Source organism: Pipra filicauda, unplaced genomic scaffold, assembly GCF_003945595.2.
Source record: "Pipra filicauda isolate LSUMZ 115617 unplaced genomic scaffold, ASM394559v2 scaffold41_size5083284_pilon, whole genome shotgun sequence".
NCBI lineage: Eukaryota > Metazoa > Chordata > Aves > Passeriformes > Pipridae > Pipra > Pipra filicauda.
Window position 1 is genome coordinate 2943733 of NW_024104554.1, and position 144179 is coordinate 3087911.

A 144179-nucleotide genomic window follows, 5' to 3' on the forward strand; every position below is an offset into this window, starting at 1 on the left:
TAGGTATATTTTCAAAAATAAAAGTGCTTTTTGAATGATATGTTGGTTGGTGGTGAATAGACTTCTCCCCCACTTCAAGGCCAAGTGCAAGATCCTGCACCTGGGTCAGAGAAATCCCAAGCACAAGTACAGGCTGGGTCAGAGAAATCCCAAGTACAAGAATGGCTTGAGAGCAGCCCTGGGGAGAAGCATTTGGGGTTGTTGGTGGAGAAAAAGTTCAACAGGACCTCGCAATGTGCGCTTGCAGCCCAGAAAACCAACTACATCCTGAGGTGCATCTAAAGAAGTGTGTCCAGAGGTGATTCTATCCCTTTACTTCACTATTGTTGAGAATCCTGGAATTCTGTGCCCAGCTCTGGGGCCCCCAACATAGGAAAGACTTGGACTTGCTGGAGTAAGTCCAAAGGAGAGTCACAAAGATGATCACAAGGCTGGAGCACCTCTCCTACGAAGACAGGCTGAGACAGTTGGTGTTGTTCAGCCTGGAGAAAAGAAAGCTCTAGGGAGACCTTAAAGCAGTCTGTCATTACTTAAAGGGAAGGCTACAAAAAAGATGGACAGAGACTTATGTAGGCATGTAGTGACAGGACAAGGGAGAATGGCTTCAAACGGAAAGAGCATAGGTTTAGACTAGGTTTTAGGAAGAAATTCTTTACTGTGAGGGTGGTGAGGTGCTGGAACAGATTGTCCTGAGAAGTTGTGGATGCCCCAAGCCTGGAAGTGTTCAAAGCCACACTGGATGGGAATTTGAGCAACCTGGTCTAGTGGAAGGTGTCCCTCTTCATGTCAGGGGCATTGGAACTAGATCTTTAAGGTCCCTTCCAACCCAAATCATTCTGATTCTATGATTCCACTTTTGTTTTTCAGCATTTATCAGCAGTGTGGCAATGAGTGCTACCCTACAGAAGGGGACCTCTGTGTATCAGAAGACAAATCCTTGCTACAACTGAAGCTAAGGTAAAGTTCCTAACCTTGAGAAGGCAAAACAAGTAGATAGCTATAGAACTTTACTTTTTATATAGTAATTTTTTTTTTAAGCTATCAAAAGAGCAATTGTGACTAGGAATCTTCAAAGAGAAAATCTATTTCCTTTGGCTACTGTGTTCATGACCAGAGTCCAAGGGATCTAGAGGAAAAGATGCTGGCATTGTGCTCAGGAATATGCAAAGCTCAGGGCTTCTTCAGAGCTCAAGCTGTAACAGGCTTCAAACATGTGAGATGGCTTTTTAAATGACAGAAGTAACTGATCAGGAGAACACATAGATGGTAACATAGGAAAAAAAAAAACTTAGCATGGACTGATGCAAAGCCTGTATCCTTTCTGCTAAGAATGTGAGTTACTGGAAAGATACATTAAGAGTATGTATTGCTTGAGAGTGTGATGGCCACAGAAAAAATACTGATTGGATTGTTTTCAGAGGTATATAAATACATCAATAATCTCTGTTTTAAACTGTAATTTGAGCAGCAGTCTGGCTCCTAGTAAAGTTAGGAGAGTAATGAAGAATTTAAGTAAATGTAGCACCATTTAATATTTAGTATACCTCAAGCTACCAAAAGAATCCCACTGATGTCAAATGAGCTGGAACAGGCCCAAGTATTTTCAGCATTCCCAGAAGGAAACAAGGGGTTAGTCTTAAAAGTATGAAATCAGATATGTAGAAGGAGTGATCCCAAACATATCAAATACAATCTTCGGCTGCGAAATCTTAGGCAGCTTGTTCAGGTTCACATTTGTAACAATCTGATGGCTGACATAAAACCAATTAGAATAAGAGACTGATGTTTTGAATTTTTGGCTTAACTGTGGCCTTAACTTTGACATCAAATATGACAGAAGGAAATTGGGAAAATTAAAATACACTATGCACTAAAGGGAATACAAGGCTGAGAGCAAGTAATAGCCTGAGACAGATTTTAAAGGTAATGGGCAGATCTAGTTTCTACAAAAAATGACCACCACAGAATGTGTAAGACAAATCAAACCTAGTATTTTAATAGACATCACCTCTGCTTAAAAATAGTTCATTTTGGCCCAAATTTCTGCAGTTGCTAAAATATTACAGAATGGCACCTATTTAAGTGGCTTGATGCTTTAGTAATCAAAAATGTCTCCCAAGAAGCTAGAACTATCAATCTGTGACAATACTTTTCCATCCAGGTGCTTTATTTATTTCCCTCAATAGCATTATCTAAGTTTATTGTGAAGCATAAACTCACATGTAGTTGGCATACAAATTAGAGTCTAAAATTATTTAAAACCCTCAGAGAAAAGGATTTGACTAGCATTTGCCTTTGGATAATAAACTTATGTGTCTGAAAGTATAAAAGGACTGCAAATATTGTGAAGATACAGTGTTCAGAAACTCAGAATTCTAATAATGTTTGATGTGAGACCACATATTGGATTTGACAAAGTAACAATTTTCATTTAGAAGAATGCTGTGAAAATTTAGGCTGCCAAAGCCAGTTAACTAGCCTTTTTTTTCCCCTCCACAACTAACTATGTGGAACAGTGGTTAGCATTGCTCAAATGTTTAGAGGGAGGCCACAGGAAGGTTAGGTTTAATTGCCCTGGACACTCTCAAACATAGTCCTCGAGCATTCAGCAAGTCAGACACTAATAGGCCACACACAGCACAGGAATAGCACAAGACTGGACAAGGATACGTAGGTGGAAAAGGAGAAGAGTGGAGAAGAAAGTCTTTGCTTCAAAATGTCTTAAACCATAAAATTATTTTTACTATGATTATCATTTTTGTGAATGGAATTAATTGTATTCAAGCAGTTCTTGGATACACTCCATATACTTAAAATGCCCTTCAGGCTCATATTACCACTACAGACAATGTCCTCAGGTTTGACAAGCAAACTTGTTCTTCAGCTGGACAGCTCTTCCATGTACGGTTAGCTCCTCTAGGCACTGCCCAGCTTGCTTTCTCTGCCTGTAACGGAGACTCCAGTATAAAACAACTTCTCAAGCTGAAGGCTAGAAATATGCATAAGCATGTTAGAAGTATTTGCCTCTTCCAGAAAGTTAAATGGAATGTGAACTTTGCCAGGTAAAAGGGTTCAAGAACTGTTGAAGAGAACTGCAAAGTGTTGAAGAGAACTGCTATGTAAAAGCTTTATAAAGGCAGATGCAAAAACTCATCTTAGCAATGCAGATGGCAGAATTCCTCTGCAGTCTACAATTATCACAATTTTTAGTTTTACTGTTAAAAAAAGATTTAGGTTAAGAATTACAGGATGGATCGCAGATATAGAAGAAGATGTGGATATCAATCTAGTGTAAGGATTAGTATGCATTAGTTATACACTCCTCACATTTAAGGAACTATTTGCACTTCATTTTAAATGAAATAAACTAAAAATCTTTTCCAAAGAATGAAACTTTTTATTTATTTTTCTTACATTAGTTATGGCATGGGAAAAGTCCAAAAGGTTTTCTTTGCAGTATTTCTAATTCAATTAAGAGCAAAAACCAATTAAAACCTCAAATGGTTTCCCATGAACTTTTAGACTGAAGTGTTGGATAAATTTAGATTCCCAATAAAACCTAATTTAATTTCAAAATGTTCTGGCCAAGTTTTTTTAGAAATAGATGCTTATAGGTAGGATGCTATGTCTATATTTTTAGGCAACACAGAAGAAGGATCTAAATTTCAAAAGTTCTGTACATCTAAGAATCCTAAAATAAATCAACTGAAATCAACTGAAATCAACTGAAATAAATCAGCTGAAGTTCAGTTTCCTGCAGATCAGACAATTTTTTTAAAGATCTATTGCAAACATGAACAACTCTTTTTGTCTTCCTTATGAACCTATTAAGCATAGGCTATGTATAGAACTGATAGAACTGTACAAAATATGGATTTAAGTCTCTAAATTTTGATTCAACTTGTAAAAATCTTGTTTAAACATTTGTACAGACATAATTAGAGTTACTGTAGAAATTTATTGAGCTTTCAAGGGAGAAATGCAGTCATTTTTCAGGTAGATGCCAGTACTAAATCAAGAATTTCTGTCTGCCATCCTACTCCCAATTTATTAAGGCCAACAGAACAGAACATCACTGAGGAAGACATTCAGTCAGATTTGGCTTATCCTTATCCAAACACGGATCCAAAATAACAACCCAGTGTGTGTGTGTGTGTACACAAATACAGGAAAAGTGAAATTAAACAGTTAATCAAGAAAGACCGGCCTGAGGAGTTTTTGTGAAAGGTTCAATAAACAGGAATGTTTGGCCTGATATGAGAAGGCCAAACATATGATATGAGAGTGAGATTACATGTGTACTTGTTGCTGAAGACATGGAGATATTAGCCATCAGGGAACTTTACACCTACACCTAACAGAAATATTTTTTGGTCAGCAATGGTCTGCAAGGAAAAAAAAGAATGGAGGTAAAAATTTTGCAGTTACAGCTATTAGCAATGTAACTTTTAAAATTATGAGTTAAATTACTAGTAAATTAACAGTTGGGTTTTTTTTTTTAAAGACATCATAAAGAATAGAATCTGAACACTGTCTAATTATGGTTTTGGCCATGTATTTAGAGTATCGCAAACAAACATAAAGGGAAAAAATGATGTAAGCTGCCAAAGACATGTTAGGAATCACAGAATCACAGAATGGACCACGTTGAAAGGGACCACAGTGGGTGGTACAGAAATTACTGTTGTCTGATTAGCTGTGCTTCAACAATAAAAATAGTTGGTTTACATGCTGAAGGTAACTGCTTATAAAAGCAAGATGATGAATTGAACCTGCTCGACACCAGAAGTACTTCACCTGTAACCTCTGTACCTTTTATTAACTATCCCCTTGAGAGAATCCCATGGCTCCATAACTCATTTTTTCTTTTCTAGAACAGATTCCTATTGATTTGGTGCTACAGACATCTATTCTCCCAGCCCCCACTAAAAGCTGGATGCCAGATACCTCATAACTGGTCGACAAACACATTACTTTGTGCCAGAGGCACTATCTTCTTCAATATCTTCTCTTTCTTCTGGATCTGAGTCAGGCATCCAGTAGCAAAGGAACACATACATGGATTTTCTTTGATGGAAAACCTCTCTTACCAGAACACGTGTCTCATGGACGACTCTGTGTATCTCCAGGTTTTTGTTCCTAGACCTACTGCAGAGAACCTGCGATACCACTACCTGTTCTTTACAGATCTCTTAGTTTACCCAAACATGCAGGCTGCCTTTTACTGTAAAGTGTTTTTGCTGTAAAAACACCTTTGGAATTAAGCCTAAGCCCACTGAGCTGATCCAGCCTGTGTCAATGACATTTGGAATCTGGCAGTAGATTTCTGTAGTGCTCCAAGAAGGTTTGGTTTTGACAACCAATGGCTTTTCTTGCATTAGGCTAATTTGCTGAATCTTCTCTCTCCTATATGATATTTAAACAAAGTAAGACGTATTCCAGTTATGAAATAGGCTTCCCATTTAATATTTCCCCCTCAAAATGCAGCTTGGATTTAGTAATTAGTCAGTGATATCCTGCAGAGTCTACAGACTATCATGAATACTTATACAACCGACATATTTCCCCAAATTCAGCTAAGGCAATCCAAGAAACTGAATTTACATAAACAATAAAAAGATTTTTCAGTGCAAGTTCATAAATTCTGAGAGTTTCATGGACGAAGACACTTGAAATGAGTTAAGAAGCTTTAACAACTCTACACAAAGGCAAATATTGGCTGAAAAAGTAGTCAGCATTCTGGAAATGACTAATGAAGTATTACAGCACAATTCTGCTAGTGGATGCTTCAGCTTACACTGCACAGCTAAAGAGCAGCAACATGGTATCAGAAATGCAGGAGTCATTCTTTGTGAATATGTGACATATCCAGCTTCTGAACATTATAAATCCTGTTCACTGAGTCTTTATAGTGGATTATTTAGTGTTTTCTGGATTAAGAAGCAATAGATGCAGTCTGTCGAAGACAGGTAAATGCAGAACCCGCTTTCTCACCTCAAACTGGCAGATGCTACAACAGTCCTTCTAAAGGCATATATTAACACTTCCAGTGCAGCTACATAAAGGTTATATAACACATTCCCGCTGGTTGGAAAATATTTTCTAAAAAAATACCTGCAAGCAGCATGGATTTGTTTGATGATTGTATCTATGTGAAGACAGATCACACACACACACATCTGTCTGATCTATGAGGAAAAGTCTAGGAAGGATTTTCATTGAGAGGAAGTAAACATGTTTGACTATGGTTTCAGTCTCTTCTGTCTCATTTTAAGTTTGTTTATCAAACATGTGTGGCCCAGTCTGAAAGAAATCCAGAAATTTTTGCCAATGAGTAGAATGGAATGATTTCCTAATGATGCTAAATCTTCATCTACACTAGGCTTTGCCTTGCCATTCAGATGAGATAACTTGAGGTTAAACATTATCTGATAGATTAGTGGATCATAACAGCAGATCAACTGTAACTCGCTTGCTGGAAAGATCACACATACTAATTTTCTGGTACTTACAGCACTGCTAGAAGAAACAAGGATTTAACAAAATACATTTTCAAGTGGGGAAAAGCTGAAACTGAAGGAGCATAATTATCATTTTGTCATTAGCTCCATATAAGAGGCAAATTCAGCATATTCAGCATTGAGAAGGAAACTAAACTGGTTCTCAAAAACTCCAAGTCTCGTTCTCACCTCTGCTTTGATTGGTCACATCGACTTTAAAGTTGTATCTGTTAAATGAAGTTGATTTAGAAATATACTCAAAATTAAGCTGAAATCTGAGAATGATAGTGCTATACATTACTATTACACACATCCTACAGAAATACCTTCCCTTTCTTATTTATATATCCCTTACTTACTTATACTTTACCTTATAAATTTACTCTATTTTCTCTGCAATTTACTCAGTGTTGTTCTTTCCTTAAAGATTAATTATAAAAGTCTTAAATGAGAAGAAGCAGGAAGAATTCAAGCTTACTTATGTACCAGGCAGAAATTTCTCTATCTTGTCTTCCACCTGTGGAACAAGCTCCTACAGGAATTAAGGATAAGCCTATGTATGTTCTGAGGGACTATTCATGCATTTTATTAAAAAAAACTTTCAGAAGTGCTTAAATTCTTCAAAGATGAGGGCAATATGAGACAAGGTATCAGAGAAGCTGGACTGCTTAACTGTTAGAATTTAAAAAAAGGTCTTTGTATGCCTAACAATGACAAACATTAGAAACCAGACCTAAAATAGTTACTAAGAAAAACTGCAATATCTACAGTGATTTTTAAAACCAAGTATAAAGGCAATTTCATCTGCCATACCTGTGAAAAAATATCTGTATTTAGTAAAAGTAAGGAACTCCAACTCAGAGATGGTTTGAAGTAAATTTGAGCACATTTATTAAAGAAAGAGACCATAAATTGTATTTTAATAAAAATCAGCATTTTTTCAGCATGTCTAGTTCTAAGTTGTTTACAGGTTTTTCTCTCATGTAAAAAATAAATCCACACAGCAAGACCGAATTGAAACTAGACACAAATTGGATTACTTTTTATATGGCAACTCGCTCAAAAATAAAACTCTCATCAATTGATTATCACTTACTGTTCATTTAAGAAATAAGTTTAGGGGAAAGTTATGATCATTCAATGCATTTCATTTTTTTTGTTAGAACAGTCTTGGTTGAGAATCTCATTTTAATAAAATCTGAAAAGTTAAAATATATTTTTCAGTATGAATATATTACTGCCTCAACATTTTATGTTGTACAAATTTAGTTGTTACTTATGGCAACATAATTGGCTGGAAAGATGCCAGTTTGTCCTCCTATTCTTCCTTCCCACCAATCAAACTGGGAATTTGTTTTAGTTGTGACTGTGATTTTGTCTCCCGCTTTGAAAGTCAAGTCACCTGGCTGTTGTCCTTCAAATGAATAAAGTGCTGTCACTTCTACTGGATCACTCCAAGAGTTATCTGAAATGAAAGAAATTAAATAAGAAGAAAATTACTGAAAGGAAATTACTAGTGTCTGCACACACACTAAGTTCTTAAATACAGTATTCTTAAACAATAGTAGAAAGCAGTGACAAAGACACCAAAATAATCTGAGCATATCAACCACTAATGAAAAAACCCTTCCATTTTCACTATATTCTTAAGTAAGTGAAATTTGAATTACAATCTATTGGCAACATCTATTTAATAAAGTAGTACTCTATACAAAATAAAGATCAGCCATTTTTTCTGTATGCTTCATACAGTCAGAGACAGTGAAAAGTGTGTTGAAGAAAGCATGAGTGCCTCCTGAACGATTGCTAATGGAACCCCTGCTCAGATTTTAGTTTTAGTATGTGTTGTGACAGTTTTTTCATAGAAAAGCAGAGAAATTGATTTTTTACTCAAAACTCAGCATATAGGATGGCAAAATACAAAATATCCACACCACTTTCCCTTCTCTTTCCACAGGGTTTGCAGTGCCTGGGATTTTGGTGTATCTTGCATGTTAAACAAAACACACAAAATGTGCCAGTGGAAAAAACTGATTACAGTTTGATGTATTGGAAGTGAGTTATTTTGCACAGTGGTATTTTAGACCGCATATACAAGTGGCTTTTATTCTGTTTACACCAGTCTTTTACATATTTCCTTCAGTCCTTAACTGGTGTTGGAATCATGCCATGAGTCTTCCGATCTAGTTTTAAAATCATCAAAATCTTGGATATCATTATCTAGCCTCGATTCCTGTTGAAAAGTTTTAGCCAATGTCTCAATGTTTATTACTATTGAACTTTTAATCTAAGTGAATATCCTCAATTTACTAATACTTCTGTTTTCTCTCAATTTCTTTAACTGTCTGAACTATATGAGGTAGTTGCCTTTGTTTAATGTTGATTTAGAAAACAGTTAAATCTCTTGCATGAATGCATCTAGAAGTGAAAAACTGAAGGTGCCATGGAAGACTAGTTAAGAGGAAATAATGATGTTTACACAGTCAGGTGGAGAGATTTCAGGATGTACTTCTCATATGGACATGATGGCTGCACAAATGCTCAAGCATGCAAGATTAAAGGCTTTTAGCATTAGCTGCACCTGCTTGCTGTCAAAACTGTTGCAAAATAGGAAACCCAAGCTCTTATTAATCTACACATTGCAAGCAGAGTTAGAAAGGATGGTGAGAAAAGCATCGATACATTTTTTTCTTGCAGTCTATCTTCAACAACTGATACCCACAGATCTTTTCTTCTTCTTGCTTCTATCATTTCAAAAGAAAGAGGAAAAATTCTTTCCCCCCAGGGCTCACAAAAAAATGGCATTCAAAAGAAGACAGAGAAAAAAATTGGGCTACAAAGGTATGCAAAGGTAAGCAGAGGTTTTTTTCCCCAGCATCTGTCAATATATATGTTCATTCTACAGGTCAGTTCTTTCCTTTCAAGATCTGGATTTGATGCAATCATCAAGGACTAATACAAAATTATTTGGCCATGTGCTGGAAGATAGTTGGTTGCAGAGAAGTCAAATGCTGTCTTTCTTGATCACACAATCTCCCTCTCCTGATATCTGTATTCATGATCTAAAATCACACAACACTATTTCTTTTGATGTGAAAATGTTTATGAGGTCCATATCTTCACCAGTTACTCCTACCAAAAGAGGTAGCATTACAGCTTTTCTAAATAGCTCTTTTACTTTCACACTTGAAAGTCTGACAGACTGAGTATTCAGCAATTACATTATATTCCTCCAAGAATTCAAGCATTTGATGCAGTTGGGATGATATGATGTGCTCCTATGCAATGTGTGGTTTGAACATAGATATTTTGATTGAGGAAATCATAGCAAAACCCACAGAAGTAAAAGACTGACTTTTTATTCCTAGTATTAAATAATAGTCAGAAAATACTGTGGCTCAGGACTCTTTAGGCGTTAAGGCATGGAAACAGTTATTACTCAGTTGCATATAAGAAGGAAGAGGGCGTTTTACCTCTCTGCCACATTTAGGCAGCACACCTGGGTAAAAGTACATTTATATGTTACGACGAAGGCAAAAAATTCCTATATTTTGAGTTCTTAAACATATGTGTTTCCATCACCTAAATGTTCAAATGAATCATCACTCAAAGAGAATTAGAGTTATTATGTATTTATAACTGCCCAAAATCCGTTCATAAACTTGGAAAACATAAATATTTGACAGAGCAAAAGAAGAGACGAAAGTGCTAAAAGTGATGTGAGAGCTTCTTTTCATTACATTCAAAAAAAGAGCTATCAAGACCACTATAATATGCTGGACGTAGCAATGGCAGCAACTAATAGTTACCTCCTCCATGGCTGAACTTGCATTAAGACTATAATTCCTTTTCCACAAACTCCTGAGTATTCTGAAATTAGCTTAGTAAAAGTAGGAAGAAAAATGAAGGGAAACTAGACACAACTTAAAGCATGAAAAGATGGAAAAAAAGAAGTATGTGTGAGATATTAAACTGTAGGAGAGCATTCAGTGCACCACAACTATTCCTCCAACTATTGTTTGCTCTGTCATATGAACAAGATTATTCTGTGTTTCTCTTCTCACTTTTTGTCCCTGTACATGTGTATCTTTCAAAACACACAGAAACATCAAAGCACTGCAGCTGAATATGAACATTCAGTTCCGTGTCCTTGCCCCATTTGCTACCTGCTGTCATTTAAAAGTGTTTTACAGCTTTATTCCTGTCAGATATTTCATAACCATTTCTACTTAACTTTCCCTAGCAGCTTTTCCTGTATTATAGTTTCATTTAATTTCATTTTAGTTTTCACAAAGATTCTAATTTCTGTGCTTAAATTCTGTAGTTTTGTAGCATAAAGCAGATAGAATGCATATTTATCACCTCCAGATTGCAGCATCCCATGTCTCATATTTATACGGATCATCCAAACAAACAGGTATCTTAAATGAATGCACTGTTACAAAATCTACCATAGATTATAAGGGGGAGCTATTTCATGTTTTCATTTCCCAAATTCAGTTGCATATAAAAGGGTTTTAAATAAAATTGTTTTATTCAACGTGAAGATTGCTGAATGCATATACAGAAAACACATTTGCAGCTCACACAAGATGGTGCTACAGTGCTACATACAGCATATGATACTGAAATCATTGAGATTTATGAGTATGCACACTGCAATAAAAACAAACTACACTGTGGGAAATCCTTAATTATTGGTATTTGAATACACACATCACACTTCCAAAAACACAGTGGTCAAAACAGAAATATAGAAATTTTGGTTGAAGATCAATTAGTGCAGCAGCCAGCATATACATATACTTTAGCATACATAGGTATGGCATATGCTCGACAACAAACTACTCTGACCACAATATCCTTTCATTTTTATTCATCTTTACATAATGTAATTATTTGAAGTTTTTGCTAAGGACTACTTCTATGGATAAAAGACTTGGTGGGGTAGAAATTAGAGTGAATTTACAGCCTCTTGGGTGTGCTGTAATACTAGCCTCAGGGTGAATGAAAGAGCGACAAAACTATCTTTAATTATGGCACATTTGCTGCAGAACAAAAGCATTTTTTAAAAAGTTACAGATACTGTATGTCTACATTTCTATGAATAAGTTCAAGAGTGCCAGAGTCTTTGACTGTAAGGCCAACTGGCATAGACTGGCCACACAGATGCTAGCAAGCACTCACCACCCAGAGAGGAGAGCCACAATCAAACTGCCTACTGGTTTCTATTCTGGAGTAACAACTAAACCACATATAGGAATTATTTAGAAAAGTGCAAGGTGAGAATAATGCCAATGAGTTTTCTAACAACACAACCACATAGGTAAATGAGTTATAGTGCTTGGGCCCATGCCTTCACACTGTTAAATTTACTAGGAGATATAGTAGCCACTACTTTCACATTCTAATGTGAACATATAAAATATTAGTAAAGCCATAGGCTGTTTCTAAAACTGGTTTTCAGAGAAGATTAGGAATTTTACACAGTTTTGGCCTGATAATTTTGTACTTTCAAACCCCAAATTTGAGTTAGAACACAGAATAGTGGAGTTCAGCTGTGGGTCCCAAATTTAATTTTACTAGCATAGATGTATATATTCCCTAGCCACCAAATGCTTGATGCTGAACAGCTTGCAGAAGATATGCTGCTTTTGGCCATGGACACAGCAGTAAAACTGAAATAAGTTTCATGTACTTGAGGTTAGTGGTGAGATTGCTAAACATCCACTTTGTAAAATTTGCTAATTGTCAGTAATTTGAGAACTAGCATGATTTTGTGGGTCATGTGTGCACCTATGTCATGGTTTAATGCCAGCTGGCAACTAAGCACCACACAATTTATTCCCTGTCCCTTCAGTGGGATGCAGCAGAAAACTGGAAGGCTAAAACTAAGAAAACTCATGAACTCATGGGTTGAGATAAGAACTGTTAAATAATTGAAATAAAATAACAATAATTTAATAAAAAAATTAATGAAAAGGAAAATAACGAAAAAAGAGAGAAATAAAATCCGAGAAAAACAAGTGATGCAAATGAACAGCAATTGCTCACCACCAACCAAATGATGCTCAGCCCATTCCCAAGCAGTGGCCCCCCAGGCAGCTTTCCCCTGAGCTTATATACTGAGCATGACACCGTATGGTGTGGAATACCCCTTCGGCTAGTTGGGGTCAGCTATGTGTCCAGCTGTGTCCCCTCCCAACTTCTTGTGCACCCCCAGCCCACTTGCTGATAAAGCAGCATGAGAGGCTGAAAAGTCCTTGACTTAGGGTAACCCCTACTCTGCAACACCTAAAACATCAGTATATTACCAACATCATTCTCATCCTAAATCCAAAACACAACACTGCACCAGCTACTAAGAGGAAAATTAACTCTACCCCAGACAAAACCAGGACAAACTATGATAGCAACTGTAACTGAACTACCATAAGCTATTACTGCTGATTTTGGGTTCATCTAAATCATATTAAGGAGCTTGCAAAAAACAGCCCTGCAACTCAGTTGTCACCACCAACGGGCCATCTGATCAAGGGTACTGATCACTGACGGGGTGTCCCTGTTGCTGACTGTCCATATATTATGCATGTTCTGCTAAATACCTCCTTCAGTAAATGGACTGTGGGTCCAGTTTCTTTTGAAGTTGAAAGGTTATAACATTTCTTTTATTGGAACACAACATATCATATGATAATGTGTCTATGTAGATATACTGAATGGTGTCTCTATCTTACTCAAAATTTTTGTGCAACCTTTAGAATGCATGGGTATAGTAACTGCTATTTAAAAATCCATCTGAATGAGCAACACATTTCATATTCTGACTTCTACTTTCTTTGTGTTTTTTAAAGTAGAGAGAAGTGACTGGAATTGCCACAAAATGTTACAAGTCTGATGAGTCTCTAGCATCAAAGATGACAGAAGTTGTATAGTGCTGGCATAAAAGCTCCACCAAAAATTGTCAACTTACAGAAAAGCTGTAATAGAATTCTCATCATTTAAATGGAGACCTAGAAAAGTAAGCAACCCCATGGACCCTGTTTGTGCAGAAGTAAGAGAAAACCAAGAAACAGACCAAATGATGGAAAACAACCAACGGATTAGGTAGATGCAAACACCTATGCTTTTGAAAACAAACATATCAAGTATCAGAAAGGTTTAGAACATTAGTACACTGCTCAGAGGCATTGAAAGGATCAGGTACTGCTCATAGGTTGAGGATGAGAGATGTTACTAGCAGTGAACAGACAAATCTTAGTTTTTTACCCATTATGGGATGCTGGGCTTTTGTTTGGAAAGGATTAGTATTGAGTTTATAATCAGAGTTCAGAAAAGAATCCAAAGTAGGCTGAAGAACTAGGTTAATTACTGGGCCCATTGCAAATCTCTGAGTAAAAAATGATAGTTGGTGCCAGTGAAAATGAAGACTTTATAGGAAATTTTAATGGCCACCCTTGGAAAATGGTCTGGACAACACCACCTGTTAAGATATGCCTACGAGTGTAAATACTGTGTGTTTATACATATATTGGTTATGCTAAAATGCCCAAAAGATGTTTGCCCTAAATTAGCACATTAAAAAGGAAGACTATTGTCAGGCCTCAACTACCAGTGATGCCCAGTGACAGAGGCAATGGGCACATACTGAAACAAGTAAGGTGCCATCTGAACATCATGTTTGCTGAGCTTTAACTAGTAGTTATAATGAAAGGACTTATTTAACTGCTAGTCTAGTAAGGAGGTCTAGTAAGGAGGGCAAGTATGTGTTGTGATGATACAACTGAGCTGAGAGTAGAAATTCAAATATATAATAAAAAGCTCTAGCAGTTCCCTGAGAAGCTAGAATGACTGTCCTTTTTTGTAAAAACAAATCAGTTTAGCCTAGGACTGACAGAGCGACTGGGGTTACTGTTACGATTAAGGCAAGGATGAGAGTTTAATAAAATAAGGGTCTGAAGAGAAAGATTCATTGGTGGACAAGCAATACCAGAAATTAGATGAAGCATTAAATGGCAAGAGTAAGGATCTTACACATATGTCTGCATTTGCTGTGTTCCTCAACTGATAGAGCTAGATTTGAAAACTAAAAGATAACACTGGATCCTTCCAGGAGAAGTGAAGGATAGAAAAGAGCAACAATTATCTTACTGCTCATTGAGAGGTATACAAGTTACTGCATTACAGTCAAAGCCAGCTTTAAGGGTGGAACTAGAATCTGAGTACAGAATCCAGACAGCAACAGTTATTCAGCTTCTGCATTCACTAGGGGTCTGAACTGGTCCAGTTCTTTCAGTGACTACACTGCCCTTGCTCCTTTATATTGCCTTCACTAAACCTTGAGATAAAGGGTGGATCTGTCAGGGAGTGCTTTTGGATCTGTGAGAGCTCAGCAAGCCTTGAGGTTTATTGAACTACATTTCAGGAAAGGTAGGGGCTGCAGGCACCAGAGAGATACATTTTCTGCTGGATCCAGCATACCATGTATTAAAATGTGAAAGGCACGGGGTGGGCAAAGAAAATGGCATATAGTAATTTCTGAAGGCATCAAGGTAACTAATGACAGAGATAGCTTCTGAAGTAGCGCTAGGGCTCCCGATAGTAGGAAGTAAAGATATAAAATTCTGATTTGAGGAATGCAGAAGCATTGGGCCACAATCGTGCCTAAAGGCAGGTGGAGAAACAGCTTAAGTTCAACTTTGAAGTAGGTATGTGAACTAAGTTAAATCTGTAATGCTAACAAGACTGAAATGAAAGCTGGATTTGTCAGGGAGTGCTTTATGTCCTGTTTGAGCTCAAAGACATACTTAACATGAGAGCCAGTGGAGGAATGTGAAGGATGGACAAAATGATAGGGAAGGAAATCAACTTTGATGCAAGAACTGAATCTAGATGAGAGTAAAGGAATATTGAATTTGCAAAGGTCACAGAGAAGGATGTTGCAACAATTGAATCATAACAGGACAAAAGCGTAGACACAAGTGGAGACAAAGAAAAGGCTGCACCTTTAAAACAGTATTCAGAGAACATCTATAGGACTCATTGCTCCTAGAGCGAAAGTGGGAACTTCTAAAGAAATTCAAGTTGAAGAACACACAAGCTCTGCAATGGTCAGCAACAGGAAGTTTCAGATTCTATTTGGCCATTTTTAGCTTGAATTCATAATTAGTTAAGAGAAGAGTACCAAAGTCAGGGAGAAACAGAAATATTTCTTTGCAGCAAATGTTATCTAGCAAATTAAAAGGACAAAGGATAGCTATCTGGGAAATCTTAACAGAAAAAGAGAGGGCTGATATGGAAGCCTTCTCAGTGAGACACTCGAAATATACATGTAAATGCAATTACAGACACAGCTCAGCAACAGAATTCAGGGATTACAGATATTACCAAAGAAAACAGAAGATGAAAATTAATCTATCAGGTTACATACAGGAGGATGGAATGTAATTTCTAATATGTGATTATAAAGAAGTCAGCAGAGACTTGGTAGTAACAGTTACATTTACATCAGTGAATGGAGCAGTACTGGCCCTTTCCATGTTATGTTCCCTTTTCCCTATTAACTTGATGTCTCCAAATCAGAGTACCTTCATTCATATCGACTGCTGGGGAAAGTCTCTGGCACATGCTAACTTCCCACTTACTAAGGACAGTCATACTAAAATCATCAAAATCATGGATACCTGGGACAGAGAGAGAGAGGGGAAGGGGGGATAAAACAAAGAAAATCTGCATCTGTGAAAGCTATAAAGTATAGAGAAGATATGAGATGAGGATGAGTAGAACCATTATATCTGTATCAGAATCCTCCTGAAATATACACTATGGACTGGTCTGAGGGGACAGACCCTGGCTAGAACCTGAAGAACACTCTGGTAATGCAAGGCCTCCATACAGGTGAGACTGGCAGCACATAACAAAATAAAGCACATTCTCTGAGACCTATGTCAGAGTCTGGTGTGTAGCCAGACAATAAACCACCTTTTTGGCCACTCCTCTTTTTACCCCCATTAGTCATCTTGGAAGGCTATTTCAGAGCTGTACTCTCCCTGTTGCTAAGATGGCTCCCTTAATGTCTAGTGTCAAGTAATTCAGTACTAGTATACATCCTTTTTTCGTTTGTTTGTTTGCCAAAACTGTCCTTTGGCTGAAACTTTTCTTTCTTGACATTTATCTTCCTTATGTTTTGTAGTCAAAAAACATTTTTTCAAACATTCAGACTGTTATACTAAAAATAACTTAGCTACCTCATATCAGTGACTCCTTGCTCCACTCATTAAACTTATTGTTCTCCACATCTATTCAGATGAACCTATTGTTTCCTGAAAATGAGTAAACAGAATATTATCATTGGGTAAAAGGCCTTTAGGTAACTGACCTCTCACAGTACCATTAAATAAAGAGTTGTTTAAATGGAAATGTGAAAGAATTGAAGGAACAGAGAACTCATTTTGTGGAGATCACGGATTTATTTCTGAATGTGAAAATAGTAATTAAAAAAATTGGGATGAATCAGCACAGCACCCTGTCAGAACATTTTTTGTTGATGAGGAGGTAGTCATGAATGAAGAAATCAGCAAATTTAAAATGGAAGGGGAAGGAGAGCAGAAAACACTGGAGGAACTGGAAGCCACAGAAAGCTGAGGTACAAGAACAGAAGAGATATTAGTGACGTAGCAGAGACGCTCTTTTAGCTGAAGATTGAGCTGAATGCAGAATATGTAATAAAGCTAGACAACAGGTAGCTAGGGGTCAAATCTATTTAGCAGAATCTTAATGAAGTTACAAAAACTAAAAACAAAGATGGAGAAAAATAAAGGGGGTGTGTACATAATTCACTACAATATAAGAAAGATATTAAGCTCTTAGAGAGCATCCAAAGGAGGGCGATGAAGATGGTGAAGGGCCTTGAGGGGAAGCCGTATGAGGAGTGACTGACGTCACTTGGTCTGCTCAGCCTGGAGAAGAGGAGACTGAGGGGAGACCTCATTGCAGTGACAACTTCCTTGTGAGGGGAGAGAAGGGGCGGGCACTGATCTCCTCTCTATGGTGACCAGTGACAGGACCCGAGGGAATGGACTAAAGTTGTGTCAGGAGAGGTTTAGGTTGGATATCAGGAGAAGGATCTTCACCCAGAGGGTGGTTGAGCAATGGAACAGGCTCCCCAGAGAAGTGGTCACAGCACCTGACAGAGTTCAAGCCTGACAGAGTTCAAGAAGCATTTAGACAATGCTCTCAGGCACACAGTGTGACTCTTAGGGATGGTCCTGTGCAGGGCTAAGGGCTGGACTCAGTGATCCTTGTGGGTCCCTTCCAACTCAGAATATTCAGTGATTCTGTGTAAAGAAACTTAAATATAGAGAGAGAGATCTTGAATATGAATGGATGTATTCCGTATCCCAGAACTGTAAACATCCAGGGCCATATTAGAATACAACAGAATACAATATTGAACATAGATGTTACTCATTAAATTGATGAGTGTTAATCCAACAAAAAGTCATCGGTTCTACAAACTGCTTTAATATTAGTCGGTTCTGAAAGGAGAGAAATCTCTGTGTACAACAATGGAACCTATTCCAAGGTTACAAAAAAACAACAACAAAAAAAGGAAGCTAGCAAACAGAAAACTAGAGAGGTGCAAAGTTAGGAGGGAAAATAAATACGTCTTCATGATTAGTGCCTTTATCTGTTCCCTGACTGTAAGAAGAAATACGAGCACATAATGTAAAAGGTGCAGCTGTTTCAAAGAGTCTAAGGAAACAGGCCTAAAACTGACCTGTTGATATTAATTTAGAAAATAGTTAAGAAAAGCATTAATCAAGTTGAAGTCAAAGCATTAATTGTGTACTGGACCACCAATACAGAGAAATTGGATGGTGTGTTGTTCAATACAATGCTAATTCTTCAGCTTTCTTTTCTCTGAAGAATTATAAAGCTGAAAGTACTAATAGCCTCAGTGATACAGCACCTTTTTCAAGAATGAGGCACATCCAACGTCTTGGTTATGTATAATCAGTCATACTGGGGAGTATCGACCTTTTACTATATCTAAACTTACCTTCTTGGTTTCCATTACATTTTAAGTCTATTTCTGAACTATTTTGTAGAAGAGCTGCTATGAAAATAACTTATGAACATAAAGTAATGCCCTACAGAGATTTGATTTCTTAGGTGAATTGCATCAGGGATAGTCAAAGAAGCACTGGAAGAGAACTGAGAGGGGGTATGTGGCAACAAGATGTAATAAACGGTTTAGAGCTGGGTTTTTGAGGAAACCAATAATTATTTCAACAGATCAATTTCCTGAAAGCTGCTCAGTTTAATGCTAAGGATCTCACACCTTAGGTCACTATTACATTTTATAATTGTCTTAAAGCATTTTAAATCAGGAATGAATACTAGGAAATTATATGAATAAATGAAAAGTTTAAATTCAAAATATGTGAATTGACAGTGATCTTGATCGTAATAAGTCTAATGAGTCACACTGTGAACTAGAACAAAGGGACAACTGAAGACACACTTTGTTGATATTCTAAAAGTAATCTTACATTTGACCTTAAGAGTCAAACATGCATAGAATACCTCTGAAAACACATATAAAGATACTCATATGTAAAGAAATAAAGCTACAAAAGTACATAATTTTACATTTATTGCTATATGCACATACACAAAAAAATAATCTTTTTCTACAACTAATTTTTTCACTCATGAGTTTAGAAAGCAATGAAAATGATGAAAACTACAATTGAAAACAGTATTCTGAAATAGTAAATACATGGCTTGCAATGGATGTGACTACCAGTTTGAATATCTCCTCAAATCTATAAACCTCTTGCATATATTATGTAATTCCTTTATTAAAAAGGACTGGATGAGTTACCTCCTGGAATGATAATAAAAGAAAAAAATTCCAAAGTGATATTATGAAATATTGAAAGAACACTGCCTCAAAATATCCCCTTTATGACCACATGCAATAATACAAACAGGACAGATACAGAGTCTCATTCCATGTGACTTTTAGAAAATTGGCATCTTGGAGACAGGGACTTCATTAGGTCTTAAACATTTTTAATGTTTAATGGATGCAGAAGTTTAATGCAATTAATAGTCCATGGTCTGATGATATTTAATTCCAAGGCCTTACTATTTTTAAGTAGTTTCTAACAAATATTGTTTAGTTAATGTCAGCTTTGGCTCAAAGTTAGGGCTCAGAACCACAAAGGTGATGATTTTGAGTTCATGTTCACGGTTAGGATGCACAAAAGTTAAGTCAAATTACCGAATTACCTAAGTTACAATGTCATGATAAGCAGAAACAAAATATTCACTTAGTAGGCCCTTATTGGTCTGTTCTCAGGCTTTATCATTCATTACGCCTGGCAACAGGCCTGAAGCAGCAGCATCTTTGGAAAGCGGCAAATGATCTTTCAAAGACTTAAGACAGAAATGAAGTAAGGAAAGTTAGAGAAAGGATGAAGGAAAGTCTCATACGAGAGAACAAAAGGGCAATGAACTAAAAGATGTCATGGCTTTCTTCTCTCATGACAAGAAAAAACATCAGCCAGTGGGGCCTAAGGAAAAGGGAGTAAAGAAGAACTATATTGTAGTATATTACACAGTGTGACCCTGAATAAACTAACATTTCAGCTCTTATATGGCAACAAAATATTACACATTCTAATGCCTACTTAGAAAAAAAAGTCTTCAAGCAACTCTCATTTAGAAAGAAAAATAGTAGCCTATCTCTATCCTAAATACTAGAAGTCATGAAAATAATTTCAGTTCTTGAATCACACCAGTATACAGATGAGCTTTTTTCTCCACCTAATGTGCTCATTTTCCATATTCTTAGCTCTCACCTCTCAGTTTTTAGCTTAAGACAAAAGGGGTTTATCTCAGCTTCTAGAGCAGAACAGATGTATATCTACTTACAAATTTCATTTTAGTTTCTGGACAAATCACAAACCAAGTGAAAACAAACATAAGTGAACTATCAAATGTTCTATTCAGATTAAACTACTAATTTCCTTAATGGCTTTTTAATTTTATTTTTTTTTTAAAGTAGACTCACCTCAAAAACCCCTCAGCATACACAAAACAACAACCTCAGATCTCACTGAACAGATGTTTGGGAAGGCCTAAATATGCACAGTAGATCTGACATTTTATATCTACAGGTACTAATCTGCTATAATCAGATATATTCTGTACAGATACTGGAAGTATGTCATATGCCACCATTGATCCAAATAATCTCCAATAATGCTCATCTGATCAAAGGTCAGGAGACGTGATATTCAGCAAATCACACTCAGAAAAAATAATCTCTTGCCTTAGCTGGTTTTTTTGTCAAATATGGCTTGTTTGGGTAAGTAAACAAAACCACTTTTCTCTATTTTCTGGAAAATAAAAAAGCTTCTTAAGAAACTCAAAATACTTAAATTCAACATTGAAATCTGAAAATAATCAATTCTTCATGTCTAAGAAACAAGGATGGACTTTTGGGGGTAAGTGAGCTTCACTATCACTGTAAAACAGTATTCCTTAAATGCCCCATAAATGCCTATTTTGCTATCAGTTACAAAAACCTGCTCTGAAGAGGGAGAGAAAGCATGAGTTGCATTGCTCTATCCTACTGTCACTTATGGGCAAAGAATTGTTCTATACCCAGAACACGATGCCTGTTTTGTTACAGCAGCTGTAGATTTAAGCAATTTCAAAATCAAGGAATCATAGAATGGCTTGGGTTGGAAGTCCACACAGTTCCAACCCCCCTGCCATGAGCAGGGACACCTTCCTCTTGATCAGGTTTGTTCAGGTCCCCATCCAACCTGGTCTTGAATGCTTTCAGGGGCAGGGCATCCACAACTTCTCTGGGCAACCTGTGCCAGTGCCTCACCACCCTCACAGTAAAGACTTTCTTCTAAATATCTAATACAAACCTATCCTCTCTTAGTTTGAAGTCATCCCCCCCTGCAGTCATTCCTACTTGCCCTTGTAAAAAGTCCTTCTTTATCTCTCTTGTAGGTCCCCTTTGAGTACTGACAGTTAGGTCACCCCAAAGCCTTCCCTTCTCCAGGCTGAACAACCCCAACTCCTTCAGGCTTTCCCCATAGGAGAGGTGCTCCACCCCTCTAATCCAATTGGTGGTCTCCTCTGGACTTGCTCCAACAGGTTGATGCCCTTCTTGTGCTGGGAACCCTAGAGCTGGATGCAGCACTCCAGGTGGTGTCTCACAAGAGCAGACTAGAGGGGCAGAATCCCCTTCCTTGACCTGCTGGCCATGCTGCTTTCGATACAGTCCAGGACATGTTTGGCTTTCTGGGCTGTGAGTGCACATTGCCAGCTCATGTCCAGCCTCTCACCCACCAGGACCCCCAAGTCCTTCTCAGCAGGGCCGCTCTTGATCTGTTCATCCTCCAGCCTGTATTGATACTGGGGGCTGCCCTGACCCAAGTGCAGCACCTTGCACTTGGTCTTGTTACATCTCATGAGGTTCCCCTGGGCCCACTTCTCAAGTTCGTCCAGGTCCCTCTGGATGGCATCCCATCCTTCAGGTGTGTCAACTGCACCACTCAGCGTGGTGTCATCTGCTAATTTGCTGAGGGTGCACTCGATCCCTTCATCTAGGTCATTAATGAAGACATTAAATAACACTTGTCACAATATGGACCCCCAAGGGACACCACTTGTCATTGATGTCCATCGGGACTCTGGATGTGACAATCCAACCAAATCTTATTAATCAAACAGTCCACCCATCAAATCCACGTCTCCAATTTAGAGAGAAGGATGTTATGTGGGATCACGTCAAAGGTTTCACAGAAGTTGAGAGAAATGACATCTGTAGCCCTTCCTTTGTCCACTGATGAAATCACTCCATCATAGAAGGCCACTGGGTCGGTCAGGCAGGACTTGCCCTTGGTGATGCCATGCTGACTTTCTTGAATCACCTCCCTGTTCTCCATGTACCTTAGCATAGCTTGTAGGAGGATCTGTTCCATGATCTTCCCAGGCACGGAGGGTGAGGCTGAAAGGTCTGTAGTTACTGGGGTCCTCCTTTCCACCCTATTTAAAGAAGGCTACAATGTTTCCCTTTATTCAGTGGAATATGTGTTCAAAGTACATGGATAATATCAAGGAAGGCCCGTACCATTCCAGGAACTACACTCTTTAATATGCCTTGGTACTAAACGTATACCCCACTTCTTGAAAGGAGAGCAAAATGAAATGTTAAGCCCTCTTCCTCTTCCATGGGGACTGTCTCAGCCAACCCTATTTTCTGAATTAGTTGCCAAGATAGATGTTATATATTACTTCAACTGGATACTTTGTCCAGGTTTCCAATGTTACAAAGCCTTCCACTTGATTTTCAGAATAACTTAATAACTACATTCTCCCTTAACAAAGAAATGGTGGCTGGAAAAAAAACTGTTCAAAAAAACTGGAAAAAAAAATTCATCATCAGCTGAAATTTGTATGCATGGAATGGAGGTGTTATACACACTTTTAATATAAGAAGCTCACAAAACCCAGAAAATGGCTCAAGTATTTTTGACCTCTTCTATATAAGCCGGAAATGGATCATTTCAAAGCAGATTCCAAGTCACCAACTCATGCTGCTACTGAACAGTGTCATGTCTAGCAAACAAAACTGACGGTTGAAACAGACTTGACTATATTTAAAGTTTAAGTTACTGTGCAAATTTAGCTCATTCAGTATAAAACGTATTTCGCTGGTTTTGAGTTTCTGGCCTAGTAGAGAACATGCTGGCTCATCATCTTCATGTGCTGATGGAATGCTTTCTATCTTTGTTTCAGCACACTCAGCTTTTGCATTAAAGAAGTGCCTTTTTTGTTAAGCATCTGTGGATGTATTTGATATTTAGGATACAAAACTCCCCACCTCCTGCTTGCAAGAGTCAATTCCGTAACAGTACTTTTGCTGATTACTTTTTGGATTTTTCTGACTTTTCAAAAAATAATTACATTTTAATTCAAACTGAAATGGTCAAATAAACTGTATCAATGTCAAGGGTTTTATCATGTTCAAGACTACATTAATGCAAATAATGCCTGTGATGAAATCATACTGCAAAAGCTGAGGTGCATAACCTTCATATTCTGAAAAGTAAAGTACAGTGACAAGAACTGAACTCTGTTTTATTCAGGTCAAACTGATGATTTAGGAATGATTTGCAGATCTTTTATGTTGACAAGCTTCTCCATGTTTCCTCTACATACACCAAGTTAGCATCTCAACCTGAATATACTGTCTCTGCATTTTGATTCTCAAATCTCTGTACTGTCAGATTCAAATGGTATTATTGGCACATAAGCTAGTTCACTTGATAGAAGTCTTAGCTTTTACTCTAGTCTAGGAAACAATCTACAGCCTCAAGAAAAAAAAAAAAGTAGTAAATGCAACAATTCTATATAATTTCTGCCCGTTTTCTAGGGAAGTGTTTTGTGATTGAAATTTCATAATTTCACCTTGCACAGAGAAATACTTCTCTGGACTGGTTAGAAAAACGGTTAAAAATAATAAAATTATATTAGACAAAGAGGTATTTCATATGGAAACATACCAAATAATATTATTGTAAAAGGCCTCATCTGAAGGTCTGTTCACAGTCCTCATCATCAATATTTTAAACTGGTTGAGAAAGTAGATGACCAAGAACATAAAACCTGTTTTCAAGGGGACATCAAAATGAGCTTCAGAGAAAGAAGGAGGTTATTTCACAGCTTCACAGATGAAAGAGGTTACTACTACCAGACAAAGAAATCAGACAGAAAAGTATTTCAGCTAAAGAACAGGAAAGCATGAGAAAAAAAAATGATTTAATCTTTCTAAGAAAAAATATAGATGAAAAGCAGGAAGAAGTTTCAAGTAATTATGGGAGATTCAGAAACTGCTTTCTGTAATAGGAACTAGTGAGTATCTGCTAACTGTCTTAATAAGAAGTCTAGCACTTTCATGATAACATTTATATTATATGAACACCTGCAATATATAGAAAACTCTTTGTTAACTTTGGTTGTGCTAAGGGGCTCAAGGGCTGCTGGTATCTATGTAAGGATTTATTCTTGCCACAGTTACTTATTTTCATTGCTTTTATGTTACTCCAACACCAGTACAGCCATTATTAACTCCACCTATACCACAGGCTCCATCAACTAATAACTTCAAAAGGTATTCCATAGATGTTCCTCTCCTCTGCCAAATGGTGACCCAAGTAATTGTACTTCCACTTACAGTGTCCCACGGTGCAATCCTGTAATCATTCTATCACAGTCTAAACTGGAGGGAGAAAGGTAGATACCCCTATTCATCACAGAACAACCTCAGTAAGAATTAGAAACAGCACAGACCCATGAACTAGAGCCTAAACTGGTCAGTGAAAACTCTGTAACCCGCAACTTCCACCACCAGGAGGATGAAGCATCTTGGACTGTCATCATCACCTACGGTTCATGTTACACTTCCCAGCTGAGCAGAGCCAAACTTTGCAGAATACTCACTACATTGGCCTGGCCAAAATGTACAGTTATGATAAAGTTATTGACATGAAACAACAAATAGTTCTGGAATTTTCAGTTGAAATTTAAAAATGGTATTAACAGTATTTTCATACTTCTATGAACATGATGAAATGCTATGTATGCTTTTAAGTCAAGTGGAATATTGGATGTGTAGATGCTCTTCCAAAAGAAAAAGCTTACAGTAACTACATTTGTGAAAAAAAATATCCCTTAGTTCAAGCATGAGGAAATTCAAGCTTCCAGATGGCATTCAGCCACTAACTCAGATTTGCCCAACATGCAACAAATGTGAAGACAGATTTTTCCCCCAACAGTACCTCCAAACTTTCTCTACTGTCCCATACCCAGCTGTACCACTAATCTCAAATTCTTCCTCATCCTTCTGTAGTTGTTGACAAACGGCAGAACTGACAGGAGTAGAGAAGACACAGTCTGAACCTTACGGCAGGGACTAATACATAAAATTGTGTACCAGAGCTAGTTTTTCCATTCCATTTTTCCTTGCAGAGGAGTTTTCTATTTTTCTTATTTTTAATCTTCTTTTGACACCTTCCTTGCTAAAGAGCAAAGGAGTTGCTAAAAGGACAAACATGCACCACTGAGGGAAAAGGGGGAAGAGGGGTTCAAGTCTCATAGTACATGGAAAAATTAATACTTCACTTCCTTTCCACGGGAGTAATTTTCAGTTGAGGTTGCCTAATATGGCAATAAGACTGCTAATGAGAAAGAGAAACCCAACGGAATGTAACCAGAGAAGCCTTGATGCAATCCTTGCTAGACCTCCCCATGAACAGGTAAGAAGTTTCTTGAAACCTTGTCTTTTTGTAAAAGTGAGAACCATTATTGCACCATTTCTAGAACAGTTATTTGTCATACTAATTTTGCTTACACTAGTGTTTGCCTTACTGATTTCTTTTTGCATGGCCTCCTATTTCTTAATCAGGAACTAACAGTTTTTCCACAAAAGGTGAATGATCTTCTTGGTTTAATCATCAATATCCAGCTGGAGGATCTGCACGACGTAACACTGAACCAGCATAGCTACGGTAGATGCAGGACTCCAGGTCCCATCATGATAGAGAACACATCACTTTTTGGGGAACCGTGGCACTTAATTCTACTGCTCATGGAAAAATATATTTAAAGTGGGTGCTCAACTGGGGTAAAAAGTAATCAATTTCCAAAGAAAGGAAAGTATTATCAGTGTTCCCTTAGCATTTAGTATAAATTAGATGTTTTTGTCTCTGCTACCAAGATGGATCGATAAAGCATCACTCTACCCTTTACTGCAAAAAGATCGCCATTCCTTAGAACACTGTTAGCTTTTGTCTCATGTCAATCACGCACAAGGCATTTTACCACAGTCTGGATAGAAATTCTGCGTATCTATCACTTCCTTGAGGTAGTCAACATTTTTGTTTGGCTTCTATTACTATTAATGAAGCACAAGCTCCCATACTCCCAAAGGTTTTTCTAGATAAATAGATAGGAAAGCAATTTAAACTTGCTTTTGTCCTACTACTTCAACAACACAAAGAAAATACTAATACAGTATACAGCTTTGAAAAAGCTTTTTAAGCATATATTTTACAAATACACTAAAGCATTAATCTCTCTGTGTTACAATGGCTTCAGACAAGACTTTAACCTGTACCATTTACCATTTGTATGTTACTGTGAAGAATTTCATATTTTAATGCTATGAATCAGAATTATTGCCTTAATGGTGTTTTACACTTAAAAAATAAGCATAGATTGCACTGACATTTTCTATGCTTTAGCTCTAATTTCCAAATTTTTATTCTCGGCATTAAAAAATGCCAAGAAAAAATAGTTACTCATGCCAGAGGATCTGTTTCATCTTTAGCACAACAGCTCTCTGCCCACGCCTGTACACATCAGGAAGACCCCAATTTCATTCTAGCATGTCTGACCTCAATCTCTCTGTGCCGTGTTGTATTTTGAGTTAGCTGATTATATGCACCAAGTTCTTTGTTTCAGTATGGCCAGTGAAGTCCTGCATGCTACATATTTCCTCCCAGCTTGCCACAACATAAGCCATAAGCAGCTTGATTATCTGACTAATCACAGTCATGATAGTAATAGTACGATCCTAGTAAAAGTGAATCAGGGATAAAAATAGCCTCAAAAATAATTTCCTGGGATTTCCTAGGTTTGGTTAGTATTAAGAAAGAGCTCATAATAGCAAGAAAATGAATACTGTGGGGAACCACCAGATGGATGTTTTATTTTGCTGGTAACTAAATATAAACATGTCACAAGTCTTGCCACGAAAAACACAAAAATAGACCAAGCTTAGCTAAAACGCTTAAAACAAAACAAAAACTCCCATACTTTAGTTTACAAAATTAGTAGACGATGTCATGAAGGATTATGGTAGAAACATGGCAGAAATATCTCACTTTGTAAAAATTTTGTAAAACAAATACCTATTTGTCACACTGAGCTGTCTTACTGATTGTACAGTTTATAATCTGCTAGAGTTCCTCATCAAATTATAGTATAGAAGGAACAGATTACTGCACAGCTTAATGAGGGTGCTTCCTTACAATGTGATCCTACAGCAAATCTCTTCCTTTCTTGGAAAAGGAGTAATTAATAAACAGAAGAATAAAAAGTGGCCCTTTTTCCAGCTTCAAATACACAGCACATATACGGAGCACCTAAAGGAATATGCATATATCCGATTTTATCATGTTTCCATGGATGATTTAATTTCCAATTTAAAAGCAAAATGGATTCTTCCCTTCACGGTGAACTATGGAGTCTTCTCCTATCCTTAAAAACAACAGGTTCTGGATTCCAGGTCTATGCAGATATCAGGTACAAAAAACCCACTTAGTAATCTTACTTAAAATCTTTTAATTCAGTTTAACTACAATTCAAGTTGGCAAAGGAAACTTCAGAATGATTACATAATTTTAAATAATCTTGATCCAGAAGAGACTGAAAGAAGAAAATGCTGAAACATTGACAATATCCCAGAAAGGTAGACTTTAAGGATATGCTTTCTGACAACACAGAAGAACAAAAATTCAGGTAATACACTGGGAAGAAGTTAGCCTGAGACCACAGAGACAGCTGAATTTTATTGGCTTCAGATGAAATATTTTTACTTTCCTGTTGTGGTGTTTAGTCTTAATGAAAATAAAAATGCCCAAGTCAAACGTCACTCATCAAGAGGAGATTTGGACACACATTTCTCTTATAGCACACTTGTCAAAATTTTTTTGTCAGTGGGTATTTCTAAACGTGGAACTGCACAGCTGATACAAATAATTGTATGCTAGATTTCCAGTTAAATTTGAGTTGTTCTAAAATAGTACTGGTTTTGTTAAACCTAAGTTGAGAAGTATATAAAAAAAATAAAGTGACTGCCTCAATGCATATTTAGCAAAGCAAGCCTATTTTAAAGTTGCAAGCACACACAATGATGCTTGCTTTCATCAGTTCTAACTAAAAATTCCATTGTTTCATTACACTGTGTTAAACAAGCTCAGCAGTACACATAATTTGAGGTATTAATTAATGCAGAGACTGCTAGAATGGTGTCCACGTTCCAGGTCATATTTTCTTTTTCAATTTTGAGCAATATTATCCTAGTTGGTAGTAGTTCTAAAAATAACAAGATAATAAGTCAGATGGAAACTGAACTGCAGAACAGGCATGCAAGTAAAATAAGTGAAACAGGAGGTGAATTCACAAGTAAAAATTATATTATTGCCCTCAGAGAGCTGTAAAACAGATTTTTTTTTTTTAAGCTTTTTACCTCAGAAGCAGTCTATGAATTCTTAGTCCATATAATTGTGTTGGCTTATTTAACACATTTTTGACTGGCCACAAAAACATACTAAGAAAAGCAAATTCACATACAGACCCTCAAGTTTCCTTGACAAAATATATTTCAGACGGCATGAAAATCTGTCTTGGAATTCTCTCAGGAAACAGATTCTCACAGATTCACTGAACCATCTGGCATTCATAGATTACCAAAAGAAACACAGATCATCTCAGAAATTGTGGAGAACTGGGCCAGACTTGGTTACTGGAGAACTGTAACAACGAAAAGCAGCATCTCTGAGATGGATTTAGTTAACACAAACTGAGTTTACCACCTCATGGTACCACCAAATCAAAAAGGGTTGATATTGTGTTTTAACATAGATTAGTAATGTCCAAGAAGGTTAAAATAAATGAATAAATAAATAATAAAAAAGATAAGGACTTGAGTTTAGTCCAAATTCATTAGAGCTTTTAGGAGCCCAAATCTTACTGATCTCAGCGAGTTCAAAACTCAGAATTTGCTATTTTTAACACTACTTAAAATTTGAGAGGAAAGAGAAAATGACTTATGACAAGGAGCTTATCAATCTGTTTATCATCAAAAGAAAGATCAAGGAAGACCAAAAAGTGATTTGATTACAGCACAAATGTCTCAAAGGGAAACAAGAAGGGAACAAAAAAAAAGCCCCTCTGGGTAGGGAAGTGCTCTTTAATATAGTGAAGAAAGCCACAACAAACATTGTCTAAAAGCTGCAGACAAATTCATATGGGAAAGCATAAATTTTTAATAATGAGGTTCACAAATCACTCAGATTATCATTGAAGGAAGAAGGGGTTTTTTAGCTTCTTAAAAACAGTGACAAATTTGTCATCTGCCTCTGTGTCTTCATTAGTATGCTTGATACAGCTTTGCTTTCAGTACGCATGAATACAAATATATGCCTAATGGGACAATAAGAATGTGTTAATATTTTATTTTATTTTTAAAGTTAAAGGTTTCTGCGGGAAAAAACCTAGATACAATTAATATTTTGGTTTTTTTTTCTTTAATTTTACTGTAATCGATTTTGAGTGTGCTGATTTTATGCACAATAGCTAAAGAGTTCAATGTCTGCAGATAGATAATTTATTCAGTTCAAAAACCAAAATAAGAGGGCATATATTTTTTTTCTCAAGATAAAATTTAAAAATATTTAGCTCAAGTACTTGTGGGAGATAAGAAAGCCAGTGTTTCTGAGAAAAATCTAAAAAAAAAAAAAAAATCCTTGAACACTTAGGCTTCACAGCCACAAGTTCTTATGGGTTTTTTAAGCAAATCATATGACTGCTTAAAAAATGCATACAGCATCATTATTTTCTCCAAATTATGATAAAATACTTACACTGTTACCAAAAGAAATGATTTTGTGTTTAGTATGAGCATTTTGTCTTACAGTATTGTAAGAATTCAAACCCATATTGACTTTTGAGAATTGTGAATGAACAGTGAAAGAACACTGATTGGAAGGAAAAACTTTCTTGCATTTTCATCCCCACTTCTGTCTCAAGTCTATTTCCTGATTGTTTCAGCATCTTAGCAATTTTAAGTGATTCTTTTCCAAACATGTGAAACAGTCCTTTTCTGATTAGCTGAGTTGAAGAAAAAGCGAAAAAAAAAATCTGATATCTGATTTGAACAAATTGCCTGTTAACGATTCAGTTCTCACAAACATTCACCTCAACTCAGCTCCTATTTTTGCTAGCAGATCACTACTCTTGCTCCTACCACTTCAGCTGGGAAACCACATCACTGTCACATTTTCAGAATTGTACATTATTCAGCAAACTGTTAAGAGGATAGGCAAGTAAGTCAAGTAACCACTTATCTACATGTTTCATTACTTGCTGCTCCATGGTAGAACCCCAAGCACAAAAAAACTAGAAATCATAACAATAATGAAAAACTAATATTTAGAATTAGATAGTCTAGTGCGACAAACTATGAACCTACTGTGTCTAAAAAAATTGTCCTAGTACAATAAACTTCTTCTGACTCTACAATGTCCAAGCAGTCACTCAAGAATCAGGAGTCATTTGTCTTACAGACATGGTGCAGAACTCCAAAGAAATCATGTGCCCAGAAAAATAAAAGCTAGATTGTGGTAGTAAAGCTTGGAAGGACCAGTCAGCCCTTTCAGTAGATTTTACAACAAAGAGGGGACAACTAGAAAAATGAAGATGCAAATCCCTAATTCTAGTAAGGGAGGAGGCATGAACTTTCATACTCATAAGCAAATCTAGTCTCCAGGAAAATCTCTACTACTATAGAATCTTCATACATCACTGAATCACAATAACTGTATCAGCTATGAGTTTGTTGTGGGTTTTTGTTGTGGTCGTTTTGGGTTTTTACTTCCCAGAATTGTAAAAGGTCTCTCCAATTTTTAAATTGCATTTAAATAAAATCTGTGGTATTCCCAAGTTTCTGGAAACATTTAAGGCATTACTGAACCTCATTTTACAACTAAATGCATTACCTTAAGCGCTATTCAGTTACATGAAAACAATCTCCTCGCATCCGAGTTCAAGTATCACATTATAATTTAGAAAATCATGTTTTTCATTTATCATTCTTCTTACATGTGAAATAGGTTATATTACATTACTTATCTAGATAATTCAGGTCCACAGAAAATAATTAAAAATGCTTCATTCACAAGTCTAGTTCTTCCGTCTAATGAGAAGAACTAATGTTTCATCCTTTCTACTACTTGTATAACTGTTGCAAAACCAAATCTTGGTAACACAATGCCAACTTCCCCAACCAAAGGTAAGTTCTTATTACTTGCAACCTGGACAAGCTTGTTGCTCAACATCAAAACCTATCCCTGCATCAGCCATTATACTTAAAATGTAGCTTCCTAAAGATTACATTCATTCACTCTTCTATTAGTCACCTAAATGTATTTTTTAAACTAGAAAGACACAAAAATTTTGAATTTTTTTTTCAGCTCACTGTAGAAAAACAGCTGTTGCAGCACTACTCCTGCAATAAAGATGGACCAGTACATGCTACAGCTGCTTGGTAGCTATGATGAAATAATTTGGACTACAAACAGTCAGAAACATTATCGACAGGAGGTACGGCCTTAAGGCTCCTTCTATTGCATCCCCCAGCATTAGTACACCCTTCGTTTCTGATGTGAAAGGGATTGAAACTCTTTTCCAGCCTCCCATCAACATCCACGTAGGCTATAGTGTTCAAACACTCAGGGAAACCGACTTCAGCCTTGATTGTTCCCTGTGATAAGAAAACTTTAGCCTTCAGAAACATATAGTACTCCTGTGGATTCAGACAGCATTTGAACTGTTATCTATGGAAATATAATCTGCAAAAGAAAGCAAATTATACCATGCAACCATTTACACAAGATCCTACTGCCTCTTGTATTTCTCAAAGATAAGCTTGTGTATTTCTAGAAATTGTTATAAATCCTCAGGAGTAGACTGATTAAGTCTATATTTTGATTTCAAAGAATCTTGAAAGCCATCAACAGATGGCTCTGTAAGATTTTTACCTCCTCACTTGAACCTGAATAGAAGAACACTCCCTTCAATATAGCAAACGCATGCAAGCTTTAGAAACCTGTTCGCAGTTGGTCAGGGCTTTTTTAAGACTGAGAAAGCTTAGTTTCAATGGCCAGAAGGCAAATTCTTCTTTCTTTCTGGATGATAGCTAGTGAGTACAGACCACTAGAGCATCATTGTTCTCCTGGTAAAAGTCCTACCACACAATAACAAATTTTGATTCTCAGGAAGTCACATCAAAAGCTCAGCTTAAGATCCTCCTACGTTGGTCGCCTCAACAGCTGCAGATATCAACTGCATGTGTGAAGATATGAAAAGGAATGTAAAGACAATGCCACATACAATTTATCTTAATTTTTAGTGAAAACCTCTAATTACTCTCTGCCTGAAACAGACTTTCCATTGTGGTCTATTATCAAGCTTGATTTTAGCTCTATTTGCAAAAGTAAAAAAGTGATATTTTGATTAATTTTATTTTCAAGGAGGCACGCAATATGTGAAAATGTGAGTACATATTCATATATATAAACATATATATAAACATTTCATAGAATCATAGAATCAGCCAGGTTGGAAGGGACCTCTGAGATCACCAAGTCCAACCCTTGATCCACTATCACTGTGGTTACTAGACCATGGCACTAAGTGCCACATCCAGTCTCATCTTAAAAGCCTCCAGGGATGGAGAATCCACCACTTCCCTGGCCAGCCCATTCCAATGTCTGATTACCCTCTCTGTAAAGAATTTCTTCCTAATGTCTAACCTAAACCTCCCCTGGCATAGCTTAAGACCATGTCTTCTTGTCTTACTGCTGGTTGCCTGGGAGAAGAGACCCATGCCCACCTGGCTACAACCTCCTTTCAGGTAATTGTTAGAGAGTGATGAGGTCTCTCCTGAGCCTCCTCTTTTCCAGGCTGAACCCCAGCTCCCTCAGCCTCTCCTCGTAGGACTTGTGCTCACGTCCCTTCCCCAGTCTTGTTGCTCTTCTCTGGACCTGCTCCAGCACCTTCCTGAACTGAGGGGCCCAGAACTGGACACAGCACTTGAGGTGTGGCCTCACCAGCACTGAGTACAGGGGAAGAATCACTTCCCTGGACCTGTTGGCCACACTGTTCCTGATCCAGGCCAGGATGCCATTGGCCCTTTTGGCCACCTGGGCACACTGCTGGCTCATGTTCAGCTTCTTGTCAATCCAAACTCCCATGTCCCTTTCTGCCTGGCTGCTCTCCAGCCACTCTGTCCCCAGCCTGTAGCGCTGCATGGGGTTGTTGTGGCCGAAGTGCAGGACCTGGCACTTGGCCTTGTTGAACCTCATCCCACTGGAATCAGCCCAACTCTCCAGCCTGTCCAGGTACCTCTGCAGAGCCCTCCTGCCTTCCAGCTGATCGACACTCCCCTGCAACTTAGTGTCATCTGCAAATTTGCTAATGGTGGACTCAATCCCCTCATCTAAATCATTGATAAAGATATTAAACAGAACCGGGCCCAACACTGATCCCTGGAGGACACCACTAGTGACCGGTTGCCAACTGGATGCAGCCCCGTTCACCAGCACTCTCTGGGCCCGGCCCTCCAGCCAGTTCCTGACCCAGCACAGAGTGCCCCTGTCCAAGCCATGGGCTGCCAGCTTTTTCAGGAGTGTGCTGTGGGAGATGGTGTCAAAGGCTTTGCTGAAGTCCAGGCAGATCACATCCACAGCCTTCCCCTCATCCACCAGGGGGGTCACCTGATCATAAAAGGAAATCAGACAGGACCTGCCCTTCTTAAACCCGTGCTGGCTGGGTCTGATCCCTTGTCCATTCTGTAGGTGCTGTGTGATATGTAACATGGAATGCTTTGGTCTTGGTTTTGATCCTAGCAGAAGCTACTAACAGATTTATTTATCAATATATTTCATGGGAGAAACAATTTATTTCACTGACTTTGAAACGGTTAACAGTCTTTTACCTGTAAATGAACCTAACTTATTATTTTGTAATAAAACTTCTTCCTAAGTTTTCAGACGATGACCTCACCATTCAAGAGTTACATTGCAAATATGACAGAGTCAGATTCTCCTATTAGAGTTGAAACTGCTTTAAATGTAAGAAAATCAGAATAGAACAACAAACAAGTAGTATCTTTAGTATAATGCAGAATTATTTCAATATAAAAACCTCAAGAAGCAATGTAAATATGTGTTTATGTCAGCATAATCAGATATGATCTGTGGAAGGACTTTTAATATTAAAACAGAAATTACAGGATATTGCATAAGGACTTGGACAGAAGCTTGTTGTATAAGATTTCTTTTTTATTTCTAGTAGGTGGTAACATACAACAATTTTACTACTTTCAGTGCATTTCTCAAGCTCACAGAATAAAACAAAAGAAGTTTTGCTGTTCAGAAAAAGAACATCATTGTTGGAATCTAAAGCCAGGGAATAAGATGTATATGGAATATTTTCAGGAGAGCATACAAGACCTGAATCTCATTTTAACACATAGACAATAATGAAAAATACTTTTAGGTATCTTTCAAAGTACTTTTAGGACTTCTCAGATTCCACGCTGCATTAGTAACACTAGTGTAAGCTTAGTACTTACCCTCAGATGCATTGGGAAGTTCAGGATAAAGTTTGTTTGTATTCTTTTTAGCTGGAAGAGAAAATAAAGCAGCAACTTATATGGCATGCTAACATATATTGTTATATTTTGTATACTGCTTTTCTATATATAAGCTCAATAGTTATTAAATGATTGCAGTTATATAAGGAGCAGTGCAGAACTAAAAAATATGGACTTTACCTTATATCCTTGACTAGAAAAATAAGTTAACAACAGGAGATGCACAGTAAAGCCACACTTTCAATGAAAGCAGTTTGCCAGACAAACTGTCAAAGAGCCAAATTCTGCCTCTTCTGCTCTACTGTAAGACCCCTACCAATTAAAAGATATTGACAACCTAAAGGAGAAACTCTGATTTCTAGAAACCAGAAGTTTCTAGAACTAGGACTAGTGGTTTCTAGAAGGACTGTTCTTTTTACTAAGAAGTTTCATTGTACCATATCCAAGAAACATGAATATTTCCTTTGAACTATTATATGAATCTGTAACTATAAAAACACTAAAGCAAATCTGTCAGAGAGAAAGGGTTTGTTAATATAAAGCAAATAGACAAACCCTTTATGGTTTATCACTCATGGCACTATCCTAACATGCTTTAAGTGTTTGTCCAAGAAAGAGTATTAAAAAACATTTTTATAGAGGCAGCTATTATAATAAATGCATAATATCAATAAGCTTTAGTGCTCTAATTTTATAATGAGAATTAAATAATCATTATCAAAATATTTTAACCTGGTGGCGTAGGTCTGACAGCGGGTTTAGGTGGCTCTGGTCTAGACGATGGTCTTAGCAGGTGGGTCATTTACCTAAAATACACAAATTTTTACAAAATGTTGCATCACATCTGGACGTAGATTGTGACTTCAGGGCCTAGAAATATGTCAAGTTACACTGAAAAAAATTTAAAATCACTCTTTCTCCACTGAACTGGTAGGAACTCAAGAAGCATACAAAAAACTACTGACATACACATGACACTGAAGCAATTCACTACAGGTTTAATGAAGCTGAAAGTAAATGATTGTCTATCAGTAATATCAACATCTACAAGAAATCATCTTCTACACTCTTAGTATTACATTGTAAATGTGATTGTTTGAATGGAAGACACAAAAAGCAGAAAAATTAAGAGCATCCACATCAACCTGCAATTAACTTGATTAGGAATATTTGATCAAACATTTCTAATCGTCACCTCAGATTTGATAATGTACAATTATAAAACAAGGATATACTTTGTTATTCTGGAGGATGCAAAGGAAACCCAGCAACATTCTTGTCCACAAGAGCCTATCAAGGGAATATTTGAACAAATGTATTACGTGCAGCATCTGCAACATGCTACACTTTTAATCATCCAGTAGAGAAGCTAAGAATGCCACATGAACATCAACATTAACACAGACTAGGGACAGTTCAGGAACAGAAAAATCCTATGTGAAAAAGAACTGCACAAACCCTTCTTTGTTCCCTTACAGATTTTCCTGGATTATTCTTTTGCTCTTCGTTTTCATAGACTTCAGTGAAGGATGCTAGAGTTTCATAAAGATCATCTGCTTGAGCAGGAAAAGGCACATCACCAAGCAGGATGGCACTAGCACGAATATCCTGCCCATAAAACCTGATATAAAAAAAAGATGTCAGGTATTTGATAATTATTACATTTCAAATTCTAGATAAATTCACCTTTCCCTCTAAATCCCTGGCCCTGAATTTTTCCCACTGATCATATATTGAGAAATGACAGAACTGGTACAATGCTGTAAATTTGGAATACTGACCACAACTCTCATTCCCCATTCCCCTGCAGTGCTTGGGAGGACGGTGTAGTGAAGCTGTGAGTGAAGTTGAGCCCAGTAAGATGGAAGGCGTGGGGAGAAAGGTGTTGCTTTTTAGATTTGTTCTTATTTCTCATTATGCTATCCTCTTATTAACTGACAATAAATTAAACTAATTTCCCCACGTTGAAGGGGTTTTTTTGACTGGTAAGTGATCTCACTGCGTTTATCTCAGCTCTTGAGTTTGTCATCATACTTTTTCTCATCCCATTCTATTGAGGAACAGGAGTGACAAAGCACCTCGATTGGCATGTGGTGTCTAGCAAAGGTCAACCTGCCACAGATAATCTCTAAACTTTCAGCATCATCTCAATACCCATTGCAAGATGTCTAAATTGAAGAAACCCTTGTCTCCCAAAAAACTCTAAACCAACCATAGTATGTTCTTATAAAAAACTCTTTTTCCAAATTGAATGTGTCCTAGTTAATTTTGTCACTATGCCTTCACTGAATCACAGAATATTCTGAGTTGGAAGGGACCCACAAGGATCATCGAGTCCAGCTCTTAAGTGAATGGCCCATGCAGAGATCAAACCCAAAACCTTGTAGTTATAGCATTATGATCTAACCAACTGAGCTAATCTCAGGGTCTTCTAGATTTGGAGAGAACTTACTTGCGATTTGTTTCTTTCCTTTCAATTAGACAGGTTCCTTCTAGAGATACACCTGCAAACAGTCCTCGAGATTTGCAGTATGTATAGACAGCTGCAGAGCTTCTTAAAGCAACATCCCCTTCTAAGTTTCTAGAAGAAAAATTTTGGTTGATATTCTTCAATATGGCTTTGTAGCATGAACAGCAGTCTTTTTCTTTACATTCTTTATTTTACTTTAATCCTATTTTCAGATGGGACCCAGTAAAAAGTAATTAATTTGTTTGATAAGGTTTCCTCTGAAGCACAGAACAATGGTGCTTCATGTGAATGCTTCCCATTAGGCTTCCTCTGAAAAGTATTAACCCACATTTTAATCACATTTTAAAATTATTGGATTATGTTTGGATTGGTGACTGGAACTCTACTCAATATATTCAAATCCTTCTAGATTTTATGGTCAGTACAAAATAATTCAAGTAAGGCTTCATCAGACCTCAACAGATTTGGAAGATTATAGTATTTGTCCCACCCAGGATGACATTTTAGGTTTGAAGACACTTCAGGCAGTCACCTCAAAATGGATACAACATCAAATTGAGAGCAAGTTGTCTGGACTTTTTGTAGCCAGTTTCTTATGAATTCTAAGGATATAATTTCACTCTGAACAACCTGTATCAGTGCTCAATTATGTTCATGTCAAATTTTTTTTCTCATATCCAGACAGAGCCTTATGACTACCACCTCTCATTGTCTTGCCATGCACCTCAGTAAAGAACTGTGGTTCATCTTCTTGGTGATTCCCTGTTGGGAATGCAGTCCTTTAGAAGATTTCATGGTCTTATCTAGGTTAAACAAGCCTCATTGTTCACATGCTGCATGTCCCTGGCTATTTAGGTAGCTGTTCACTGTACACACTCTAGTTTATAAACTACTTTCTACAGGGCTGAAACTGGACACAATATTCTAGTCACAGTCTATGAAATGTGAAGCAAAGAGGAACAGTCACACTCCTTATCTACTAGGTACAGTCCTGCTGAAGCAGCCCCCTACACTGTTCACTGTCTTTTCCGTCAGGAATCAACTGCTGGCTCAGCCCACTGCCCATGAGGACCCCAGCACCTTCTCAACAGAGCAGCTGCCCAGCCTGGCTGGCTCTGCCTGCATAACTGCAGGGGTTCATCCAATTGGGGCTGCAGAACTTAGCACTTGTCCTTAATTTCATGAGGTTTCCTATTGGATCCTTCCTCCCCACTCTCTAGGTCCATTGCTCTGAATGGCAGCTCCACTCTGAACTGTACTGGCTGCACCTCCTGATTTGGTGTCATCCACAAACTTGAAGAGGATATTTTGCATCTGCTCCTCCAGGTCACTGATAAAACTACCAAGCAGGAGAGGTCCCAGAAGAGTCTCCTGAGGAATTCCACAGAAACCTGGCTTCAGACTACAACATGACTCATTTACCACTGCTCTTCAAACCTGATGATCTGGTTCTTCACCTGTTTGAGATAGCAATTGGTCAGCAATTGTTTGCTAGTCTGCCCCACCCTGACCTTTGTCCCAGCTTGGACACAGACATGTTGCAGGATAGTGTACTGAATGCCTTTGCAGGGCAGATGACATTCATTGCCCTCCCCTGACCCACAGATCTCTCTCTCTTCTGTGAAATGGGTATCATCCTTTTATTTTGTCAGAAAAGATAAAAAAAAAAGACATAAGGAGGCACATGTTCCATAAACAGAGCTTGAGGCAAGTGGGCTTGGTAAACCTGGAGAAGATTTAGGGGGAACCTAATGCCAGGCTTCAAGTATCTACGAAGAGGTAATCAAGAACATGAAGCCAGGCTCTTTATAGCAGTGTATGGTAGAAGAATAAAATGTTATGGACACATACAGAAATAAGAAATGCTTTGACTGGATATAAGGCAAAACTTTTCCCCATGACAACAGCTGACCAGAAGAGTAGGTTGCCCAGAGAGACCGAGCAGTCTCCATCTTTGGAGATTTTCAAGACCTAACTGGAAAAAAGGACTGAGCAACATGATCTAAAGTCATAACAGACCTTGCTTTGAGCAGGAGGTTGGAGTAGTGATCTGGTTTCCAATTTCAATTATTCTATGATTATTTCATCTCATCCTTCAAAGTAAGCTGGCTTAACCACTTAAAGGTTTAAAAGAAATTTTTTGGTGTAGTTTTTATTTACTGTCAGGCAAATCAGTGGTGACAGAGAGCACAGACCCACACATTAATGAAAACAATAGTTCTATCAGGCACAGTAGCACCTGTGTTCTTCATTGAGCCTAGTCAAGCAGTCTCCTGCAAAGAAAGTAAATCTCAGAACACTTTCCTTCTATCAGTAAATGACTTAATCAGGAAAGAAAAAGAAAAAAGAGAAAAAAGTGATTGTCAAGAACAATACGGTCCAGTCAACATACAGGTTGCCCACTTTGTTCTGTAACATAGCAAAAAAAGCCACATCAATGTTTATATGTAGCTTTTAAAATTATCTTCCACATACCCCATATTAGAAAAGTATTTTACCCACCTCCCCAGAGGTCCAATTGCCACAGTAAGATTTCCTCCAAGTGTAAGATTCCCTCCTTTGGCAAAAGCTTCCACTGCTCTTTCATGATTCAGTATTATCACTAAGTCTGAAACCTATAAAATATCAAATAGTATGTATTTGTACTATGTTTTTGTATTATGTTTTACTATGTACTATTTTGTACTATGCTTTTTAAGAAGAAAGAATAGCACAGGAGAAGCACTTCCTTTCTTGTAAGGGATTCTTTTGAAACAGCTTTCACAACAAAGTTGATTCTTTTTCTGCAAGGTATTTTGAAACAAAAATTCCTCCCAACTAACTTTTCAATCAAATTTGACTGATTTTTTTCAAAGTGCTGATATGGTCAGTATGATATAAACTCTATTTTAATTCAAAATTTCCTAATTAACAATTTCTTATTTTCTATGGCTTATGCAAACAATTATGAAGGCATTTTCAAATGTAAATAATTTTGATCCTTCCATAATTAAACTAATAAAAGCAAGACAGAACTTACTAACAAAAATTACTGTCCAAAGAATAAAAAGCAAAAAGGATACAGGTCTTCTCGCTATGGATAAAATTTTATTTTCTTGACGGGGGTTTTATACATAATGTGTGTGTGTGTGTGTGTGCGTGTATGAATTATTAACTAACTTTTTAAGACTTGAACATTAGATGTAGTCAGTTCCTTCAAGAACCTATTAAATTAAATAACTGAAGAGGTAGCAATGTATTTTCAAAAGATGCAAAATGGAAAAAAAAAATCACTATTTTTAAAAGACTTTATTTTGCCTGAATTCTGACATAAGATGCAGTACTACTATTTAAGCTGATGCCTATTACCATCAGTACTGTAAAACTGTAACTCTTCAATTTAATAAATTTCAATAAGTCTCCTACGCAGATCCCTCTATTGTACCTCAAAGCTCAGTAAACACACTAAATGTTGTGAAAACCCCCACAAAACTACAGCAGTGTCAGCCTGTTAAACACAGCAGATTACACTTCAATAGCTAACAGTGATGGATTATCTTTTCAACAGGTATCTTGACTACCCAAGGACTACTGCACCTGATCTTTCATTTGGTGGACTTGACTGAAAGCCAGGTTCAGAAAAAACTTTCAACTTACCCCAAATTCCAAACAGTGACAGCAGGGAATACAAGAGGAAATACCAGATTATTTGCAAAACAAGGCTGGCCCTGAAGTATTACACACAGCATAAGAGAGGTCTTTGTTATTAGCCCCGTGGTAGCCTCCACCCCATCCCAAATAGAAATTGGTTGACAGGAGTAGGTTTTGAATCATCCAGGGATAGAGAAAGAATGTCATTCAGGATACCTCTACCTCCTTTTACCCATTAAGAGGATGATTCCACTGCTAAAGCTAAGTGAATCCATAGTGAGAAAACCTTCAAGGAAAGCATTTATATAAATTTAAAATTGGTCTTTAATTGAGGTACCAATTTGTTCACTGTGACTTCTGAAGTCTGTGACTTCCTTCGTGTTATTTAAAACATCCATAACTACCACTACAACTATGTTAACTGTAATCTCCCCTACAGGAATAAAATTCACCCAGTTTCTAAAACATTTAAGTTTATATGTGACTAAAAGAGTGCTGAAATTGGACTCTAGGCTCCTTAGCCACTCAGGTATTTCTGAATAGCATATATTTTCCAGAAGAAATAAATAAGACTGTGTTATAATAATATCAGTAAGGAAAGAGCATTTTGTAAGCTGACTAAAATTTCAGAGGAAGAGCACAATATTACCCAGAAAAAAACCCTCTCACAAAGAGCTTCTGTATTGAAATTGCTTAAGTGTCAACAGTAAAAGGCTACATTATTTAAAATATCAGATGGGGATGATTAAAGGAAATTTTTTATAGATTAATCAAAGCATATGAATAGTCTGTTTCATTGTCTTAAAAGGAAAAAAACCTCAACCTTAAATCCCACAAAAAACAAACTCTGGGGCTCAAACTGAATGTTTTATAATGCATTCAGATCATGTAGTCACGAAAATCAAAGAAAATCCCTCAGAAAATTTAATGATTTTGTATTCATAGCATCCTTTAAAAAGTGCACGGCAATAACAGCTGAGATCACACAGTGAACAAGGAGGATACAATAAAATACTGATCTGTTGCTCATTATGTGAGTGCTGGATGAGTGGCTGCCAGGACAGGGATAGCTGGTTAGTTGTAGGAGATGTGCTGGGGGCTGAGGTGGACCATCCAGATCAGCTATATGTGGATTCTTCTGAGGAGCAGAATGCCCACTGCAAGAGATCTTGTTGGCAACATATTGTTACTCTGATGTTCTTTGGGAATAAGCAGAACAGAAGCTAAACAGAAAAAAAAGAGAAGGACGAGCCTGGAGACTAGTGTGGGAAAGAGAAGGAAAGATGAAAACAAACAACTGTGAAGGAGCTGTGAGAAAGAAGAAATGGGAAGAAGAGGCAGAGCGCTGTCAGGACTAAGCACACCAGGATTTCTCTGAACATGTTGAGTCCTTTACTTAACCATTTCTGCTGTCTGGAAATTGGCTCCTCTTCTGCAGCAATCCAGAAGGGGCACCACTAGTTTTGGTGCTTTCATTCTGAAGGGTCATGGTCAGTAGCCACAAGTGTGAGTGGGAAATGCGAGAAGTACAGTAACATTAGCTCGTCTCCATTTTACTACATCTTCAGTTCCTTTCACTGTTTCTTGCCAGATGGAGTCCTTGTGCTCTTTAACAAAGCATTTTATACAGTATTATGTATAGGATACTGTTTTAATTAACTCCAATTGGCTTATATGTGAACACTGACAGGAAGCTTTCCATACATGAAAGTTTCTAGAAGTGAGAAATCAAGGAAACAAGTGCTATGCCACTTCTTTTCATCTAAATGTCTTCAAACAATTAGACTGATAGGATCAAATCCCCTATTTTGTTTGTCTTGCATAAGTGAATTTTATAATAACCTTTTTTTCGTACAGAAAAGTAGATTCTACTATTTCACTAGCATTTAGATCTTTGTCAATGCATTTTAATTTCTTGCAAAAAAAGTTACCAACAAGTATTTCAGATGCAAAATCATACCTCAATTCCAATTTCAAATCCACCACCAAGGCCAGCAATTCCTATTGCAGAAGGAGCAGACCAGGCTGTCATTCAAAACAAGATAAATTTACAGAATTTTAACCACACATCACAAGAAATACTCATTTTATTATTGCAGTTAAAAACCACTAACAAATTCTCTATTTAAAACTGTGTTCAAAACTACTACAATAGAGTCATGTAACTATAATGCCTCATCCCACAGGAAAGAATTTAAGAAATACAAACACTCATAATCCAAACAAATCTTTGTTACAAATTATTTATCACACAGTTGTTCCCTATCAGACATAATTAATTTTTCTAATGAGTTTTAAACTATGCACTATTTTATTTCATCCTTTTACACTAAGACACTGAAAGCATTTACATCTGGTCAGAAGAGGTACAAAAATTTGAAACCAGCTTTCAAACGAAGCACTGTCACCTACTGGCCTGACTCCTCACACATTTCCCGCTCTATGCTATGAAAAGAAATAATGAAGAAAAAATATTTTTATTTCTTTTAATTCTCTCGTGAACTACAAAAGGAAAATATCGACTTACTTCCATTAGGAAGACGAGCTAATACAATTCCACTTCCTCCCCGAGCAGTCACCAAAAATCCAGCTTTGATAACAGACAAAACTGCAAGGCCTTTGGCTTTAGCTATTACGTGAGCTGAAACAGCAAAATCATTTATTCAAGACCTTGGAAGAGAAGTTCTAAGAGAAAGGGAAAAAAAACCTCTACATTTAACAATTTTGGACACATAAGAGTCAAATAATTGAAGCAAGAGCTTAAAGAAAACTGAAGAAAGTTGAACTGATAATGACACCTCCATTCCAAAGTGAACCACAAAGTCAGCTGCAGGTCATATTAGCCTGTGACAATCTGTATACTGCCACAACTCCTTCACCTATACTGATTAGCTCACAAAGAGTTAGTTTGCTTAGTGCCACACACACAGTGTGTCAGTACCCTTAGCAAGATAAACAGAAAAAAGGCAGTGAATAGCTGCGAAAAATCTCGTCTCCACAAATTTCTGAAGGAGTGCAAATTTAAATCACAGCAACATACAACAGCCTAATCAGCTTATATCATTAGGCAGTGTTAGTGGCAAATACAGTGTCAGCATCCTGCAAGTCTTACTGCAGACCTTCCGGAAAATAAGTTATTAATTCAAAGCCACAAACAGCAACTCCAGATGGAGGAAGACACTAGGAGAAACACAGAGTAACAACTGCAAAAATAAAGAAGACAGCAGCAAATAAGAGTCAAACCAGAATCAAATGAGAACAGTGCCCCAATCTCTTTACTTCAACTTATTGTCATCTAGTTAATTTTAATAAATACAGATATTCAAGAACTAGAGCTACTATTCTAGGTCCTCTCTTAAGAACATACATTTACAGGGTGGGCATGAGACAGTCCATCCATTCATCCTTCCAGTGCAGGAACCTTGTGGTTGTAAACATTCAAAAGATCTCTACCAGTAAGTAACATCTGCTAAGAATACAGCAAACTGAAACCCTTTACTTCCAAAATATTTTCAAAGAAGCTATGGCACCTGAAATCTTCATTCATCTCTAAGTTGTGGTCAGTGAAAGCAGAGAGAATTGATAAAGAGAGCATGACTGCAACACAGGGGAGCCGTGAAGGTTTTAGTTGAATCAAAACATTTTCTTTACTCACGAGGTATGATTTTATCTGGTCCATTTCTAGAAGTTATTTCTGTAAATTCTCGTAATATTTTAGCTGCCTTTTTAGCTTCTGACTTCAAGTTGGAAGGTATAGGGTTGTTCACTGTAAAACATGAAAGAAATAAATTATATCTATGGTCAGTTCAGGATATCTTATACAAAAAAACCCAGTATAATTTGTATGGGAAAACTGATTCTTTAAAAATAAAGAGGAAACCATAGAGACACGGAAACAGGAAGCATAAGAAATGATCTTCTGCATCAGACCCACATTTTGTCTCTGACAATTTTAATAGAAGACATCACTTAAAAAAACCCACAAGCCCAGCTCTTTCTTCCAATCTGTTTCTCTTGTACTTGCTCAGAATCCACACTGGTAATCACAGGGGTGTTGGAGATACATCCTCAGTTGTTCCTGTCTCTATTTGTTTATGGGCTTATTGCATATGAATTTGTCTAATACCTTTTCAAACCTATCGATACTCTGCCTTCAGAATTCTTGCTGCACCAGTTCACCACCTGCTACTTAAAAAAATGTGATCTATTTTAAATTAATTTACTAGTTACAGTGAATGCCTGCTAGCTCAAGTCTCTCAGGTTCTGGTGAACACCTAATACATTCAACTTGTCCACTACCTTCATGCCTTTATATATAGCCATGGACCCCAGCCTTCTCCACTTTTTCAGGAGTCTCAGCCTTAGTCTCTCCTCAAGGTAGTTGCTCCATCACTGATCACTCTAATTGCTCTTCTCTGTACTACCATGAACTCTGCTGTCCTTCAAATTGGCAACTATTGACCGGTGAACTCTAAATTGTTCACATCTCTTCAGGACACTTTTCTTACAGAGCTAAACTTGCAGCATGTTTTGTAAGCGAATAAAATTCTGTTTCAGACCAAGAAATTTCCTTTAGAAATCTACTTCCTGTGGAAGGGCTTATCAATATTTTCTTTCTAACGTGATCCAACATAAGCTTGTTGTACATTTCAACTGAGGAAAAAGCACATACTAGAGATAGATTATGTTTACTTTATAAAGCTGCAGACAACAGTAACAGACACACAAAATCTTGATATTTACCACCCAAATCCATGAAATCATAAATTCTATGGAAGTGCATTGATCCCACTCAGATCTACCAGATATGCTGTCATTAATCAATGACTGAAAAGAGACAAGTATTATAAAATATTAATATTCTGCAGCAGTATAAATACCATTTTATGTATGAATAGTATGTTTCACCTGTAGATTTGCAAAAAGACACCTTAGTGCAGATAAAAAGATATGAGTTAGTCTTGATTGTTACATCTACTACATATCAACACTCACTATTTCCAAGTTTATCAGCAGCAAACTGCCCAGGTAACACATGAATATATTGCCAGACCAAAGACATACCTAGTCTCATGTCATGTCTCTGAAAAAAACTAGAGACAGCATTTACATAAAATTCTACTGTTCTTAAATTCATAAAAACATAGAAAATACCATGTATAAAGAAAAAATATTCTGTCAAAAGTGGCCTAGTTTTTCAATTGGCGTTCGTTGAACATTCATTCATCTCTTCACTCTTCATGGGCAGCATTCCCATCCAAAAGAGGACTAAATAGATTTTGAGATTAAATCAATGTTGCTTGGAGAGCAATTCAGCTCAGACTTGAAGCACAAAGCAGCAAGTCAGCCAAGTTTCTGTTCAGGCTCCACTGGCTAGAATAGGAACTACACCTCCACTTTCCAAAATGAAGAATATTCCTCTAGTATGTTTTTCAGGAAAGAAGGAAGACTCCCAGAACAAGAGAGATCTTGACATCTGAACCTCTGGACCACCATTCCCTGTGAAGTCTTGTAGCAACATTTGGCTTTGGCGGAAATGCAGCAGGTGTAACATTGGAGAGTTTGAAGTGACAGCAGACATCACAAGGCTATCCAGAAATATCAGCCTCTCTGGGAGCAAAAGGAAGTAGATGCATAGAAAGCAACAGACTCTAAACTACAGTGCTGTACCAGAGAAGAAATACTAATTCTATCTCCTGATCATCCCTTCTCAGAAAATTAAGATGACAGCCAAGTCCCCGAGTGTGAAAGGATAGGAGAAGGTGAAGCTCTACGTGCTCAGGACCTTCTGAAAAAGCTCTTGGCATGTGAATTTTTCTGTGACTGTTATGGCACTAAAATTGTCAGAATTCTTGTAGGAGTTTTGAACATACATTTCTTCTGTGATTTGAAGGCTTCACCAGGCTGGAATCTGGTTACACAGCAAGAAGAGGCCAGTGTAGCCCAAACAAAACATGAACAGACAATTGATTTTGGTAGATTAAACTGAGTTGGAACAAGTGTTTCCATTGCTTCTGTTGTTTGTACTTCACACTGCATTTTCAAGGTCAGAGGGTAAACATTACCAGCATAAGAGAAAAATAAGATTTTTGCTTTTGTATGGAGATACATTGAGTCAGTCCCAAAAAGCATATGGAAACAGCATTCTTCTCAAGAAGGCATGAAAAATAAACTTAGGATATTATAATTTGTAATTAATAATTAACACTGTAATACACAGTGCATGTCCAGTTACAAAATCAGATGAACAGTTCTATATGTAGTTTTTCAGTTAAGATACTCTGCAAGTCTAGAAGTCTGGAGTTTGGGAAGGATCACCTACTCAGTCTACCCAAAATACACATATCGTGGTACTTAATTATTCTTATGTTTCAATAACATAAAAGTGGAAGATATGCTTCATTCTAAATGTGGTAAAATGGACAGTTATGTGCCTGACCATGCAGGACTTCTAGCAAAGTGATCAAGACAATGAAAATAAGATGTGTACATTAGAGACAAAAAAACTTTGGGGAGATAAAAACATTGTGAAGATAAAAAACATGACGGAGCAAAAGCAAGCATTATCAAGCTTTTAGATTAGAGAAATAAAATAAACTTCTGTGCTTTTCTCTCACTCTTCTTTCCTGTCTTTGCATGCATTCCTTCCTTCCCTTTGCTTCTTTTTGGCTAATCTCAGAATCTGGAGAAACATCTTCAACTAATTCTTTCTACTACTAAAAAAATAAAAAAAGCAAAAGCTCTCATTTCGTACGGCTTAAAGAGAAATCCCTTAGCTAAGTCCATTGAGAAAACATGAGATGTTTTCAGACCTAAAAGTCTGCAAACAGGAAGAATAGTGGCAGGGAAAAAAAAATCACTTCACAGTTTTCATATGCTTTTTCAGATTCAGAATTGGTTCAGAAGTATTTGATGGTTTCCAGACAACACCGTGGCCATGCCTCTGTACACGTAGAAGTTAATTGAAGACAACTCAAAGCTAAACTTCAGGAGTCAGCAAAAGTAATGCGGTTACTACTTCACTGTCCTTTCACCTCTCAAAATGTAGTTGGTTTCAAAATCAGGTTTCGGTTGCATCTTGGGTCAGGATGGAGGATGTTTAAGTAAGCCTTTCAAGTGTTTACTTTGAAAGTTTCACAAGATACCGAGGATGACTCCATGATTTTCCTACCTGGCTTATTTTTATCCCAGTGTTCCTATATTGGAAAAAATCAGGAAGATTTTTTTTTAAAACAAGGATGGTATTTTTATGAACTGGTTGCCCAGGGAGGAGGTAGATGCTCCATCCATGAAAACATTCAAGGTCAGGCTGGATGGGTCTCTGAGCAACCTGCTCAAGTTGAAGATGTCCCTGCCCATTGCAGGAAGAGTTGGACTAGATGTCCTTTTCCCTTCCAACACAAACCATGACTTACCTGCACTATGATTCCAAATACTGTATTCCAAAATACAAACTTTGGACAGCAAAACAGCATTACCTAAGAAAACTGAAAAGTAGGTATATCCACTCCAATCCCCCTAAAAGGGTGGGGGGTTTTTTGTTGGTGGATTTTTTTTGTTGGTTTTTTTTTTTGTTTGTTTGTTCGTTTTGGTGCCACATAGTGTGGGGTACCTTTATTACCAGGGTATAGAGAAGATGGAGAGAGATTCCTCATCTAGCTGCACACCACAACAGCAAGCACAAGAATAGTTTAACTTCCCATCCTTAAACTAACAGCAGAAACTTCACTTTCTCCCTGTCTCATTTGTTTCCTACGTCAATATTGCTTCTGCAGTCTCTGGGTAGCTACAAGAATTCACTCCTCCAGTGTCCTTTGCTTTTTCCCTTCCTGCCACAGACCAAAACAATGCAGGGTTATTTTTCTGGACTATGACACAGCAGGTGGATTTGACATTATTCTGTCAGTTACTTTGCATGCAGGCACACTTCAGTGCTTTCAGAAGTGGGCTAAGAAGTGGGTGATATTTCTAAAGCACAGTAGAGATACAGAGAGGGGGAAAAGGGAAGGAAAAAATAAAGAGGTTGAACACACTACCAACTGAAGAGCTCAAAGCTACACATTGTAGAGAAGGGTTGCAAGTAAGATAACTTACATCCAGATTTTAATTTAGACAGTAGCAGGTATGAAAATTAGAGTGACTTTATTTGGCAAGCAAGCATGGCACAGAAAGGTTTTAATAACAATGGGCAGGATCAACAAGCCAACTGATTAAACACTTTCATGCTGAAAACCAACACAGTTACTCGAAGTGGCTACTATATGATTCTTTCCACAGTGGCTCATTTAAAGTTTCTTTATTTACTTTCATAATGTTGTGTAGATACTGAGGAACTGGCAGGAGGCCTACAGGGGTCTTGAGGAACTGATGACTTGTTTAAAAAAAAACCTCAAACAAGTCCACAGCTTGACCTTAATTACGTATAATACAATGCTTGATAAAGCCTGGCTGGACTTGCATTTTGCTAGGATTGTTAGAGCCACAGCAAAAGAAATGTAATATTTTTTATCACTGAGGAGAGGGGGAAGTTTGGTTCTCCGTCTTGGGCTATGCTACACTCAAGATTTTGTTGACAGAATTCAAAATTAAATAAGAACAACAGTCAACACTAAAAAGGCAAAGTTTAATGGTTTGCTATATAGTACAGGTGAGGCCTCACTCTTACTATTAAAATTTAGATCAATCAATTTCATAAACCTTTGTCCAAAGGCAAAGGAAACTATGGGGTTTTTAGTAAAAGACCCCTAGTAAATGGAAAATAGCACGAATATGTCAAAGACAATGCATAATTAGTTATTCACTTAAAAAAAAAACAAACTACATGGGGCTTTGCACTATGAAATAGTGACATCTGCCCCAAAAATACAACAGAAATAAAATAAAGAAAGATCACGGTGAAGGTTGAGGAGCAAGTTCTTGCTTCTGTTTATTTTAATCACTGTATAAACAGACAAAACTGTAAGTGGGATTTTTGTGATATCAAAAATGGTTTCAACTTCTGTTCATCTATCAGATTGTCCTCTTCCCCCTCAAGCTTACCTTATGATTTGAACTGTAAAATTAGTTCCTTAAAAACTAATTTAATACTGGAAGTCTATTGGAAAGGTATTATAGACATATTTGCTTTTTAACAAAAATACTGTATGAAATACTTAGACATAAGCCAAATTTCTGTGTTCACTTTACCCTGTCAATAACATAACGAATCATCCCACAGCACTGTCTTCACTATTGGCTTTTAAGTATGCATTTATAATTGCCTGCTTTGTATTCAAGCAATGCTCAGGAAAGAAGTAACCAGGAGCAATAAGACAATAATATCTATCAGGGGGATACACTGACTGATGGATTTGGAATGCCGTGACCAGCGAATGCTCAGCTGGGAGCAAGCTTCATTTGCACTCCTGCTTGTTGTTGAAAGGAGAAGATATTGAGCATATGTGAGTCAGCAACACAAACCCCATGGGGGAACATCACACCAAAATTGATTAACTGCTTAATTCGTAAGCTGATGAGGTAAGTGCGTCAGCCTCTAATTTACATTCTGACTAACAGTAATAGCGTGTTGGCTGAACATTTGGTGAAATTATCTGAGCAAGGTGCAATAAAGAATAAATAAAGCCTTTTTACTTAAAATCTATAACTAATTCTGATATAATCAAAATTCTGCTGAATATGAAGAACAGATGAAATAAAGCATGGTTGCATTATGAAAACCCAAACATCAAAAGTACAGTTTCGAAGAATTGATGACAAAGGGGAGACAAAGCTTTGCATGCAGACTTCATACATTTGTTGCCCCCGTACATATGAGCTTTGAAATATTTGGTGCTGGAAGGTGATGTTGTGGGGGTTTTTTTGGTTACGAAAACAACAAAAAAACCAATGACAACTCTGTGAGCCTCAGACAGTAACTAAGTCTTCACTTTCACTTCACTAAAAAGTTCAGAAACAGCACAACAATACATTAAAGTATAGATACTTTGCAAATACTCACCGTTACATGAGCTACGTAAATGCTAAAAAGCTTGTATGAACAGAGAACATTCAAAATTATGATCATGAACATTCATCAACGTGAAAATTAGCATAGTCAAGAAAAGTTAAAGAACAACGTCGAATGGGAAAGAGAAACCTGAAAAACAAGACTGTGCAGCGTTGGAAAAGAGCCTAAACAAGAGATTTCAATTTGGCATTACAATCAAAGAGATTAATGTAATTTTGGTTTCACAAATGTGTAACAACATAATACTGTGGCAGCCAGCTCCAGCCTTGGGCTTCATCTGGTACTTGGAATTCCTTAAACAGCCTGTAAGATGTGCATTGTAAGCATTTTGCCTAGTCCAAGAAAAAGTGATGCAATACAGAGCAGTGGATGACAGGCAGCAGACTATGCTAAACATGACTATGCTAAACATGTCTCTATCAGTACCTCTCCATTTACTGCTTCCAACATTTGAAGACAATGATAGACAGTAAAGAAGCCAGGTCAATGAAATGTCAAGAAAAGACATCTGGATTTCAAGGAAATAGTGGCACAAGTTGAAAAGGAACCTGGAAGAAAAGGATGTAATGAAATGAAGGCAATAACCACACTTTTTAGTTGAAATCCAGCAGACTACCGCCGTCAGAGTCTGAGCTCCTTACTCCTGGTTTTGGAATCAACAGCAACAAGTAGATACTGTTTCCTGAAGACTCTAAGGACTAGAAACAGGAAAGGCTCAGAATGTACACTTTGATCATTCTGCTGGAAAGGGCTAATGGTACAGCAGAAAGGAATATAGGGAAGCAGTGGAAGGGAATGACAAAGCATTACTGACACAGCAGTTCATGTCAGTTGGCTGTGTTATACAATTCTGCCATAGGCACCTGGAACAGCAAGTGAAACAGGAGACAACAGAAAATACATCAGTGTAAGGCAATGGAAGCAGACCTGAAAAGTAGAAAACAAGGTCTCTGTACAGTGAAGCTCTGCACTAATGTCATGTATTTCTACCATGATTTTTATCACTTGGATTCCTGAAGTTTTACCAACTTCCATGCTGTTCCTCAACAACACTGGTGTGAGAAGTTAGTGATGCATCAGTTACACAGGAGTTATGGCAGGATACAAGTACTGCAGCAGGCACTTCATGGCCTTGCAGATGTCAGCTGAGCTGCACTGGAAGACTCTAATGTGTGCTTTCACAACCTTGATGGTTTTTACACTATGAATTAATGTAACTACACTTTCCTGCTTCCCCACCCTGGATAACAAGCTGTTTACTGGATCGCACTACACTAAGCTGGTGCTGGTAGTGGTGAGGGAGGGAGAACAGACCAGAAAGGCCTGCAAAACCTGCAGCCTTTAGCATACAGAAATCTAGGAGTTGGAAGTATTTTAAGGTTTACCTAAGACAGATGGAAATATATTCTGCCCAAACACTACTGGAAGGAAGTGAAATAGTGCTTAAAAATAAAGCCAAAAATTAAAAAAAAAAACCACTCTTATCCATTTTAAAACCAGCCTGTTTCTCCTTGTTTTACCTGCAATAACCTGTTAAAGTTAGCTGTTGATGACAGCCTGTGCACAGGAAAAACCTCATGAAGATACTCAAGTTACAACTAAATTCAGCCTTCAAGACCTCAAACACGAAAAAGGAATGACACATAACAGAAGAGAGCACCTTCTCTAAAAGGAAAGCAGCCCCACAGTCCTTATTTCAAAGAGGGGAATCTCACAGACATTTCTATCAATATAAAAACCTGAGCTATTTACAGTGTTTCGAAGCATTTTTTAATGAAGGAAGAGGGTTATAATAAGAAATTATTATTGAATTTATGAAGCTTATATTTCAAAAATTACATATATTTATATATTTAAATCACAGTAATGGGGGGGAAAAATGACAAATGTAATTTTAAAGATTAGTACTTCTGAAAACCTTTCTGGAAACTTACATTGCATCTGCATCTTTATTGCAAGACAGCTAAGAAGTCAGACAATGACAAGAAACTCAGCCATCTACATTTAGATTTTGGTATGCAAATACACAGTATGAAATCAAATCAAAACCTAAAAAATCACAAGTCTTTATTGAAAGAAAAAACATTTCAAACATGGAAGGCTTTTTATTCATAGAAATGAAGTAATGGAGAGAGCAGATTTCTTTCTTTATTCTCATCTCTGAAAGTCTGTGGTTTTGAGTTTTACGGGGTTTTTTTGTGTGTGTTGATTTTTTTTTAAATATATTACTATGAGTTACAAAAATCAAAATACCTGTAAAAATAACTCATAGGAAACGTATTATTGGAAGCATGTAACTGTGGTGACTCTAAAGCAAACTGCCTCACCCCAACCTGCACTTTCACTGCTTCTACCATTGGCCTGTACTCCAAGGCAAATAACTCTTTGCAACCTTTATTAAAGAATCATAGCCTTTATTATAGAATCATTGAATGGTTTCCATTGGCAGGAACTCGAAAGATCATCCTGTTCCAAGCCCCCTGCCCTCCTCTGGATTCGCTTCAACAGGTCCACATTTATCTTGTGCTAAGACTTTCAGCAGTCCTGCAAATCCTCCTTAGCAGTGCTGTTCTCAATGAGTTCTTCTCCCAGTCTGTACTTGTGTCTGGGATTGCCCTGATCCAGGTGTAACACCTTGCACTTGGACTTGTTGAACGTCATTGACTTCTCATGGTCCCACTTCTGAAGTTTGTCCAGGTCGCTCTTGATGGCATCCCGTCCTTCTGTTGGATCAACGGCACTGCTCAGCTTCGCGTCATTGGCAAACTTGCTGAGGGTAAGCACCTAACTTCGGTTTAAAGCTTTCTGCTGTGACTTTTTTAAAGGAGTAAACTTCTTCATGGTCAAGTTAAGTTTTTAGGTTGTTGTCCTCTAGGCATAGGTATTTTATAAACTCAGGCTTACAGAGATAGAAACTGATATGTTAGCTGATGACCTTTTTGAAAGCAAAGCAAAATTTATTTGAAATGCCTTAACTAAATAAAATAACACAGCCAAAATAAGCTTAGCCTCTACACAGGCTATCTGATATAAACTAAATTGTATGAAATGTGATAAAAGTATTTATGCCTGTTAGCTGTGTCATGTATAGTATCTAAAAGCATACAAGATTTTTGGTCAGCTCTAGTATTTACAAACTGCCTTTTCAAATTTTGCTACCAATTATGTATGCACTTATAGACCATGGGAGCTCAATATTTGTCACATGGAATATCAATTTTGTTAGTGCTAAAATAACCCTACAACATGCAAAAAACCCATGCCCCAGTTTCACTGTGTGCATATTTTTATTACTTTTCTCCACAAAGAGGAAAGGACTTAACTGATTCAAACACAAAGTTTATCTCTTTGTAACTTCCTGTGATATCAGTCCTCAGTCCCACTTTGAATTAACTATTTCCTTGAGAAAAGTCAAGGAAAAAAAACCCACCCTGTAACAGAGTCACCTGCATTATCAAAAGCATTTGACAAGTTGGGTTCCCAGCAGTTTTCAGCTTGGAGAAAATTCCAATTAGGGACAATGTGAATTTCCTGTCATATCCTTTTCTGATGAGAGGTGGAATACATAAGGGCAAAATGATAGTGACAAAGCTGAACAATGTATTTTAAAGAAAAATATGTTTCCTTTGTATATGCAAGATGTTTCAACTAGGTGCTGCCTCCTTATTTCTAAAACAGTGGCATGTGAAGACAGTCGCCAACTGCCTGAGGCACAGAGGATTTGTTCCAAAAAGCACATAGACATCTGTTCAACTGCACAGGAGAGAGAGCAGTGGAACACCTGTAGCTAAAAGTCTTCAAAAATCCTTGTAACTTTTAGCAATGACAATATCTAAAATCCTGTGTCCACAGTTCTAGAAGCCTTTGCTCCAGGAGAAAGGATAAACACAAGAGGCATGGGAAAGAAATTGCTCTGTTTGTACAAAGATACCCAGAAAACAGCATTTTCAATAATACAGAGACAGTGGTGTGCTCCAGAACAAGCATCAAAGGCAAAGTTATCCTGGGGGTTGTCTGAGACTAGCATGTGAACTCTTTCAAGAATTTTTACTATGAAAATTGCCCACTTTTGCTCAAAACATGTCACCACAACTATCCACCCTGCCACACATCCCACAGGAAACCAAGTACCTGAAATCCTTTTAGCAAGTCTTTCATATATGCTTATTGTACTATGTTTGATTTGTAAACAGCTGGCACCAAAGGGGTGCTGCCCATCAGGCAAGATAAGTAGCATGACTGAAGGCAAGTCAGAGCTACAAAGTCAGTTCTACCTGTCTCTTCTCATATTAATACAAGAGTCGGCATGATATGTGAAATTTAGACGCGGGGTGAGGCGAAAATCCCAAAGGGTATCCCAGCTTTGGCTTGCTAGCTCTATTTTAATCACCAAGAATACACTTCAAGGCAATCCAAGCAGATAAACAAGTACATTAATCTTTGTAGAGAAAAGCTTTAACTGAAACAAAGCTGTTCTTTTTAGATGAAAATCCTAAACAAACATCTTGTTTATCTTCTCACCAGGGCCAGAGGTACAGAGAGAACAAAAATGTAACAGACTACAACCCTGACCTGCACTACACAATACCCCTGTATGCTACCATAATAATCTACATGAAAATACATTAGCCACCTTAAAAAATTACAGATGCCAGATATTTCCTGCTGAAAATATTTGACACTCCTGCCAGTAAAGTTGTCACTATCATTCTGACTCTCACATTTCCCCACTTCGTACATGTCCCAATTCGCTATGTGCGTGCATCAAATCCAAGAAGTTACTAATTCCCACAATGAACGAATTCCTACAACTAATCACGCAAGAAACATTTCTTCAAACTAAAAGGAATAAACATGTAAAAAGTGCAGGTGCTTGATATTTATTAATCAAGAGTTTGAAGAGCCCAAGTTCCATCTCAGCTCTTGGGTTACCTTGTTCGCAATAGTGTTTCTCTCCCACCAAGTCATGCAGCTTATCCTTCACAGCAGTCCTGCATGAAAGGCTCTTTTAGAGCAATGTAATGGTTGTTTCAAATCCCTCAAAAATATAAAGTGTTCATTACATCAGAAATATTAATTCTTAATGATGAGAAACTGTTGCAAAGAACAACAGTGAATTCTGCTATGGTTAATTTCAAAAGCAGGAAGTTGACATTAACTGAAGAAGGCACAAACTGTGACTTTCTTCCACTACTGAGGGATGAAAATCACAGAATCACAGACTCATTTAGGTTGGAAAAGACCTTTGAGATCATTGAGTCCAACCTCTGACTCATCACCACTTTGTCAACTAGACCATGGGACTAAATGCCACATCCAGTCATTTCTTGAATGCCTCCAGGGATGGTGATTCCACCACCTCCCTGGGCAGCCTGTTCCAATGCTTGACAACCCTTTCAGTGAAGAATGCAAGACAACAATCCTCCCCACTTCCTTCCCTAAGACATGGAACCATGAAATACTTTATCTCAAAGTAACTGCTAGGCATGTACCTATATGTAACATACACAGAAACAGGGATGGTTTTTCAAAGCACTCTTATATAATACACCCTCTCTTTCCCAGACCCTAAAATGCATAGAAGATAGCGCTGGGGAATCTGCTTCCAACATCAACAGCTCCTGGGACTCCAGCAGACAGCAAGCAGGCACTCTACATTGCTTGGTTATACAGTATGGCAGAGCTCCACTTGAGAATGACACAACTGATTCATCTCCCCCCCTCCCCCCGCCTCCTTTGCCAAGGCCACCTCTGACAACCAAGCAGAGCCTGGGCCCCTGCCTGGCTCCAGCACCCCGCACTGCTGACAGCAGCCCTGTGGACAGCAGAGCGCTGCAGGGCCTGAGCAAGGCAACACTGGGTACAGAAACGATGCTTCTGATACCAATCGCTTACGCTATGAAGTAAAATTAATAAACAATTTTAAAAAATGTGTATGCAGGACAGTGTTTCAAGCTGCATAAAAGAAAATGTTCTGTTTGTTCCATTCCACAGCAAATATTATATAAGCTCTTCAGTTTTTGTTTGAAAGGCACACATCTGATACGAAAATTGAGAATATGGCATTTTTTATTTAACCTCCTAAGTGCTGCGTTTTGATGGGAAAACCAGGTAATCAAGTCTTTAAAAAACAGAGCAGAGGAATCCAGTCCTAGCCACACCCTGCCACAGTGGGGCTGTGGCTGCCGACATTACAAAACCCAGCCAGGTACACGGGATAACCCAGCAGGAAAAAAAATATACAGAAATAAATAACAAAAATATAAATAAATAAACAACACATTAATATATATACATATGTAATATATACCATATATTATATATATAGTATATACACTTTATAGATCTATAAATATACATATTACAGATACATAATATATTAATATATAAAATATATGCATATATATCTTATATATATCATATATATATGATATATATATCATATATATCTTATATATAACATACTCGATATATATCTATATCTATTATAGATATAAAACATAACAAAAATAAATAAATAAACTAACACTTGATCTCCCCTATAAAGCGAAGCGCCCGTGTGCTCAATTTCACCGGCAGCCTGGCGAGGCCAAAGCCTCATTCGACGCTTCCTAAATTTCTCCCAGGAGGAAGCAGCACATGCTGCAGTACCGGGCGAGAGGGGCAGTCGATGGCCAAGCGAAGCCTTGCCGGCCGCGTACCGCCGCCTTCGGTCGGACCGGCCCCGTGCCCGCCGCGGCTCCCCCGCTCGGAGCTCCCCTGTTTCCCGGGTACCCACTCCCGCCTCCTGGGTACTCACTCCTGCCCGGCCGGGCGCCCCCGCTCCCTCTCACTGCTGCTGCTTCTCCTCCTGCCGCCGCAGCCTCACTGGGAGGCGCCAGGGCGGCCCCGCCGAGCCGTTCACCTGCCGCAGGTGAGGCGGGTGGGGCCGGGGCGCCTGCGAACCGCCCGCTCCCCTTCCTGCCCCGCTCGGTCCCGTCCCATCCCGCCGCTCCCGCCTCGTCTCGTCCTCCTCTCCCCACCGGTCCCGGTCCCGGTTCGCGCTTCGCCCCTTTTTCCGCCTCCAAACAGGCGAATCCCGCGGCCGCCTCTAACGGCCGGTGCCGTAAAGCGCGGCGCGGGCTGCGCGACAGCCGCGAGGTCCCCGGTGGAAGATGGCGGCGGGGGAGGCGAAGTCGGTGCTGTTCGTGTGTCTGGGTGAGCGTGGCGGGGGCGCGTTGCGGACGGCACTGCTCCTGCTCCCTGACCGCCGCTGCTCCCGCCCGCCGCTCCTCGGCCCAGGGCGCCGGCGGGGATGGCTGGGAGCGCGGGGAGACGAGGGCCCGCGGCAGGGCCGGCGCGCCCCGCCCGCCCCGGTGCCGCGGGTGTCCCGCCCGAGGGAGCTCCGACCGTTTCCCTTGTTGGGGAGAGCCGGAGCAGTGGCCAGGAAGGCAGAAAGCGTAATCTGTCTGCTCCCTGGTTCTGATAGGTCGGAGTAATGAGGAGAAATTTTACACAGAGCGTGGCAGAACACGGGAACAGGCGGACCGGAAAGGTCGTGGAGTCTCCCACTCTGGAGACAGTCCAAACCCACGTGGACGCGTTCCTGTGTCACCTGCTCTGGGTGACGTTGCCTTGGCAGGGGGATTGGACTGGGTGATCTCCAGAGGCCCCTTCCAACCCTAGCAATTCTCTGGAATCAGTAGGAAATAACAGGCGAAGTCCAGTGTTGAAAAGCGCGAAGGTTGTGCGTGGGGAAGAGCAGCAGCTAAACACACATAAACCACCATCAGGGGTGGTGACTGTGAACGGCCTTCTGAGTTGTGCAGCTCTTGGCTCCTGAACAGCCAGTAGGGAACAAGGAGCCTGCCCACAGGTTTGCTGTTTGGAACACCTGACATGGAAAAGGGAGAGAAGACTGCAACAAAAATGACTGAAGTTAATGAAACAACCTCTGCAAAAAGAGGAAAAGTACGTTAGGACTTTAAGAAAAAGAATTTAGTGGAGGCTGATCTGTCATGATCTAATAATGAAATCTTGATCTGTCATGAAAATGAGGGAAAAGAATAAGAATTTTTTGAAAGGCTACCAAAAGGAAGAAATAGAAAACTTTTTTACAGATGTTCTGTGTGTTTATGTTGTAAATGCTGTCAGGCAGAGTCATAGGAAATAGAAGTGTAGATGGGATCAGAAATTACTTGAATGTTTTTCTGAAACTTAAGACAATAAATTACTGATAAATAAGATGATTACAACCAACAAATTGCTGAATTGGCTGCACGGATTACAGAGCCATGCCCCATTTTGTACACACTTCCATCAGGGGATAACAAGCTGGATGGTGCTCTACTCTAATCTAGGAGTGCCTTTAACATTACCTATGTTCCAGCCTGTATAATCTTACCTGTGTGCTGTGAATCCCTGGCATTTTGCCAGGTTTGTTATAAAACTATTGGTTAATGTTTGGGCTTTTCATTATCTGCTTTTCTGTTGTAACAGGAGACATGCAGATTAACTGAATAGCAAAACAAGAGTTTAGTTTTGTGAAATATGTTCTGATGTTTACCTTGGAGTAAAGTCAGCATCTAATAATAATTCAGGAAAAGCATCCTTCACTGAGGGATTATCAGTTGCTGTATGTTTGGAAACCAGTGGCCTATACAAATGTTTTTGTATAAAAACATCTTAATTAACATGAATCCTTCTTCCCAAACATGATGTTCCAAAGGCTGTAGTAATCACCATCCCCGTGTGCTGAAAGATGAGCCAGCAGAGAAGGAGATTGGCCTGGCTGGACAGGGAGCTTTGGCTGGAACTGAGGGAAGAAAGGAGAGATTATGACCTCTGGAAGAAGGGGCAGGCAGCTCAGGAGGTCTATAAGCATGTTATGAAGTTACGCAGAGAGAAAAATTAGAAGACCCAAAGACCAGTTAGTACTTAATCTAGATACTGCTGTTAAAGATAACAAAAATGTTTTTGTAAATACATCAGCAACAAAAGGAGTGCTCAGTAGAATCTCCATCCTTTGTTGGATGCAGGAGGAAATAATGACCAAGGATGAGAAAAACGCTGACTTATCTAATGCCTTCTTTGCCTCAGTGTTGAACAGTAAGACCAGTTGTTCTCCAGGTACCAGCCCCCTGGGCTGGAAGACAGGGATGGGGAGCAGTATCACAGAATCATAGAATAGAATCACAGAATCATTAAGGTTGGAAATTACTTCCAAGATCATCAAGTACAACCTTTAACCAAACACCAATCTCTCAATTAAACCACAGCACTAAGTGCCATGTCCAGTCATTTTTTGAATACTTCGGGGATCGTGACTCCACCACCTCTCTGGGAAGCCCCTTTCAATTCTTAACCAGCCTTTCGGTGAAAAAAATTCCTCCTGATGTCCATCCTGAAGTTCCCCTCTTGTGCAGCTTGAGGCCATTTCCTCTTGTCCTGTTGTGAGTTGGCTTGGAGGAAAGATTGACCCCCTCCTAGCTACAACCTCCTTTCAGGTAATTTAGAGAGCCTCAGCCTCCTTTTGTCCAGGCTAAACAAGCCCACCTCCCTCAGCTGCTCCTCATAGGACTGTGTTCCAGACTCGTCACCATCTCAGTTGCCCTTCTCTGGGCATACTTCAGCACCTCCATGTCTTTCTTGAAGTAATAGACCCAAAACTAAACTCAGGATTCAAGCTGTGGCCTCACCACTGCTGAGTACAGGGGGATGATCGCTGTCCTAGTTCTGCTGGCAACACTATTCCCGATACAAGCCAGGATACCACTGGCCTTCTTGGCCACCTGGGCACGCTGCTGGCTCATGCTCAGCCAGCTGTAAAACAGCAACTCTAGGTTCTTTTCTGCCAGGCTGCTTTCCAGACACTTTTCCTCCACTGAGGGAGCTGCTGGAAGTGCTCACTGAGCCACTTCCAATCATTTATGAGCAGTCCTGGTCAACTGGGGAGGTCTTTGTTGTCTGGAGGTTGGCAAATGTGATGCCCATCTAAAGGAAGGGTTGGAAGGACGATCTGGGAGAACTACAGGCCTGTCAGCCTGATGCCAATGCCAGAGAAGGTCATGGAGCAGACCATTATGAGTGCTGTCATGTGGCACATACAGGGCATCAGGCCCAGGCAGCATGGGTTTAGGAAAAGCAGGTCCTGCTGATTGACTTGATCTTCCATGACCAGATGATCCACCTTGTAGATGTTGTCTACCTGGACTTCAATAAAGCCTTTGTTGCCATTTCCCAAAGCATTCTTCTGGAGAAACTGGCTGCTAATGGCTGGGACAGATGTGCTGTTTCCTGGGTAAAAAACTGTCTGGATGGTCAGGCCTAGAGAACGTCGGTGAAGCTGGTGGCCAGTCATGAGTGGTGTTCCCCAGAGCTCAGTATTGGGATCAGTCCTGTTTAATATCTTTGTCAGTGATCTGATTGAGGGGATTGAGGGCAACCACAGTAAGTTCACAGGCAACACCAATTTGGGTGGGAGTGTTGATCTGTTGGAGGGTAGGAAGGCTCTGCAGAGGGATCTGGACAGGCTGGATTGATGGGCCAAAGGTTCAGTAAGGTCAAGTGCTGGGTCCTGCACTTGGGTCACAGCCCTGTGCAGAGCTACAGGCTTGGGGAAGTGTGTCTGGAAAGCTGCCCAGTGGCAAAGGAACCTGAAGGTGCTGGTTGACAGCCGGCTGAACATGAGCCAGCAGTGTGCCCAGGTGGCCAAGAAGGCCCTTGACTGTATCAGCAATAGTGTGGCCAGCAGGACCAGGGAGGTGATTGTTCCCCTGTACTCAGCACTGGTGAGACCACGCCTCAAATCCTGCATTCAGTGCTGGGCCCCTCACTACAAGAAAGACACTGAGGTGATGGAGAGTATCCAGAGAAGAGCAATGAAGCTGGTGAATGGAGAGGAAGTCTTACGAGGAGCAGCTGAAGGAGGTGGGGTTGTTTAGCCTAGAGAAAAGGAGGCTGAGGGCAGACCTCATCCCTCTCTACAAGTACCTGAAGTAAGTTATAAGCGATAGGATCAGAGGAAATGGCCTTAAGTTGCACCAGGGAAGGTTTAATTGGGTATTAGGAAAAGTTTCATTACCAAAAAAGCTGTCAAGCATTGAAAGGGCTACCCAGGGAGATGGTTTAGCCTCTGGAGGTATTTAACAGACTTGTAGACATGGTGCTTTGGGACATGGATTAGTGGTCAACTTAGGAGTGCTGGGTTAACAACTGGACTCAGTGATCTTCAGGGTCTTTTCCAATCTAAACTGTACTATGCTTTTGTGAAACAATTCATACATATGAGTTTGTAAGCCCATGATGATTTGCACTGTAATAAGTTTCTAATGCAAGTTGGTGTCTGAGGAGCTCTTACTAGTGTAAGATAATATAATAATTTATATTAATTATTAATTTTAAGACTGAGGGCTGGGTGGACAAGTCAGGACAAGTGTTAGTGGGATGGGTTTTTTAATCAAATCACATATTGTAAATAGCTTTTAAATTTCCTCTTCTGTGTTACTGGGCTATAAAAAATAGCCATAATGGTATGTGGTGTGAAAAAGCTAATTGACATGATAAGCAGTTCTTTTTTCCGGTGAAATATACACTCTTTTCAGTTAAATTTTGTAGGCAAGTTGTTTCTTCTTCTTCCTGCTTTAAGTTTGCTTAATTTTCTCTGGTTGTTCTTGAAGAGTGATACTTTTTTCTCACAAATTTTATTAGAAATAATAGCTGAGATTATTGCTGAAAAGAGTACTAAAGAGATTTCTAGAACCACATTTATCTGTACTATTCTTTACTGGTTAATGAAGTATACTAATTCTTAAATTTGCCACATCCAGTGAGAGTGGATCCCAGAAAGTACAATTCTTACATTTTCTTTCTACATTGTTGTGAAAGAACCGTATTACTGAAATATCTCTCGACTGCGTTCTTTGTTTGTAATGAAATAAGCAGATATTCATTACACAACAAAATACAATCTAGTTAATGTGCATAACTACATTAATGATAAGGGTTCCTCATCACTGAGAGAATAATGAAATACTCAGCAAAATATGTAATTACAGTATATGAAAAGATACCAGGAAAGAATTTTTTTCCATTTAAGCAAAGAAATAATTAAAAGTGGAGGTGAACCAAAATGCAGTTTGCTCATTTTACACTTACATAGCTCATGTAATTAATGGTTGAGCTCCAGAAATGAGCTTAATATGATGCTGTGTTATATAAGTCAGCCTCATCCTCTCTGATGACTTGTCCACTATAACATAACAAGCTGAATGGGCGCTCTAGGCCAGGCACTGGCTTACTGATCTCCTCCTTGGATGGAAGAACAGTTGTAAGACAGGTGGACTGTTTAGCAATGTGGTTTTGGCTGAGTCCTCAGAAGATTAATGCTTGTTGTGAATCACTGAGTATGAGTACTGTCACCAGGGACCCAGACTGCATAAAATCATTTCTGAAATGGCAATTAACTTGTTGGGTATGAGGACATTAGATGACAGAGAGATTTGAGTTTTCTAGTTCATTTGTCACAATCTATTATATGTGTTTAGATATAGCCAAATACTAGGCTTCATGGGACAAAATGCTATTTATAGCTGCAGAACAGGAAAGCAATAGGTTGGGTAAGACATTGAAGAAGTCATGAAAAGGAGATGCTGTAATGAGGATTCTTAGCAAGCTGACAAAAAGAAATAATGACATTTTTTGGATAAAGAAGAGAATGTTAGATAAATGTAAGGAAAATGACCTCTGCAGCACTGGTAATATAGCTGTAAGAATACAATATCTTATTTAATCTGTGTTTCAGAATGATGCAGAAGTACTAGAGAGTTGAAAGCATGGTTGTAAAAGAGATCTTGGAATTGAAAAACAAGATGTATGCTTAAAACATACTGAGTCTGATTGTTGTGAGTAGGTGCTTATGTGTTGAAAACTTGTATTTTCCTGGTCAACCTTTAGGTTGCTGAGAAAAGCATAATGTTCCAGCAGTTGATAATTCAGTATAACTAACCTTACTGCAAGGAAAGTTTTCACACACACACACACACACACACACACACACACAGATGAAAAGATCAGGGAATCTGAACTAAAATCAGTGCCTTGAATGCTTCCTTACAAAGGTAATTGAATGCTAAGTGTGACAAGATAGACTTAACTGTAAAGAATTATGAGCAGTTAGTTTTAAACACTCACTTATGAAGGGGAACTGCTGAATGATGCAAATGATGCCAGGAAGCATTATTACAATTTCTAGGATGAACTGACCATGTGTGGAAAGATAAGAGCAGTTTTTTGAATGTGAGAGGATGAAATGTAGTAAAACTTTTGTTACAATCAGCAGACAGGAAAAGAAAGGAACAAAAGAAAAGCATTGTTATTTTCGTTTGGGAAGTTCTGAAAGAAGTGGGGAGCTGAATAAGGAACAGCCAAGATACAAAACCAATTGAGGGAATAGATGATTGGATCAATATACTTAAGAATGGGCAATGAACTTGAGCATGAAATGGATTCAAGTTGTCTTTCCTGCCAGGAGAACCAGTGCTACCATTTCTGTCTGGGAATAGGTCAAAGATTAGTGCAGAGACTGGAGTAAGAACTCAAAAATTAAGCATTGACTTAGATAACCATCAGAGAAGTCCTTGTTCCTAGAAAATGAGTGACAAAGCATGGCTTCTTAGAAGTGATTGACAAATGGTTCCAGTACTGATTCTGTGATTCAAATTTCTTATCCTTGTATTGTCGTATTTGGGGATGTTTGTGGGATTAATTTCAATGGATCAACACTGTCTGGGTACCTTGGATACTAGTTTTCTGTGATTGAAAATGTCACTATAACTTAAATAGCTTGAAATGTAAAAAATGGAGAAGATGGAGATTCAGCAAACTTGAATACTGTTATCTTCTACATAAAATCAGCATGATCAGATCAGTCAGAAATACAACAAAGGAGAAAGGAACACTAGAGGAGGATAGGTAGCAAAGAGGAAGTGTAAATAACGTTTAAGGAAATATGGTTCAAGTCCAAGGAGGAAGGTAATTGCCCTATGATTCTTTTTGTGAAATTTCCCCCTTCACTCCCCAAATACGGCTGTCAATCCATAGCTTAGGGAATACTGTGCGTCTGCAAGGGATCTCAGAAAGCCTGGAAAGACCAATGTGGGATGTAAAACTGGATGTGAAGTGGATAGAAATTATAGTGGGAAAGGTGACTGGAAAACAATGATTGAAGTTTGCATATGTCAGTGGGATGAGATAGGACTTTCCATCAATATTGAGATGAATGATAACTGTTGCAAGGAGTAGTGTGGGTGAAAGAGTTGGTTAGGATGAAAATAATATTGCAGAGTGTGCAGGTAGAAGAGCTGCTAAGTCAGTTCTGTGGTTCTGTCTGTAGTTGTCAAGAACAGATCTGAATGATGATTGCAGTTCCCTAGCAATGCTGATACCTCTGGTAATATCTGGAATGTGTTGTCCTGGAAGACATTAATTTTTAAGTCACAAACTAGGTTAGATGTTTCTTTCAAAAATGATGTAACTGTAATTTCTAGTTATTGCTAGAAGTGATAGTTAATAAGTTTAATCAGCTGGCGATCATGGTGTTTGTTCATCATGGTCTTTTATATGATATCATTAAAGATTACATTTATAGCATTTATTCTAAGTAGTGAATAGGTTACAGAAGAGTGAAAATTTGGAGCAAGTAATTCAATCCATATGAAGCAGAAGGATAAACAAATGGAAAAAGCCATGAAATTTTATTTCAAAACCACCATTTTGAAATTCTGGGAGCTAGGTAAGGAGTTATGAGGACCAATAGTATTAATCATTTTTTTTGCCAAAATGTTGACTGTAGTAATGAAAGTTACTGTTCACGCACAGTTGTGTGGGATCATTCATACAGAGGAATAATTTTGTACAGGATGAAATAGATGGCCTCAACAGCTGTTGTAATGGAAACAGAATTTAATAGTTTAAAAAGAAGACTTAAAGAACACCTGTTTGAAGCAGCACAGAAAGAGAGGAAATGCACAAATTAGGAGATGATCTTTGTAAATTTGATATTCATGAACTTGTCAAATGTTGTAGTAGTTATCTCAGGTTATTTTCAAAAGAACTAAGTACATATGTCAGACTTTTTTTCCTTTTATAAGACAAATTGGAACAAACTTTTCCTGCAGTGTAGTCTGTGACTTTATTTGTCAGCATTCAAGAAAAATAAATTCAAATTAGAACAAGTGCAGAGTTGACTTAACTGGAGTGATTAGATAAGGGTCAGTTAATTTCATGAGGAGATTGAGAGCTTGGTTTGTTTAGTTCAGCACAGCTATGGTTGGCAAGAGTTCTGTATCTGTTGAAGGAAAGAAAGGTTTTTAAGGTAGAGAGTGATGTTAACCAAGATCAGATGAGCACAGGCTTAAGTGGAAATTAGAAGGTTTCAGGAAATTAGTATCTGAAATAGCCTTTAAAGGTAGATGATGCTTTTTGAAAGGGAGCTGGATGTGTTTTTAAGAGAAGTGATGCTGTATATGCTTGCAATATTGAAGGACTGGGCTCACTGATACGAAGGTTATATTCTGTCTTATGCTGTACCACGTTCCCTGTTGAAATTGTATTGTTTAATGCTTAACTCATGTACTCAAGTAAAGAAATGAGATTTTTTTATTTATTACCATATTTTAAAACATTTTTATAATTAATAATACTAACCTATTTTCTCACTTAACTGTTTAAGAAAACCCAAAATTTTACCGTTTATTTTCCTTCCAAGAATGATTTCATTTCTGTGCATGGAATAAACTAATTCAAATAATAGAAATAGTATGTCTTCTCCTGGAAGATCTACTGCCATCAGAATTCACCTAGTATTTCAGCAAGATCACTTTATCAATGATTAGCTCGTTCCTTTTGCCATTTAGTGATTCAATGTTCTCTAGATCTTTGACAGCCAATTTGTATTGCTTCAGTTCTTCACTTCTCTCTTCGTGAATTTTATAGTTGGCATGAGTGACAGCACGTTATTAAACATCCAGATCATACCAGCTTTTCTCTCTAGAAGTGAAGTATCTACCTTGGTGCTTTGTTTGAAAATACAGGCATGAAAATGAACTTAAGTGCCCGATCTGAAAATTTCTTTTTGCTTATGGAAATTTAGCTTTGTTCATGGGCATTGTTTTTTTTTTTACTGTTTGAGATTTGGAAAGAATCAGTAGCAGAAGAGTGCTCTATTCAGAGGTCCAGAAGTGAGTTTTGCCATTTCTGGTATTTTGTACTTGTCTGCTCAAAAGTCAGTAATGAGCAAAGTTACATATTCTGTTTGATGGAAAGTGAAGATTTGAGTGTATGAGTTATTGTCATCTTGGTGACATCTCAAATATTATGAATATCTGTCTAGTTACTCAAAATTTCTGAAGGATGAAAAGGTAGAAAGACTTAAAGTAATCACCAAATAGGCTTTTTGTTTTTGTTGAGACAGTTAATTCTTTTTCCAAGAATATGAATTTCTGCATTCATTTTTAAGAGGTCTACCATAGATGGTTAACTTAGTTACAGCTTCAGCAGTGGAGCAAAAATGCTATAGCTCCATCATTTCTAGTTTTTTAATGGGGCAGTACTGCATTGTTGAAACAGGTTCTTTCTAAAAATAAGGTCAGATCAAGTGGCTAGTGCAATTGGAGGCCACTGGAAGGGAACACTGATTATGTATGTATATAATTAAGTACCTTAACTGTTTGTTAGCTGATTGACACCACTTCAGCTTTACCACATGTTATGTTTTGTTCCTAATCCTCCATATTTTGGACTAAAAAAGTTTGGAATCTTTTTTTCTGAGTTGTTTTTAGTGCTTGTGTCAGTGAATTCTTTTTAAGGGGGATTTGGAATTGGTATCTGGAAGCTGCTCTTGGTGAGGGCTCTGTTTGATCTGCAGTGACTTCAGTTATCAAGAGCATTTTAAACTACAGGTTGTTCAGTCATTTCACTATGTTGTTTTCACAATGGTGGTGGCTGTGTTTTGTTGTCCAAAAGTTTTTGTTCACAGGTAGGTAGTAATGTAAATACTTTAGGCAAATATTCATGATTGTTCATGCATTATTGAAAGTGGTATGTAGTGGGTTGACCCTGGCTGGATGCCAAGTACCCTCTAAAACCACTCTCTCACTCTCCCTCTGCAACTGGACAGAGGAGAGAAAAAAATACAGCTAAGGATTCATCAGTTAAGAGCTGGGAGAGGTCAGTGACTGATTACCTTCACAGGGAAAACAGACTCATAGTGGGGATATTATTTAAATTTATTACTAACAGGATAGGAGCCAAAGAGTTAGGAAAAAAAAATCTTAAAAACACCTTCCCCTCACCCCTCCTTCCTTCCATGTTCTTCCTCCTCCCCCCCCAGTGGTGCAGGGGGACAGGGAATGGGGGTTACGGTCAGTTGTTGTTTCTGCTGCTGCTCAGAGAGAGGAGTCCTTCCCCTGCTCCCGTGGGGTCCCTCCTATGGGAGACAGTCCTTGATGGACCTCTCCAGCGTAAGTCTGTCCCACAGGCAACAGCTCTTCCCAAACTGCTGTCCCATGGGTCACTTCTCCATGGGGTGCAGTCCTTCACAAATGAGCCATACCAACATGGGTCTCCCACAGGGGCCACAAGTCCTACCCAGGAAAAACCTGCTCCAGTGTGGGCTTCCCTCTCCATGGTCTGCAGGTCTCCAGCAGGACCCTGCTCCAGCGTGGGTCTCCCACGGGGTCACAGCCTCCTTCAGGCATCCACCTGTTCCAGCAAGGGCTCCTCCATGGGCTGCAGGTGGGTCTCTGCATCCCGATGGTCCTCCATGGGCTGCAGGGGCACAGCTGCTCCACCATGGTCTGCACCACGGGCTGCAGGGGCCTCAGCTCTGGTGTCTGGAGCATCTCCTGCCCCTCCCTCTGCGTTGACCTTGATGTCTGCCTTGTTCCCATGTTCTCACTCTGCTCTTCCGTGGCTGGAATTCTTTCTGCGCCACAACCTTCTGTTCTTAAATATGTTATCACAGAGGTGTTACTATTGCTCTTGATTGGCTTGGCCTTGGCCAGCGGCAGCAAGTCCATCCTGGAGTCGGCTGGCATTGACTCCGCCGGACAGGGGAAGCTTCTAGCAGCTTCTAACAGAAGCCAACCCTGTAGTCCCCCTTCCGCTACCAAAACCCAGCCACAGAAACCCACTACATGGTATTAGTTAAAATTTGGCAGTGTGTAGGAAGATTTGAAGATAAAAATTATACGCTACCATTTAAATTTCGTAATTTTGTCTGGTCTTCTGTGATCACATACTCTTTGTGAAGGAGAAGAGAGGGATGTGCTTACACAATATTCCTCCTATTTAATGATTTATTTTCATATATTATGTTTCATATAATAATATGCATTTCAAGAGACTGATGGATAGTACAGAATCATAGAATGATTTGGGTGGGAAGGGATCATCAGCTAGATGATCTAGTTCCAACCCCCCTGCCATAGGCAGGGAAACCTTCCACTAGACCAGGTTGCTCAAAGATCCATCCAGCCTGGCCTTGAACACTTCCAATGATGGAGCACCCACAACTTCTCTAGGCAACCTGTTCCAGGTCTCACTACTCCTATTGTAAAAAAAGAAAGAAAAATTTCTCGCTCATGTCCAATACAAATCTTCTCCATTTCTGTTTAAAACAGTTGTCCCTTGTCCTGTCACTACAGTACTATTTATATATAGAAAGGCTGCACTAAGATCTCCCCAGTCCTTCTCTTCTCCAGGCTGCACAACCTCAGTTCTCACTGAGAGGTGCTCCAGCCCTCTGATGATCTTCATGGTCCTCCTTTGGACCCACCCCAGCAGGTTCATGTCCTTCTTGTGCTGGGGGCCCCAGAGCTGAATGCACTAGTTCAGGTCAGGTCTCATGAGAGCTGAGTAGAGGGGCAGACTCACATCCCTTGATCTGCTGCCCATGCTGCTTTAGATGCAGCCAAGGATTGCATTTCTGGGCTGCAGATGCACACCGCTGGCTCATATCCAATTTTTCATCCACTGGTGTCCCCAAGTCCTCAATCCCTTCATGCCACAGTCTGTATTGATACTGGAGATTGCTCCAACCCAGGTGCAGGACTCTGGGTTTTCACATAAGCAATATACGTTCTGTTTAAGTAAATAAAATCTTTAATCTGATTTGCGCTGAAAAATCCACACAATTATTGATATTTTTGTTTCAATAGTCTGAAAATTCACTTTAATCTCTTGTTTCCATAGGAAACATCTGTCGCTCTCCAATAGCTGAAGCAGTTTTTAGAAAACTTGTAACTGATGAAAAAGTTGAACATAAGGTAAGCTATTTATTTTTCTTCCTGCCTAAGAAATTACCGTCTTGTAGCCAGTTAGAATTGTAAGCAGTGAGAAAGGAAACTTAAAAATATAAATTTGTTTTTCTGTAGTGGAAGATAGACAGTGCAGCAACATCTACCTATGAAATAGGAAGCCCTCCTGACTATCGAGGACAGAATTGCATGAAGAAGCATGGCATTCCCATGAATCATATTGCCAGGCAGGTACTGTACTTTAATTTTCTTTAAATATGTGTATGTATTTGTTTTGTTGTTACAGTGGAGGACAGACAGTGCTGCTGTTTCAGACTGGAACGTGGGGCGCTCCCCAGATTCAAGGGCTTTAAGCTGTCTAAGAAATCATGGCATTGAGACAGCCCATAAAGCACGGCAGGTAGAAGAGAGTATATTTTCTTTTTTATTCATACCCATGCTTTGTTTAGCCCTAACCATTGCAATCACGGAAGTCATTTGACCAATGCATGGTTAAGCATCAAGTAATAAATACTATATGTAGTTTTTCAAAGGACTTCAAAGTGGCCTTATTTTTCTAGTTGAGCTTAGTGAGTTTCTTGTTACCAAACTTCATTGGAGGTATAACTAGGAAGCATTGGAGCAGTTTGCGCATTATGGAAAAATCTTGCCTTTAAATGTTTAGTATTTTGGGCATTTTTTAAATACTTTTTAAAAATGGATTTACTCTAGTAATCTGTGATGCATCCTTCAGCAAAAAATTGCATATTTATTTAACAAGTCCAAAAAGAAGTAGAATACCTGTTCATCTGTCACAGAAAGCTTCTGCTCTTGCATGAAGATCTTTTAAAAATATTTAGTGCTAAATTAGAATGAAAGCACTCAAACCCAAGATTAGTAGCACAGTTGGTGGTAACTTCAGAGGAAAACATACCCTTGAAGCATTCTTAAGGATAAGACAGGTTTGTCACTTAGTGAAATCCTCTAAGTTTTAACCAAAACTCATATCTGTTTTCATTAACAAAAGAACATGCATTTCCATGCTGCATTCCAGACAGATTGGAAGTAAATGTGTCTGCATCTATTTAAATAATTCAGACACTCAAATAAATGCACATAATTTACTTCAGTTAACTATTCTCTGGATATAAGATATTCCTTTAGGGCTTGACCTTTACTTAGTTTGAGTTTATGCCACTAGTTCTTGTACTGACAAAAAGATCAAGTAGTCTTGGTATTATCTTACATTTCTGTTCCCTTCAGAATTTTACTAGACCATACTGAGGTCATATTTACTTTCTTCATTTTCAAAGACCACATGTTTAGTTTTTTGACTTTTTAAAATAAATTCTCTCAATTAGTCAATTGCCCTCTACTGACCTCTCCTGATGTTAATCTCCCTTTATATAATAAACAGAATTAAGCCCAGCAACATTTCAGATTTTTCATTATTTTACTATTAGAATAATTACTAAAAAAGTCTGTTGTAATCTTTACCTGTTACAAGTTCTGGACTTACTATTTATCAGTGCTTGAAAACATCGTTATTTGGCAATATACAAGCTAAATGATACTGAAACTATTCAGCCAGTGTTTCAGTCACAGCAGTGTAAAATGTTTGTCTTCTTAGAAGATATGCCTTGGAAATTTAAGAACTGTTCTTGGATATTCCTAGAGTAGTTTGTGAGCAGTTAAACTAAAGCAAAGGACCCAAAATGAGTTGATCCTCTGCCTTGAAACGAATCTATATATCCTCCTTTGGCAGAGAGGGAATGGAAACACTTTAATGAAGACATTTGCTTATACATTCTGGCAAATGAAGAGATTCTTAAAGCAGAAGACCCTAAAATGTTACATATACAGGGAGAGAAAATTAACAAGAATGAGACAATAAAATGAAAGACTAACAGGATGAAAATTTGTCCAAAACATCCCAGTACAAGCAGTTTCTTTTATAAATTTAAAGAAAATCTTCAAATCCCTGAGCTGCAGGTAACTGTTCATTTTGCAGTGATGTTAACTATGTAACTCCAGTTTACTTTTTTTTCAAACTTCTGTCAAATGGTCTCTGTTGATTCTCTAAACTGTTATGGTCTTGTCGTACTTCTGAAGAGAGAGGGACTCAAGAGTGTAAAATAGGACTTTTCAGAGTGGTCAGATAAATACAAGTGGAACTGTATTTGTTTTAGAGACAAACTCAAGGATAGAATTTTGTGTGAGACTTGTTTCAGAACAGATTAAGGAAAATGTAATACAGAAGCTGCAGAAATAGAGAGCAGGGATTTACCTTTGTTGCCTTTGAAATACTGTCTTAAGATAAGTACCTCATACAATTATCCTCTTCACTCCTGTGGAATACTGGTACCCTCCCAGTGAAAGTCACTTTCTTTCATGTAATTTTGTGCATAATTATGATAATCATGGATTTTACCTTTTTTTAGTTCAAAACTACAAGAATGATTTATGTAAAAGGGAATGTTAAGTCGGTTGCATCCTACCATCATATGCAGTGATCTTTTAAGTGAAAGGTGAAGTATAAAAATAAATGTATATACAAAATAAAGAGTTGTTAACCTTTTAGCCGATGGTGGGCTGCTGTGTGTTTATGTACCCATTGCAGTTCTCTAAGCTCTTAGTCTTCATGCACAAACCAGATAAGTTTTAATCAGTTTCACTTTTATTCATGCTGAGGCCAAAATTGATTTTCCTATGACTCATACCGTGCATTTGCCTTAAATATGAAATTGAGATTAGAAGCAGGTTGTATTAAACACTGTTTCACAACTGGATAAATTTGAGGATTATTGCTTCTCTTGGGGTTTTAGACAGAGAAAATGAGATTTTCCTTCTGTAAATAAAGGGAAATGTTTAACAAATAAATTAATAATGGTTATATGCATTTTTTTAATGTAAGGTTATTGTTGTCTGCGTAGTTCCATCCAAAGTTGAACTTGAACTCTCCACTACTCTTCTCAAACTATACATAAATTTTTATGTCCTCAATTCCCCCAAAATACTAGTTTTCATAGTTTTGAGGAATATCTTCAGTTCCCTGGAGTTTGCTCAATTAGGCTTTTTGTATCTGATGCTGCTGTAGGGCTTAAGAGCAGAAACCAAATGGTAATCTTGGTTTTAGGGCTGCATTTGCATCTGTGTTAGTGCTGGTCATAGGATAATAACTGTAACATTGTCAAGTGGGAAGTGTGGCAGGTGTGTTTTTCCTTTTTTTCTTAATTTTTCTTCTTACATATGTCTGTATAACAAAGAAATCTGTGCCCTCATATTTTCATAGGGGCCTGTATTTAGCTGTGTAGAGCAATCAGAAGCAGCTTGTAGAGGTACTGCTTAGATTTGCCAGGAAAACAGAGCTATTTCCACTGCAAAAATATTTTCATAGGTCAGAGGCACTGCATGAATACAGCAAATATTTTTACAGTGAAAATAAACAAGTCTGTTAGTTTTTACCATTAACCCTTTCTTTTCTCATACTTCCCCGACACACCTCACCCCTTCAATTCTCTTTGTGTGGAATGTTTCATTTATGGCTTTATTCTGGTGATAATTTCCGTCTGTCTTTTCTTACTCCCTGTTATGGGAGCTTAATCAGTATCGATTTGCTGTTTGCACAAAATGGATGTTTTGCCATCTAAATCTTTTTTTAGTATGTAAGTAATTTTTACAAGTTAAACCTCTGACTTACAGTATGATGTTTTGTCTTTTTGTCTGTTTACTTGCTTACTCACCTCTCTAGCCCATCCTTCCCAGAGATGCCTGCCAGAAAAACCTGTTCTGAACAAACTTTCCAAGTTTATTGGTTATGATACTTCACATAGGACACACAGGCCACTGTGTGAAATGCAGTCTTAATGTGAACTCATTATAGATGTTATTCTTTTTATTCATCCTCATTATGGACACTTGGTTCAAAACCCTATACTAGCATTGTGGGCATGGGCTGGGAACATTTTAGCCTAAGCTAAGGCTTAAATGTAAACTGAAATACGACAGGTAAATATCCGCAGCTGTCTTTATAACAGTAGAGATGACATTAGTACTTAAGTTAGTGGTTTATCTGCTATGTTTGCCTATCTGCCTCTGAGCTCAGATCTCTGAATTTAGTTAATATTCATGTTTAGGGGTCAGTAAACTACAGGAAAGAAAAAGAACAGATTGTATTATGGTAGGAAGATTACAATAGATTTTTTTCACATCATACTATAAATTTTGTGAATTTACATGGCCTAAAATATTGTGGATGTATTTGTTTTTAAGAGATTGTAACTCATACCATCATACTTCAGCTTTGAATTTCACCTGGTAACTTTTCCTGTGCAGTGGCAAATTTCTAGACTGGAAGTATTGCGAGTGATTCCAGGTTACCTACATTTTTGTTGTTCTATCCAGAAAGTAATTTTTCTGTTTTATTTTTAACCATTTTTATTGCATAGTTTCCACATTTGGAAATCTGCTTTAGTTTTTGTAGTTGAAAAGTACTAGAAATGTCACTTGTAATGATGTCTAAGTTGCTGCATGAAATATAAAAAAATAAAGAAAAAAAAAAGGAAAGATTGGTTGAATAGCTGACTCGGAGTTTTTTATGGAATTCTTGCAGAAATGGATAAATAATCATGGTAAAGTATATTTAAAATGCCACAACTTATTGTAAAAATTTATGAAGATGCAGTTTTATTCTTTCCACCTGTGTCTTTTTTAGTAAATCAGAGATACAGAATTTGAAAATACTTTTTTTCCTCTTCTTATAAATCAAATGAAGCTTGTAGGCTAAAGCATCTGGTTTTAATTCTAGGTTACTAAAGAGGATTTCCAGACCTTTGATTATATACTTTGCATGGATGAGAACAATCTAAGGTAATGTATGAAGAAATTGAACAAATTCATGTGGATTACTTATAGTGATGTCTCATAAGTCACTTTGAAGACAGATGTCACATTTTACTGCTTAGCTTGTCTTGGTGTTCTTTTGTTTTGGGGTTTTTTTTCAAATGTGTATGCGAATGATATCCTATTAGGATAGATTCTTCACTTCTAATAAGTTTAATGAGCTAGAAGTCAATGGTTTATTTGTGTGATATGTGCCAATCAAGGATTAAGGATGGAAATTTAGGTACTTTGTGCTATGTACAGCTGATGCCTGTATAGTTAAGAATGAGGGTGTACTTAATGTCTTGATTGAAGTGATCTGTTTTTCTAATTGCATGGTACTTAACAGACAAACTGTGGGAACTTGGAAAGGATTAAATATGGTAACGGTTTTTTTACTTTTTTTGTAGAAATAGAATGAGCTCTGAAATAAGCAGAGTTGTTAGCTGGGGGAAATCTTGTTTTATTGTTAGCTGTGTTCTAATTAAGTGCTCTTTAGAAAGATTTGGTGAAGTAGCTGCCTAGTGTAAAAACTGGGTATCACTAACAAAATTTCTACTCAAGTATATACATATGAGTACTAAGGAGCTGAGCTTTCAAAGTGCTTGTAAGGGCTATTGTAAAGTTAGTTTAAAAAAGCCGAAACTACCACAACCAACAACAAACCCAAATGAAACCCTGTTAGTAGAACATAAAGACTTCTAGAAGCAGCACCACTTCACTGAAATAAGTATGATTTTGTTGAATTTTCTAGAGTATGCTGAATGACCTCTCTTCCAGAGTCTGCATGAACAAAGGGTATACAACACTTGACTTGACTGTGGTGTCTCAGGCAATGACGTGACTAGGCTTACTTCTATTTTCACTTGAATTCTTAAACAGAAACTTCAATTAACAATTTATATGATATGAACTATAGAGCAGAAGAAATCTCAGAACTACAACTGGGATATTGTTACTGCTACACTACAGTTTCACCTTAAACTTGCACTGAGTTCAACCATTTGTAGCACTGGCAGGGCAAGCTGATTACAGGTGTTGATGGAATGCCTCATGTCAGAAAAGGAAGATTTGGGACATCCCTTTTCTTTAGTACCAGAGCCATCTGGCCCTCTCCTGTTCACTAAGTGGTCTGTCAGAAGCCTTTAAGCAAATGGTTTGATGTTTTTTCCAATAATAAAAGGCTAGAAAATTTATTGAAAATCTGTAAATTCAAGCAATACCTTCTTGGTTGAAAGAGGAGCCCTGATTTTTCTTCAAGCAAAACCAGTATTGTGGTCTCATTGCTATTTCTAAACTATTTGAAATTAATTTATCAGAATGAGTAATTAGAAATTTAATTTCTGAACACTGATATGCTTATGACTAAGTATTCACAGGGGCTTTTTTGCCTTTGTTAATGTTAAGTAAAATGATGATTTGGTATGGAAATGTGTAATATTAAAAGAATTTAGTATGTTCTGGCAGTTCATTGTGAAAATCATAGTACTGAGCTGCCTTTACTCTGGAGATGATGAGAGGTGCATTTTAACTGCCTTTGGGATCATAGATGGCCATTTGTAAGTAGATGGGGAAAATGCCATCTCAAAAACAGAATGTTTTATCAATGAGAGGTGATGTAGAAGGAAGAGGATGTGACAACTGATAAAATGTTACAGTATATCAAAAGGAAAACAGATGTAGATCACTCATTTACCATTTTCTGTTAACTGACTGTAGTAGGACTTCACATGAGTTAGAGGTAGTATTGATAGAACTTGCAGTATACCAATTTAATCTGGCTTTGAACAGGTAGGAGATGCTTACTCATACTTCTGGAGAAATATCTGGATAATTTCCATTGGTTTTTGTTCAACACAAGCTAAGGGTAGATACTGAAGTACTAATAACTGATTTGAGGAAGAAGTTGCTGAACTTACTGTTACAAAGTTTTGTTAAGCTACAGGTTGAGTGCCTGACTGTTTATGCTCTGAATTAAGTTTATGTGTATGTCTTCCATACTCAATTAAACAAGACCCCACACAACAGGAAAGAAACAAAACCAAGCAGCAGTGTAGGGTCCAGAGGATTGAGTCCAGACGTGAGTTATTTTCCTGTGTTGTCTAGAAATGGTCATGAACGTCTTGTGTTGATGCCAAAATTCTGGCAAAAAATTCAGGGGAAAATTTTATGTTCTCTTTTACAGAGATCTGAACAGGAAAAGCAACCAAGTTAAAGACTGCAAGGCCAAAATTGAGCTACTGGGAAGTTATGATCCACAGAAACAGCTTATTATTGAAGATCCGTACTATGTATGTGTAAGAAATTCTTTGGGTGGCTTGATTAAAAATTGTGTATGTGTAGTATATAATCTTTCCAGATCCCACAGTTGGCATGTGACATATAATGTAAAGTCATACAAAGCCAAGTGTAAACGTATTTTTTTTTAATGACAAGGAAAGAATATAAATTACTGGATTAGGAAAAGATAACATGTCTTTATGCTTGCATTTATTTACATTTAAATGCAGTGTACCTATATTTTCAATACTGGTGAAACCCTGATTGATCAGCCTCCTTGCAGAGGATGTAATGAGGAAAGATAGAGACAAAGGCATGGACACAGGTAGTCAAAGAAGTTGAATAATACAAGCCAAGAGCAAACAATTAGATTAATATTCTTCAGTTTAGCAAACAGAAGTGGATAAAGATGCAGTAGGGTTCTATAAAATCTTGATATAATGGGAAAAACTAAATAAGGAATTTTTCTTCATTACCCAGAAAGTAGAGAATATGAAATGGTTTTAATGGGGGAAGCGGATTCAAAACAAAAAGAGTTTTGTTTTGTTTTCCTTTTCTGCACAGTGCTTCATTAAACTGTGAAACTCAACTAGACAGGTTAGTGTGAATGTAAAGAAAAAGGGAAAAAATTTATAAGGGCTAAAAAAGTGAATAGAAAAAAATGTGTGAAGAAAATATGTGAAGGAAAGTCATCTGGGACTGTTGAATACAAAGTCACAGTGTTTGTGGAAATCCTTGAGTTCAAATTAGAGAGACATATGCAAAAACTATCACCATGTATTTGCACCATTTTTATTCTTTCCTTGTGTCTGTTATTTGGCATTAATGACAATGGAGAAACCAGTATGCAATTTTTATTTTTTTTTAGTTAGTATTGTTATTCTTACGGTCTTTTTTCTCTCTTCTTTTCTAGGGGAATGAAAAGGACTTTGAAACTGTTTACGAGCAGTGTCTTAGATGTTGTAAAGCATTTTTGGAGAAACCTCATTAATGCTTCATCATTTAATTTCTAAAAGAAAATAATTAGCTTTTCCTGAAATATGTAAAGTTTACTTGATTGATACATTTAAATTGTAAAATTATGCCTCTGTGTTCAATACTTATTCAGTTGAATTTTGTATTTTAGCTTTTCTGTCATCTAATGAAAAAATATAGAAAGGTTTTAATTGGATTACACGATCAACCATTTTGTCACTCATCAGTGTAGTAATAAAGTATATAATTCAGGATTAATTTATCTGTAAACTCTTCAGTGCTTTCTCACAAGCACTGCAAAAGTAACATCTTGCTTCTTTATGTGCTGTATTAACTAAACTGAGGTCTTGTCATTGTGTCCTTAGTGAGTTAATTTCAGTCAGCTTTCAGTGGGAATCTGAGATAATGGTTGATGTGTAACTTGGATGTGTCAGTATCATGAGGCAGCCTTTGAATGGAAGGTGTTTCACAGGAAGCCTTCTAGACTCAAAGAACTGCTGCCTGACAGACATTGCTCTTAGCACTATTTGAAAGCTTAAGCAAACAAAACCTTCTTGTGTGTCATCAGGATGCAGCAAAAATAGCTTTTTCTGTCAGTTTAAATCCTTAGTTATTCAAAGAAGAAATAATTTTTGTTCCAGTTCACTTTTATACTGTTGAAGATGAACAAAGTTCAGAAACTGATTAGGACTTCTGGTCTTCCTTTGTTCTTCTGGGTGATTCGTAGCACACTGACACAAGTACATGAAACATAGCATTTACTTTGATGACAAAACGTATCAGCTTAAAAGCTGAAATGTGAAATCACATTTTGTATCTTATAGTAGTAACATACTCAAATCCATGCAATATAATAGATGAGAAATTTGCTATAATTCCAGTTCCTACATGAGGGTCAGACAGTATTTACAGATTTACTCAGGAGAGTGGACAGCCTGTCAGAAGTGTTCTCTGAGAGCATAGTTCAACCCAAACGGAGTTCATCTGTACTACAGTACAAAGTAAACCAAAGGCCAGTAAGTAGATAGTTCTGCTCTTGGACAAATTGCTTTGTAAAAATCTGTACCTGCTTGTCTGAACATCACCTTTCTTGTCTGCCTTAGAAATGTAAATGCACTGAGATCAGTAATGTAACTGGTACCATGATGATTTTTCCTATTTTGACTAGTATCAGCATTGGTATGGACTAGCATTACCACATTATCTGTAAAACTGGGTCTATAAAATTTGGTTTCATATTTATTTAGCCTTTTTTTTGTGTCTCTTCCTGCCTTCCAAAGTAGTAGTCTCTGTATTTGTAACCTACTTTATCTTCTGGGGGAGAGATGTATTTCAATAGAGGATACTGTTACTCCTGGGGAAGTTGGAATCCTGGTGTCACTCTGTGTGTGTTGAAGCCTTCACGATAGGAATTAAATTTCTTGGGACTTTTGCTGTAGAACAGCTATTTTGTGTTACGGAGGTTTCTGTTTTCTGCTAAAATTTCAGTCACACCTATAACTTAAGAACCTGCTTACAAAAAGGCAGGTGGTACAGGGAACGCTTAAACACAGAAATCAGAATCTTGTGCATTATTGCATTACCAGTAGTTTTGACTTCTAAAAAACAAGCTAGAAATTTGCAAGTTAACAGCTGTTTCACTTCAGGGACAAAGAATAATACAATATTTCAGGTCCAACTAAGCACTGACTCTGGAAAAATTATTGTCCTTTGCTTTTATGCATGCTTTTACAAAGTAAATGGGGAAAAATGATGGGCAGTAGGGACAAACCCTCTTAAATGTGGTTTTATGCATTAACCTCAAAGGTGGAAGTGTTTAGGCATAATCTAATGTTATTCTCTGCCTGAATGATCATTTCAAAGATTCCAGTGAAATTAAAATAACTCACAAGATTTAGAACGTGATGACTTGTACTTTCCCATTCATGGCTGTGAAGGAATTCAACAGTTTCCTACGTATTAAAGCTAAGATTTAAAGGTCTTAAATCTTTATCTTTGAGCTGCTGGGGTAACAGAAAGGACATAAAAGGATATGGTTGTTTACCTTTACTAGGCTTAGCAATCTTCCTGTAAAGTGATACAAACTATTTGTGTTAAATTCAGTTCAGATTTAAAAGTTTCACCCTTGAGATACATATTCAGCAAGTAATCTGTTGGCTAAATAATTCACTAAGTGTACTAGGAGGAGTAAGGTAATAGATTGATTTTTATCATTAGTAGTTTTCTTTCTGGAAGAGGGGAAGGAGATGACCATGGTATTATATACAAATTTGTAGAAGCCAAGAATAGAGAACTGGAATTGCCTTCAGGAGGGACAGTTGCACGGTACAGTTTGTTCAGTGGAACCACAGTGAAGCACAGAGTTCCACCGACATGTTTACTGCAGGTGAGCAGCTGAGTGAATCCTGTAGAAGTAGATTCCTTAAACTACCATGTTTCCTGTAGCCATATATTGCATCCATTGAGAGATGAAACTTTAACATTTAGTGTTCACTGAAAGCAAATAAAAACTTGTAATTCTCTCCTGCTAAACACAGCCACGTTCTTGCATGGGATTTTGTACTTCTGCCATTTTCTCTTTTCTTCTAAAGAGCTGGATGCTGAAGGCTCTTCAGTGTCCATTTCAAGAATCTCAGCTCCTTGAGTTTTCAGGGTGGGGAGGTATGTTAGTTTCAGTTTTACATTCTGTGGTTCAAATTGAGGATAGAAAGAAAACTAAATGCCAGTATAAGTTAAAAGTACACGTGGTTCATCTACAGATTGCACATAAAAAATTTCTTCCTGTTTGAGCCATTTTATTTTGTCAACTGAATTTAATATCTGATTTAAGGAAGAAAGGGAAATGTGTTTCAAGGCTTCTCGAGTAAGTGTTCACTGACTTCTTAAAAATTCTACAATAGTAAAATGATTTACTGGACATTTGCTGATTATATTGCCTTGCTGTATCATGAATAAGACTGCAGATTATTAAAAAAACCCCAACAACAATAACCCACAAAACCAAACAAAACCCCACAACCAAACATGAACAAAAAGCCCCCCCCCAAACCAAACCCCAAACAAAGAAAAAATCCTAAAACAACTGTTATTCATAAAAAACATTCCATCTTATAATGCTGGAGAGAATTGGAGCAGCCTTGTGGGCTCGGAAGACACACAGAGAGTGTCCAGATTACTGAACTTCTCTGAGGTGGATATAACTTTCCTTCTTACGCTAGTGAGCTCTTAATGGAAAGAGGTTTAAGTGTGAATAAATGACAGTAGCTACCAGAGGGTAGCTTGTTTACCTAGATTCAATGAACAGAAAGCAAACTGAGAACAACTTAATACCAAACACTTTATTACTTACGCTTGTTATTTACAGTATTTACATATTGCACGTTCGCTGGAATGTTTTATACATTTATTATATAAAGTAAATTAATGGCAGCTTGTGTTTGTGTACAAAATCCATGCTCCACTGTCCCAAAAAGTATGTCTACTTGGAATTACGTTCCTGTTTGTCATGCAGTTTGTACTCCCAGGGTACAATGTGACCCCAATGCAAGTCTGTTTTAACCAAACTTTTAAAAAAATTGCATAAGCATGAAGGGTGTCAAGTGACCACAACTACCGTGGAGCAGATCTTTAGTAGTTCTAGATATACAAACAAACATTCCTTAAAATTTTAGAATTAAGCAATAGAACATCAATTTTCTTGGTGAAATATTTGTGTTTACATAATTTTTGGCAGCATTACACATCAATTGTAAAGTGTGTTTTTAAGTACGGAGCATTAAGTACTACTGGCAGTTATGCTACTGTAAAGAATGTCAATCTGCAAACTTGATGGCATACAAAATGCATGTTAAAAGAATTATGGGAAGTAGTCTGTCAATCTGCAAAAATAAATCTCTTGTTCACAATGGAATTTGCTAAAAGGTAGTAAGTTCTATTTCCCTGTTGGTTTCCAAGGCACTTCTCTTGGTTCTTGGTGGTTCTTGTCATGGTAATAACATCTGGTGGATTAAAAGAAAGAAGAAAATTGCCTTTCACTATTTTTATATTCACATAGATGCGTTTCAAAATGTGTTTATCATGCTGAAAATAATAAATAAAACTGGAGAATTCCATAATAACTTTTGAAAGATCCAGTAGCGCATTTCTGATTTAGCTCAGTTTGTATCAGCCTGACTGTTAAATTAATGCTTTGTTAATCGAGGCGGAAATTTTGGAAAGCGTCCCTTTTTGTGGTGTTTCATTTTAGGTAGACAGATTAGGAAAATCGTTCTACCTTTCAAAAAGTGCTCATAGTTAAGTCTGGCCTGTTCTAATGACTGCAGCTGTGAAGTCAAAAATTGAATAAACCTCAGGAATAGCATTAACAGATTGCAAAATTCTGTCTAGATGCCTTGGTGTCAGTCAGTTGTTGCTAGGATCTCGGAAGGATTTGATGTATCATTGGGCCCATTTGTGAAGAAACTTGGAATCATATAAACAAGAAACAAATAGAAGTAACTTTCCGAGATTTGGTCATATAAATGACCAATAGCTCCTGGAACATGCAAACACTGAGGCAGCACAAACTGAGCAGGAGCTGCACTGGTTCAATTTGCTGGTGGTTCTAGTAACTCTTCCCAGAATAGTTTCTTAGAATGAAATCAAAACCATTTCTATGATCCTGATATCAAAATCACTGATACAAAATGACAGGTTTCCACATTGCATATGTATGTATATTGTCTATACTCTAGAAATGTTGATTCAGAGGTTGAGCAGTGAAGGTTTTCAGACCCCTGTTCCCCCACATCTTTAAACCATGCTAAGAAAATGTTGTGTAACTGAGTATACATATCTAGAAGTCCATCCTCTCTCCAGTAACTTCTGAGTTTGTTTTCTGCAACCAGATTTTCTAGATGGATGACCACTGAATGCTACAAGTCTGTCCACCCAGTTTCATGTCCTTCTAAGCCTGTTATTGTTCTTTTTTAGAAGTAAAAAATGTATGATGTCTTTTTAATCTACACAGTCAAAAGCCATTGCTCTTACATGCAAACAGATTCAGTTGAAGCTTGTGTGTCTCACAGCTGTCAAAAGTCCTTGTGGGAGATAAAAACCAGTGGTACTCTGATGCTAGAGTTCTGCTGATGACACTTTTCACAGTTAAAGCTTTCATACTGTCTGTCTGAACGTAGGTAACTCTCCTTCCCTTGATCAGTGCGAAGTCTCTGATACTCTGAGTTTCTCTACATATTCTACTGCTTAAGTATAATTTATAATAGAATCATTTGGATGCAAAGTCAGTTGGACTTGACATAATCCATTGGAAATCAAGCTATTGGTGCATACAGAAATACTTGTTAGTAGTATTTAAACATTTAGTTTTGCAATTTTTGAAAGCTGTTAGGAAATGTAATAATGTTACAGAACAGCTTAATGTAATTTATGGGTTTTCTCTGGCTTTGCAGATAGGACAATGACTTTTTTTTTTCCCATCAGTGGAAGCTGATGTAAATTTTTCTTGTCTTGCACTGTCATCTAGCTTATTTTCCGTATGTATGGTCCTCCTGTACCCTATTTAGGCTGTGATGTTTAAAAGTGATGTTTAAAAGAAATTAACATGCTTTTGGTTTGATCAGTGTGTGGTACAACTGACAAGTTAAACACTGAAAATGTAATAATTTTTTCATTACTAGTGGGAATATGCAGCTCACTGAGGGTGAAAAACACTGGATAGGATGCTTATACAGACTTGCTTTTGTATGGGTATCTGATCAAAAGCTCTGGATCTTAGATTCCCAGTGCTCAGGTCACTTACAGTTTTCTAAACCCCTGGCATTTTCAGAGACCCTTGAAAAGGCCTCAGATTTTTAGCATTGATAAATCTACTGTACTTTCTTTTAAATTTTTATTTCACATCATATGGATCAGTCTAGGAAAATTAGACTGGAATTTAGCTGAAGAGTGATAGGTAGTCTTAGTGGAGTTCCTAACACGATTTGACTACAGCCTCTGTTGAGAACATAGGTAACAATTCCTTTCCCCTCTTTAACTCAATTTTTAGTTCTCCTTTGCTAATGCAAGGAAAAATAAACACAAAAGCCCCCAACCAAACCAACCAACCAAACCATGCAATTGTTCCAATTTTTAAAAGCACAAATGAAAGCTAGTGTAAAGGCATATTACAGCTTTCCAGATTTGTTTCTGGTTATTATCTGTGCATGATTATAAACTCTGTAAGAAAAAGCTAATCTGTATGAGAAGAGTTTAGTGGTTTAAAGATCAATACAAATCTTAAAATACTGTGCCAGTAGGATTTTGTAGCAGAACTTCCATGTGCTTACATCAAAAAATTCTTTCCCGAAGTGTGCACACCCAGGTGGAAGTCTGTGATGTAATCAGAGAGATCCATGCACTGAAGACGATAAAGCTTCTAATGTTCCATCTGGTGTTAGCCACAGACATCCCACAGTAAGCAAAACTACAAATTGCTGCTTAATAAAGTTGGACTATGCCACACTAGTAACTTACACTGGCTGCCTATTTAATGCAAAGCAGTAGTTCTGATAAAAGTCTTCAGTTAGTTACCTTGGAAACTACTTCCTGGCGCCAGACACAGAGGTGACTGAACATGCCCTGAGAAGTTGTATGTGATGGATCAAGCTGTACATTCTAGAAAAAGAGGGTCTGCCTTCACTGAATAATACGCAACTCCCTCATCTTAATTTCGCCTTCACTTCTATGAAAGCGTGTTACATTTCTTGAATGCACTCGATGTTACTCTGAATAAGAAACAGTGTAAGAGAGAAAGCAATCTGTTGTTTCCATTGTAACAAAACACTTGAAGCCAAATTTAAGTACCCAAATGCTAACTTGGTTTAAGAACAGTTTGAAAAATGGTGTATAGGAATGGGATATTCAGTGGGGTACTCTAGTTTTCATGTATATGAAGTTTCTAACTTTAACTTGTATTTTCAGCATTTTTCATATACGTTACTAGTATGGACAATACATCTTGAGGAGTTTACACAGATTTTTCTGAGTTCCAAAGGAAATTTCAGTTATCAGTGGGCTTTAGCTTATTAGGAATTTTATAAAGAATGTTAGACCTTCGTATGTACAAATATTAATTTTTTGTATCTGCTTCTTAAGGAAGGAAGCAACTAATAGATTTTTTCATACCCTTTTTATAGTATATAAAACCTCACTTTCTCTGCTTAGCCCAAGATTCCTACTACTTACACCAGTCTTGTATTTATTAGTGCAAAAGTGTTTGTCATTAGTTTTACTTTGTTTATTTGAAATAACTGTAGATGCTTTAAAAAAGGTAAAAAACCCCATAAAACTTGTCCGTATAGAAATTAGAAGAAATCTTCAAAACAGAAGGATGTAATAATATGTGATTAATGCAGTCTTTAGTTTTTGAACTAGTAGTCACGGTACAAGGAGGTTTTCAACATATATTATGAGATCAGTATTGGGCTCTAGCAAACACTTAAAGAACAGCTAATGGAAAAGGGAGGGCACCAACAGTAACACCTGCAGTTTTCAAACAAAAGCAGTAAAATCTGTATGACTGTAGCCAAAGTGGCTGTGACAGATGCTGTCAAAGGGGACAGATTTTCAGAGTCATCGCCGTCTGTCACAGGAAATACTCAAGATCTGAACTGGGAACTTTATTTAGGTGAAGACTTCAGGAATTTAGTTCCTGACATTTCTTACCTACTGCAGATATGGACAACATTACAGTTGTGGGATGTATCTGCATAGGGTGGAACAAAGCAACCATGGAATATGGGAAATCCTAGGAAGCTGACTGAAGAACAGAACAAAAAACAGCATCAAGGACAGGACTTAGCATAGCTGTGTTGACCACAAGAAGAGGTTACAGAATAAAATTAATCAGAAATGATGCTGGTGGCAGCCAAGGAATATGACCTGGGTTGCTGATTGGAAAAAAAAAAAAGGACTACTGAGTGACGTGGTGATATAAATCTGTTGCTCTGGCTTCACTCATGCAATCTCAACAATTTGAAGGGCTGTTACTGGGTCCCTGCATTGTTCCTATCTGTGGGACAGGCAGAATGGGAACGTACACTAAAAAACAAGAGAAGATGGAGCCCAGTTACATACGTGTAGGGTAAATGAGAAAAAGTGAAGGCTCCATAAGACATGTTGTACTACAAACACACACATGGGCCCACTCAGGTATGTGTTGTGACAGTCACAGATGTCCAATTCCTGTTTTCACATCTTATTTTCTTGTTTGATCTTAGCTCAGAGTTTCAATGTCTTGTGTGCTTTAAAGCTGTGATAGTCCAAAATGCATGTAGTGTAGAAAGGAAAACAAATCTATTTTTTTTTTTCCTTTAACTTGATCTCTAAACATGGATAGATGTCCAGAGATCTGAAAAATCCACCAAAACTACCAATTTGCCAGGGTAATAGTCCATCTGTAGCCCAGCCCACTTAAAAGCCTCCAATGAAATGAAAATCAGATAATGAGCAAAACAGGAAACCTAATTTGCTTCACACAAATTGAACTGATGCAGTAGAAAAGCTTTGAGGAGAAAAGATGATTAATCTTATGGAGACATTTACGAATCTCAAAGCATATGTGGTAGAGAATAGTCTGTCTTTCTACTAACAGAGGTTGCTTAACAATTCTACCACTACTGATCTGTGTCTGTGTGGAGAATAACAGAAGTGGAGTTGCTATTGACATTGCAACATGCCTGTTAGTTGAGCAAAGGTGTTTTTTGAGAGATGGACAATTTTAAATAGACTCCTAGCTTGAGATGTGAATTCCTTTAGTTCCTGTTCCTTCATATTACAAGTTTATGTTTACATGACAGGATGTTAAGATACAGATAAAACTTTCTAAAGAAAGGGAGAAAAGAATTTCCTACTCTGATGTATCCGCTTATTGGTAATAATACTGACCTATTTGCAAAGTTAAACAAATTATATCTCGTTTAGCCACACTGGATAGAGAGGATGGCTAGTAGCAACCTTTTATGAAATGGAATAGTTCCATGATGTTTTCCTGCAGTCATCTCTTCTTTAGACTAAATAATCCCAATTCCTTTAACTGTTCTCTTAAACTTTTTCTAGGCCTTTGGTAATCCACACTGCTCTTCTTTGGACTCTTAAGAAGCACCCATATGTCAAGTGTGGTGCCCTTAATTAAATGCAGTATTCCAGAAACAGTGATTATTTCAGATGTTTCATAAACAATTATTTTATTTATAAATTCCAGTATGTTGTCTGACTTTTTTCAAGTGTGACATGGTTGACTTGTTTAGTTTGTGATCCAGTACAACCCCTATGTTTTTGACAAAACTATCTGTCCATTCACAAAATGCCATGGATTCTGGCATTCTGGTAATTCTGAAGCTAAATACTCCTACCTGACTTCATAATTCTGCTCTTTAAATTTTATCCTTGTTTTAAACTATTCAGCTTATTTTCTAAGATTATTTTTAATTTCAAGATTGTACTGTATCATGGTTGCTTCTCCTACACTACTCTAATCCTTAAATATAGTATTCTATCACCCAAGTTATTAATGAAAGTATTGAACAATATCACACCCATAATGAAGCTGTGAGACACTGCTTAATACATTTTTCCAGTTTTGACAGTGAAACGCTAATAACCTACTTGTGTATCTTTTTCCAGTCATTTTTACATTTATCTTGATTACATTTCCCTAGCTTGCTTCTGAGAATGCCATGCAAAACAATGTCAATGCTTTAAAAAAATAAACTAAAATGCTTAATATTTATTATTTTTTCTCACTGATTCTCTCCACCGTAGAGTTAAAATATCTTGGTTTGACAGCATTCGTTACTGACAAGTCCATATGCTCATTAGTCTGAGGTCACATTTTTGTCTCAGGTAAAGGCTGAGGACAGAATGTGACTTAGTCCTTTTGTATTCTTTTGTGACAGTTTCCTAAAAATAGGTCAGTTGGTTGGCTTTTTATTTTGGTGCATGATGAAATTTCCCAAGTATTTGTGGGAAGTAGAGGTACATGTAGGCAAAAAAGGAGGGAATTAACCCATAGACATGAGAGGTGAACACAATGAAATCCCAGGAAATCCGAGTAGCTTGAAGTTAGTTTATCAGTGCTACTAATAATACATTTTAATTGAATTACTATAAAAGCACCTGCAGCCTATCTACGTTTACAAAGCTTTCATGTGTATAGCTATGTATACATTAACTCAGACTAAAGAGTACACCATAGATGTACAGCTGCACACATAAAAGGGTGGCTGCTGCTCCTGATACAGGCAATTGTGTACTGAGTCAACTCTTGAAAAATAAGCCACAGCTGTAGAGTTTTGTTCTGTAACAACAAATCACTATCTGCTAACTGTATGCTGCTATAAATAATTCACAGATGATGCACATGGACTTTTATGTAATGACTTCCAGCAGGGGGTACCCTTTCCTTGATGCCAAAATTTGCCAGATTAAGCCAGTTACTTTAAGTTGCGTGAGAGGAGAATACCTTAGCTAAAGGACAGTTGTTATTATACGCCCATAAATTCTCATGGATGAAGCACAACATCCTCTGCTTTGCTATGCAGTGGAATGTCATTACTGCTAAGAAAAAGCTTACCTTTATCCTTCCATGCACATTGGGCTTACTGCCAACCGAGTAAGAAGCCTGGCACATCTTTTATAGTCTGTCATGAAAAAAGAGCATAAATAGATTACCAAAGTAACCAATTTTGCTTTTAAAAATCAACATTGATATCAGTGTCAAATTAGTATTGTAATAAAGTTTAATGAATACCTTAGTTTGCAACAGAATAAAAGTCAACTCCTTAGACTTAGAAATGCACTGTGTAAAAACTGTGTAACTGAAAGCCATGTCTAATAGCATGTTAACAGTGCAACTGACTTTTGCATATGTTCCATCTGTAAACAAATAGCATGAATGTGCTTGGAGGCTCTCCAAGTGTTTGTATGTATGAAAATTTATATATCTGTGTCTGTGCTTACATGCAGGATCTAAACATGTGACTGTAGTATCTCCATACTAGAGGAAGAGTAAGTTGTGCTCATCCACCTTTGAAATCCAGCCCTCAACGAACAAGGCTATCAACTTAAGTAATGCCATTCTCCAATAGATTTTCTTCAAATTAGACAAATAACATCTAGTCATAGGAATGTTAAGTCCAGCCCAAGTATGTGACCACATCACAAACATTCATAACTGTATCACGTTTCATCTTAAAACTAGTAAAACTGTTTTTTCCATAGTAGTCCTATTGTTAGTTGTTCATATTTTAGGTACCTTCTTCTCTTTGATACATTTGTAATAAGGGACAGAACCAATGCAAAACTAAAAAAAAATCAAAAGGGTTTTTTCTTCATTAACATGACAAACTGAAAGCAAGTATTGTGAAAGCTGGTTATGGACAGACAGAAAAGTAAATTACTTTCCAGGTGTCAGTGCTATTACAGTGTACAAAGTACTAGAAAGTATGCCAACAAAATTCTTTTGTACTGGCTACCACCATGCTGCAGCCTCATAGATGCTTTTAATTTCTTTGTTGTTTAGCCTTTGAATTTCTACACAGAATGAACAGTATTATTTGAAGTCAGGATATTATCAAAAAGTAACATCATTCTGTGCATGAAGAATTAAAGTAGGCTGTCTATGTCGTTTTCCTAGAAGTTACTTCAAAAGATGCTAGTCAGCCCAGTCCAGTAACTGATGTTGATTTTCGTTAGGCATTATTTCATTAATGAGTAACTACATCTAATGTTTCCTAGAGATGCAATGTTAACAACCTCTAACTCACAGCATACTTATGCTATAATTGCCATTCATACAAATTATCCTCCATTATCCAGACATGATAATGGTGGGTATGTCACTTGTCAGAAGGAAAAGGCTAATTTAGACTTTATGACCAACTAGTTTATAGCTTCACAGCTTGGAGCTGTGCTGAGCCAAATGATGTTTGTATTGTGATCCTTATGAAAAAGGTAATATGACCATTTGCTTGTTCAAAACAGACAAGTTATGAACAACTTATATCTCCACCCATATAAACAGAATGTGATCTGGCTATCATCTATAAATCCCTATCTTTCCAAGGCATTCCTAATCTGAAGCCTTACAAACAGGGGAAAAGTCCACAATTCTTACCAAATATGCCTTTAAAGTATATTGGGCTAAAATATTTATTAATACTTGAAACTTGGAATCTGTAACTCTTGTTTCTATTCCCAGCTCTGCTACTGACCCAACTGGTTGACCTCAGACAAGTAAAATAAAGTGTGCTTCCATTCTGAAAAGGCTGTACTAAAATAGCATCTGCTTACTCAACAGGTCCACCTCAGTATGAATCTAGAGTCACATCTACTGACTGATAAATGTCAGTGTTTGATTTGATTGTCTCTGTGCTGCCAACAGTGAAGAGATATCATAAACTGGATTTTCTTATTTGTGTCCATCAGCACTTTTTTTTTTTCCTGAGCCTTAGGAAATTATATTTTTGTAATTCACGGAACACAAGTGTTACAAAGATTCATTGTCAACATCACTGATAGATTGGTAGCTGAATAGTCAAAATAGAAAATGTCTATAAAATATGTTCTAGATAAATAATCAATGAAAAGGAAATAATCCCACCTGGATTTCTGATCCTATATTGAATTTGCAGCACTAGAAAGTAAATATGAGATGTTTCTGAGAGGAGTCATGTTCCTGTGAAAAGCAAACACTTGATTTGGAACCCAGGAGACATATACTTCAGTACCTAAGGACACAGTGTTTACAGCCATTGTACACAATGTATTTTCAGTGAAAAGGTTTTGTTTCCATTTTCCTCTCTGTAATGCTGATGCTGTACTGTAATACTGTAAAGAATACTCCGTATATTTTAGAGCACTGAAAACTCTTCATTGCAAGGTATGAGTTCTGACATTGTATCACTACTGGTACCTGATAGAGCTATTAAATTTGAGTTTCCTTTTGTTTTAGGGAAGTTTCTCGTTTTGTCACTTACATGCTGGGATGGTGCAGTCCCTTGTATTGTGATAAAGCCGATGAAAATGTTTACTACATTTTGGGCTAAAGTAGAGTGGACCTGAAATATAAAGAAATAATAAGTTATGAATTAGCACAGGTCACAGAAAGAGTAGTGCAGCTTACGGTATGTACTTGAAATGATGGATACCAATGCAAAATTAAAACATACCTGTTAAATGCTTTAAGAACTTGTCTTTCATCCTCAGATCTCTAGGAACTATTTCTGTTGGACAGAAAAAAGAATAGTCACTCTGCTGCACTGGAACTCTGCTTGCCAAGCATAGTATGAGGGCAGGGAATATTCTGTCCAGCAAACATCACCACTATGTCTTGACAGGTACACAGAGGTCAAAAGCCCTTTGCATACAGTAGGCCACATTTCAAGCACTTGTTTTACATAGGAACCCCTGTAAAATGCTCTATGAAACACACGGTGATGATGAAACAATGTCTGTTAGATGTGTGGTCATTAATGATGATGGTTATTAACTAAGAGTCAGATTTTAGCTCTCTATGAATTATATTATCAAGTTGACCTAGATTTAAATTCTTCAAGAAATTTTAGTTCATGGTTGCTCAGAAATAGTGTATTACACTAGTGGTAAAGATCCAAAGATAAACTCAAGTTTGGGGTTGTGTCTTCTAATTCTCTTATGCAAATGTGTCCACTATTCTATCACAGGTATGTTTGTACAAGCACTCTTCTGCTGTAATCATGGAACTGGATTGATCTACTTACAGGAATCTTTTTTCCTTCCCCTTTAGCAGTAAATAAAATTCACAGGAAATGATTCCAAGCAAATTGCTCTCTTCTGGCTCCCTGTGTTTGTGGTTTACCGCCTTGCGTTTTCTGTTCAGCAGATGGCAAAATGAAACTGGTTTACTGAAATCCATTTTAGCCCTAACCCTCACTTGTGACTTCCTGATTTACAGCTATCTTTGATTGCTTTCCGTTACAAACTCTATGCTGATAGCTTAGTGCTGATTGTGTATGATACACTACATGGTGCTTTATTTATTTGACCATAAATGCCTGAGCAGCCTTTTTCACTCCCCTGGCACCTCTTATCAGATATAAAGTGAGAGAGCATTTCCATCCAGATCTGATTCACTTGTAAGGTTAGACACTTCTCGAAAGTCATTCTTCATTTACTTCTAACTTTAGTCAGTGTAAGTAAAATTGACCTTATCCTATTTGACCTAATTATGTCATGAAGAGCATTAAAAACACACATGCTTCACTCAGAAATTTCCCATGGGACCAACTCACTGGGAAAGTGATGCCAAAACTGAAATGAAAGACTCTTAACTAGTAGTTCCTTTTCAGAGTTGCTGTGAATAACTCCATTATAATAACAGAATGAAAAATCCTGCCTAGGAGTCAGTAACAACACTACCAACTAATCTGCTCCAAAGCAGGTTTACTAATCAAATAGATAACTGTTCAGCACAAGCCAGATGTTTCACACCAATATGCTGATGTAGGGTGACCAAAAACTATGTCCATGTTCCAAGGTGAGATTTAGAGTTGTGCAGATCAGGGTTCCCTGCTTAGTCTGGCCTCTTTGACTTTTTAACATTTATAAAACAAAATGTTCTCCCTGTGATGATCTTAAGCGGAACAAAATTGTCTTCCTTTGTACATTCATTAATCATCCAGATAGAGAAGCAACATTTTCATGACAACCACCAATAAATGCAAATCACAAGGATATCTGAATATGAATGAGAATGAAGAAAAGGTACAATGAAGTTTTATGAGATCAATAAAGACAAAATAAATAGCACACAAACAAAATGAAAGCCACGTTGGGAAAAGGTGAGTAGGCATTTGCTGGAAAATACTCAGTCACTTTCAGTAGGAGGGGTAAGATGAGCAGCAGTAATGCTGTAGGGGCTTGGGAGTGACAGGGAACAGTAAATTAGACATGGCAGCAGGAGAAGCCAAATCAATTTTCAACTGGATGCACAGAGGAACATCATAGAACTGAGCAGTAACTATCCGTCACTGTGTGACTGGTATGACTACTTCTGGACTGCTCATGAAACCTGAACATCTTACAAACCAACCTGGGCTTTCACTGGAGGTTAGAGAAGAGTCATTTAAATGAACAGAAGTATGACTGCAGGAGTTTCCCAGATTGGTCACAGCCTCTACAGTGGCAGAGGAGTACTGGTTCAGTTCCCTAGTATTTTAAAGGTGCTACCTCTGGAGTACAAAAGGAACAAACAAGCAGGGCAAAAAGTTCAATGAAGCTGAGCTTCAGGAAAGACTTCTAGACGTGGAGTCTTTAAGGACATACTATAGTCCTGCAGGGGAATTCTTGCTAGGGTCATTTCCAAGAAACACTTAAACCAAGCACATTATAATAAGTGGTAACCTTCCAGGAAAAGGAGCGTTTTCATCCCTTGTTTCTTTGAGCTCATCTCATTTCAGTCTTTTCCCTTATTAATAGGTTTTGTTCAAAGCCACAGGAAGTTGGACTTTCAGTTGAGTACATTATCCAGAGCGTAAAAGACTCTGAGATGTGACTGGAGGTTTTCTGTTCTGAATTTGCCATCTGTGTCTGTTTCTGATACCAGGGGGAACCTGCAGTATTTTGAGTGGTGAATTCTTGATATAAAATTAGTAACCTGATGTGCTGTCTCATTCACTAAGGTACTCTAGAGAAAAAGATCTCCTATGTCATGGACTATGACTTACCAACTCTCTGCTCATCCTGGTATCCTCCGTAGTCAGCCACTTCCCTTCGATCCAAGTTATAGTCATGCTTGGAGAAGTACTGCACCCCACTTTCCCTCTCCAGGTGGTACCTCTTCAGTTCTTGAATGATCTCCATGATCAGATTTAAGAGACTTTGCTTGTCCTTCAAATCTGTGGAGTCAGTTTTCTCTTTGCAATATCCTGCTGAGAGCATTAAGAGTACCAGCCCCAGCAGCCCAGGAGACCTCAGTCCACTCATTGCAGTCCGACCTGAAGAGTGCACGAGGGGATGAAGAGGAAGGATCTGCTGCTGTGGGAGGCCTCCTGTTTCACTGGAAGAGAAAATCGGGGGGGTGGGTCGAAGGTGGGGAGAGGCGTGGGGATGAAACAGGAAACATTACAGGAGGAGAGAGCGGAGACCATTCCGCAGGTTACACAAGGCAGGGGCGCAGACCGCTCCGACAGCCCAGCGCCTGACGGCGGGGGGTTGGCGGGGCGGAGCAGGGCGGAGGGTCCGCTGCTGCCCCCGCTGCCCGCAGCGCCCGCCCCGCGGGCAGAGCCGCCCCAGCGCCCGCCCGGCCTCCCGGAGCCGAGCCCGGCGGGAGGGCGGGTGCACAGCCTCGCAGCGGGCACGGGCTGGGGTACCCGGCAGGACCCCTCGCCCCGCGAAGCAGATCGGCGTTCCGCCCCGCCTCTCCCCGCCCCGCCCGCGGCCACGGAGCGGAGCAGCGCGGGCGAGGGGCCACAACTTTCCCCGAAGTTTGTGCCGGAGAGCCGCGGCAGCTGCGCACCGAGGGGGTCCCCACCCTCGCTGCGGGGCTCGGCGCCCGGGCTGCGGGCAGGAGCGGCGGGACAGGCGGTGCGCGGCTGGGGGGCAGCCGTCCAGGCGCAGGGAGCGGCAGCGCCAGCCTCCCCTTTCTCTGTCCCTTTTCCCGGCTGGGGGAAGGAACGCGGGCGGCCGCGGGGAGCAGCCCGGAGCGGCGGCCAGCGGCATCTCCGGAGCCGCTCTCCTTCGGACGGCTGAGCGCCCCGCGCACACACCGCCCCGCACTCCGCGCCGCGGCTCTGCCCCGCCAACTCCGGCGGGGTCCGGCGGGGCCGCTCCCGCCCGCGGGCTGTCACCGGCCCCGCCGTACGCAGCGCTTCGGCCCCGCGGGGCGGGAGGGGTGCGGGCGTGGGGAGGGAAACGGAGGGGAAGGAGATTGCTGGCCCTCCCCGGCCGCTTTACCTGTCTCTCCGTCCCAGAAGCCGAGGTGTCTTCCCCCTGGGAGCCGCTCCCCGGACGGCAGCAGCCCGCGAGTGGTGGGGAGTCCAAGTATTCCGCGGCTGGCCCGCCCGCCCCCCTCCCGTCCCTGCGCTCCCGTTGTATCCACAAACTACTCCATCGCCGCCAGCCCCAGCGCAGCCGCTTATATAGGCTATAGGATGGACATGAGACGGCAGATAGTATCGACTTGGAAGTGGGTGGAAAACAATAAAAGTCCACTTGGCAACCTCGGGAGCGTCGCTGCTCGCACAAGCCCCCCCTTCCCGCCCTCTCTCCCCTCCCGCCCCGGTCCCCCCCGTCCCTCCCCCTGCTCGGCTCTCCCGAGCAGGGCTCAGTCACTCCTTCGCCTCTCTCCGACGTAAGGAGACGGTCCCAAGTGTGTGTGTGGAGTGGGAGGGGGCGGCGGCGGGAAGATGGGGACGGGGGGGGGCGCCTCGCCCGAGCCTTTAATTAGAAACGCGCTGAGGAGCCTCTGAAATATTGATGTTCCTGGCGCAGCTCCCGTCAAGCAGGTCCCCGGCCCGCGGCCGCAGCCCCGCGGGGGGCGGGCAGGGAAGCCTCCTGTTTACCGGGAACTCCAGGCCCGGCTGCGGCGGGGAAGGGGAGGTGTTGGGGCGGGGGCGAGCTGCCGGAGAAGGGGAAGGCTATTTCTGCTCGCGCCGGCCGGGAAGCCCGCGGAGAGGCGGCTGGAGCGGAGCTCAGTGGAAGGAGTGAACAGACGTGCCGCCTCTCTCGCCCATTCTTGGCACGGGCGGTCCCGGGTGGAGAGGCGGCTTCCTGGGCTCCCGGCGCGGCGCTGCTTGGAAGCGCTCCCAGCGGGGCCGGGGGAGGAGGAGGAGAACGAAGGCACTGCCACCGCCGGGAGCGCCCTGTTCGTTCCCGCTGCCACCGGCACCTCGGCAGAGGTGACGAGCAAGCGGCGAGCGCTGAGCCCGGTCCTGCGAGACCCCTCCCCAGAACACACACACGCGACCGCCCTGCCCGCGGAGCCCCTCGGGGCGTGGTGGTGGTGGTGGTGGTGGGGGGGGGGGGCTGAAACACGATCCGGTTGAACTTTCCCTGTTTACTTTGATTGTGTGGATAAACCTCTCCCTTGGCAGCCGAAACGGGCAAACGCGGAGCTGGACCGCGTGTTAGGCGCGCTTCCCAAGCCCCGGGAGGCGGCGGACGGGAGCGGGCGGCGCTCGGGGCTGGGGCCGCCCGCAGGTACCGCGCCGGTCCCCTCAGGCAGCGGCCACAGCGGCCCCCAGCGGCCCCAATCCGCCCGAGCGCTTCGCGGCCGCCGCCAGGCGGCGCTGGGGGCCCCGCCGTGAGGGACGGACGGGCTGGGTCGGGAGGGACCCCAAAGACCATCCAGTTCCAACCCCCCGCCGTGGGCAGGAACGCCTTCCGACAGACCAGGTTGCTCCAAGCCCCGTCCAACTTGCCCTTGAACATTTCCAGAGACGGGGCATTCGCAACTTCGCCCACTGTATGTGTCTTAACTGCGTGCAGTTGTGTTCCCCAACTGGTTTATTATTTTTACCTGTATTAATCGATTTATCTTCAAAAACAGCATACAAATGGCACATATGTCTGTGACAGCATGGGCTGAGATTTTTGTAGTAACAGTGAAGGTACAAAACCATTAATAAAATACCTGGAAAAATACACACCACATGATGAAGAAAAAGACCCAGAGGCAAGACTGAGCAAGACAGCTTTGTCAGGAGTCCAGAATCCTACCTCCTCTTGGCTTCATGGTTTGTTTCCAGACAACTTAAGGCTCAGGGGAAAAAAGAAATTGAACAATCAGTTCAACAGTGAGAATGAATGTCCTATTGCATGACATAACTTGGTATGACTGTATTTACATGTTAATCATTTCAAATATTGACACATTGGGGTCACCTATTGGGGACAGAGAAGATGGAAAACAAGCCAGGCAGTATACAGCCTGATATTCTGTTCCTAAGATTACATTTCAAGTAGTGCTTCACCTGAAGTTATATCTTTGGGAAAAGGTAGATACAACTGCAGTACTGAAAGAGGAATTCAACTAAACACCTGGACAGATTCTCCCCTTCCTTACAGCTACAATTTCCGTGTTGTTTTTGGTCACCATCCCATAAGGAAGGAGCAACCTGTGTTTTGAGTACACACCAATTCAAGTCAGGAATGCGAGGCTGCGCCTTTCCTAGTATGTTAGATATACCCAGACATGCCTGTCATGTCTGGCACAGAGATCAACTATCAAGGAACGACTGGCAAATTGTTAAATAATGTAGCTTTCTTCCTTTTGAAGAGACATGGGACTTTATCAGAAACTGCACTAATCCCTTTTACAAGGTAATTCCACCATGAGTCCGGGAATGGGATAGCTGGAACTGGCCAAAGACACGCCAAGGAAAAATTAACATTGTAAATAATTGAATTCCAATGCTCAGAAACATTCCATTTAAATTTACTAATACAGACGTAGACTCAAAGTACAATGAAGATGTTAACTGAGAGATGAGATAGATGAACAGTTGATTGTCTTTTTTTGCATGCAGAATCTGATGCAAGGGTTTATTCTGATTTGTTTACACTGAATTATACAAAGATATGTAATAGTTCCCATGTCTTCAATGGAGTTGATTGAAATTCCCACTGACAAGTTTAGGATGGTAATTTAATATTCCAACAGGTTATATTTTCTTAAGTATGTTTTCTTAGGGCTCCATCTAAGCTAACCATTTAGGTGATAACCACCTAAATGCTATCAAGTTCCTACTCTACAATATATTGCCAAAACTGCAATCCTCAAGCCTTCCACGCACCCCTGGTGTGACTCTTGAGGTTTCTAAAGTGAATAGGTGCACAGTATGCCACGACCACGCACAGGTTCTTGGACTTCTTCCCTGGATACCGGGAAGTGCCTGACTTTAGTCAATGCTTAGCAGCCAGGATGGTGAAGAAAGCATTCTTCCAGGATTTACAAGATGAAAGTTTTAATCTCTTCAGGCAGAGATGAAAGATGAACACACCTTCCCTGCCAGGATGAAAACCTGTTTGCTTTCCTTGAAAGAAGATGGAGAGGGAGATATGAAATTCAGTCCCAAAAAGCAACATGTACTAGCAGATCACTAGAGGTACTGCTATGCAATTAGTATTTTGGCTTGTCCCAGAGGGGTAGTTTTAATTTAAAGCTGGTATTATTCTTTTTGTCTTATTTTTACAGGACATCAAGTTAGTTAACCCTTCCGCAATCAAAATCTATACATAGATAGATCTATAATGTTATTAAAAATGCCCTATCTTTAAAGTAAACTTCATGGTCCTCAGATTAAGGACCTTGTGAAATAAGCATACACAAATGTGAAGAGCAAATGCAATATTTGGTGGATAGTTTTAACCAGTGCATTACTATTTTACTGTTCCATGTTCCCTTGGTCATTACGAAACAGAGGCACTACATTTGGGATTTGGAACAATTGCCGGGCAGAATTTCTAGCTTTGTTAAATAACACACATTAGCCACTGTTTTCACCAATTGCATTCTAGTATGCCATGCTAAGTCAGTAAAGGAAAGATATCTTGACTTCTTTTACTTACATGGTGTACATGAAAACAAGAAAATGTGTTCTCTTTGGTTCTGTCGTCTAAGACTGGTGAAATTTTCATGCTAAGAGCCCTACAGTTTCAAGCATGCTCTTGTTTCAGCTGATTATAACAGACATAAGGGTTCCTATCTATATTTAATAAAAGCAAGTGCAACATTTTCTGAAGTGATTGCAGAGCAGAGCTGATTGTCTAAATCAGGCTCATAACCAATACATGAAGTGAGTATATGCTGAGGAGAAAATTCCAATGGACATTCGTATGACTAGGCTAAAAAATGCTTCTTGCATTGCTCTTTATTGACCTCAAAACCTCAAAAAATATTTTGAAATACATTTTTTTTCCTTAAACATCACATCAGCTTACAGAAGTCTTGGTTTAAAAACCAGAATTTTCACAAAAGAAAAGCAGTATTTAGTCTTCAAGTTGCACATCAATCCTAGTAGAGGTTAATATGGTGGAATGAGATGGGGATGGTAATTCTCTTGGATGGAGTGGGTATCAGTTGGTTGACGTGGCAATTGGACTTACAAAGTGTTGACCGCACACATGGAATCTGCATGTGTGATACTTAATTTTAAAATCTATATTGAAAGATATATACACTCATCTATCAGATGATACTTTCCAAAATCTCTGTTCCAAGTTATAAAAATGCAGAATATGTTTCCAGTATAATGTATTGTACATAAGTATGAAATAATATTTATGCACCTGGCTCGGTCCTTTCTGTGAGCCTCCAGCTCTCAGAGGCAATGCCCAGTGACAGCTGCTGGGGAGAGTAAAGATGAGGCGTTAAGAATTCCTGCAGCACTGAAATCAGCCAGAGAACATATATAACTAGAACAAAAACTTCAACAGATGTTAAGGGTATTAGAGCCAATTGAGCATTTTAAGGGCTTTCCCCACTTCCTACCTGATTCAAATGCCAACAAGATTAAAATCCATCGCTGCAACCAAAACTGAAGAACGTTGATAGAGTTCCCAAATGCTTCATCAGAATTACAACCAGGGCCAGCTTGATGTTTGGTAGTAAGTTAAAAAAAGAAACTACAACAAAAATTCCCAGCAAGATTTTTGGCTAGAACTTTTCTCTTCTTGTAAATTCAAAAGTAAAAACAGTTCTGAGTTGGCCAGTGCTTCAGTTATTGAGCCAGTTTCAAGAGTATGTTCATTCATCTTTGCAGTGCTGCACCAGTGCAACAGTGCTGCACCAATGCAAAACTCCTGTGGAAATCTTACTGAACCAGCAGGAGGAAATTTAAGTCTTAAAATGATAGTCTCACTTTTTTAGTTGCCTTTCATGATCTTCAGAGTACCCCCTGAAATCTCCAGAGATCACTTCTCTGAATTACTCCATATTTAGGTTTTGAGAGATACTTTCTTTTGCACAGTAAAGATAAATGTCTCAGTGAAGCAAGTCAAACCTCTCTTAACTGTAGATTATTGCCTACAAGAAGATGCAAACATAGACCAGACCTTGAAGTTTTAAGCAGGTAAGGGAGGGTGGGGAGTTAATGTCACTCTAAGAAACTGCTGTCCAGGCCATGAGCAGCTCTATAACTACTGTGCAGCACTGAGCCTACTGCATGTGGGTTTACTGTTGACTCCTATATGTTCACTTAGAGTTATATAGCTGTAGCCACAGAAACTCCTCCCATATCAAATCAAGATTACAAGTAAAAGCCCTAGTTGATGTCTCATCAGATGATGGAATGCGTTACATTTTCTCGCCTACTCTGATCTTTCTGTGCCAAAGGAAAGAGAATGGCTTCAGCATACATAAGAACTCAGTAGTTTTAGAGGCAGAGTAGCTTTGTCTTTCATCCCAGCCATGTTTCTTATCTTGAGGAGACAAGTGGATCACATGTGTTTTTTAGAGCCATGTTTTGATAGTGTACTCTAAATTTGAGAATGTTATCTTACATTGTGTTTACACCACTTAAAAAATTTATGCTGAAAAACAAGTGCCATCTCAGGCAACATACGGATATCCCATATGACTCACTATCAGCATCTGAATGCTAAGCACAAGCATCAAGAACTTTGAAAAGCAGAGGAACTTCTTTCCTTCTATGGGTGATCAGTAGGCAGGCCCACTGCTCATTTAGTGAGCAGACCCTGTGACTCCCCCAGTGGAGAGATGGATGACGTTTCACAGACAAGATGTAGAGCAGGCCTGTTGGCCAGATTGTATTCCAGAGACCCCTCGTAGGCAAGCATCCCCTTTGGAAGATCATGTGCCTACCAAAGCTGCTAAGGAAGAGAGGGGAGTTAATCTCCTTGTAGGAAGCTCTCTTTCAGGCCATAAGCAGTTCTACAGCTACTATGTGGCACTGAGCCCCCTACACATGTGTTTACTGTTGACCATGGGTTCTCTCCTTCCAGAGACCAGCATTTCAGTCCCAAACTGCACCCAGGCAGCCTCCTCATGACCAGCTTCATAATGAGATAAGCTGCTATCCACAGTAAAGGAAGCAAGTTTATTTAACAGCAACAGAAGACTACTAAGATCTGTCTGTAGATTTCAGAGTTCACCTTTTAGCTTTTCTTGATTCTGCACTTGAAGTGATACAAAGCTATGAAAATGCAGAATATACTTCCAATATAATGTATTGTACATTGACTAGGCCAGGACTGTGAATGTTGTCTCTTCTTGTATGGAAATTGTGCTGTTCTTTACAGGAGAGAAAACATCATAGGTCAGCTGAACTGCGGGAAGTCCAAGACCTGGTATACACAGGATACATCTGCAGGAGTAAATATAATGCGGTCAAGAGCACGGATAAAGTCTGTGGCACTTAAGCCAGCTGGCACAGGATAGGCCACATCCATTCTGTCCATCCTTCTTACTGCCAGTGAGAGGACAGCCTTACGCAAACTACTCATTAGGAACACTTTCTGGGCTGCCTGGCTTCCCAACAGTACACAGGAATCGATCAGGAGAGTTGTCACAGACTAACCATGTGCCAGGGACTGCCCTAACAATTTAGCAGTATTGATGGTTGGGTTCCAGTGCCAGGAAACCTTCCTGGCAGTGTTCAGGTTCCTCTTATGGGCACAACCTGTGGGTCCCACCCATGTTGCAAGGGGTAGAGGCAAAAGCTTTGGAACTACTAGTGGTTGGTAGAACTACCAGGAGCTTATTTTGCAGCACAGCCTGAATGGGAATAAAATAAGCATCAGAGTCTCGGAACTGCAACAGCTTCAAAAAGCAGCTTCAGAACTTGAAATCAGCTTAAAAAAATAGTTCCATCTTTATGGTCAGGCAGCTGTACACAGCTTCCACTGGAGGCAGCAAAGAACCAGTGCAAATTGGGCAGAATCACAGTGAAATCAACATAGTTACACAACAGAATAAAAAGGGACTTTTATTCCCCTCAGGTCTATTGTCTTTATAAAAGCAAGATCTTTCAGACCTTGTATGGCAATGGGCCAAATTTGTTAATATCTGTAGGTTTTGTCCTAAAGAAAAGAAAAGGTTAAAAAATAATTTTATATGACCTTTACAAGCTGGTCTTTCTCCTAAGACAGAAAATGACTTTGTCTCACTTTACATTATTTTTAACAAGCTATAACCTACTTACTGACTGTTTTGCTATTGTGACTGCTCTCTTCTGCCTCTTTCCTGACCTGATTTTCTTGTGCAGTTTTATTTTTATATATAATTTACAATTTTATTATTATTATTTATATTTAATATGATTTATATATTATATCCAATTTATAATTGTTTATGATTTTATTATTGTATACAATTTCAGTTACTTATCTTTTTTTTAATGGAGAAATTTTCACACGTAACAGAATAATACCATTTTGAGACCGATCAAAAAGTTTGATTCATTTCAGGGATTATTATTATTATTGACTTTATTTTTTGTCTTATTCTAAGCTAAAATGCCAAGTGTGTTCAAGTTTGTCTCAGAGCATGAAGGCCAAATGGTTTTGAAACTGGAAACTAACATGGATTTGACATTTGTCACAAAGTGGGACCAATCTTCAATTTTTATGGGTTTTTTTTATTGTTAGTGTTGAAGGTTCATATTAAAAAAATCACATTATAAAAGTCTTTTCTACGATTTGCACTCTATTTAGCAAACTTGGCTAAACAAATAAAAAACCAACAGATACAGGTATGAGAAGACCTTATGTTTTTAACCTATTTGGTTAAAAAAAAATGATAAAAATCAAATTGACGATTCACTGTTTATGTCATTCATTTAAACTTTACTTTGAGCTCAGCCTGAATAACAGAGGCAGTGCAATTGCTTTTGCATTTTCCACTTGGCATACTCATCTGGGCAAGTCTTCTTGCATTTTGTGACAAATACCACAAGGGAAAGGTTTCTGTCTGAAAATGTTAATTTCCAATTAAAATATTCAAGATTTTAACCAAGAGGTTATTTCTCTAATATGCAAATTTTGTAAAACGTTGTTCTGATATATCAAGAATTTGTCTCTGTGTTGCCCAATGCGGCTGTGAGGTCTGCAATTATTCTACTTGAAAACATGTAATTCAGAGAAAAGAAAAAACTCTTGTTTCAGATGGAGCTATATATCACCTTTTCTTTGTTCATTCCTCTCATGTTAGAGAAGTAAGAGAATAATGCTCAAAGGAAAAGGGTTCTGATCATAGTTATAATGATTAGAAGCTAGATGAAATCTGGAAATTTCATTCTCTGAAAAAGTCTAACATTTCAAAATATCTTACTTTTGATTTGAGGCAATCTTATGAACAAATAAAAAATCCATCAAAGATATTGACAATGGAAAATAAATATTAAAAGAATTTCAGGAAATCAGAGTACTCTATGACTTTTCCAAAATTAAACAGTGCACACAGCTTATTCAGAAGTGGGAGCGTTCTTGAGAGTTCCCCACAACTAGGAGTAGCACAAGGAACGTGTGGAACAGGATGCCTAGCAAATCAAGTCTTGAAGATGTTTCCACAGTCTTTAAAGCTTGAATCTAGATTTCCCAAGGCTGCTGTGTTCTTGGCTCTATAATGTTCTGCAGCTCCTGATTGTGCCAAGAAACTTGATCTTGAGACTGGCTGTTTAATATGTTAAGTCCCCAGCTGCCTGACTCTGAAACAATCTGTTTGTTGCAACCTACTAGGAAGAGGCATTTGTAATTCGTCAGAGGTTGATAGAAAGTAAAATATTTCTGCAGAACTTTAACAAAGGAATGTCCCTCTAATGAAATATTGCCATGTTTGAAAACTTCTTACTAGCTCTATTTATGTAGTAGGAAGTTCTCAGTCTGAGAAACTGGGTAAAGGAACAGAAATTCAATGAGCATGATCCATTTAGGGTATTTCTTGGTGACAGAACACTAAATATTTTTTATTTGTTTGGGGTTTTTTTTGTTGTTCTATAGACAGGGTGTAAAACTCTCTCTGTTCATCAAACAAGTCCTTGGGTAGGCAAGCAGATACCTATTGAACAAAAAGGCACGAAAAAACATCAGAAAAAGTTATGGGGTTTAATGTTCATGGCAAAAATAAGTATTTTCATTTTATTCAGCTTAATCTGTAATCAGACAGCAGAACGGTTATCTGTTGTATCCCATGAGAATGGCAAATAGATCTGGCAGTCTTATGTAGCATACCTTGGAAAAGAAACATTATTCCAATATTGATAATATATGTGTCCAGAACAAATGGCTGCTCCAGATAATGTGGAAAACAGGTACATTTTGGTTGCCATGCAAAGGAAGTTGAATGGTTCCTTCTTATCTTACCCAAAGGAATACACAAAGAAGATCAAACTCAGGTGATATTTAAGTAAGTAAAACCACATTAACCTTGGTCCTAGTTCTCTCAGTTGATGAAATATCCATATACTTTATGCCTCTAGAAAAAGTCTTGATGAAGCCAGCCCAATTACATATTCAGACATCAGTGGATTAATCATAGATTAATGGAAGATTACAGAGATAAGTTATTTGTTTATTATTTGCTGTTACGTTTGCCTATTTTAACTGTTTCATGTTATCTGAGGCAAGAACAACTGACTCTTGTTACAGTTTATATAGAATGTTTCTTGTCCAACTTTCTACAGCCCTTAAATTATGTTCCCTTTTTTCTAGGCCTTCCAGTTTTTTTCCCTACATCCTTCTGTAAAGGAAACATCAGAAGAATTCATAGTATGCAGTAACTCACCACTGCTGTATCTGGATTTACAGTTGTGTATCTCTTGTTAGTAAACTCAAGTGCAAATTCATTTGATCATTTTGCTACAGGATGGCATTGAGTTATTATGTTAGTAGCACATATTTAATTCCTTAACAATATCATATCTGTTTGGTTAGTTTGTCAATAAAAATATATTTTCTAAAAATATTATCTAAAATATACATTCTTTAAATTATCTATATTATCTATAGAAAATCCATCCCATCTTGTTTGACAAAATTTATTCTTTTTTTGTAAAATATGTGTTGACTGAGTTTAACTAGAATTCTGTCTTTTAATTCTTTTTTTATTGATTCTGAAATAATTTTTGATTAATTAACTTCTAACTGGAATCAGATTAATGAATTATCACTCCATTTCCTCATCCCGAATGGTGACAACAAAAATAATCAGTGTTTTCAGTCTTCTACTGTTCTATTGTCATGGTAATAAATAAGTAAAATTCAAATTAGGAGACCAGATATTTCCTCAGCAGTAAGTTACTAAAAGTGTTACTGGAAATGTCTTATGCACCTGTAAGATGTTTATTTGGTTTTGATGTTGTCTAATATCTTTCTCAGTTACTAGTGAATTAAGAATCTTTCCTTTATGTGATCCACATATCTTATCTGGCTTTCTTCTAAAGACAGAACAAAAGTATTAATTGAAAAAATATTCCTTTTCTGTAGTTTTAATATTTTAACACTCCATGTCTAGTTAAAAGGTCCATTTCATTGCTATGATTCATTTCTTTTTCAGTGCATTTGAAGTCCTCACTCTTAGCTGTGCCACAAATGGATTTTTTTTTCCATTGTTGTTAGCTTTCCTACAGTTCAGGTGATTTTAGTTCAGGTGGTTTATTGTGTTTCAATATTATTAACACAACTTTTATAAATGAAAGTCATACCTTACAATTGCTTTTCTTTTGAGAAATAAGCATGCATTAGGGAAATCTGACTGATACTGTCAACAAGCTATCTCAAAAGGCTCCTACATAAATAAATATCTACTGAAGAAGAACAAAAGGTTTTAAATATGTAAATGTGTAAAATAGAGAAAATGGAGATTGGAGTAAGGAGTAAATTTTCACAGTGCAAGAAGGTTATCAATAAAGCCCTTCAGATCTGCTCTAAGATTGATAATTTCCAGCATATTCATAAATGAGGCAGTCCTTGGGAAATGTGGCATTGTTTACTGACATTAAGTTATTCAGGAAAGCCTGACCATGAAAAAAATAGGAAAGAGCCTTATAAGACTGAATGATCACTGTAATGGCAGGTGAAACTCAGTACAGATATACCCAATGTTCAGTAAAATATAGGGGGAAAATAATCTAGATTTTACAGAAAAAGGAGATTGAACTGCTTACTATTCTGAATGTTGTCTTGAAAATAGAATAGCTTGCTGTTAAAAATGTCATCCAGTTGATCAAAATCAAGTCAATATCAAAAACTATTTAAAAAAGAACAGAGAACATGGTGATGTTTCACCATGGAGCGTGGTTGTCTGTCTGCAGCTGTGTTCCTGCCTCCCTACCCACTGCAGAAATATATACTAGTACTGGAGGATGTTTTCAAAAACTTAACAGAGGTGATCAGGTACTTGAAATAGCTTCTATACAGGGAACAGCTAAGTGGATTAGGACTTTCAACATGGAAATTACGAAGGAAGGTGTATGGTAGAGGTCTATGGAATCAAGAATGCTATCCGTAGAGTAGTACATAGGGAATGATTGTGCCTTCCACTGAAAGGTTTGGGGGCCTTAAGTTCAAAACAGATGATAGGGACTGGTTCTTAACCTGTGGTTATCTGCACAATACCCTGACACAGGATGCTCCCTGACACAAGGAGAGTTTAAAAGTATTCAGATGTGAAGCCATTTTTGCCAATGCCGTTCTTGCCAATGCTGTTGCTGCCATTTGATCCTGACTGAGAACTCACTGAACCAGCAGGGGAAAGTACTGAAAGAGAAGGCAGCAAGCCTGTGCTTCTTGCAACACCTGGACAGGTGTTTGTATTACTCTGGAATTATTCTTGAAGTGGTCATTCAGGACCCTGGAATATCACATTGTAGTGTCTTTTTTTGTAACCAAACATTGCCATGTGCAGAATGGACTGGCAGCGCATTCATAACACAGAAAAGACTTTTCCATGTAAAGATACTGAGGACTCTGCAAATGGTTTCAATGTCATCATGAATTTGATGAGAACTATAGTGTCGCTGAATATGTTGTAATCTGATTTTGGTGCACCTGATTCCAAGGCAATCCCATATTTGATGAATAAAAGGGCAGCCTGTAGATACTTGTCTTTGCTTAAAGACCAGGCAATGTAATCACATGTTGTTACTCATGACAGCAACAAATTACTTTATAGTCAATTCAGCAAATGTTAAGTAAAAACCATGCTTGTTAAATCCAGCCTTCACCTTACTCAGCCAAATATTTGAATTGTACAGCACTTTGTCCCAGTTCTTTACAGCCCTGGACCTTAGTCCATCTCCAGATGAAACTGTTTGCTTAACAGTAACCCAGGATGCCATCACATACACTGTAATCTATTTTGAGTTGTTGAAAACCAACTAAATATCTTATATCATATTGATGATCATGCTTGCTTCAGAAATAAATGTTAGGGCTCCAGACCTACAGCTATCCCTGAAGATCTTGAAAATCCCTCTTAAAAAAAAAAAAAAAGATTTTCAGCAGTTTCTGTTGAGAAGCCTTAAATGGAAGCAGAACTAACTCTACTGTAGACCAAAGACCCATGACAGTTATGATCTCTGACCCACATTGTAATTTTGTAGACAACTATGCTTTGCTCTTCAGCTCTGGTAGTCATATAAACCACCTATCAATACTTGCTAGAAAATAAAATAAAAAACATTATATACCTACTGCTTCTGGTTTTATTCTAGCTGTGTGAGCTTTGCAGGGTTCAAGTTTAAAGCTAATTAATCTATTCTTCCTGTTCTGAATACTTTCACTTTACCAGCAATGCAGTGATGACTCACAAGAACTAATTTTGTTAGTTCCCTCAAATAGAGGTCATGTGTCTTTTTTTGAATCTAGCAAATCGACTGTTTGCATTCCATAATAAAATGATACACACATGCTTGTTAATTCCTACCTCAGTGAATTAAGGTCCAGGCTAGAAGGAGTGGGAGAACTTGCACACCAATTTTTCAAGTATTTGTGGATTTTAAAAGTGTGGGGCTGCCACTGTGAGTGTCCCGATTCTTCCATAATAACTGAAAAAACTTCTTGGCCTACTTGAGAAAAAAAGGACTTTGTTGTTGTTCCCTGGGTAGAATTGCTGAATTTGCTGTGTGTTGAAACAGTGATCAAGAGTTGTTCAGTGGAGTGATACCAGAAGTCCTGTGATGACCGTAGGCAAAGCCAGACCACCTGAGAGGGAGAATGTCTGCAGCAAGGCTGTTGCCAGTAGAAAACACAGATTCAGAGTTCCTTGATAAGAAAACCAGGAGCTAGGGGCACACCACCAGAAACAGTTGCAGCAAATGTACCCATAGGCGCAGTTAAAGGTGACAGCAGCAGTCCCAGTAGAAGCTTCAAGAGGAACCTATGAGCTATTGCAAGAACTTATGGCACAGTAAGAGCTATAGCTACGGTAGCAACATTGAAAACAAAAGGCTCCAGGACTAAGGAAAAGAATTAAAAGCTGTTGCTCTGATCACCAGACCACAATGAAAAGAGAACCAACATATAGGGTAAGTACGATAATGTTGAAACTCACAGAGAACAGTTGGCTTCTAATAAAATCAGCCTGAGGGTAACCTGAAAGCATTTGTAGAGCTTTCAAGGGGCTTACTGAGATCCAGACACCCTTGGGTTGTCAAATCATCCAGTTTGTGGAAGGCAGTTTGGGAAATCTCAGACCTGCTGCAGGAATTCATGCGGGAAGGTAAGGTCACATGTCAAAATGACTAAAACTGAAGGCTAGATCTTACTAGTTACTTTACCTGAACATAAAAAGCATTTGCTGGAGCTATTAGAGTATCCACGGACCAATACTGTATTTTGCTTCATTTAAGACAGATTAAGTTGTTGATCTTCTTGGAATTCTGTGGCATGTTGTGAGGGATGACTATAATATACAGGGCCTGGATCTACTTTTTTTGGCAAGTTCTTGATGCTTTAAATGGCACGTGATTTTCAGGAATGAGGCACAGAAACAAATGTGAAGATTCTGTCCTCAGGATAATAGAGAAGATAAGCAGTTGCCTGGAAAATTTTCAGAGGCATTTGTTTGTACATTAAGGACATACATTTTTTCTTTTTACATTTCTAAACAGGTGGTTGCACAACTTCTGAATATAGAAAACCTGCAGCATAGAACAAAAGGATAGCAGAGAAGGGTGTTAAGAATATTGAAGAGTTAGATCAGGCATAGGTTAGCTTAACCGTATTAGTTACAAAGTGTGACAGGAGATCTGACTCTGTATTGACTGTGCCATAATTACCTTTTGTGGGTGATGGAACATTTTGATGTCTTTATCTCAGTATCAGCAGGCTAAACCTTGGGGCTTCTCTCTGGCATGGACTGCAACAATGTGAGCAGGGCATAAAACTGAGAAATGAGTTGTGAGACTGATATGCTTTCTTAGGTGCCTCTTTCCTGTTTGCGTACATTTCATCCATTCAGCTCTCATAGCAGTAGTTTATTGCTAAAACACTGGATAGGTGTTCCCCACTTGCTCTTGTTGTCAGGGCTCTAAATGCACCAATAACAGCCTCTTCATTCCTTTCACGTCTCTGAAGTGTTTGACCACCTGTGGCCAAGGCCAATTCTGATAAGTGCAGCTGTGTAACCTGCGATCAGGTTGCTGTGAAAGGTTTGGTGAAAGAGATGTGAGAAGCTGTGTCAGAGGCCTCAATTGGCTCAGGATCTGAATTCCAGTTCGGGCCCTTGTCCCTGGTCCTTATCAAACCTCTACATTCAGCCCAAACCCATCTTTATCCTATCAAAGGGTACCTCTAGTAGCTAGATAAACAGCTGTAAAACATTTACCTGTATCACATCCTGTACATTAATAATTTTGAATTTATATCTGATATGGTCCTAAGTGGAATCTTTACTAAAACCATAAACACAATTTTCAATAAATTGATAACCCTGAAATTCAATAGATGGGAATTATAGATTGGAAATTACTGCGTTGAACTCATCCACCTCTGTTGTTTCAAGTTTTGCTTTTGCTGGCCCTTGAGAACTTGGGAAAATTTAAGTTTTTACTGTGTCTTATATAAGAACCTTACACCTTTTCCAAAAGCATAGACACTTAACTGCAGCCAGGAGATTTCATTCCTCCCTAAATCCTTTGGTAAGATAATAATGCCCACCAGTTTCATATATTACTAGGTGTTATCAAGTGGAACTAAATAATACAGTATTGGAATAAAGGCTTGTGCTCTTGGAATTAAAGCTGGTGCCAGCAGGAGTGGGGTAGTCATGGTTCATTCTGTGGCAGTTATGACTAATAGATGCAAATTGAGAGCAAAGATTAGGAACAGTGAAGCAATTAATTATTGCAGACATCTTGCAAGCCATGCAGACCTAAGATGAGTGTTGAAACCACCAGGGTTTTTTTTATTTTTTATTTTTATTTCTGGTTAAAGGTAAATGAATGCTTTGATATCAGGTTAAGGAGAAACTGGATACAGGCATTCTGGACCCAGCTTTCATCTAATTTTTTGTGTGTTTAGGAAGATCCAGCAATAACCTTAAGAAATCAATCACTCATATTTTTAAATTTAATCTCAAAATTTGGAGGGGGGGTAGGGGGAGGGGCCATAAGAGGTTAGTTCTGCAAGGGAAGGGATCATAGTTCTATGGAAAAGGTAAAGTCTGGGGCTAGTTTTATGATATGTAGTCTTTTAGATGTACTTTAAAGATGTATTTTATGAGGCAGAACGAGGGTGAGTGCTGTTAGAAGAAATTACTTCTTTTGAGTCTTTATGATGATTGAGTTGGAGAATTTACTCTTTTAATGAGCTTCAGGAGTAGAAATAAGTGAGAGAATCAGATGAAGAAATTAGGCATATTGCTACACTCAGAAGAACATACAGGACCAAGAGGTTGTGTAAGGAGTTTATGGGCCCTTAAAACATAACTGAGGAAAGGGCTAGAATGGAGGCGAGGGAAATGTAGGTTCTGTACGAGGGGTGCTGTAAACTTTTGAGGATTTTGTGTTTTTAATGCCCGCAGAATTCTGGTTCAGTTGTGCCTCACATAAATCTAGGATGGGTGCTGTAATGATTGTAAGGGAGTATAACAGTTTGTCAGCAACTGAAGAAAGTTAATTGTTGCAGTCTCTGTAGACTAAAACCACTTGTGTTTAAAGAAAAACTGTGGCTAACACTAGAGTAAAGGTAGATGTATTGGTTAGGAGCTGGTATAGAATCTATGTTTATACTGGAACTACAAGTCTCACAGAGCTGGAATAAATGTTTAACTGTAGGAGTGAGTGAGTTTTCCTTAGATTTAAAGCATATTTAGATTGTATATCTTATTTAAATCTATATTTATGCAGGTTTTAAAGATTAGGTGCTATAAGGCAAGGCTTCCAGAGTTAAGCTGGTAACGATATAGTTCAGGATCTTCTGAGCCAAGAGGAAGGATGGTCTTGGAAAGCCTAGTGTCTAATATTGATGTGGACACTGATTGTTGGTAAAAGGAGGTTATTTATTACAGTTAGGATTTTTTAAGACAGAAGATCAACAATAAGAAATTTGTTTCTACAGTTTCCAGATCTTGTTTTCTGCCTTTTTGCTGCTTCCAAAAATAGTCTCAACGATTTAACATTTTCTTTCCCTGACTCTGCGAGTTTTGTGGGTTACATATAGCCCACACCTTCTGTACGTCTTAGTCTGTATCTTTGAACTGAAATTAAAGATAAACCAAACTTTAATAACAGATTTGCTGTCCAGGTCCATCTCATTCTGACCTATATGACACTTAGGCTTGTAAATTGCACATAATGAACTGAAAAATTCAGTTTCTGCTTTGCAAAGGTAAACTGCTACCCAAAAATATAATTTTTGTTTGTACTCTACAGTTGTGGACCATACCATGTTGTGTTGTGATCCACTTCAAGCCTCCGTTTCTGTGCGTTATAGAGCATAGAGCTACAGGAACCTGAAAATAAATAATTTCTTCATATTCTAAAAGTTAAATCAAAGCTTTCTTCTGGTATACATATAAACACTTCTCATACTGAATTCTGTTTATAGTCTCAGGGCTGAATTTCATCCTTATTGATAACTATACCCAGAACCCAATAACATCTAGACAATTAACCAAAACCAATTTGCTGCTCCAGCACCAAGTCCTTGACAGCCCTTTGAGCTTTTCAAGTGCTGTCAATAACACTATGTTCCTTCATCCCTCAAGGTGGTGATCTTGCAGCTTTTCTTAAACTAGCAGTTCATATCTGCCTTCAAAGTAAGCAGAAACCATTGTCTGCTTATCATGGCTAGGCTTCAAGAATGAAGATTTGGGAAGGGCTCTACTCACATTTGCTACAAGCGTGCTGGTGGCAAAAAAGGCCAATACGAGATAGACAAGATCGGTTGCAAAAGGCACAGCAGAAAGACTCTTTAGGTGGTATCGACAAGACACGATTCTTTCTGTGTTTTCTTTTCTCCTCTAGAGTGATCCTGCGTGCGTTTTCAAAGGAAACAGCAGCATTATCGATGGTGTCTCCAGACCTCCCGATTGGAGGCCAGAGTAGACCAGTTATGTTGATCAATATGGCCAAGGCTGAGATGTTTCAGGAGTCCTTGTATCTTCTCTTCGGGGCTCCTCTCATGCGGCAGCCGGTGGCAAGTTCACCATAAAGCAAGATCTTAGGGAGGCGGTGGTCCTTCATTCTGGAGATGTGCCCTGCCCAGCGCAGCTGTGTTCTCATCAACATGGCCTCAATCCTCGTAACTGCTGCCTGTTCTAGAACAGACATATTAGTCACATAATCTGACTGGTGGATGTTTAGGATTGTACGGAGACAGCATTGATGGAAACGTTCTAAGAGTTGTAGGTGGTGGTGGTAGATGACCCATGATTCAGATCCATATAAGAGAGTAGACAGCACTGTAAACACTGATCTTTGTACTTTTCTTCAAATGTTTATTTCGTCATACTCTTTTATGGAGTTTTCCCAAAGCTCTATATGCCTTTGCTAACCTGTTGTCTATCTCTCTGTCAATCTTACCGTCCAAGGAGATGAGGCTGCCTAGGTAATTAAACTACCAGACTGATTTGAGCTCTGATTCACCAATGGTGATATGGGGATGATGGAAGACTTCCTGAGGTGCAGATTGATAGAAAATTTCTGTCTTCTTTAAGATGACTTCCAGCCCAAAGAGCTCAGCAGTCTCTGCGAAGCAGGATGTTTAACACTGCAGAGCTGCTTCCGTGTGGGCAACGAGGGTGTTGTCAGCATAAAGCAGCTCCCGGACAAGATGGTTTAAGGTCTTGGTGTAGGCTTTCAGTCGCCTTAGGTTGAATAGGCTTCCATCAGTACAATATTGAATGTAGATACCATCCTGATCATCGAGGTCTGCAGTGGCCCTATGGAGCATCATGCTGAAAAAGACTGTGAATAGGGTTGGTACAAGAACACAGCCTTGTTTCACACCATTGGTAATTAGAAAGGGTTCAGAAAGTGCATCTGCATATCTGACTTGACCATGCTGATCCTCATGGAGTGAGATGATCATTTTAAGGAAATTGGGGGGGCATCCTAAATGTTCCAAAATCTTCCATAGACCTTTTCTGCTCACAGTATCGAAAGCCTTGGTGAGATCAACAAAGGTTACATAGAGACCTCTGTTCTGCTCCCTACACTTCTCTTGCAGTTGTCTGAGAATATTAGCTCTCTAGGCACTGAAGGATCCAGAAACTAACTAGATCTTCAGCCTTCTCCATCACTACATCTATTTCTAATCCAACCTTAGCCTTACCAATAGGCTGAATTCCCCTCCCTGAGTACTTTAATCCTATTTTCTCATGTTCTTTGGTATCTGTGTTCAGAATCCAAAAATAAAACTAGATCTTTAGTCCAACTATAACTGTAATCCCAAATTTAGGCAAATAATCTCAAGAAGATAAGGAACTAGCTAGAATTATTGTTGGCTTCCACTGTTGTAACAACTCTACAGGCCTTGCGAATGCATATAAATTAACTTTTCAGATTCTTCTCTCTAGGACTTGAAAATGTGTGTTGGTAAATATGTAATTGTCTAACATATAAATGTGTTTCTAATGAAAAAAAATTTTTACATGCTCTTTAGACTATCATTTTTGGTACTAACATAAATCTCTGCTGGTGCCAAACCTGGCAGCAGTGTCAGGAGCCTGCCAGTATTACTACAGGGAGTACAATGCTAGGCTAAGCCTCATGTCTGTTTTCAGACACAGGACTTGCTTGATACGTGACCTGCAGTGAGTTTACTTCTGAACTGCATCATGAGGTTCACTCCCATTTGGGGTCTACTGAAGAAAAAAATGCTTGAAACAGGTTATCTTATTATATATGTATATATATAATAAAATATCTTTATATTATATATATATATAGATCTTCATTACAAATACATGAATCTCATTTTCCTATTAATATGATTTTTTAAAATATTCCATGGCCTAAAAAACTTTGTCAAAACTTCTAATATGCATTAAACAGTAGACTTTGCATGCCCAATTCACTGTATAAACAAGGCTGCTGCTCAACTTCGGAACAAAAATTCAGTACTAAGTTGCCAAACTTAATTAAAATTGTGTTATGTTTTCTGTATCAGAGTTAAGTGTTTATCTTTTCACAGATGCTTCCTTCTGTCATGTGTTTTCTATTCATGAATGGGTTCTTAAATGACATAACATTCCCAGGAAATTTCATAATCCAGAATTTATGCTTACTAAAAAGACTTACATTCTTTTGCTTGCTCATAAAAAAAAAAGTAATACTAATCTCAGAATTGATGGACACAATCAAGATGTGTATTTTTGTTTGTTTTGTTCTGTTTTTCTGTAAGAACTCTGTCAAAAAGTTACTGGATAATATGTCAAAATAAAGTGCTACCTTCCTCTTCACTATGGTAGAGCATATATATACAAATATACACTATGTGCTATGATAAAATACTAAGTTTTAAAATACTTTGTTCATTGCCCTAGATTGTGTAACTAAACCAATTTTGGATTTATTATCTGACAGTTCAAAAAACACAGTTTTTTGAATAATCAAGGCCTAAATCTTTAGATTCAGAGATGTTAATTTATGTTACCAATATATTTTACATTTAAAATGATGACTTACCGGTGGCTTGAAATAACTACAAGGTTACTTGTAGACCTTACGAAAAATCACAATGCTTTATTAACATTTAGTTTGCTTCCTCTTTTTTTTGGTTTACAATTACTTCAGTTATAGTGTTTCTTCACCTGCCTTCCCTAAAAATTATCCTAAACAACAGAACACAGTTGTAAGAATGATGTATTTGATATATGAGCTCATTCCTAGAAACGGATGAAGTGTTCTAACAGGTGCTAAAAAGAAGGTTTTCCCAAGACTGATATTCCACCCACAATTTCAATGTCAATAAAGAATTAAAAAAGTGTTACTACAAATATCTATTAATTCTTTACTTAATGAAAATTGCATGTATCGTTGCATGCTACCAAATCTTTTTTTTTCATTTCATTTTTTTTCTAATACTTTCATGTATTCATGTATTTCTTCATTTAGGAAAGACAGATTTTAATAACTTAAATGCTAAATTAACATGCAGTTTTCCTTTCCCTATACTTTTCCCATTTTGTACGTGCTTAAAGCACTTAAATGTATGGAGAACTCTGAGGAGAAATCTTTTATTTGTGTTCCACTGCATGGTTTGAGTTGATGCTGAGCTGGCCCTAAGTGCCCTTTACAAACAGAATCCTTTGCAAACAGGAGCACGATTTTGTGCCAAACTCAACCAAGCTCAGTCCAATCCTTCTCCTTCTCTCTATAGTGGCACATAGTTACAGCTTCCACCAAGAAAGCAGAGAACCTGAATTGTATGCTATATGCCACCCGAGGGGAATCATGTGCTCCAGGAGATTATATTTTTTTTTTATTTTAAGGCTGCTTTGGGTCGTGTTGACCATCATTTTGCATCTCTTCGGAAGCTGTGTTTCCATTCTAGAAAGGGTTCAAGATTAAGAGAGTGAGAAAGAGCCCAGAGGATGGACTGTGACTTCATAGCCTAGTGACCAGGCATCTCTGCTGAGAAGGCAGCTCCATTGTAATCCTGCTCCTTGCTCACTTTCTACATTTTATACTAAACATTTAACAATTCAATAAACAACCCTCCTCTCTTCCAGAAGATTGTCCTAGCCACCTGGTATCAATGTTATATCTTTACATCTTTGATGAAGTCTTGATTTTTTTTTAGAAATTTGAAATTATGGATGATCCTTAAATCCTTCAATATAGAAAAAGTCTACAGGAAATATGAAGAGTGTCCTTTCCTCCTGCAAAATGACAACTCTTAGAAACTACCTGAGTCACTCTAAGGTGTGTGGGTGTGTGTGCTTGTGTGCATGTGTATGTGAGGCCCTTCTGACTGAAGAACAAAGTCAAATCTTCCCACACTCTACAAGGGGTGTGCATGCACATGTGTGCAGCAATCAGGAAAAGACAGATTGATTTCTTCATATTTCTCCAGAATAAGATATGAAATCCCTCTTTGTTGGCATGGAAATAAGCAGGTTAGGGACAATTAAGGCAATAGAGATGTTCAAAGAAGCGCTTTCCTCATAGTTTTTCTAGCAGGTTGAGGGAGGTGATCCTGCCCCTTTACTCAACCCTAGTGAGGCTGCATCTGGGGAGTCCAGTTCTGGGCTCCTCAGTACAAGAGAGACATGGAGATCCTGGAGCAGGTCCAGAGGAGGGCTACTAAGGTGATTAAGGGACTGGAGCATCTCTCTTCGAGGAAAGGATGAGGGAGCTGGGCCTGGTCAGCCTTGAGAACGGACAGCTGAGAGGGGACCTCATCAATGTGTACAAGCATCTGAAGGAAGGGTGTCAAGAGGACAGAGCCAGAATTCCACCTGAATAGGAGGAAATCTTCTTTACTATGCAGATGACTGATCACTGGAACAGATTGGCCAGAGAGGTTGTGGTCTCTCCCTCACTGGAGATACTGAAGAACTGTCTGGACACAATCCTGTTCAATGTGCTCTAGGATGACCTTGCTTGAGCAGGGAGGCTGGACCAGATGACCCACAGTGGTCCCTTCCAACCTGACCCATTCTACGATTCTGTGGTTCTGGAATAGTTGCTTTGAGATGGCTTCTTCTGTGTTACATGTTTTGGGTCCTATTCTAAGGTGGCCAACATCCACAAATACTATTGAGAGACTAGATCTAAGTTTCAGAGCTCTAGAAGTTATTGGGAAAATTTAACTTTATTTGACCTAACCTAAGCTTGATTGTAAAAATGTTCTTTTGTTTATCTAGATGCAAATAATAAAACAAAAGTTATGTTTTCAGATTCATGTATCTTTTCAAGTTACTTTTGTCAATATCACAAGGGGAACTTTACTAACTGATATATTTACATCCCTCAAAATTTTATGTCTTCAAAACGAATTTTTCTTTTTTTGCAGATTTGTTTCCCTCATTTGTGTGTAAATTCTCACTGGAGTTCTATCATAAATAAAGAGACAGATAATCCTGGCAAAGTATTTGCATCCCTTATATGTCCATGCTTAAAGAAGTCTGACTAGATGAGACTTAGTACCCTATTGGCATTCTCTTCCTAATAGAAGACATCTGTTGAATGTGTTATGGGAGCAAGACTTCATAAGGCTACCAGGAGTTTTTCTTTGTTTAATGTGAAAAAGAATGGTAGAAGCCCCTTGGTAATTCAAAATGCAAAAATATATTTGGACTGTTTTTTCCCAAATCCCTCACAGTATGTGATCTAATTTTCTTCAGGAAGTAAAGATTTTTAGTTGCCTTTATTTAAATAAACTGTTTTATTTGGCTTTACACTTTTTAATGGGAGAAAAGAGACGAATACAGATGTGAGAACCATACTTTGACACCTCAAGATACAATCTGCAATTTGGTTATCTACACTCCCAAAGTATTCCAATAGCCTTTGCTATTCTGAGATATATAGTAGAATTAGTAGGGTAATCATGTCTTGCCAGGTCACTAGTCTCTTGCAAAACTTTTTTCCCCTCTTTCACACAATTTGCTTTATTTTGAGCCATGCAGGGTGAAAAATCATGTCTGCAGTTTTATTTAACTGTTTTCAGAATGAAACAGAAATTCCTCAAACCAGAGCCACCAACAAAGGTAACAGGGAAATCCTGCAGTTTAATGTATTACTTGGGGACCAAGGGGAAGTCACAAGAACTCTTCAATACCACTTTTCCTTCTCTGTTGCACACTTCAGAGCATGGGTGTTTACTGCATTCTTCATGAGCTGGTGAAGCTACAAAGTTCTGAAAAATCACTCTTTTGAAAGCAATTTTCATTGTAAAAATACCATCAGTCATTAAGGGTTCAGACATATAGCTAAGCTATTCTGACTTTGTGAAGAACCCATTCTGTTATATTTAATGACAACCAATTTGACCAAGCTTAGCCTTCGTGGAAGAATTTTTTTTTAGTTATCTTACTAACAATATGCACTTACCTGACTTAGCAAGAGTTGTTTAACAAGACAACTTAAACATTTAGATAAAGACAGCTTAATAAAAGCAAAAGCAAGGACTGATCACAGAAACAAAGGAAAACAAAAGCTTTGTTCCCTGCTTCCCCTCAGTCACTTCCTGGGAAGCAGAGCTTAAGTATGTGTAGTGGTTGCTCTGGAAGACAAACATTGTAATAATGAATGCTTTTGTATGTGAGCAGATGTCATATGGTATGGAATATCCCTTTGGTCAGTTTGGGTCAGCTGTCCTGGTTGTTTCCCCTCCTAAGATCTTGCCCACGACCAGCCTAGTGGTGAGGGGGAAATGTTGAGAGATAACGCTGATGCTTTGGCGAGCACTGCTCAGCAGTAGCCAGAACACTGGTTTGTTATCAACTCCTTTCTAGCTACCAATACAAAGCACAGCACTGTGGGTGCTGCTATGGGGAAAATGAACTTCGTCTCAGTCAGATCCATTACAATGATAAAGAATGAACCTCATTTTAAAAGAGCTACTTCAAAATCTAGACCTAATCTGCAACCCCCCTATTTTTCTACAGATGTGATCTCTGTCTGAAACTGAACTTCGTGTATCTTGAGACATATTTGACAGTGTAAATGGGATGAGGTTGTTTTGCTTAAGGATTCTAGTTTAAATCTGAAGAAAGGTTCTTATGACTTAAACTTTTTCAATTATGTCTGTTATAGTCCTCCTAATTTTGAAAGGATGCTGTCTCTAAGGACGTCTGTTCTTTTCCACTGTCTCTTTTATCCACACAATTTGACAACACTTGTACAGCTCATACTTAGCTTTAGCCACTGAGAAGTAGTTCAGAAAATCAGAGAACAAAAGAAGCTAAATCAGAGTCTAAGTTGCAACTGTTCAGTTTAGCACCACTTCATCACTGATATGTCTTCAGAACAATAGTATCATGGATGAGACAATGTTATAAAGTACGTCTGAATCATCAGTATGAGTGTTTTCTTTTCATGGGTGGTCTAGAGACCTAGAGACTGCATGCAGTTCCCCCTGTTTGTTCCCCATGCTACATGCATTAGTGTACAGCCCATAGTTGTGCTAATTTCCCAGAAGTGTGAGAGCTTGTCCCATAGTGCAGCCCTCTCATCACTCCCTTATTTATGTCATCATAAATAATGTCTTCAGCCCTGTTCTATGATTGCCCTATCTTTCCTGTCCACATCACCCTGCATCCTTTCCTTGTCATTTGTCTACCACTTCCTCATCTTATTGTTGATCGTCACCTCCCTCCTCCATCTTTTGTAGCTGAAAGCTCTACTCAGCAGTCTGGCTAGCCAGTTGGCAAAGACAGTTTCGTCCCACTTGCTCAGATGGTCTTGTACCTTCCTAGAAATCCTCAGTCCTCATAAATAATCATAAAAGCTTAATCCCTGTTGTTGATACCAGCTCTGCAAACAGCTGTTTACCCACAGGTTCCTTTCACTCCTCCTTGGGCTCTTACATCTCACAAGAAGGATTACAGAGGAAGAACCCTGGGCCACCACGCCCTTGATCATTGCCCCAAGAGCCTTGTGGTCATGCTCGGTACACTCCAGGTCTTCCCTGGTACTGTCATTACTCACCAGCATGTCCCTGTCATTGGAGCAATGAGGGGTAGTAGTCTGAGGGCTGGAGAAGCCCTGGCAGCCGCCTGACAACATCCTGGACCGCCTCAAACAGCAGACAGTGCAATTGCAAAAAAATAATCCTAGTTTTTACTGCAGAGCCTCACTTATCTGGGCTCACTGTATCCACACTGAGTTGTAGGCATGCTGTATCCATAGTGACAGAAAATCATCAAGATGTAAAAAAAATGTAACCCTCAAAAGTATACTCAGAAGAAGCTGTACTAGCCAAGGAAGTGGCTTTTACCCGTCTGAAGAGTGTGTCTATGCTCACAGCTGCTGGTTAGACAGATTTTTCCAGGAGAGACTTTACAGGATTCCCATGTCCAGGCACTGGCAGTGGGGGCTGTAGGAAGGCTCTGTGAGGGGAGGCTTGGGCTGTCTGGTGCTAGATACAGTCAATTCCAGCTGTCTCCAAACCACCCACCGCAGGGCATGGCTGAGCCTGCAGCCGAGGTGGGGGTGCTTTGGGGAAAGTGTGTGCAAGAAAGGGCAAAAATACTGAACAAAATGTGAGGAAAAAAAAATGAGACAAATAACCCTGTGAACACCAAGATGAGAATAGAGAGGGAGAGGATGTGCTCTAGGCTCTGGAGCAGAGATTCCCCTGCAACCTGAGGAGGAGCCCATGGTGATGCAGATTGTTCCCCTGCATGGAGAGGACGAGGTTGTCTGTGGAGGACACCCCACAGAGTAAGTGGATGTCTTCTGAAGGAAGCTGTAGCCATGGATATATCACAGAATCACAGAGTATCCTGAGTTGGAAGGGACTCACAAGGATCACTGAGTCCAACTCGTGGACCTGCACAGGACCATCCTCAAGAATCACATCATGTGCCTAAGAGTATCATCCAAATGCTTCTTGAACTCTGGCAGGCTTGGTGCTGTGACCACTGCACTGGGAAGCCTGTTCCAGTACCCTGGAACAGGGCACCCAGAGCAGGCTCCTGGCAGGAGCTGCAGCCAGTGGATAATCCATGCTGGACCACATTTACCCAGAAAGACTGGCAGAGGGGAAAAGTGTGAGAGGGAAGGAGCAAGAGAGAGGAACTCATATGGACTGACCACAGTGCCCATTCCCCATTCCCCTGTGCCACTTGGGCCTGGGGGAAAGATATAGAGGAGTCAGGAGTGAAATAATGAAATTGAGCCTGGGAAAAGGGGGCATGTGGTGGGACGGTGCTTTAGTGTTTGATTCTCACCATCCTAGTATATTTTGAATTTGCAATAAAATAAATTATTTTTTCCTAATCTGAGTCTGCTTTGCCCATGATGTTAGTTGGTAAGTGATTTCAATGTCCTTATTTGAACCCATATGGTTTCCATCTTATTTTCTCCCCTCATCCTGTTGAGGAGAGAGAGTGACACAGCAGATGGGTGGGGGTCTCTCTACTGGCCAAAGTCAAAAATACCACAGTCCTCTGTCTTCCCGCCAGATGCATGTGGAAACAAAATTTCTTTGAAAAATATGTATTTCAGTGCTGATACCAAGTTTACGATGTGAGAAATAGACTAAAAGATGCAGCTGATTTTGTTATGAAAAATATTAGAAGACACAGGAGGAAAAAAGTAGAAATATGACTATTTCATAAACAAGGAAATACACATACAATTACACAATCACATGCAGCAGATACAGTGCAATTCTGGCTACATTGAAGTTAGCAGTAGTAGTTTTTAATTTAGTAGGAATTTCTTTTCTTTCTACTTGTCAAGGAATGAAGGGACTAGTTGGAACTAAAACACTTCTCTCAAATTCTTCTTGTGACTTTATGGATTTTTTCCACGGGGCATGTCAGACTCCAAATGTTTAAATTTCCAAATTAATTTTTCTGTGTGGAATCTATCATATTCCAACTAAATTATAGAATTAATCCAGTCTGGCTTTCAGTTTAATAATATCAGAATTTCATCCAGTCCTTCTTGTGTGAAATTAAGGTATTCTTAATTGTATCTTGCTCAAAATTTAAAAGTATGATTTCACTTTCTCACAGTTTTGACAGAGATTGTTCTAATAGCTTACTATTTGTATAATATACTGCAAAATATACAACATACTGGAAAAAATTCAGTTTGAGAGTGAACAGAAAACGTGAAATCAACAATAAATAAACACTGTATCAACAATACTTCATATTATAATAGCCTGAAGGGTTTTGTATTTTCTCAAGTGCCCTTTCTTTTCATGTTAGGAAATTATTTGAGGGTTCACAAAGTTAATAGGTATAATGACATTTTTCTGGTTTTACACGGAAAGTTTTAATGTGAGAAGAGTGAGAAACTTCTTCCACCCAGGCTTTTCTGCTGGAAGGAGTGACATGGCAATTTAAAATTGTCCCAAGATATAAACAATATATATATTTAAAAACGTGATCTTGTCAAATGACAACATAGTGGACAAAACCTTGCCAAATATGGACATATGGGACTATTTACATAAACCTAATGTGAATTCTAGTTAATTTTTATTACTTTCAATAAGACTTTTTTGCTATCTTTTTGTGGTGTTTTCTTCTTTTGCAAAAGAGTGACATGAACTATGTACATCTGTGAGACACCTCCATCTAATGCACAACTTTTTGTTTATGTCTTTAAATGTCTTTGTTCTATCATCCTTATTTTCTGTCTCCCTACCTGAAAATCACATTTAAAATTCACTGTTTGGCCTAGTAGCAGACAGTTTAGGGTTTGCACTGAAAATCAAGAATTCTAGTTTATCTAAACCACTCCTTGTGATAAAGGCCAAGAGTGGCTGCTTAGGAAATAGTATTCCTAAGTGTGTCCTGACATGAACATTTTTCATAGAAACTTCACAAGGTTCAGTATCCATACCATTATTTTTAGCATGGCTATAAAAACATTTCTTCCAAAAATATGCCAAAAATTTGAATCCATTTTTATATCTTTATTATCCAGAATTTACTGTGGCAATGAGTTAGCACTGTGAGAAAATAGATGGGTTTTTTTAGGCTTCAAAGTGATCATCTGTGATCACGTTGTCTGCTTTTAAATATTCATTTGTGATTTTCCACTTCAGGAGTGGCACTAAAATGCTTAAAAGCCTATAGGCATGGTCCTGACAGACAGGAAAGAAGTTTCAGCAAATGTATATCAACCTCACTCATTATCTTCCTTCTAATTCCTCTTACGGATTTATCCTTAAGAGGACGTATTAGGGAGCCAATAGAAACTCACCCGTAGCAGTGAATCTGATGAGAAATTGGTTTAAACATGTTTCAAAATGGCTTTTTGTATTTTCTGCAGTGTCACTGCCTCCCTCTTCCCAACACCCCCCTGTGAAGGGCTATTGTCTTCCATACAGAGTGTCCTGGGAAGGTGTCCTGAGGTGTTTCTCATTGGTGCTTTGTTAACCCCTTCCTATTGGCTGTTGACCCTTTACCTGATGGTTTTTTCTGTGTGGCCCTGAACTTGTGATTGGTTCCCCTTTGACCCTCCTAAAAGCTTTATAAACCCCTTCCCAACAATAAACGCTCTCTTGCCTCCTCTCCACGCCGGTGTGCTGTCTCTGTACCAGCCATGGGACCACGAGCGTGGAGGGAGGGGGAGGCACCTCTCCCCTTCAGGCTCGGGACCTGAAACCCCTGAAGAAATCCCTGGAGTTCCCTTTTCCCATCCCTCAAGACGTCGGAATGGTTCTTCAGATGGAGATGGAACTAGAACTGGGCTCCCCCACATTGTGGGTGGGGTAAATCCCTTTGGATTTTTAAGAAGTATAATGAGCATTTTCATTTCCTATTTTGAGGTATCTCTTTACCTTCCTCCATCATGGCTTTTCACCCTTGTCAGAAATGGATGGATGAAACAATATCTTCTGTCTTTTCAGTTTCTAGAGGCATTGTTCAATTCATCTCCTTAACATTTGTACAGTAGCTGATCAGGACTACTACAGAAACTGGAAATACTAATCGAAAGCTCACTGAAGTTAATGAAAAGATTTCCATGGACTCCACAGGGTACCATGTGGCTCTTGGATCCAGAAAGGCAAGGACCTGATAGCTTTCTTAAACACATTTCCCCTTACATGTTTATCATAGTCTGGAGGCTTTTGTTACGAGGTTGGAGTGTCTGATATCCACTCTTGGATGCTAACCTTTAAAATACTGCATGACTGTAAATAAGGACATACTGCGAAGGCTGCTTAGATAATGATAATACTGAAAATACAGAACTGTGCTGAGGCATCAATACCAAACATCGCATGTCACTTAACTAATGTATCATTTTATTGCAGAAGCCAGACTTTCCAATCTGTTCAGTTGTATTATCTGTCAGTTGGAATGTTATAAACACAGACTCAGTCATCACAAGCACAATATATCTGACATTGTAGTGTACACATGTAAATTATATAGCTGATGCCAGAGCTGCAAATTTACCGTGAGGTTTATCTGAAATTCACAATACCTCTAAATGAGGAAATACTGGGGAGGTAAAAGGTATAGGGAAGAACAGTTTCACAGTAATTTTCTTGCTTGTCCTGTCTTGACTCAACCGAGCCATTCTCTAGGGCTGCCTGTCTTTACCTCCACAATAGGAAAAATACACATTTAGTGTATGTGTAACCCCAGCCCAGAGCCCAAACAGAACTCACAATGCTAGCTTATCCTTCGGGAAGATGCTAGGTGGGGAGGGGAAAAGATCCATCCGTGGGTTACTTATGAGCTTGGCACAAGACTTCACAGGCTATGGGTTTCAACTTAAGGGTTTAGAGGTTTGTGAACACCTTCAAAATTTGAATAACTGACTTTCTGTTCTTCCCAGCATTTTTGACATCCTACTTCAATTTTCTAAGAGAATAACCTGATTGCCAAGCCATAAGTAAGACTGTGTAGATGTGAGAACCTTACCCATTCTTCCAGAGGTTGTACCACTGACTGGACAAAGGCAACAAACTATGGCGTGAGAAACAGTAAGGATATGTGAGTACATATATCTACTACACACTGATAATGTCCCTTCTGCCTGCTAGGATGCTGGGTCGAAACCTTAAACAAAAAATTTGCTTTTGACCTTTGTTGATAAATGGATCAAAAGAGGAATCAAAAGCTATTTAAAATTGCAGGTGGAGAGAAACCTCCCCAGGGAAAAAGTGTTCTGCCAGCATCTGCTGGCAAGTAAAGGTACCTGCCAGAGTAGGCTAATCCTCATTTGCAAGAAAGTTATGTAAGGATTTGAGGCATTTTTAGCATTCCAACACTCTTTATGGTTTTTATTCACATCATAAACCTCTGTCAAGAGATCGCAGTTCATGTGTTGTCTGCAAAAATCGAATTCGTTATCCAGTGTGCAACAAGCCAATAATTACACACTCGAGAGAGACTTTGATTATCTATTTTGGAGTTGTGCAAGCCTGGATGCTCATTGGAATTCCACAAGTCAAGCACGTCGGCTATCAAAACTCCTAAATCTTTATACGTTTTAACAAAAAAACGAATTAATGTTCCTTGGCTACAAGTTGCATAGTTCTCTTATTAATTAGTATTCCATCTTCTGTTGGTTAATGATTCTCTCGCTTCCTATCCTAACTAGTCCTCATGCTCAGTCTTTCTCTTCTTTGGTCTTTCTCTTCTTTTGGATAGGTTGGTTTCTTGGGTTGGTAGTCGTGAGTTGGTGGTTACCATCTCACCCTGCCAGAATTACCAGTTGGAGCTGATTTCAGCACAGTTATTGAGTTGGGTTTATTAGTTTCTTCCTTATCTTGGGAGTTCTGCCAGTTGTCTTGGTGGCCCATAAATTGTGCATTCTCTGTGTCCGCTATCAGTAGGCATCCTTCTTCCCAGGCTTTATTAACTTCCACCTAGATCTGAGATTACTGAAATATGTTAAGTCTTAAACTTTAACAAGGCAATTCTACCAACAATATTTTTTTTTTCTAATACATGGGCATCACTTAGAGCTTGTTTGTTAGCTGGTCTCTGTTTCATGGATTAAAATTCCTTCTTGTTGATTAGGCTTAAAAGTAGACAAAGAGCAAACAATAAGGAACATCCTTTCACAAGAAAATTTTTATGTATTACATGTTTTGCAACAAATGGATTCATAGGTGAATATGTAACCACGCTGCAGCCTGTGACAGAATCAAGCTTAAAAAGAGTAAAATTGAGAAAATGGGAAGGAGATACCAATTTCTTTTCCCTGACATGTTAAGAATTTTAGTCAGGAGCCTCAGGTCTTCAGTGCAAGAAAACCTTGCTGCATTTGCTGGAAAAAGTGGCAGATGAGTAGGGTGATAAGTACAGCAGTACAAGTCACAAGTGGTGACGGCAGCGGTAATATGACTGGGGCAAGAGATAAAACTTTCCAGCAGCTGGACTTCTCTATTACAGGCTGCAAAATAGAATTGGGAAATAATCTAATGGATATACATAGTGATTAGTTATTTTGCCCATTAAAACAGAAGAAAGCCTTTTTTTTCTTTTTCCAAGTGAGGAAATGTTCATTACACAGTGTTACTAACTTTCCCAGTTTTCTTCAGGGTGCTTAAGACATAATATTTATATCTGTTGTGGGAATAAGTCACTAGAAATTCTACCCCCAAATGGTCAAAGGAAAATATGCATAATTGCAGTAACACTGTCACGGTTTAACCCCAGCTGCCAACGAAACACCACACAGCTGATGGCTCGCTCCTTCACCAGCAGGATGGCGGAGAGAATTGGAAAAGAAAAAGCTAGAAAACTCATGTATTGAGATAAAGACAGTTCAATAGGTAAAGCAAAAGCAGTGCACACAAGCAAAGCAAAACACGGAATTAATTCACCACTTCCTATCAGCCGGCGGGTGTTCAGCCATCCCCAGGAAAGCAGGGCTCCATCACGCCCTGATGATGTGGGAATACAAACACCATCACTCTGAATGTCTCCCCCTTCCTCCTTGTTCCCCCAGCTTTATATGTTGATTATGATGCCATATGGTGTGGGATATCCCTTTAGTCAGTTGGGATCAGCTGTCCCAGCTGTGTCTCCTTCCACCTTTCCAAAAAATAGGAGATGCACAAGTCCACAGGATTTGATGGCATGTGCCTACAGGTGCCAAGAGAGCTGGCCAATGCCCATGTAAGGTGCCAAGAGAGCTGGCCAATGCCCATGTAGGCCACTTTTAATTATCTTTAAAAAGTATGGTGACTGGGGAGATTCATGGCGACTGAAGGGGAGCAAATGTCACTCCTATCTTCAAGAAGAGCCAGAATCCACAGAATTACAGGACAGTCGGTTTCTTTTCAATGCCTCAGAAGGTGTTGGAGTAAACAGTGAAGGACAGAAATATGACTGGGAGTAGTCAATATGGATTTTTAAATATTTTCTTAGTTGTATATTTTTAATAGGATAGATTTTTAATCAGAATATAAATTCCATACTCACACCAAGCATGGTTGAGTGCGGTCTTATTATAGTGCCATAAATAGAGAAACTCCTACGGATATGCATCTCCCAACTTCTGAACACATTTTATCTGATGTTTGAAGTCACCCAACATGATCTTTTATATGCATCATACATGAAGGAAGAACAAGCCTGTCAGTCATGCAGTATCTCATGCATGATCAGAAGTTCACTTGGGATTTCGTGGTGTATTCTTCATCTGTTCTCCGAAGAGTATTCGTTTTAATTTGCCAGCCTGTTTAAACAGGAAGATAACTATGAAGACTAAACTTCTATCTTAAAGGAATGATTCAATAACATAAATATATGAAGCTAAACACAATTCTGAAATTGTACCATGATTCCTGTGGGGTGATAGAAGCATCAGGCTCTTCTTGCATGTTGAATGAATTTGAGCTGTATTTATTGTAATACTGAAAGACAACTCACACACTATCAATGAAAGACTGAGAGCAACATACCTCTGTTGGTATCTCATTTCAACAATAGCTGTGTCTATTAAAAAGAAAACTGCTCTTTGTTTTTAATTTACTGTGAGTCTGCTTTGTCAGTCTCTCTAACAAGAAGAGAAATAAAAAACATTCAAGGAACAGAAATTCCATGTTTCAGTCAAAAGAAACATGATCAAGTTTCAGCATAACACAATGATTTTAACTTAGATAAATGCTTATTCTAAGTAGCATAAGACTTTTGTTTTGTGTGCCATTGGTCCGTATTTGTGCATACAAAAAATATATTTCCATTAACAATATTAAACATAAACCTATTGTTGCCTGTCAGGAGCTGAGGAAAAAAAAACTCCGGAGCAGTTAATTGAGGATGAGATAAGAAAAGGGTTTAATTCCGTTACAAGATGCGCACCAGCCGTGTTCAGATGTTACAATTTATAATAGTGTCTGTCCAACCCCAAGCGTTTCCACCCCATAGCTTTTGCCCTGGTCCACCCCAGCCCACCCCCTGGGAATTGGGTCTGGGGTGCTTTTCGGGACCACTTCTTCATCACCTTCATCTTCTTCAGAGCACAGAGGGTACACGGTCACCCAGTTCTTGACTGTACTCTTGCTGTTCAGGACAGGATTAGATGTCCTCAAACAGAAGAGGCCTGCCTTGACAAAAGACTAAACATTTTCTACTGGAATTCAGGTGTGGGATTGGTATGGGGAACATAGAATGGGGTGATGGGGTAGGGGAATGTATAAACTACTGTGCTAAATGGTGAGGGATATAATATAGCTTCTTCTAAAATCTACTTCTACTATAATTACATATAAAGCTTATAAAAATTAACAAAATCAAAAAAACTAAAAGGGTCTTAAGGCATCACTATAATTTAACAGCTTATATTTGTATGGGTATCCAAGTCAGAGTCTAGTAGTGAGGAGCCAATAAAAAATTTTACCATTTTTCTTGGAGAATCAGTGCTCTCGGTAGATCATATATTATATTCCATCCCCTGAACTATAGAAAAATAATAAGAAAGATGAAGACAGGAAATGGAGATTGTGAATTTCAGCATGAAGGTGCTATACATGGTATGTATGTATTTGAACACTAACATCATTAAGGAAATAGTGGACTCACAGAATTTTTTTTTTTGAAAAGGATTTGTGCTTGATTTGGCTAGATCTCAAGTTGCACTGTATTTAATTTAATCAATCACTCTTCAACAGTAAAGACGCAATCCTAGATCACTTGAAAACAAAAGTTGTTGACTCCAAGTCTCCATGTCAGACTTTGAGAAAAGGATCAAGAGTTCATATTTTTCCCAACTCAACATGTCTAGGTGCATATTTCAACAGAACACTTTAGGGCACTTTAATTTGTACAATTTGCTATTTTAATTTAGAAAAACAATATAAAATAAAATGGTTTGTCTGTGGGTTGCATGAGATAAGGCCAGTTCTCAAAAAGTCAGTGCCAATTTGCTTCAATTTGGAGAATAAAGTGGTGGGAGTTACGATGTAAAAAATCCAACTGAGTGTGAGAGAGTAAAACTTGTTTATAGTTTCTGTTTCAGAGTTCTGAAAATTAATCCTCATCCTCATTTAGGAAACATTCATGTAATAGCATAAAGCCCCTTAGTCCTTAGGGAAGTGCCATGAACAGTGCTTCTCATTACATCAGAGATTGAGCTGTCTGTACACTGAAATCAATACAGCCAAGAAGATGATTTGGTATATCCCCTTTCTCAGCTATGATTCATCATTACAAGTCATTTTGCTTTCAAAGATTTTTTTTTCCTAGTCTGACTGTCCTGAGCAACCAGAACTACATGTTAGGAAAACAGCACTTTATCAAATTATTTCTCCTTTGAGAAGGCAAGACCTGTTTACCTATTTCTTTTTGAAATAGGTTTAAGAAACTTCAGAAAATAAATTAAAACAATCAGGATGTGTCCCCACTTATTCTTTTTTCAACCACTGCTAACAATGTTAGCAGCTTATTCACAACATAGCAGAGAAATTTACAGAAATAATGGCCAAAGGATGAATATGAGAGGTAGACAGAGGAAAAAGCTTGCAATAAAACCAATGAGATTGATCTTATCTAATTCCAGCCATGTAAGAATTAGGCTTCTGAGCTAATCTGTTTGTCTAGGATCTTTCTGCAGTCAGAAGGGACAAATAATCACATCATTGTCATGGTTCAACTGTCGATATTCAGTGATAGTGTTCAAAATTCAGCTCCAGATTACACATTACCAGATGTCTATTAAAAGAGCTGAATAGCTCTTTTAATTTCTATTGATTCTGTTAAATAACAGTCCTTTGAATAAAATAAAAAATTTAAGAAACAGCATACTTGCAGACCTCTATGTGTAAAAACCTGTGTTTCAGTGTCTTAATTCCGAACTGAATTCTTTCAGATTGAGTAGTAGGTAGAGAAAATCTCTGTAGAGACCTCCATTGTCAACTATCTGTTGTATGCTGCCACCTGCACATTCTTAATTCATCATAAAAGTTAAAGAAATGTTTTATTTTAAGTTTCAGTGAAAGAAGTTTATTCTAATGCACTTTAAACACATTTGAGAAGGGCTAGTAATACACACAGGGTTGGGTACCTCAGTGCAATAGATTCACTCCGTTCCATCAAACCATGTTAAATCAACCTGACTTACAGAATCATAAAATGGCTTGGGTTGGAAGGGACCTTAAAGATCATCTAGTTCAAATTCCCTGCTGTGGGCAGGGACCTTTCACTAGACCAGGTTTGTTCAGAGCTCCATGCAGCCTGGCCTTGAACACTTCCAGGGATAGGGCACCTACAACTTCTCTGGGCAACCTGTGCCAGTGCCTCACCACCCTCACAGTAAAGAATTCCTTCCTAATGTCTAATCTAAACCTACTTTCATTTAGTTTGAAACCATCCCAGCTTGTCCTGTCACTACATGCTCTTGTAAAAAATCCTTCTCCAACTCTGTTGCAGGCTCCTATCAGGTACTGGGAGGTGGCAGCTAGGTCACTCCTAAGCTGTCTCTTTTCCAGGTTGAATAAACCTAATTCTCTCAGCCTTTCCTCATAGGAGAGGTGCTCCAGCCCTCCAGCTTAGTGTCCTCCTCTGGACTCACTCCAACAGGTCAATGTCCCTCTTGTGCTGGGGACCCCAGAGCTGGATGCAGCACTCCTGGTGGGGTCTCACAAGAGCAGAGGGGCAGAATCACCCCCCTTGACCTGCTGCCCATGATGCTTTTCCTGTAGCCTGGGGTGCAATTGACTTTCTGAGCTGCAAGTCCACATTGTTGGGTCATGTCTGACATCTCATCCACCAGGACCCCCAAATCCTCAGCAGGACTACTCTCAATCTGTTCATCCCTCAGCCTGGATTGATACCAGGGGTTGTCCTGTCCCAGGTGCAGCATCTTGCACTTGGCTTTGTTAAGCCTCATGAGGCTCCCGTGGAATCACTCTTTGAGCTCGTCCGTGTCCCTCTGGATGGCATCCCATTCTTCAGGTGTGCCAGCTACACCACTCAGCTTGGTGTCTTGATCCCATCATCCATGTAACTAATGAAGATATTAAGAACACTGGTCCCAGTACAGGACCCTGAGGGACACCACTTGTCACTGATGCCCTTCAGGACTCTGAGCCATTGACCACTACCTTCAGGATGCAGCAGCCTAACCACTGCTTTATCCATCTAACATTTCACTCATCAAATCCATCTCTCTCCAATTCAGATAGAAGGATATTATGGAGGACCATATCAAAGGCTTTGCAGAAGTCCAGATAAATGACATCTGTAGCCCTTCCCTTGTTCCACTCCATCATAGAAGGCCACTGGACTGGTCAGACAGGACTAACCCTTGATAAAGCCATGCTGGCTGTCTCAAATCATCTCCCTTTCCTCCATGTGCCTTAGCATGGCTTTGAGCAGTAATGTTGAGTTAGTGATCATTTTTGTTGATAAGTCCCCTGATTTAAGTGTCTAAACTAGAACTGGTCCTCCCTGTGTGGGAAGAGACAGAAACACACCCATTTAGGCTCATTCTCCTCTGCCAGAAGGAAATGCAAAAGTCTTTTACTCTGCATTATTTAATTACTATTTATTGAGCAGAAAGGAAGGAGAAAAAGGACAAAATGAATCACTATTCCAGTGATTAGACAATTTATCTGAAGTGTGAGAGAATTTATTTTAGTCCTTGCTTCACTGTTCTTGTGATTTCATCCAAGAAACATGGATTAAAAGAAATGTATGCCTCAAGAATTTAATCAGCTAGATAAAGCAGAGCTTTTGAGGTTCTAATGCTTGAATTTATGTGCCTAAGGTTGAACTAATATGTAGAGCATAGTCTTAGAGACTGATAGATCTGTAGAGCATAGCAGAGTGGAGTATCATTTCTCAGATAAAAGACAACTGCATTTGTGGATCACTAAGCTTGAGAAAACATGCCCTCACTTAATAAAGCTGCTTTAACTTCCATTCCTTTGCACTCCTAGGCTCAATGGCTGGTTTGGCACACAAACCTCGGTCTGAATACATCCAGTATTATCATGGTCTTCATCATTCTGGTCAAATTACTCTCCCAAAACCTCAGGAGACACGTTTTGAGCACCTTCAACTGTTCAGAGTGCTGCAGATGGATGTGAGCCTCCAATTCTGTGCTGTGTCTGTTGACTCCATGAGGATAGCTCAGATAATCTTCAGCATCTCTGTACAGGTACCTGAATCGTTCCTGAAATATCTAAAAGCTATTCTTCTAAATCTAGGATAATAATCATTCTTATGGTCAGTGAAGAGAAAAATATACTTAGAGAGAGTGACTCAGGTAGCTAACTCATCTTGGACATGTATTTTATGATGCTATGAATCACTTGGTGAAGATACCTTTTATCCGTCATTATATATAAAGGGAATAACTGAGTTAGACTTAGACATCTAACTTTTTAGACACAGTTTTTAGGTGAAATGAATATTTTCTGTACTCACAACCAACACTGTAACTTAGTGTCATAGTGTAAATATATGTTGGTTACTATTTTTGGTCTAAAACCACCAAAGGTAAGCTTGATTTTTCAACTGATTTTAATAACTGTTGAATCAATCATAGACTGAAAGATTTTTTGGGAAAAAAAAAGATTAAAATTCTGAGAAAGTAAAAAAGTTTTGTAAATGAAACATCTCCCCCCTCCAAAGAAAAAACCAAAAAGAAAGAAAATTAAAAAAAAAAAAAAAAAAAACACACCAAAAAAACCAAAAACACTGAAAAAGAAAACACTGAAAGCAAAATGTTGTTTTACAGAAATTGTTTGGTTTTGGAGTCCTAAATGTCATAATTGTAGAACAGAAAGTAAAATGTTTGTTTCTTCTAAAATCCTACAGTACATCCCTATTTGTGCTATCAACAAGAGACTCTGAAAAAATCATGAACGATGCATATCTACACTCTCGAAACTGAAGTCTGTAGAGGAAAATCAGGTCACGATTCCACAGCAGTGTGAAAGAATGAGCTCATGTAAAACCTACTCAGCTGTTTTTGATGTATGCTGCAAGGAATTGCCCATAGAAAAGACAAAAGAGAGACTTGACTTTGGTGTAGGAGTACCTACATAAGGAACAGGAAACTGCTAATAGAAAGCTTTCCAAATGAAGCAGGCAAGGTTATAATAAAATCTAAAGATTAGATATTGAGGTAAGTAAAATTTGGATTATGACATTAGACATGAGTGAATTAGGTACAAGAAAAAGTTAGATAAAGAAAACATGAAAATTCAGGTAAACCTGGTGGCTAGATTTCAGAGATCACAATAGTCTTCTCAGTCTTGGACTGTCTACATCAAGAAATTGCATGATGACTGAAATAGAACAGGACTGTTGCTGATCCTGGTAGCAAATTTGTTTTTTTCTCTGTGGGACTCACTCATGATCAAGGTTTCATCCCCAGTGACAGGAGTTAGGAACCCAAAATAAAGTTATATCTTTAGTATTTCTTCAAAACTCTCTGGGGATTACAGTTGTCACACTTGCTGTTGTGGTAAATTAAAGGAGTGGTGTACTCTCTCCTCAGTTCTTGTAGATGAAAAGCAATTCTTGTTCAAAGCGGAAGAAACCAGAATTTTAAGTGTTTGTTAGACTATGCTACAATGGGTATCTTCAGTAGCTCATGCTAACTTGATGTAGGATCATTCTACTCAGTTGACTCCTTCCTTGCTTGCTTGCTTGCTAGCAGGATAAGTCTTCTCTGCTTTAGATTTATTCTGATTCTGTTTCCCACTTTTTATTTTTATATCAAGTCTTGACAAAAACTGGAACAAAATGAAACCTCTTCAGAGCCTGAGTGTCTGAAATCTTAATCTCTTTATGTGACCATGCACTCAAGCCTCGGTGTAGCTAGAAGGGGCCACGTGGCTTCTATGGCCTCATGAGTCCATCAGGCTTTGTTGTAGCAACTTACACTGCTGGTCTGATAGAAAGACTTCACTAGTAGAAATCATTTGTGGGGAGCATTCCGGAAATTCAGTTTTAAATTGTTTGCTATTGTGTTCACTGCTAAACTGGAAGTTCTTCATGACTGAGCTGACAGGGTTTATGAGCATACTTTGCCTGAAAAATGCCATAAAGATGCATTGGAATGTAATCGTAATTCTTTATTTACTTCATGATGTCTATTAAATTCAGGACGTCAATGCATAATAGATCCGACTGTTGGAAATATTTTTTGGATGTATGTTTTTCAGGAAAAGTTGGATTTGGACATTACAGATAGAGATTGCACAGTCAGAGGATTTTACTAATACACCCACAATATGGGACAAGGGAGAAGAGACCACGAAGACCACAAAGGTTTTATTTACACAGCAAATTTATTGAGAGAAAGCATTAAGCAGGAATTTCTTAGCATATGTGAACGGACCTAGGTAAATAAAAAATACTTTAATGGTAGTTGTGGACAACCATGTGTTTTTATCAACTGAGTTTGAACACAGATTATTTTCCAATCTTCTATCACTTTAAGTAGAAAAAAAAGATATGATGAATCTCAAATCATCCCTTTGATAAAAAGGTGTGAGAATACATTTTGGAAGCTATGCAAAGATAAAGTAGTAACAATAAGGAATAATGTAATACAGTCATCTTCATTAACACTAGGCAATAGCAGATTACTCATCTTTATGCAGGCTAGCACATGAGGTGAGTGAAGCATGTGCTTTGTTAGCAAGTCTCAGTAATATGTTCTGAAAAAAAAGAATTAGTAAGGATCAGAAGTACAGTTCCATTCAAGATTAGCATATGTTAGTCTGTTTATTAATCTTTTGTGTTTATACAGGTAAATGAAAGTGCACGGGTGCACATAGATTTGTGGTATTTGCAGCACAAGTAGAATATTGTGGCTGTAATCTCATTCTCCATATATTTCTGAAAAAAGAATGGAAAATAAGTGCTAATCCTCATGTTTCTCATTGAAGGGATTTTACTGATTGCTGTCTATATCGTTATTAAAGACACTGAACAGTACTGGTCCTGATGTAGAGGTACACCACTTGATACTGTTTTCTATTTGGACATTGAATCATCGACTGCAGCTCTTTGTGTGCATCCATCCAGCCAATTCCTTCTCCCTCAAATATTCTATCCATCAAATCCATCTTTCCTATTAGAGGCAAGGATGTTGTGTGGGACCATGCCAAAGCCTTTACAGAGGTCCAGATGAATGACATCAGTTGCTCTTTCTTATCCGCTCATGCAGACACTGCATCAGAGAAGGCTACTGGACTAGTCAGTCCTGAGCATAACTGCTCTGTGTGACCCTTCTCTGAGTTGGACGTTGGACTAGGCTCTCTCCAGAGATGCCATCTAAACACTTTTGTGATTTTTTGACTATGCTCATCATTTTGGAAAGTGTGAAACTGAAGGGGAGTATTATTTCAGTGATGCCTCTTTTTTCAATTCAGAGGTAAAATTGTAAAAGTCACAAACAAACATGTGGTCCTTGAATTTATTTGAGATCTGTAAATATTTTTATTGATTATTATCTATAGTAGGCTGTAAAATATATTAGTGAAAAATTCTGCCTTCCAAATATGAATTATTTGATGCAGCCTGGTTAAAGAACTGAAAATATGTCACTTGCTCGCATGTGGAGAAAACCAAATGATTCTGATATTATTGTTGCTCTTTATCAGCAACAATGCTGTGAATTGGGAAAGCCTAAATGTATTCACACCACTAGCCCAATTGATTATCGTCTTCTAGAAACTGTTATGGTTATAGAAAAATAGATGTTGTAAGTCAGGATAAAACACATTAGTGTGAAAAGTCTCAAAGTCATTGGTTTCATTAGACTTTCTCCAAGACAATGAGTTTTCCTTCTTCAATACATACACAACATTTTGGACGGTTTTGAGATTATAAGGAAAAACCTGGAAAACTGAATTTGAGTTATGAATTTTTCTAACCAGATGCTTTATTTCAGTAGCGTTGAACTTTCAAAAAGGAGTCCATTACAAATTGATGTGAACATGTTAGACATAACTGTCAAAGAATTCTCTTTGTTTTCTATTAACAAGAGCTGTTATGATTATTTACTGATTATCTCAGCTAGCAAAATGGAGAGCTTTTATTCAGCACTTTGTAAAACAGAATGAAGGTACAGTCCTGTGTTACAATCACTTTTTCACAGTGTTGGATTTCAAAGTAACACATGGCTGCTATCCAGTATAAATCACAAATTTAGCAAATGGGAAGAGTGAATAAAATTTTTAACTATAATTTTATTAACCAGAAAGAAGAGCATTAAGAGAAGCAATATAACCATGTACAAGCAGAGTAGCAAAACCGTGGTACTCCTTTAAAGGTACTTTAAAGCAGACCCTTAGCACTTTTAAAGGTGTAGCGCCCCTGGGACTAATAGGTCCAGATTTACCTTTCCTAATTTCAACTGCTTAACTGAGGAACTTTGCTGTTCAATGAAGAGAGGAAATGATAGGTATTTTCAAAAGACAATTCACTCAGATCTGTGTTCTCAGATAGATTTACTTACTGGAGACACAACTCCTAGCTGTGGATCTGAATTTTCACTGGAACTAAAATTATTCCTCAAATTCCACCAGTGAAGGGTCTGAAACAAATGCAATCAGTGTGGATTTTTACCTGCATCCACCTTTGGGATGCCAATCTCAGTGGGTCTAGAAAAGGGGAAGAGTCACAGTCCCCAATCCTTTCTCGTGCCAAACCAATGTAAGGGGATGACTTACAATAAGATCAAATTACATTCCTTCAGTTGTCCAGAAGTACTTTCTCCATTGCTACCAATGACTGATGTAGCTCTACTCTGTCTTTATTTTCTGCACTGAAAAAATGCCGCAAGTTTTTCCTGTTGCTGGAAACGGGCAGGAAATATTCTTTTCCATGCTGGGCAAACAAAACCTTTAAAAAAGATAATGCTATTGTGAGTTACAGCTAACTCTGCAAACATTCATTGTTCTGTGCTTTGAAAAGACCACTACTCTAATTTGCTCGCATTTAAAATCTGGAAAGGACATCAAACAGAGAGGATATATTTTTAACTATGGCAATTTCAAAGCTATAGAGAAAAAAATATTCAAAGAAGAAAAGTTACAATTGCCTTCCTTGTGAACACTTATGCTTTGACCATACATCATTTATTATGAGAAAAGTATTTCCTTACAAAATTATTTGCTATTTTCAACCAGTACACCCCTCCCTTTTGTATTTTTGTCATTACAAAATTACATCCTTAAGATAAGTGTCCCTTCAGGAATGGGATTGGATTGGACCTGCGAACTATGCTGATCTCTAATTTTTGTTATTGGCACTTTCAACACAAAGATGAGATCTATTGTTGTTATGTCTATATCCTGATATTACCACTACTGTCAGTATGGTAAGTTTGAACTGCACAGCAATTCAGAACAAGAATAAAGAACAGAAAAGACTAGCTCAGTTGCGTTTCAGAATTTGCTAGAGTATCATTTCAATGATTCAGTTCTTGTGTTGTTTTTAAGCTTATTTTCCCCAAAGCATTTAGCAATTCACTGGTGGAAAGCTAGCTCTTGCATCTATAAAATTTCATGTGCCTGATTCCCAGCTGTTTCAACAATCCTAAATCACTATCCACTCTTGAAAATTTAGACTACGCTCCTATATTTTTAATTCTATAACTTGTTATTGGTAAAGATAGCTGAGAGTTGGAGAAATGTGGGATCAACTGAATAACCAAGATGTGAATCAACAACACCAAGATTTGCATAGCTCTTGAGTTACCTGAAAACAAAGATAACCAATAATAAATCAATAAAATTATTTTCAAAGTCAAAATTACACACTGAAATGTTGTATATAATTCAGAGGTTTTTTTAGAATTTTAAGTGTTTGAGATTCTTTTTAAAAATCTGACTTCAACAGGTTGTATACACTAAAAAAAATTTAGCCTTCTGTTTTGTATGAAGACAATGTCAAAGACAGCAGAAAGGCATGAGACCTGAATAGCTTTAACAGTCCTCTCTATTTAGAAAAGAGGAAAGTAGATTAAAATCCTAGGAAAAGTGTCGCATTGGTACCCTGCAGAAAAGAAACAACAACATGGAAGGAAGGCTTTTTGTGATTATCAACAATGAGGGTATAGTTGCTGTTTGCTGTTAGCAGAAACATCCCTTTTATTAATTCAAACTAAAATATTCAACTTTGGATCATCTAATGAAGAGAATCCTTATAAAATATTTTGTCTTGGATGGCACTTACATGCTTCTCTCTTGATGAACTTTGTCCTTCTGTATTGGAAAATATAATGGATGCAGAGCTTTCTAATACATCAAAGTCAGAAATAACCACTTAAGACATATGGTTTGTCTCTTATGCCTCTACTGAGTACTGACATGCTGGCATGCTGAGATGAACCTGTGTTATTCTAGTGTTGGACAGCTTTCAACCAAAATGTCTTTTCTTTTACAAACAATGCCTTTGACTTTTTGAAATTTAATGAAACTATGAACACCTTTAGCGTTTCCTGACTTTTCTGATTTTAAATCAATATTTTGTTAACATATTTTAACCAAAATCATGCATAGTGTTTCACTTAAGTTTTTCTTATTGTTTCTCTTGCTCTTAGTTTCAGGAAGAGACCTGTTATTTTTCAGGAGTGTATTCATTCTCCAGATTTGAAAGTAATTTATTTATTTCTCATTTCTACATACAAGTTCATGAGGTATCATGGGGAAAATATGCATGAATTAGAGTGATACAAAATGGCAAAATGTCTAAGTGGAGAACTTTTAAGGAAATAATTTTCTTAAAATTACCTAATTTCTTTTGCCTTATGCTATATCATTTTATTTCCAAACTGAAAAAGAATTATCACACTAGAAACAAGGAGCCCCAAATGAAAGCAAATAATGGATGAAGAATTAAAATCTCCACTAAACAGATTTGCTGGTTAGTGAGTCCAAGAACCTTGCTTTTATGTCCTGAAGAATATATGGACAAGAAACTCAATTAATTCCCAAACTTTAACTGTTGGTGGTATAGTTGTTTTTCTTTCTACATCATCTGTTTCAAATCATCTGTAAACTTAGGTCATTTAGGAGGCCAAACAGAAACAAAGAACTTTTAATATTTAAACATCTATGGTTTGGTCTTCTACCACTGAAACCAACTGTAGCTTTGTTTTTGACTTGGACAAACTACTTTGATGGAAAGCTGTCAAATACATTTCTAGTATCAGAGGTTATATGGGTTATGGCTCAGTGGAAACTTGAACTAATAATATTTCAGTTCTTTATTCTGTTGCTCTACCTATTAGATGATAGCACCACATTTGGTTAATTTAGATTTTATGGTCCTGATCCTCAACTGGGATATGAACCAACAAATACAAACACAAAACCTTAGATATGGTTTGGCATTTCCATTTTAAAGGGCTGAAAGCCTGATCGTGTTTCAGCTTTCACTAGTCATTCTTTCACATTAAACAATGAAACAAGATTCACCATCCTCTAGCTTGTAGACACAGCTGAAAGAAATGAAAAAGAACAAATGTGTAGTGGTTAAGGACCATTTTTCTTCCTTCATTTTCATGGGTCAAAAACGAATGAGTACCCTGCAATTTACAGCTAAACCATGAAGAGAAATAAGATGGAAGGCGTATTTTGCTGAAGCTCTAGGTTACATCAAGAACTTACAACAGTTCTCAATAACTACAGAGCTAAAATCACCATAGTATTGGCATTAAAATAAGAAGGCACTTCTTTGCTGCAGATTGGCACAGACTGTTATCTACAGTATCTGACCTGGGAAAAAATATAAAGGATTTTCTGCACAGTATTTACAAATCTGAAGGTCATGGTTCACCAGGTTATTGCAAAGATGATTGAATGTACCATCAAGACATCATTTAATGGGCACACTCCACTTGAGGAGTGGGTTTAGAAAGATCTGTGATCCTCTGTCCATTGTCTGAGCAGATGGCTTTGACCTGATCATAAATTAGGTACTTTAGTATTAAACCTTTGCTAATGAGAGAAGAATAGGTTGTTTGCATGGCCACTGAGTGTTTCCATTGAGGGATTAGGAATTGACCGATCTAAGTGGATTCCTGAGTCTAAGAGAAACAAAGGAATATTTCTAAGAGAAAAAAAAGTGAGTCACCAGAGAATAAAACCAAGAAGTAAGTGTTTCAACAGGACATTTATAGAATGGATACTTACATTAGCACATAAGGAAGAAAAGGAAAAGGTTTATTGTCCAAATTAATTTTGAGCTATGTGCTTTATACATTATTTACCTTTTGTTAATTCCTTGCTGCTCGTGGTCTCTCTCACTGTAATATAAAAGGTTTGGGTTTGGTTTTTTGTTTTATTATATGTCCAAAATCATGTACTCCTTGAGAACAGGAAAGTATTGGCCTTGAGAGGAAGGGTTTCCTTTTCCCAGGTGCTTGAATGAAATCTCATCTGGTTTTGTTTTGTAATTTTACAAAGAACTCGCAGATTTTGAACCTGACCCTTCCTGCTGCTGACAAAACTTGGCAGAATCGTTCCAGTGATATAATACACAAATGCAACTCTGAGTTGTGCCTCTCCCTGTGATGTAATGCACCTCCAGTGACCTTACAGAAAGTGACTCATAATATAGATTTGTCATAGACTTAAAGAAAAACAGGATTACATTTATCTGAATGAAAGTAGAGGCAAATAATTGTGCTGCAAGTGCAGCTATCTTCCTGCATCCAAGATGGACAATAAAAATTATACTGCTACCTTTACTTTATCAAGAGGGGAAGCTTCAGTCATTTTATTTCATTTGTAGCAAAGTATGTATTTTAAGTGGGTTATTTGGGATTTTGTCGTGGTTTAACCCCAGTCAGACATCAAGCCCCACGCAGCTGCTCACTCACTCCCCCATCAGCAGGATCAGGGAGAGAGAGTCATAAGGGTAAAAGCTGGAAAACTCATGGGTTGAGATAAAGACAGTTTAATAGGGAAAGCAAAAGCTGTGCACACAAGCAAAACAAAACAAGGAATTAGTTCACTGCTTCCCATGGGCAGCAGGTGTTCAACCATCTCCAGGAGAGCAGGGCCCCATCACACATAATGGTTACTTGGGAAGACAAACAGCATCACTCTGAACATCCGCCGTTCCTCCTTCTTACCCCCACTTTATATACTGAGCCTGGTCATATGGTATGAAATATCCCTTTGGTCAGTTTGGGTCACCTGTCCTGGTTATGTCTCCTCCCAGCCTCCCATGCACCCCCAAACTCCCTGGCTAGCGTGGCAGTATGAAAAGCAGAAAAGGCCTTGGCTCTCTGTAAGCCCTGCTCAGCAATAACAAAAACATTACTATATTATCAACCCTGTATTCAGCACAAATGCAAAACACAGCCCCACACCAGCCACTGTGAAGACAGTTAATTCTATTCCAGAAAAAACAGCGCAGATTTCAACAGAAGTTGCTCTGTTATATGCAAACTGAAATGGAGATTGGAGTTAGTATCAGAGGAAGAGGAAGAAAATGTAATATAGAGAGGCGAAGAGGATATGGAAATAAATATCCCATATGCAGGAGAATAACAGGTAATAACTTTCCCGCTATAAACATCTGTGGAAATTGGGCAGTATGAAAGCCAAGAAAATCTTAATAATTCCATCATTAAAATTCTGAGTGCCTAATATTTTTGATTGGAGTACTGATTACTGAATGACGAAAAAAAGTAAAAGTTATTCAACTGAAGGCACAATTAAGAACCAGAATTTCAGAGGAAAAGCTCTGAGTACATTTTCCTTTACATTAATTTCTTCTTGGGTGCTTTTTGAGGTGGTTTAAATTATGCATATAGGAAAAAAAAGAAGGCAAATATAATTAAAAGTACAGACTAATATGGATGTGCATGGAAAACTAGGCCATAGTATACTTGAAAATAAAGACAGATTAAATTATATCTAATGTATACCTAAAAGCAATTGCATACTTATATTCCATTAAAATCTCTGCTACAAGATCACGGTAACAAAGTATGTCTGATAAGGATGACCCTACATGCTATCTCCACTTCCTTAGATTATTGCATTATATTTAATCTTTAATTACATTAGAGCATTATATTTTTTAATTTTCAATATTATATATGATACTATGTCAGTGATTATAGTCACACATGTCTAAGAAACATATGCTTCTCAGAATATTTCTTAGAAGCCCATATAAGTAATTTGTACGGTGCACTGCTGCCAGTTTCTACTTTCGGTTTTTGTCAAGGTGTTTGGATTTCCTTTATTCCAATGGTGATACCACACTCCTCTGTTCCCGTTTTCCTACATTACTCAAATTTCTTTGTCTTTTGCTAGCTGGAACCACAACATGACCTACTTCCTATTCTTCACCATGTATATACTTATGTGCCCTTGAACTATCTGTTTTAATGGAGCTGAATTGCCTGCAGATGAATAGACACAGAAATTTGATGTATATGTAACAGAAAAATTAATTTTGCTGAATACTGAATATCTGTTTTTGGTGAGTGTATCTGTATATTCCTGAAGTGGTGGATCACATGGAGGTAAGATTTATTGCCTAGAATTGAAACTTGTTTTTAATGTCCCTGAAGAAGACTTCCCTAGCTGCTGTACATGTGAATATAATTTCTTCAGCTGGGACAGCTTTTCTTTGGACATTTTGATGGATTGACTTGTGGCCAGGGTTCTGCAAATAGTGAATTTTAAACTGTGTGTAGAGTGAGTGAAAGACGGAAGATAATGCTAGAAACAATTGTTTCCTGAATTAGTCATCTTTAAAGGGTTGTTTTTCATTGTTTTTTTACTGATAGAACATGAAACCTCACAAATATCTCTGTGATTTTGTTGTGAGACAGTATAGAGGTAGGAAGGAAAAGCTGGTAAGAGGGAAGGGGGAGAAGGGTGTGTTATCTGCATCCACCAGCCCTTATGCTGAAGGAAGTTGCATTTAACCATAACCTGGGACTTCTTAGAGTGGATTCCCTAGACAACAGTCATACTTATGTATTCATTGCTGAGTTTTGTGACTTTATTCTGTCCCCACCTTTTTTCCCACTTAATAATAGTTTCAAGATTCAGATTTTGATTGAGGAAACATTGTTTGATAATAATAGCCATGGAAGCTAATTTGCTGCCCAAA

At 38.4% G+C, this 144179-nt stretch overlaps 3 protein-coding genes across 5 annotated transcripts; 1 reads left to right on the plus strand and 2 right to left on the minus strand.

Moving 5' to 3' along the window:
* Positions 1–7364: 7364 nt before the first annotated feature.
* SH3YL1 (SH3 and SYLF domain containing 1) lies at positions 7365–58481 on the minus strand. Its single transcript, XM_027744762.2, is given in 11 exon segments — positions 7365–7965; positions 35017–35067; positions 35770–35824; positions 35826–35843; positions 36496–36658; positions 37490–37618; positions 40010–40122; positions 43098–43162; positions 43665–43778; positions 44793–44903; positions 57943–58481. Coding segments are annotated over 11 exon segments (1020 nt in total). The 5' UTR covers positions 57944–58481; the 3' UTR covers positions 7365–7765.
* On the plus strand, positions 58247–82671 carry ACP1 (acid phosphatase 1). 2 transcript variants are annotated; one of them, XM_027744764.2, is made up of 6 exons: positions 58247–58340; positions 70374–70447; positions 70725–70838; positions 75225–75286; positions 77484–77589; positions 78492–82671. In XM_027744764.2, exons 1-6 carry the CDS (start codon positions 58298–58300, stop codon positions 78567–78569), a joined length of 477 nt encoding a protein of 158 aa, XP_027600565.1. In that variant the 5' UTR covers positions 58247–58297; the 3' UTR covers positions 78570–82671. The 2 variants fall into 2 exon arrangements, with proteins under 2 accessions (XP_027600565.1, XP_027600564.2); XM_027744763.2 differs by lacking the exon at positions 70725–70838 and adding an exon at positions 70556–70669 and having other exon boundaries at positions 58248–58340; positions 78492–82668.
* On the minus strand, positions 81877–95636 carry ALKAL2 (ALK and LTK ligand 2). 2 transcript variants are annotated; one of them, XM_039385567.1, is made up of 6 exons: positions 95522–95636; positions 94294–94617; positions 91759–91812; positions 91567–91647; positions 89163–89229; positions 81877–82551 (listed from the first exon to the last, which is right to left on the minus strand). In XM_039385567.1, the coding sequence occupies exons 2-5, from the start codon at positions 94550–94552 to the stop codon at positions 89165–89167; spliced, it is 459 nt and encodes a 152-aa protein (XP_039241501.1). In that variant the 5' UTR covers positions 94553–94617; positions 95522–95636; the 3' UTR covers positions 81877–82551; positions 89163–89164. The 2 variants fall into 2 exon arrangements, with proteins under 2 accessions (XP_039241501.1, XP_027600566.1); XM_027744765.2 differs by having other exon boundaries at positions 94294–94625.
* Between the last annotated feature and the right edge of the window lie 48543 nt (positions 95637–144179).

What these genes read in the sequence shown, in the direction of transcription:
- ACP1 (XM_027744764.2), top strand. Translation starts at nt 58,298, where the DNA reads ATGGCGGCGGGGGAGGCGAAGTCGGTGCTGTTCGTGTGTCTGG. An exon ending in GGTGCTGTTCGTGTGTCTGG is followed by an intron (nt 58,341 to 70,373) that starts GTGAGCGTGGCG and finishes TTGTTTCCATAG; the next exon opens with GAAACATCTGTCGCTCTCCA. An exon ending in TTATTGAAGATCCGTACTAT is followed by an intron (nt 77,590 to 78,491) that starts GTATGTGTAAGA and finishes CTTCTTTTCTAG; the next exon opens with GGGAATGAAAAGGACTTTGA.
- ALKAL2 (XM_039385567.1), bottom strand. Translation starts at nt 94,552, where the DNA reads ATGAGTGGACTGAGGTCTCCTGGGCTGCTGGGGCTGGTACTCTTAATG. An exon ending in CCAGGATGAGCAGAGAGTTG is followed by an intron (nt 91,813 to 94,293) that starts GTAAGTCATAGT and finishes TCTGTCCAACAG; the next exon opens with AAATAGTTCCTAGAGATCTG. An exon ending in GGACTGCACCATCCCAGCAT is followed by an intron (nt 89,230 to 91,566) that starts GTAAGTGACAAA and finishes TTTTCATGACAG; the next exon opens with ACTATAAAAGATGTGCCAGG.